Source organism: Arachis ipaensis, chromosome B10 (assembly GCF_059453495.1).
Source record: "Arachis ipaensis isolate K30076 ecotype BB chromosome B10, ASM5945349v1, whole genome shotgun sequence".
NCBI classification, from domain to species: domain Eukaryota; kingdom Viridiplantae; phylum Streptophyta; class Magnoliopsida; order Fabales; family Fabaceae; genus Arachis; species Arachis ipaensis.
In genome coordinates this window covers 140,553,598-140,697,776 of record NC_142435.1, presented here as the reverse complement: position 1 = coordinate 140,697,776, position 144,179 = coordinate 140,553,598, and the positions used below count along the sequence as shown (strand labels likewise).

Here is a 144,179-nt window from a genome sequence, read left to right as displayed (position 1 = left end):
TTGTATTATAAAAAATGAAAATCATATTATTTTTCTAAGTTTTATATAAAAAAACTTCAGAATTTATTATTGTTGTTTCAAAATAAATTCGGCATATATAATTCAAATTTAAAATTTTAAAAAATAAGTTTGGAATAATTAATTTATTACTACTAGTCCTAGAAGTAAATGCCATTCACTTTATGAATGGCCCTACTTGTGATGAATGGAACCCATGACTAGTTAAGCACATCGCAATAAAAACAATTCATAGTCCGTGCTACTCATCTTGTACTTTGATCTTATCTCTCTATTATATTAAGATCCAACCAGCTAATTGTGTAATAAATTTTATTTGGCTATTTCTTTTTTTTTCCTTCCAAATTAAAAGATTCCACTTAGTCAATGCAATTATACTTTTTTTTTTTTTAAAAAAAAAAAACTTTAGATAATGAATTTCTAAGATTGAGATATATACCTAAAATGAGAGGAAGATGCTTCTGAATTTTGAAGATAGAGTCAACTGATGATTGAGCAACTAAAGTTAGAAATATAGAAATATGACATATACTAGTGATTTAGAATATATCTAGTATAGGAATATTTATATATGAGGTAGAAGAAATAGCTTTATTCATATATTTTCTTTGATTTTTTTAGTGATTATTTATATTAAACTTAATATGAGTACTCTATTTTTTTAAATCATTCAAATTTATTATAAGAAGGTTATAACTATTCTTACAATTGCAGTACATCAATCTCGGAAGTATATATATACAATTTCACTATCTTACCAATAAGAATTCTACCAATTTCTATGGACTCTTGTTTATGATTATGTTTAATGGAAGTATCTTTGTGAATGTGTCTAATAAAAATATTTTTTTATAGTTGTGTCTAATAAAAATGTCTTTATAAATATATCTTCTATTCTCCTGAATGTGTTTCCTTATACATGTATGTATTTAAAATATAATAATTAATTATTGTTGACAATAAATTAGTAATGTGTCTCCTTATACATGTATATATTTAAAATATAATAATTAATTATTGTTGACAATAAATTAACAAATAATATATTGCACCCTATACTTTTTCTATATATACAGTTAAGCTGATGACTTTTAGTAGCACTCAAACAATTTGTAGAAATTAACTTAATCCGTTACTAATAACTCAGTATGCACTATTTATAAATTGAAACTATATAAATAAAATGTGTTAAATTAAAGGTATATTTTTTCTTTTTTTTTAACGAATTTTTTAATATAAGCTCAAATAAGATCTAGAAACGGTTACCACAAAATTAGGTTAACATTTCCAATAATTCCACAATACAGCATGATCAAATTTAAATATTCTATAAGAAAAAACCAAAATAAAAAAGGTACACTATTTTTAATAATATGTACTCATCTCTTATTTTCATTTACTTAAACATTAAAATGTCTTTATACATATAAGCTGCTGCCATTTTTTTAAAAGACTACGCATACTTCTTCTATTTCAATGGAAGAAGAACTCAATCCTTTGATAAGACGAGTTATATCTACCGTCTAGGATTACTACCCTGGAACATACCCTAAATCTTGATTTTAATGAAATGATAATAAATTAAGTACATTTAACCAAAATACTCTTAATTATTTGAAAGGGTTGATGCAAAAAGTACAAACCATATACTAAGAAATTGTGCTACATTATTAATGCAGTTTACACAGTTAAATTTCTCATCCTCATTTAAAATCAAGCTGTCAAATGCTTTAGCCTGTTTTGTTCACATTTGACAAATCTTTAAAAGCAAGGGGCATAGAGCACATGATGAGCCATGCATACGCCGGAACAAGAAGCTTCATCCTTATTTGATGGGTTTTGACTTGTTATTTAATTTCTATCATAACAGTAACAAGTACACTGTAATCAAATAATGGTGACAATATCTAAGTAAATAGTTCGAATGACTAACGTAACAAACATCCCTCAAATAATGTTCTTTTTAGTGGTTGGACCATGATTTAACTATTGAATCTCTTAAATTAATTTTTTGATTAATTTATTAATTAGTTCGGCTCCCAAAATCTTGTTAAGAATAGAATTAGTAATTTTAAGCAAAATTTAACTCTCTATTTATTATATTTTATATTAATAATTTAAATTTAAAATTTAAAATTTATTATGTTTATTTTTTATTTCTTTTTTATCTTTAGTATATAATAAGATAATTTTCAAAAAATGATATATTCTTTTTTTTTTTTAATAGCATTAGCATTCACCAATTGCGAGAAAGAAATAAGTCAATCCAAAGTCAAAATGTTTTTGTATTTGGTATCCATCTTTAATTTATGTAGTAGAAGTACATGACAAGTTGACAACCAAGCAAATGAATAAAAATGATAGGATACGGTAAATTAATTATGTGTACATTTAATTATTTCTTTTTATATACAAAATTAAATAAAAAGTGAATCTTTTGATCTTGAAAAGCCAGAATGCGACATAAAACCAATAGCAATAAAGACGATACTAAATATTTCCTTTATTGGATTTTTTTTTGTACAATTTATACACCGGAATTTACTTAGGGTAAAAAAGATTAAAGACACACACTATCTCTATTATCCTTATACTAACACTTTATCAGTTTGGTTTAAAGAAACTCATCTTCTCAGAATTAAAATCCAGACCTTAGAAAGCATCTGTATCCCACATTATCTATTAAAAAAGAAAAAAGAAAAACATTAAGATATGTATACTAATTTGATCCAGGAAAATGTCTCTGTTAATTAATTAAGCATCAACAAATTAAGCGTCAAATTTTTTTCTTTGGATTAGGCTTTTTTCTAAGGAATATTATTATTTATGCTATAAGACTATTATTAGTCACACTCCAAAACATAGTAACTCACTATAAAATCATGATCATGGTTTTAAATTGCAGTCACAGTAGACCACAAGAAAATTAAATTACAATGAGCATTATGTTGTAATAGCAATTAACCGCGATTTAAAACCATGATTAGATTATTATTATTATTTATTAATATTTATTATTAGAACATTGGGGAATCAGAAGGAGAAGAGTTTACTAAGTTAAGAATGCTGTTCCAGTAGTTCTTGTTATCCTCATAGAAATCACTACCATTGCCGTCGCCGTCGCCGTCGCCGCTACCACCACTAGCTCCGTCTCCACCACCTTCTTCAGACAAACTCCGATCATCAGATTGTGCTGCTGCATTGAGAAGAAGATTCGTGAACCCTTCTTCACCAACCATGGGATCATCATCATCATCGTCCACGTGACCATCCCCAACAATAACATCGTGATGTTGATGCGAAGAACCCCATGACGTTCCTTCCATGGCGGACATTGTTAACTCATGAAGACTATCATACACTTTACCCTCTTCTTTCACGTTATTACCATTATGCCCTTCAATTATTCCTCCGCCACCACCAGCCATGATTGTTAATGGCGGTGGAGCATTGTTCTCAGAGAAAGACAAAGTAGAAGTAGGTGACTCAAGGTCTCCAATTCCACCACCACCATTGTTGTTGTTGTTGTTTCCTTCATTAGATTTCAACCATCCTCCATTGGTCCAAGCTTTCAAGACATCAATGGAAGAAGAAGAAGAACGAGAAGAGGGTATAGTTGGTGGGAGTGCTGCTGATACTACTTCTGATGATGGTTTGTTGTTTGATGACGAAGAAGTTGTGAGGTGTGATCTTAGTTTCGATTCTCTGACTAGTCTCGCCTCGGCTTCAAGGCGAGCGCTCTCCCATTGGGCCATGTGGGAGAGATTAGCGGCGGTCTTGGATTGACCGTCGCTAGAGAGGAGAGTGTCGTTCTTGGGTTTGTGAGTGACGGGATCAATTCCCATCTTTGTTAGTCTCTTCTTTAGATGCGTGTTCCAGTAATTCTTGATTTCATTATCTGTTCTATTTGGCAAATGTGTTGCTATTGCTGACCACCTAAGCAAACAAGCAATTAGAGAACACAAAGTTGTTGTTAATAATAATAATAATGTGAAGATTTAGATGTATTTAATTTTATATGAAGTTGATAGTTAAAAATTGTTTAATGATTTGATAGATTTGACTAAATTATTATCTAATAGTTCTCAACTATCAATTTCAAATGAAGTTAACTACACTTCAATTTTTAAATAATAATAATAAATTCAGAATATTAGTTTTTAGTTAGTTAATATTAATTAATTTTAATTTTTAAAATTTAAATTTTAAAATGAATAAAATAATTTTAAAAAAATTAGTTTATATTAGCTGAAAAATTTTACTCTTAGCATTGCTCTAATAATTATACATACATACACCAATTCAACAAAACCAATGCAAAACCCTAGAATTAATCCATCATTTAGTTATTCTTTTTTTTCTTATTTATTTTTAATAAGTTTCATTTTGATACGTTAAATAAAGGTAAGTTTGTAGTATGTGTCAACTAGCTATAAGTGAAATTGATTATTTTTTTTTTTGGTAAATGTTATAATATATGATTAGATGTATAGTATATAAAAGTTAAATAATTTTTTAAAAATACTTGTTAAAAAGACAAGAATAAAAAATTTAAAATTTTTTATGTATTGAATATATCAAAAATATAAGTAAATTATTCAATAATATAAGTAAATCTTCTTTTTTATATATGATTATTTTTATGATATATTGAAGGTACTTATTTAGCAAGCCATTTTTGTTTTTGTTGATTTTTAAGTATTTGTTTAAGTGGAAAGGAAACTTAAATATTGAAAGAGAGAGAAAATGAGAGGTGCATGCATATTGTGAACCAGCAGTTACAACATGCATTGCCATTATATATTTTTTGTTGCTTTGAGTGGGAGAAGATCCTTCTTGCAAAATATTATTAAATATTAAATACTTAATATATAACCATAGGTTGAAATAAATAATTAAACTTGGATAGATGTCAGGAAATTTAAAGAAACGGCAGGATTTTTTCAGAAAGCACAAGGAAAATAAAATTATTTAAATGTTGTTGGAGATGGGGTTTGATTTTGAAACAGTTGGATATAAAGAAATTGAGAGGCCATTGCATTTAAGACATTCTGCTGAACACAGCAAGAAGGGCTGAAAAGAAATGAAATTATAGCTTCCCTGTCTCAAAATGAAATACTCATCACACAATTAATATGTTCTGTGTATAGAAATAGGAATAAAACATCAACTTGCATTGCATAATAAATCTTTTCATTTATTTTGTAATAAATTATATCTTGAAAAAAATGGAAAAAAAATTAACCAGACCAGGAAATTAATAATTAATATTAATATTAATATTAATAATATCCCAACCTTCCCACATTTAAAACTAAAAAGAAATCATGGCTGGTGGGTTTAATTTTGAGTATTATATTATATTATATATCTCTAATGAGGATGATACCTTTGCACCGAAAAATGAAAAAAATAAAAATAAAATAAAGAAATAAATAATGTAAAGTACTAAAAACTTGAAGATTGATTAATGATTAAGCAAATTAAATGAGTTTCATAGAAGCATAGAAACATGACTTGATGATAAAGAAATTAGGCAAACCTGTTCCCTAATAGGGCATGAAGTTGAATGATGGTTTGTTCTTCTTGCAAACTAAACTTTCCCCTTTTAATATCAGGTCTAAGATAATTAGTCCATCTAAGCCTGCAGCTCTTACCACATCTCTGAAGCCCTACACACACAAACATAGTTAGATCAACACCATTCACATATATATACAAAAAATACTAGAAACATCAGAATTTATTATTTTTAATCATTATTTAGTTATTAATTAAATTTTTTTAGTTTATTAATTTAATAATATATTTTATCTTATGTTTTTAAATATTAATAACTAATTAATAATTAAAAAAAATTCTGATGACACTCTAGCATTTCTCTTTTTATATATACTATATAATAGTTTTTAAATTATTGCAGTTACAATTTCAGTGCAAGAACTATGAACAAATTAAACATAGCCCAATTGTCTTATGGAGAAGCTAAGATTAATGATGATATATACCAGCTTTAGATGGTAAAGCACGCCAGCTTCCATGGCCATGTTCTTCAATGTAAGCTAAGAGTTTCTGATCCTCTTCAGGAGTCCATGGACCTTTCTTTAAGCCAACTTTGTCGCAGCATGGTGAGCGTCCCATTTCTGATTAACAATAATAATACTACATGCACACACTACTATAGTAGTTGCTTCAAGACTCTTGTAGTAACTTCACTTTTGTATCTCTTCTTATTTATATATAGATAAAGAAGAAGAAGAAGAACAAGAAGTTGAGAGAGAAATTAAAGGGAGAAAAAGGACATGGACTTGTTAATGTAAGAGATGGGCGCAGAGAAGGGAAAGAAAGGTCAGCGCCATATATAAATGGAGTAATAAATAAAGAGTGAAATCACAATTCACAAATCCACCTATTTTTTAATCATTTTTTTATTTTGTACACATTTGTTTTAAATATAAAATTGACAAATTAAGGTTGTTTGGTTTACATTTTTTATTTTTTCTCTCTATTTAGTATTTTTTATTTTTATAATTTTATAAAGAAAGAAAAAGATAAAAATAAAAGAAAATAAAAATTTTATTATTATTATTATTATTATTATTATTATTATTATTATTATTATTATTATTATTATTTCTTCATAAAATTCTTATCATACAAAACATTGAAAATAACAATAAAAAATATAAACACAAACCAAACACATCCTATGGTGTTTTATTATTTTAAAAAATATTTGGGAGAATATAAAAAATTAGTATAAAATAATTTAAAATTATCTTAATTTATATTTTTTAATTATTGCTGGAATAATTAGATAATATTAGATGTAATAAATATATAATTATAGATGTTATATACATAAAATTATAAATATTAAATTGAATAAGTAATTTAAGTTATTATAATTTCTCTAGTACGTATTACTAATTTAGAATATTAAATAAATTATTTTTTAATAAAATAAAATAATAAGTTAGTTTCTAATATTTTTATAATGATAAATTAGTCTTTAATTTTTCTTAAAAATAACATATTTTAGAGATTAAATTGTTTGAGATTTTAAAAGATAAATGACTAATTTATCTAATATTAAAAAATCAATAACCAATTTATCAATTCTCTTTTTGCTAAAAGCTAATTGTTCAAAAAAAATTATTAACTACCAATTTGAATATCACTCCATGTTTGCAAGTTAAAAATGTTAAAAAAAAAATATAGTAAGTAATAAAAATGAGAGCCTTTCATTTTTTTATAAGTAAAACTATATATCGAAAATATATATTACTCTCCTAATTAAGGGGGAAAAGAGCGGGTAGACGCACAAAATAAACTATTTAACTTTTTCTTTTAAGAAGTGTATCTTTTGAAGTTCAAATTTATATTCTTATTTTAATAATAAAGGATTGAATTTCTTATCAAGTTATCATTCGTTTCTGCAATTTATTGTTGAGTTTTACATATTCTATCTTTTAACTTTTAATTTCTGTTTTCTTTTTTCATCACTAGCTATAAATATATGTTCAAAAGATATAAATGTTTTAGACAGTCTTAATAAACAAAATTATATTATATTTGTACGAATTATCAACTTATACATAATCCATTGTATGTAGATAAGTCTTGGTGATATAAAGAACAAATATCAATATAATAAATTAATTAAAACTTGTTTGAAAAAAACAGTGTGTATTATGCGTGAGGGACTATCATTACAAGAGTGCCCTTCATTTTCAGCTGAATTTCCGAAGGTATATTCTAATACCCTTTTATTAATTAATTAATTTTCTTTGGCTTCTTGGATAAGTGCAATGCAACACATTACACATTGATGATAGGAAGAAAATTATTATTATTATTAGGATCAAATTATTAATTAATACATGGAAGAGATAAAATTGGAGTGGTTCCATTGTCTTTTCATGTTACTAGGAGGTAGAATTTTAAATCTATCAACAACAATGAGCTACCAAGTTATAGCCATAATTTTTATGTGATACGTCACCATGTATTTATGGCATATAGCTAGGGCCGGTCTTAAATTATTCATCATATATGGGGCCATCCCACTTTTATTTATTTATTTTGATTTTTTCTATTTTATATAAGTATCATCAGTATTATATTTATTTTCTGTTTTTGAGCATGAAGAATAAAGAGAATGTACACTAATATAAGGAAAGGTTTCAATTCCAAGTTGGATTTTTTAGTCTCAGTAATCTCAGCTAGCTGTGATTCAACTTTAATGGTCATTCAAAGTTATCTAACATGCAAATAGCAAGAAGTGTTTTTTTTTTTAATTGTTTTTTTTTTATATAGTGGACCTTATTTTCCTTGTTTTATAATGCTATTTCTCTTCATTGTTATCAAAGAATGAGAATAATACTTTTTATAGCATAAATTAGACTTTTTTTTTCTCCTTTAAAAAAATGGTAATCTCTCTAATATAAAAGTTATCTATATATGACGAGATTATTATGACGTGCTTCTACCACATTATTTCAACACCCTTGTTAGAGAACAAATGTATTATTTGAACATTCTGATTTAGACATCAAAATTGACATCTAGTGAACAATTTATTACAAATAAGTTATATTTTAATTTAATAACAATTAATTTTATTCTTTAAAAATGCTCAAAAATTATATATGTGGGACGCATTAATTCTTATATCATTTTAAAAAAATAATTTATCTCAGAGATATTTTTTGAAAATCTAATTATCTTATAATAAAATACATAAAAATTTATTTATTCAATACATATATTGAGAAATTAATTGAAAGTAACTCAGAAACTGATATCTTTTTTGAGAATAATTCTAAAAAACATCTTTAAAAAATTGTTAAATATTAAAATATCCAATTTAAAATTGTCAATATTAAAATGTTCAATATAAAAATTTTCAAAGACAAATTAAGTGATTACTCTTATTTTAAATGCACTTTGTGTCAATTGGAGGGCCTAAATTAAGTTATAAACTCTTGTAATTAAAAATAAAAAAATAAAAAAAATTTCTCTTGTGCTATAACAATTTTGTTTCACCTCTAAGTATAAATAATATTGTTGTACTTTGTTGTGTAGGTTTGACCCAAAAAAGTTGACTAAAGCAGTGTGGTGTCAGTGGTAAGTTATGAAGTGTGAAGTTTCATAGCAATTTCTGGCAGCAAGGTCGGCTACAGCCTAAGCTACTGTGAGACCCAGAGAGTGGTTCCTTCCATTTTCTGAATTTTTCTGTGTATATATAATAATGCAAACCTTAGCTTTGTACTTATTACTACTCAAAGCCCTTAATTATGCATGCTACTAAATCACTTGGTGCATATCCATTCTCATTAGGGGCGCATATGGCCAGGTGAAGCCAGGTTTGATATGATTCAGATCCGACCTAAAATATATACCGAATTTATTTATTAGACTCGAACTTGATCCTAGACCCGATGAGATCAATACATTTTCGGGCCACAATTATACCAGATAAAAATCGGGTAAAAACCGGGTCGTTAACATTACATTACGTTGATACCTTCTTGTAAGCTAGCATGTAAAAATATCCAAATTTTCAAGACTCCAATCATTATTTAACATGGTAAAATTCAATTAGAAAAATATAACAAGAACCAACCCTTCTTTAAAATGAAAGCACAACCACAATCAATACTAAAGCAAAACAACAATCAATACTAATATTGTCTAATAATACCAAATATTTAAATCAATATAAATAATACAATATTATGCATTAGTCTAAAGTCTTATACATTATAAACATAAAACATTAACTTATAGTCTTATAATGACTAATAACACAAAATATTAAGGTTTATAATACTTAAATTTCACATAAGAATAGTCATGATCCATCACTAATAACACAAAATATTAATTGTGTATGATGACCGGGCCACCGGGCCGACTTCGGGTGACCCGAGCTATGACCCGGACCCGACCCAAAATAATGACCGGTTCTATTTTTGAGACCCTTATCCGACTCTAAACCCGATGAAATCACACCAAATTAGCCTCTAAAGTGTTCAGGATCGGGCCGACCTTCGGACTGGCCCGAGTCTGTGCAACCCTAATTCTCATAATCACTCTTCTTGCACTACTTTATATTCATTATATTATTGTACAAAATATTTGTTACAATTTAGTTGCGATTGTATGGATATTATTGTTTTTGAAAAAAAATAAAATGTGAAAATAAAAATATTTATCATTGTGATAGAGCACAATAACATTGTTTGATTCATATAGTCGATTCCATCTAGTGAGATAAAATTTTGTTGTTATTATTGTTGTGTTATTTTTTTAATTTCTATATTTATGTCTCAAAAACACAATTAATTTTAGAACAAAGTCATGAAAAAACACCCGCTCTCCCACTTACTATATTATGACTTATTATTTTAAAAATTTAAATTATTACTTAAAGGTATATAAATAATTAGAGCAATAGTACAAATAAGCTTTTGAAAAATTTTGTGATTAATTATAAGACCTAAGAAAAAAGGACTAAATAAATTCTTGGGGAAATTTTGCAATAAATGTATTGGTCTTTGAAGAAAAATGTACCACGTAATTAAACTTCCAACAAAATTGATGTGGCCTATTAGAGATATGAATCAAGTTCTTCTAAAATAAAAAAGTTAGTAAAATAATAAAATAAAGAGTTAATTATTTTTAAATTAAAATAATAGGATTAATATTTCATAAAAATTATAAAATTAATGATAATTAATTTTTTATTTTATTATTTTATTAATTTTTTGTTTTAAAAAAATCTAAATTTTAAAAATATAATAATTCATGTACTATTTTTATTAATTTAAATTTTTGAAAAAAATAATTTTATTATATGATATCAGAATTTTTATAACTAAATACAAATTAAAAATAAATTTTTGTGTAAAAAAATATAAAAATATAATCATTCATATACTTTTTTTTATTAGCTTAAGTTTACAAGTAGATTCATGTCACAATCAACTGATGAATTTCTAATAAAAAAATAATTTTTTTTTAATATTATAACTTTTTAAGAACCTATAAATTTAGCATTTTAATTTTTTTAGAGACTTACTTAATATCTTTTTCAATAACTTATAAGGTCATCACAATTGTTTCTCAACAACTTACTTAATATATACTTTATTTTCTTTAAAACATTATAAATTTATCGCAAACTTTTTCAAAATTTTACTTGGCTTATTACTCATATAATGATATATTTAATAAGTGTCATATATATTCTACTTAACAGCAGTGACCTGCAAGTGCTATTTACTTTAAATTTGATATTAGTAATATTTTTTAAGAAAAGAATTAACATATATATATATATATAAAAGTGTTACAGCCTGGTCCATATAGCATACGGGCCGACTCGACGCGTGGACCACCCGACCCAAACGGTCGGACCTGAGTAGCTCAACTTCTCATCCGGACACGCGTCCCTGCCAGCTGTGTGGAGGAAGCTTTTGAGGAAGGTGAGTTTGTCTTTATGGGACCTACCTCTGACAGTATATATGGGGAGGATCTTACCCCTCCTCCAAAGTACGTCACATACCATTCTCTCATCTTTTTATCTGCACACTTGACTGACTAGAGCGTCGGAGTGTCTTTGCAGGTAACACTCCCCTTTTCACGTGAAGAGCTCGGGACGTCGGCATACCTTCTCCAGCTTAGCAACCCAAAATCAGGCGATTCCCTCTCAACAATCGAAGTACCAACTTGAACCATCCGATACCCGACTTACCGAACAAAAAGTAAGTTTTAAGTAGTCATGGTAATATTATTAGTACTCGAAAAGCAGTTAAAAAGTTTTTATTGTATACTAGAAATGGAACTCAAAGATGGTCCCAATCCGTAAATTAAAGTATCCATTCACATTTAATTGAGCGATGCTAATTATTGAAGTAGCATTAGCCATTAGGAAGAGTTGACACAAAAGGCCACCATAGGAGGAGTTATGAAAAAGGTGATCCAATAATTTTTACATTATGGAGCTACAATAGTATAGGCACTATAGCAGTGAAATAAATAATTTAAGAGGCAATGGCAATTCACCTAGGACTCTATTTTTATTTATATTCGTTGAAAATCATAGCCATATTATTGAGGGGGAAAGTGTGATGACCTAGCCAAGCAACTTGGTATCCACAATTGGAGATTATGGCTTTTAACTCCCCAAGTCAATCTGTTACCAGGAACAGAAATTTTAGCTGCCAAAAAAGGTCGGCACTTTATAGTGGTGACTGTGACCAAAGTTTATCCCATCGATTTTTATTTTATACGAAATTTATTTCTTTTGTAAATTTTGTTAATTTTTTTTTATCCAATAATATACTTTTTACCGCCAAAAGTTTCACTTGAGTGATGATATGATTAATAATACTTATATAAAAAATATTTTAAATAGAGAATTAATTTTTTAATTAATATTAGTCAATTTTTTAATTTCAGATTTTAATTTTTAATTTTTAAATTTTTAAATTTTTAAATTTTAAAATAATTTTATATAAAAAATTGGCTAATATCAATTATTTAAAAGTTAGTTTTTATATATTTTTTAATTATATTACATGTATATAAAAATTAATTATTTATATAAAATATATATTAAAAATAAATTAAATAATAAATATATTTATATATAAATATATAAAAATTATATAAATATATAATAATTGATTTAATATTTGAGTTTTTTATACATATATAATATTTTTAAGAAATTTTTTTAAATGTATTTAGAATATTAATATTTCAATAATTTTTAACCGTTAATCTCAATTATAAAAAATATATATTATAATTGAGATCAACGGTTAAAATTTCTAAAATACTAATATTCTAAATATGCTTAAAATTCTTTTCATTTTTAAAACACATTATGTCATGTGAACGTATAGTAAAAAGTGAAGACAAAAACAAATAATTTGTTTTAATTAAATTTTAGACATTTTTAACGGAAACCAAAATAAACAAAAAAGTTAATAAAAAAAATTCTTTATTTTTCTTAATTGAATTGATGAGGGGTATTTTGGTGATTTTGAAGGCAGAAGAGTAATTAAAGAGGGTGGGGCTCTAAGGTTGCGCAAGGGGAATCTTGAATGATTTGGTGCATGAAAAGACAAAAGAAGGGTCCCTAGATAAAAATGAAAAAAAGGAGGCTAAAATAGAAAAATTAAATGTGGGTGATTGTACGTGGTGGTGTGCTCTCTCATGGATCCAAGACTCATATTGGCTCTTTAGGAAAGGACAATGGGGACACCATCCTTAAATTTTCTTTGATCACTGCCAGCTCTAGCATCGCTATGGTCCAACATTGTATTTATGATCCTATTTAATGTGTGACTATTACACTTGTCAAACTCATACAAGTCCCACGTGGTTGATCTTTGCGGGTTTCATAAATCAAATTATCATTTTGCTAATCTATGCTCTAACAACATATTTTAAAATCATCATAAAAAAATATTTGACTAAAAATTATTAAAAAATATCTTTTTATATTTTTAATACATTAATACATTAAAAATTAAAAATTTTTTTATTATTATACTCTTAATATATACTTTTAGAATACAAATTAACTAAATCTATCAAATTAATCAATATATACAAAATGCTAATTCCCTTTCTTTGATCTTAATTATATTTGAGTCTTGAAAGTAAGGTTTTAACTGTTTTTTTTTTAAATACTATGTGTATACCTGTAAAAATTAGCCACTAATTTATTTATTAAATATTTGTGTCTGTACATATGTATATGTATTATTTAATTTATTTTTAATATCTATTTTATATTTTAATATATATTTTATACTCATAAGTAATTTTTTTATGCATGTACATATATAACATAATTATAAATTTAAGTATATTGAAAAAGACAATCATTGTCATTACTAATAATTCTTAAATTGATTTAGTTAAATTTCCGATGATAAAATTTAATTATTGGTAAAAAAAATTAATAATTTAACAAATGTCGTTTGATAAATAGTAAGTATTTTTGTGCTTTGTGATTAATAGGCCAGTGACAATATTTCTTAGAAAAGTGGTGTTTTTGAGTTTGAGTTTAAAATGAAAAAAAAAAAGAAAGTCGTATATCTAAAATTTGGCCTAGCTAGAATTTCCTTACTATTTAAATCCTTTGAAATTTTTACCTTATATATATTATTGGATCAGAAAAATTAGTCTTTTTTGTTTACAATAATTTTTTAATTTGATAGATTAAGAATTAATTTATTATAAATCTAAATTTAAATTAAAATTTTATTTTTATTTAAACGGACCAGTAAATTAACTATTTAATTAATCCGAGCTAAGTTAGTTAGAAAGATTAGTTTGATTAAACAATGATACATAGTGACTGGTAAAAAAAAAAAAAATAATAATTAAAAGAATGGTAGGCCATTGCTTTTTCTTTTTTTTTTTAAATAAACTATTAATGGCCCTATATATTTTGCATTGGTTGCAGGGTGTTTCAGTTCAGTATATATGCCAGAAATGCATGCCATGTTTCAGTGGCAATTTGATTCTGTTCCAACGTGGGTGTGCACAATCTTTTGTTGTTTTAAAGGTGCACAAGATTTTGTACTCTGAAAAAAAAAAAAAAAAAAGATAAGAAGGTAGGTGCACAATTTTAATATATCATTAAAAAACATATATTTCTTAAGAAAGGATGATAATAACTAACATGATGATAACAATATTACAAGAAACGCGAAAACTATGTTTGATTAAATTCTTGCAGGTACATTGATTATTATTATTATGGTTCTATCTTTTTTGTTGCAACCTAAAATGAGCAAAGACTAAAGTTCTAATTCTTAAAAGTCAGAGCTTTAACAAAATATAGTTGAGCAAACCACAATGCTGATCAAGAAACAGCACTCCTCATAGTACAATTAGAAGAAAAATACAAGCTATCAATTTCATTTATTTAATTTATGAGTATGATGGCACACACTTAAAATTAGAGTAAACATCTAAATTAATAAAATAAAACAAATTGTATGTGAACTATTTCATAATTCTTAAAGGATAATAAACGTTCGACAAAAATGACCTGATTGTTAACTTAAGTCTTTTATATATTTTATGAATGAGAAATGTTATTTGTATACTAAAATTAGCCACGAAAATTAGTCATCAATATATTTGTGTATAAATATATGTGTGCTTTAATTTATTTTCAATGTGTATTTATATCTCAGTATATATTTTATATTGGTAGTTGACTTTGGTGACTGATTTTAGTGTACATGTAGCATAACTCTAAATGAATAGCATAATAACAGTATCTAGCTATATACTTATTAAATTACATACTACAAGAGAATTCAGTTTTACTGATCGATTACTACAAATTGGTAATTATTATATAGAAAAATGACCCATTAAAAAACTCTGATTTCAATTTATTGACGACTCGAGTCGCCGGTAATATTAAGATATTTATAGCGACGATTCGATCGTCAATAATAAAGACGTTGTCAAAAAACTAATTAAAAAATATTATATAAAAATAATTTGTCGTAGACAGTTGGTAATTAATAAAATTATTTTAATAAGTAATGAATTTATTTAAATATCAACGACAATAGCATCGATAATGTATAATGTCAATCAAATTAGTGTGCACCAATTGACACCAAATAATACCGACAACATGACCGCCAGTAAATAAATTCTTTAAAAAAATAGTGTGCTCAATTTTTTTTATTGATTTTTTATGGTATATCTTTCAGTCTAACAGACCAAAAATTAATGTGTTATAATACTGAACTCTATTTAAAAATTTGTTGTTAACCAATAAATTATTACATGTACGAAGCGAAATATCATAAGCTTAAGTAGTAGTAGTGACAATATTACAAAATTTGTGTGTTACGTGGACTCTAATTAACCTTAAACATTAATTTCACAATTGAAAAAAAAAATTCTAATTCTCCAACTCCCACATTAACTATTTACTAAATTGTTGACACTATATGAGGGTCACAAGATGGCTCTTTTTATGCTTTTTTTTATTATCCAATAATTGACATCTTTAAAAAATTACATACGAAATTTCAAAGACTATTATATGAGTAATAAAATTACACCATGTAGGGTTCAATTAGGCAGGGAGGGGAGAAGAAAGGTCTTAGGTGGGTCATAAATTCATTGAATGACCGATAAAAATTCAAAAAGCTACTACCCTCTTAATTCTTTTGCAAGTTTATTTTGTTTGCAACTTAGCATATATATATATATATATATATATATATATCAATGCATATTATTTATTAAAGTAAACACTTACATTTGGTATCTAGAAAATTTTAAACTGCATATTTTAATTTTTAATAAATTTTTATTATTTTAAAGATTTTCGAGACAGACTAATCACTCTATAAAAAAGATTAGTTTATCTTAAAAGAATATTTATCAGAAATTTAATTGACTTATAATAAAATTTGTTAAAAAATTATTTATTAATATGCATATTAAAATATTATTCAAAGCAATAGAAGGATCAATCTATCTGAAGATATAATTCTTAGAAACTTTTAAAATATAAAAATTGATTAAATATTAAAATGTTTAATCTGAGATTTATTAAGAATTAATTTGAGTATACACTCTATTTGTTAGTATTCATCATAATTCATAGCACCCATGCCATTGGCAAAGAGGTCTTTTTCATGACCAAAAACAGATTTTTTTTTCTCCCCAGCAATGTCCATAATTGAAAGGATCATCTGGTGACACCGACTTTTGAGGGTCTTTAAATTTTAGCTTAATTAAGAAGCTCTATAGGTCAGAGCAGTTTACTAATTTCAACAAGGTCATGAACATGATTAACTACTTAATGTGTATGTTTCTCTAAAATTCAACACTTACGAGTCTTAATTTCAGCGACCGCATGCATTCAACATATAGAAAAATGATCTCATGATTCTTTGAAAATTGAGTGCTTTAATTCGGTTCAATTATTAAGTCTTATTATAGTAACAATAACTAAAATTACTTTATTTGATTTAATAATAGATTTTGATATTCTGTGTTTTAAGGACATAGATTAAACCTACCATAAAAAGAAATATTTTAATATTATTTGTTATAAAAATATATTTTTTTTATATTTTCAATGCATGAAAATAATAAATAACATTAAAATATTTTTTTTATAGTATGTTTAACCTATGTCCTTAAAGCACAAGATATAGCAATATTCTTTAATAATTATAGTTTCATACATATAATATTTATTATAGCCAAAGTTAGTAAAAATATAAAAAAAACCTGAAAAAACAAGTTATGAATTATGATTGCTTTTAACTTCTAAATTTTAGTCTCCAAATATTTTTAAATTTTAAATTGGTATCTAAGTAATTTTTTAGTCAATATTTGATATTTATTTAGTAGTCATAACTCTAAACTTTTAAATTTGTGAGAATTTTTTTTTTTTTGTAAATTTAGAGACTAACAACTATTTGAAAAAAAAAAAACATAAATAAAGACGAGTTTGGGATCAGCAATTTATAGTTTACCCATCTTTTTATAACTGAAAGGTTTTAAAAAAATAGAAATAGGTGTTGATTAGTTGAAATAGAAATTCAGAACAAAATTCTAGAAGTGGAGAAAGTATAATGTCAAAGTATATGAATCCTAGTGAGGATCTACTTTTTCATTGTCAACTACAAAGTTGAGAGTTCTTTAAGGCTTTTTATAGCTTATAGACTAAAAAGAAGGAATCAAAGTAACTAACTTGAATAATAGCTAAGGAGCTATATATATAGAGAGAATCCTTTGAGATCCAAAATTAAAGCAAACCCTAATTAATCAACTGTTTTTTCTGCCAATTTGAGGCAAAGCGAGATCACCTAAAAGAACCCATAAATTTGCACAATGTTGAAAGTTTGGTTAGATTCCCATGCACACGAGAGAAGCTCCTTGCTTAAGTCAAATCGAGTATTGAAAGTCATCTTTGAAAATAACATGAAAATTAAATATGTAATCCAATTTCATCATTTAGGTGAATGTTGTTATTTGGACAAATCAAAGATTTCTAACAACTTCGATTATAAATAATAAATGTACGGATCTTACATAAAGGTGAATATTAATTACACGATTTATGTAAGACGACCAATACCTTCGTTACAAAATAAAAATGTTACATTAACAATTTTTATAGACAATTTATTTCGACGATTAATTATAGTAAAGGATGGGAAGAACGTATTATACTAGGAGAAAGAAAGATATATGTCTAAATATTTCTCTATTTCTTAAAACTTAGTTATTGGTTACTGATTTATGTAATTATTTATAAAAGTAATTTTAAATTACACTACAAGAAAAAGCATTTTTTTCGACGCCAAAAATCGACAGTTATTTCTGCCGTCGATAATTTTCGATGGCCTGCTGTCGATATTGCTAAAAAAATAATTAAAAATAAAATACGTCGATATTTTTATAAAGGATTAATTTTTTTTCTATTATCGTCACATTAGCAACGCACCTGAGGTCGAAAATACTTTTATTTTAAAATCGACGCACGTGGTGTCTATTTTTTATTTAAAATATCGACAACGATTGCCGTCGATAAATTTAAACGGTTTAGATCTCTTTTTAAAATGAGATGAACGGTATAAATTTAATATACAAAATAGACGTCGCAGGTGTTGTTTTTTTTCTAAATTAAAATCGACAAATATGCCGTCGATTTTTATCACACAAAACACATATACCCGCATTCACCTCCCGCTTCCGAAATTCAGAAACGCAATTCCTCCAAATTCCCTTGTTCAACCCTCGTTCTACCCCAAATTCATACCATTCTTCGCTGCTGTCGTCGCTCCGTCACGGTTGCGCCGCCGTCACTCCTCCTGCTCACGCCGCCGTCGCGCTCTGTTGCTGCCGTGCAGCTGTCGCTCCTCACATTCGCGCCACCGTCGCTTCTCGTGCTTGCGCTGCTGCCATGCCGCCGTCGCTCCTTCTCTCTGTTGCCGCCGTTGCTCCTCCTTCTCCGCTCTCTCTTACGCGTCTTCTCTCTCAATCGAGCTCACAAAAATTAGGTATGTTTTTCAGTTTTTGTTACTGACTTCCAAATTCCATTGTCTTGGTTCTATTCCAAATTCCCCAAATTTGTAATTATTTGTTCTTCCAAACATTTGGCATATATTTCTACATTTATTTTCCTATTACTATGCTCTCTCCATTCTTGCTTTTTTCAGATTAAATATTCTCCAGCTTGATGCTTATTTGGACTGCTGTCTAATTCTTGCAGGTGATTAACTTAAGAGGAGCTGAACAGATGTAAGCTACTATTCGAACTTTGAACTCTATATTGAAGTGTTGCTAATCTTGGTGGTGTTCATGCTTTTTGATGTTTTTTAGTTTCATTTAAGCCAAATATTTTAATTAGAGTTCTATTCATGCTTGCTGGAGTGATGGTTCTCCAACTCATATCGTTTCCACCATCTCTGATGACAGAGGTATACATTGAGTTGTCTCTCTGTCTCCTAGACACAGATTTGATAGTTGTATTAAGGTTCTCTTCCATATTTTAGGTGAGGAGCCGTGCTATGCTGGTGTTCCCATGTCTTCCATTATCGAACAAGGTTTTGGTGTGGGTGATGTTATCTGTCTTTTGTGGTTCAAATGCAACCTTCCTCGCTATTGCACTCAATTTATTGAGGTAGACTATCTAATGCTCCAGTCCTTTAAACTTCTTCTGTCCCTTCATTTCTCGGCATATCTGTCTCAAAAATATGTGCAATTGCTTGTGCTTATGTCATAGTGCTGCCAGTTTTTCATTTAGATACCGCTTTTCGAAGAAAATATTGAATACTTTCCTCCAGCTTCTCAGTTTGCTGATATATTACATTGGACAGATATGCATCATTCTATGTGCCAACCATGGTCCTTGTGTTTCTGGTGTTCACAATGCCATAGTGACAGCAAGTGCTAGGAAGGACCTTGTCTCTTGTCTTGTACAGGTATTACAGTGTTCAGTCTCTTTACTGCTGAGGTATGCTTAGTATCTTTAGGAGACACTGATTCTTTATGCTAGTATTTGATTTAAATGGTGGGTAATGTGCTTCTAAAACGGGGTTGCTTACAATCGGTCCATGATTTAGGAGTGCTGTTGATGATGCTGCTCGCTACTTCAAGGATGCTTGTGACAGGGTATGATCAATAGGCCTTTCTTATGAAGTTGGTATACTTTAGCTTTTGATACCCATCTAGAATTTCAACATGCATAACTGTGTTTGTTTTATTCACTTTTTGCAGAGTCTTACACCTTATGAGTTTGTAGAAAGTATGAAGAAGAAAGGCATTCGTGTGCCAGGAATAGGGCACAGGTAATGCATACTTCCTGTTTGTGTGCTAATGTATAATAATTATGTTTTTGCCATAAAAATCTGCATTGTTGGATCAAAAGTTCATGCTGCCCACTGTTCCCGACATGCTTGCGCATACCCTTGAGGAGGTCGAGGTTATGAAGAGGACATCTAGGTTCTATAAGAGACACTGCATCTCTACTTACAGCATCAACCACACCGATCAGATTTGCCATGATTTGGGCTGGACTTCTTGGAGGAAGAACAATTGGCTAGCCGAAGCTTTTTAAAAATAATTGCATGTCTACCCCACGAGAGACACCTCTTTTAGGGATGAGTCTTGCTAGCTACTTTATATATATATATATATATATATATATATATATATATATATATATATATATATATATATATATATATATATATATATTAAAATGGTTGGATAAATAATGTTGAGCCAAGCAGAGTCATGTTTTACAGTGTCAGATAATATATCCATGAATAAATTATAAATCCTTAAGTTATCGTAATGGTTGGTTTTATTTGATAAATGTATGTCAAGCTAGCATTGGGCGAATGATATGTACTTGTTAATCCAACAAGAACCTTGCTTAGATATCAATCTGACATCCCAAGAGAATACAGTTTAGAATTGTTTTTGTGTCTCTAGAGGATGATGGGAAAGAAATGAGGAAATAAGTAACTAACCCTAAAGTAGTTTCAAGGTCTCATCAATGTGCTTTTCAGGTTGGAACTGGTTGTTGTAAACAAGTTAAACGACACCATTCTTGTCAAGAACATAGGTCTTTTATGTCTTTTTATGCTACAGTTACTATTGCCAGTTCCAACCTGAGCAATATCTATAGCTAATAGCTGAGCAATATCTACAAAATGCCAAGAACAATTAATTAATTAATGCTAAATAAGGCAAGAAAAAAAGGCAATTAGCAAGCAATACCTTATAGTTTATATAGTATTTTAACGTGACTTCCATTTCTTCTCAAACATTTAGAGTTATATCTATAGATTGCAATGATTCCCTGTTCCTAACTTTATATTTTGATTTTCTAACAACAGCATATACATTTGAAGCAGCTTTCTTAAAAGATTCCCTCTCTCTCTGGTGCTGCAAAGTTAGGGTTTCCTATGACCAGGTACACTACCCTTTTCATTTCTTCAATTATTGCTTGCTGTAATTTCAGCTCAGGTATTAGCAATTGCCAACTTCTGCTTATTCTTCATGTGTTGATTGCTTGCTTGATTTCTTGTTAGCTAGTTTTAAGTTTGTTGGAATTTGAAATTCGGTTACTGATTAAGCATTTTGTTACTAGCTGATTCTGTTTTCTGGTTTAGCTTCTTGGAGCTTAGTTAGTTTTCTGCTTCTTTGTGAAGTATGAGGAATCATCAATATTAAAAGAATATTCAGTTTTCTGCTACCGAACTCAAGATTCTGATATACTCTTTTGCAATATTTGATATTTCTATGCAGCATTTCACAGTGGGAACTGTAGTGGTGTGGGTCAATAGAGTTCTCAAAGGGAGGATGATTCTGACGATTTTGATGACTTAGATAATTATTTAGACGAGTATGAGTAGGTTATTTAATTACTTTACTTTGAATATTTTATATTATTAGTAGATTGCAATTTAAACGAATATAAGTCTAAGTCTAGTTATTTATCTTGTCTTGAGTCTTTATGTTAGAGGGTTATTTATTATTTTGATAAGTTTGTAAACTCATTATCTAATATTTAGTATAAATTTTATTTTTATATTTAAAAGTTTATTTGTCTTGTTATCTAATATTCTGTTTAAATTTTATTTTTATATTTAAAAGTTTATTTGTATTAACGGTTTACTATTTTTCAAATAGAAAAAAAAATAAAACATATAACTATTAAAATCGACGGCAAAGTTGTCGCTTTTAAAAGTTAAAATAGACAAATCTAAATAATTAAATCGATGGCAACGGTGTCGATTTTATTCAAGCACATATCGACGGTCTTGACATCGATTTTATTAAACATATTATAGACAAAAGTGTTGTTGATTTTATTGAGTTAAATATCGACACAAAGGCTGTCGATTTTATTGAATCAATTATCGACAAAGAGGACGTCGATTTTAAATAATAATATCGATGGCAATGTTGTCGATTTTATTAAGAATGTAAAATTCTCACACCCATATTACAGACGGGATGAACGTCGATTTTATTAAATTATTATCGACGGCCACGAAAGCCGTCGATTTTATTAGCATTTTGAAAAATCGACAAGCTTTATAGCGACCAACTGCGCCGTCTATTTTGCCGTCGAATTTCAATATTATCGACGGCTAGGCCGTCGATTTGGCCGTCGATTTTAACGACGTTTCTTGTAGTGTTACTAATTTTAGTTTTCTACCCTATCTATCAACTCGGTATATCAATAACTAATTTAGCACAGATCAAAATTTTATTTAAAATCCAACTATTAGCCAATTAATTGCTGCATATACAAAGAGAATTTTAAATCTGCAATACTTACTTAAATGAATAACTTAAGTGAATAGGTGAGTTAACTGTCAACTTACTTGTTGGACAACTAAAAATCATTAACATAGCATAATTGTTTAGTTTATATAATTAGAGTAAACTACTATTTCTACCCATGAAAGTTCTAAATGCTGACAAATTTATCCATAAAAAAAAGAAATTAAAGTTGTAACTATAAAAGATGAATTCTGTACGACAAAATTATCCATACACTAAAAAATCCCATAAAAACACTAAATTACCCTTCTCTTAACCCTAATTATAACCTCACTCCTCACTCCTTCTCCGACTGTAGCAGTGAAGCCTCCCCCAACCCTGGGACCAAATTTGCTATAAAGGACCAGCTGTTGGCCGCCAATTCAGAGACGTCGAAGGTCCAACCTCCGTGCCTCCGATCCCGCCAACCTTCTTGTCTTCTCCGTCATGATAGTTCCTCATTACCCTCTCAAGGTCCACCGCAAGGAAGAGCTGCTATTGTAGACGAAGAACACGAAGATGTTGTTGTGCTCGTCGATGTTACTACCTCTCCACCACGATCGCTGTGTGCGCCATTGCCTCTTCCAAGGGCTTTTCCTTTGTAGCTACGCTAAATTACCACCGCGTGTGTATACGAGTTTGGTGGTTTCATAGTGGTCTCGACTTTGCTTTCTCCCTTGGTTCAAAGAGTTGCGCTACTCCGTCTTCGATGTCACCATCAAAGACTTCCTCTCCACCTTTTTTGATAGGATCATAGCGTTATTCAACGCTGCTAGTCACTTTCTCAATTGATTTCAAGACAAAATCAAAGGTATTCAACCTTTAAATTGTTCGATTTGGTGGATGATTTGTGATCTCCGAATGTTCTTCAGTTGATATTGAATTTGGTCGTAGTTCAAAAATTGGCTTCGTTTTTATTTATGCGAATTGCTGGTGTTGTAGACGAAAAATGCAAAGATGTTGCTAACTTGGTGGTGGTGACGATGGTAGTGGTGGTGTAGGGAGAGTCAAGCGGGGATTGAAAAAGATGGGAATGAGATTAATTAGGATTAGGAAAAGGGTCATTTGAAATTTTTAGGTGATTTTTTAGTGTTTAGTTAATTTTGTCATATGGAATTCATTTTTTATGGTTATAGCTTTAATTTTTTTTCGTAAGTAGATTTGTCAGCATTTAAAATTTTTATGTGTAGAAATAGTAGTTTGCTCATATATTATGCTATGTGGCTTGAAAATCTTTTGAGTGAAAATTTGTCAAATACAGTGGTTCATAAATATGTGTTTAGGTGAAATAGAAGTCAATTATGATTATAAATAGATTTAATGACGAGGCACGTGATGCTCACGAGAGAGCACCATAGACCCAAAATTCTCAAGACATCTTGTTCCAAACTTGATTTCCGGATTTTTCATCGGAGCAGTCTCCAACACGGTTGCCCGGGTTTGGGCCTCCTTTTCAGTTCAAACCAGCCTAGCAATCAAACTCCTAACCAACATTCAAAATCTAGTATCCTTCTTATCTTAAATAAGATAATTTAAGATAAGATAAACAAATGCCTATTGTAAAAAGAGAGTACGTCACACATTTCTAACCCTCACATATATCTCTCATATCTATTTTGACTTGAGTGTTAGGGTATCTTTGCAGGTACCACACCCCACCGCTCTGAGAAGATCCGGTCCCATCACCACTCAAGGTCGGGGAGTCCCTGATCCATCTCACAACGCGTGCCGACAACTCTTAGTACATTGGCACTGTCTGTGGAGACTTGCCAAAGCCTCGGCGACATGATGGAAGAATTCAAGGAGCGGTCCTCAGGCTATCACTGCGAATCAGACCCACCCAATAGAATGCCGGAACCACGGAACGATATCCCTCCACCAACCCACGGGAGGGTAACCAGCACCATGCATCGCCAGCCCACCCCTGACAGGCGAGAACCAAAAGAAGACGACCACCACCTCAATAAGGCCTAAATGCCTGACAGACTTGGAGAAAAAGCAATCCGAATAATCCAAGAGCTCTACCAAAGAGTACAAATCCTTAAAGCCCGGGTCGCTTCCAAAGGGCGATACCACTCAAAACACGCAAGTCAAGCAACCTCCAGAAGTCAATCACGGCAAAAAACCAGGAATGAAAGATCACCCGACCGGCATCACGGAAAACGCCAGAATTGTAGTGTTTCCCAGGAATAACCAGAGCGTCGACACGACGACGAAGACAGAAGACACCATCAAGATTACAAACGAACAACGAGAGATCACGTGATAATGGGAGCCACCCCATTCACTGAGAGAAACCTAAGGGCTAAGTTACCTAAAGATTTTCAAAAACCAAACCGATATGAAATACGACGGCACCAAAGACCCCTAGGAACACCTAACGACCTTCAAGGCCAAGATGAACCTGGAAGGAGCTGCCGACGCGATTCGGTGCAAGGCTTTCCCGTTGACCCTGACAGGCCTAGTGTAAAATCCTGAAAATTAATAAATAATTAACTGATAAGTTAATTATTATTCAAAGAAGTTAGAAAATTAAATTTGATAAGTTAGAAGAGTAAAAATATTTAAAATATGAATTTCGACACTAATTTTAAAATTTTTGACATAAAAACGGGTCAACGGACCGAATCGGTTAGACCGAGTCCAAACCAGGCCAAGACCTAACATATATAAACCCAAAATATGGCATTTCAGCCACAAACACCCCACCCTCATGTGAATCGCGCTGCAATGGTGAAGGAGAGGCCAAATCCTATGTCACTATTCACTTTGATCTTCTTTCTTCCATAACTTTCAATCCGGAGCTCCGACTGACGAGTCGTCAGCGATCACGCATTCGTCTCGGAATTCTCTTCCAAACCATGTAAAAATGTTGGTAAGAAATTTGATATTTTTGTGTCTATTTCTCTGTTCTCCCCTTTTCCACGAATTTGGATTTTGGTATTGAGAGATTTTGTGATTTTGATGGTTTAGGAGTACTCTAGTGGTGGATAATTGTTGGATTTTATCCAATTAAACCGTGGGTAAGATAAGAACCCTCAAACCCTTTGTGAAATTATTGAATTAGTAAGCTTTGGGGTTGATTATAACGATATAATGTGAAAATAGATTGAATTACGTTGATTTGAAGTTCAATTGGTGGTTGAGTTGTTGATTTAAATCTTGGAGGCTGGGAACCCGACTTTGGTGTGCTCTTGGTGAAGTGAAAGCTTGAAGAACGGTGAAATTTGAGGTGTCCGAGCATTAAGGAGGAATCAACTAAGGTATGGTTTTGGTTTTTCGTAAATAATATATAATGTAACGTAAAAACTTAGGCTAGATGACTGTAGAATAGGTTGAACTACGTGAACTTCATAAGGTTTAGTGATATTTGGTAGAAATGTTGAGTTGTCATGAGCCGTGATGATAATTGATGATAATGATGATTTTGAGTTGTAAATGTTAATGTGTTGATGAGTTGTATAGTTTTGATGGAGGATTGTTGGGATAGAATTGCTAAACATTAAGAATTGATATGTTATGAAAGATATGGAATGATTATGAAACTATGTTGAATGAGTTTAATGTTGTTTTGAGGTGTAAAACATTGGGTTGGATTGAGGTTATTGGTAAAAACAGAGGTTTGGTGATTTTGATAAAAACTTGATTTTTAACTAACCTCGGCGGGCCATAACTTGGCTTCCGAACTCTCAAATTTTGTCAAAATTGTTTCAAATAAAATTGGGTCTGTGAAATTTATGTCGTTCAAAGAAGTGATAAAAAATAATTTTTAACGAAAAAGTTATTCTCATTGAAAGTTTGGTGTGTAAAAGTACTTTCTGCAGAACTTAACAACTTTTTACCACTTTTGATGGACATGCGTACGCGAACACACATGCGACGTGGACCGTGAGCTCTACCCAGATGTCCAGCATACGCAGGAGTGTGCATGCGTACGCGAAATAGGAGGATTTACAGGCTCGCGTACGCGGGCAGTACCACATGACACAGGAAGGCTTTCCTGTCCAAGGGGCTCACGTACGCAGACAAGAGTCGCATATGCGAGATGGGCAAAATTTACACCTCCGCGTACGTGAAACATGGCATGCATACACGGAACCCCTGTTTTAGCCAAAGATGATATTTTTGAACGTTTAACCAAACCTCTAGCTTTCCAAATCTCCCTTACACTTGTTTAAGGTCCGTTAGTGAGCCTTTAAGCCTCAGAATGAGGATGAGCCTATTAAATAAATTGAGGAGATATTTGAAAAGGTTTTGCGAAGTGTTAACTGAACTAATAAAGGGTTGGTGATGTTAAATAAAAAGTGATTGATAAATATGATGATGATAATGATGAATTGCAAATTGAATGAGAGATGGATTGATGATGTTTGAACTTGAGTGAAGGATGATGAAGATTGATATTAAAGTATGATATTTGAATGAATTGAATGATTATGAGATATAAGTCACCGGGTAAGAGGGGTGGCGTTGTTCACTCGCTCCGGATATATGTTGAGACTCCGGGTAAGATGCAGTGGTATTATCCACTTGCTTCGGATTAGAGTTCGAGACTTCGAGTAAGAGGCAAGGGTTGAGTTCTGTTGTCGCTTGCTCCAGGTCAAGAACTGTAACACCACCTGGGTAAGAGGCAAGAGTGAGGTTGTCCCCTACTCTTGGTACGCAGGTAAGATACAAGGGATGCGGATTGATCTCACTTGCTCTGTGTTTGGTGTTTTGTCCAAGGTTAGCTATCGGACATGTCGGGTTTGGCTTTATAATCGACAGATAAGACTCATCGGCTATAGGATAGACATGCATCATGCGCATTTATGTGATTTGTTTGAGTATACTTTGTTTTGTCTTGCCTAATTGTTTAACGGTAATTAATTGCTACTTGTCCTATCTGCTGTAACTGCTACCTTTATTTGTATTTTCTTTGTCTAAATTGTATGTGTTTGCAACATAGAGATCTTTCATGCTGGCGGAGGTGACGTTGAGGTTAGTTCCATTTGTGTTTCGGAGGGTTGGAGGAGACAGAAAGTGAAGTATTAGGTTAAAGATGGATTTAAAACTTGAACACCTTAGATAACTTACCTAATTTATGGTTTAGAATACTTTCTTAAATTTATTTCTGAGTGTCAATTTCTAGGATTGCCTATGCCTTTTCTGGGACTTTTTATGTTAACTATACGGGCACCTTTACCATGCTAAGAATCTCCGGTTCTCATTCCATACATCTATTGTTGTTTCTCAGATGCAGGTTTGGAGGCACCTCATTAAGCGTCTGGAGACTTTCAAGAAGCGAAGAACTATATTTGGGTTTATCGTTCTAGTTGTATTTGTATACATGTGTGTTCATAGTTGTTCTTCGCACCTTGTATTTTGTAATTTTGCCCTCTTAGAGATTACTTATGGAGAAACAAGAGTTTATATTGTAGTTTGAGTAATGTTTTGGGATTGTATATGTGTGTATATATATACTCTAGCTGGCCTTAACTTCGCAGGTCGAGTTTAGAGCTTGATTTTACTTATCCGTTGGAACTATATATATATATATATATATATATATATATATATATATATATATATGTCACTTAGTTTTCTGTATAAGCCTTCTATCTTAACATTTTTTGCGAGCGACGCATTTTCGGTTTCGTTTTGATCTTACCCTTTTTCCTTCAAGACTCCTAACTATATTATCCTTGTTATATATGTATGTATTTTTACTTTTAGAGATCATAGCGTCTCACCACCTTTGATTTATGTCCTTGACGTAAAACTTTGTGTGGTAGAATGTTACACCTAGCGATCAAATGGTTTAACACTCTCCCGAACGGGTCAATCGACAGCTTCTAGGATATTTTCAGAAAGTTTATGGCATAGTTCACCACTAGATATTGACTAGGAATTGAAAACATTTTAGATCTTGTAGTGAGTCAACTATATGGATCAAATAATGTCATTATGTGCTATCATGAATAATATTCATGTTTTATATCACAGATAAATCGTTCTATACTGGTTGAGGAAGAACGTGTTAGAAGCGAAACTGAAAATGCAAAGGTGTCTTCGGAATCTACAACCCTGTAGCTTCACAATCTAATGCATGAGAAGAGTTATTATGTTGAAGTAATAAAGGCTTGCAAAGAATTAACATCAAAATATCCTTATATTGAATTTGTGTCTGATGAAGAGTTTTTTTATGATGCGCTTGAAGAAGCCAAGGGCTCTATTTTGTCAAATCATAGTACTCATGATCTGATGCTTAAAATGCTCAATTTGAGCTATCCCAGGTGACAACGGGAGGATATTCTCAAAAAGTTACTAGCTCACTTTGATGTTGTTTTGTTTTTAAAATTTTGTTATGATGCTAATAAGGAAAATCATGATAGAATATTTAACTTTCACACTTCAATATATTACTGATTTACTTAACTACTTTAGATTTTGGCTTCTTTGCCATTTGCTTTGTTTATTGAAATCAAGAATTTGATCAGAGTTTCTTGATTAGGAGGTAGTCATTGATGCATTTGGAATTTATGTTGAACATGACAGAGAGTAACATATATATGGCATTTAAGCTACAGATATTTAAGGTTACTCATATAATAAGCATCTAGCTGTAATATCTCAAATTTGAAAAGTTCTTCTCTCATTTTCTTTCTTAGCATTTTCACTGGAGGGCAATATATGCGATTATAAATTCTTATTTCACAATTTTTTTTATCAGCGCAAAAAGCTCTGTAAACTTCATGAAAAACTAGAACAAAAGAAGAAAACCCTTTTGGAGACGATTGCAAAGCGAAAGAAGTTTTTGTGAACTCTCCCTTAAAATTTCAAGCCTCTTAAAAAAGCATCCTTACCAATACAAAATCAACTAGGCATGGAGCATACTAAGAAAATAAAGCGGCATCATTCTGCGAAATTGCTACCACAACTTTAGCACATCATCAAGCTATTGATCTGGAGATTATAGGAAACGTGAAAGATGCTCAAGCTTTAGCACATCATCAAGCTTTTAAGGACACTGGTAAGTAAAAGTTGTATCACTTCTATTAATTATTAATTAGCATCTATGTTATCTAGTTTCCTTGCTCGCTCAATGTCGTTGCACTATTGATCCATAGGATTATAAACTTGAAACTCTTAAGTATCTTAGATTACTCATTCAGACCAGAACATCGCTCCTATTAAATATTTAGGACAGTATTTATTGAAAATCAAATGTATATACTATATATTTTCTGTTATATAGGTATTGAGCTTCACCAAGAACAGGTGGTCATCGTGGTCACCAAGAACAGCTTCACTCAAATTTGCTGAGTTTGTTAGATATTTTACAAGCACAAGTTTATGTCTGAAACATTTCTTCATATCATCAACAGGATTGTTGCAAAACACCATTTTGGAGAATGTAGAGTGTATCTGGTTCAATTGTACAGGGGCAAAGGATTGAGAAGTTGTGGCAAGGAAGTAAGTAGAAACGAAAATGTTAGGAGAGCTTGCTTCTCTCATGTTCTATTATCTTTTTTTTTTCTTGTTCTTGATTACCTTCGTTTCATTTTTTCATCAACCTTTTGATCTCAATGTAAATTTCATGATTAATAGTGAGAATGACAGCAGAAGATTGTTTTAAAATAGATGTAATTCAACGGCACGGTGAGGAGTTGCTACTAGATATCGCTGCAGGGATGAATTTTTTGAAAGGACAGAACGAAAAATAGATATTAGGATTGGAATTATTTTGGTTTGAAGTATACATTTTTTTGAATTTGACTATGTAACTCTTAATAAGAGATTTACTTTATTAATATTTTTATAAATATATTCATTTTTTTTGTAGTTATATTTTTTTCATCAATTTAGATTTTTAGATGAAAAATAATAAGATTTGTAATATTAAAAAAATTCAAAAAGTGCAAAAAAATATACCTATAATATATTAAAAGAACAGGTGTGATTTTTAAATCAAAATTCAAATTTTTTGCGACACTTTGTACTAAAATCAGCTGTGGTTTTAAAATCACAGAAAACAAGTTTAAAATTACAGTGCAACAATTGCGGCACATTGGAAACCGCTGCAAAAAATGGCAAAAACGCTTCAAATAGCGGCGGTTATTCATCCGCTGGTAAACATATGGTCAATGCTAATAGTCTCATATCATATCGCAGTGTTTTTGAACCGCCGCCAAATTATCTGCCGCAAAATATAGAAACAATGGCGGTTATATCAGCGGTTGCTAGAAACCGCCGCGAAAACAATTGCTCGCGCCATTAACCAAGACAGTTCGTTCAACCGTTGGAATTGGTTTTTGCGGCAGTTTAAAATCACCGCTAATTACGAAAAAAACCGTTGCAAATCTCCATGTCTCTTGTAGTGAACCACTAAACCAACCCAGTTTGGTTTGTCATTATCATTTTTGTCAGAGTCTTGTTATGTATTATCGTTTTTGGTCAAACTATGACTTTGTTTTTTGTCAAAGTAGTTCTGGACTAATTTCTATTATTCTAGAAAATGGGCTCATAAATGGCCCAAGTTTATGTCCACCATCTTTCTCTTTTTTATCAGCAACCAAACTCTAACTAAAGACAAGACGAAAAAAAAGTCTAACTAAAGACCTGCATGCAAGGCATTGGTTTAGTAGTAAAGTTCTGTCTTATAATAGGTGCACCTAGTATTGAGATTTGGCTGAAGTCAATAGTAAATGAGAATTCTTGGTATTATGTGTATAAGTGTGTAGTATGTGTGAGTATTATAATATTGTAATATCTAAGATTAGATGTTGTCTAATCCATTTTAACGAAAAAAAAAAAGAGTAAAGACCATATATATGCAGCTAAGGCAATGATATAGTGGAAGATTTGCTGGCTGCCAAGAAAGTTGCACCAGGTTCGAATTCCGAGTTAAACTCAGAAAGGAAAATATAAAACCTATAGTAGTGTGTGTATGAGTGTGTATTTTATGTAAGACAAGAAAATATATATATGCAAATAGCTTTGGCACTACAATACCTGCCTTAGCAAAAAAATAAAAAAGACTTTACCGTCGATTTTGTAACTTTAACTAAAGACGTAGCAAATTTTTGCTTTGCAAACAACTATCAGTTAATATATATATATTTTTTTTCTTTTTATTACAAATGGGTTCAAGCCCAAGATCTAAAGACAGAAGAAGGAAGCTAAACTATGTTATCCTAATCAACTGAGTTAACCTTAATAAGTTGAAATTATTAGAAAAATTAAACCAATTCTAATCATAATCCTAATTCTCTAAAAATTCCATAGGGAACCATTGTCCACATGTCCTACAGAATCATATGCATAATATTCCTGATTCTCAAATGATGTTTGGAACACTTCTCTATTGTTGTACATCAAAGAGAACATGTCAGCATCAAAGTCCGTCTCCTTAGACGCATTACTTGTAGGGGCATTTTCGGAAATATCCCATGTGGCAGGGTTAAGGGTGTCTAAATCTGAAGAATCATAGGATGAAGAATAAGGTGGTTGTTGTTCCAAGAAAGGAGTTTCAATGCTATCAAATATGATGTCATCATTATTATTATCATCATCACGTGTGATTGGATTTGGATCCTCACTTTGATTATTTGGGTCTGATGAAAAGAATGTTACTTGTGAAGAATCCATTAATTGGGGAAGTTCCTTATTTTCATAGGAGCTGAACTCAACCAATCCCTGTGGTTGTGGAACATGCATTACTTTCTTTTCACTTTTGTGTAGAACTCTGCACAAAGCCCACTCTTTCTGAAATGAAAAAATAAAAATAGAAAAGGAACCATGTTAACAAATACTAAATTCAAATCAAATTAATTTGCATGAATTGTTAATGTTAAATATTTTATTTTATATAGATATTCAGTTATGTATTACTATATCAGTATATATAAATGTTAACTCAATTATTAACTATCTCAAAAATAAGCCATACATATGCATTATGTATAAAATTAATAGTGTAAAATTGAACGAAAGTTGCATGAATATATAGGTATCCGGATATGTATACACGAAAAGTTTTCATATATTTTATATATAAATACATGTGTTATTTAAATTATTTTTAATATATATTTTATAATAATAACTAATTTTAATATACATCTAACATGATTGATATATACAAAATACAAAAATTTTAGAAAATAAAAAGGTACAGATACGTAGGTATATATATAAATAAACTTTACAAAATATATTTCTCAACTAATAAAATACATTTTATGTCAAATTTATCATTAACATAGTCTAAATAATTGATATTAAATTAAAAAATAAACATTTAAATTGTCTAAATAATTAACTTAATAACTTAAAATACATATCTAAATAATTTTGAAAAAAATTTAACCAAAATAATGTTATTTTAAATTAATTTAAACAAAAAACAGAACCAAACCACAATATATACAAAAAAATATAAAAAAAATAAATTTTAATTAGCCAATTTTAATATTTAAATTTATAATTTATAATTAAAAATAAAAAATTTATGATTTAAAGTCTGAAATTTAAAATAAATAAAATAATTTTAAAAAATTAACTGTTGTTAGCTAAAAAAAGTTAATGACTTAATATTATTCATACTAAAAATGTACTTTTATAGTTTTTTATTTTATTTTTTGGTTAAATGTCACATATATACAACACGTGTATTCATACTTTTTATGTACAAATACGGTTATATCGACAAAAATAACTACTCCATCCAAAGAGATTAATGTATTACTAATTCAAAAGTTATAAATACATGCATCAAATTAAATGACAATATAATTTTTTTTTCTGACATGGCTGATGCATACTGATTGAACTCTAATTACCTTGGTTTCTTTGGGTAGATTGTATATAGAAGGTTTATTATCGCCTTCCAACCTATATTCATGCATGACCCAATTTGTCTTTTCACCATTTGGAGCTCTTCCTTTGTAGAAAACAAGTGTTTTCTTCATCCCAATAAGTGCTTTTGCTTTTGCATTGTATATCTCTCTGTCTTTCCCTGTGGCCTTCCAGTACCCAGCGCCAGTGGCTCTATTTGTCCTTTCACCTGTTGGGTATTTTTTGTCCTTCAAACAGAAAAAATACAATTCTTTTTCTCCCATTTTGCCCCTCCCTTCATTGAAAAAAATTAAAATAATAAATAAAAATCACAAATTTTGAAGTCAAAATAAATCAAAGGATGCTAAATAAAAAATAATATCATTAAAAACTATATTTCTACATATATATAAGTATACACCAAGATAGAATAACAACAATTTTTTAAATATTTTACGACGATTTTAAACCGCTGCAAAATGAAATATCAACATTTTAAACATCATATTTTAAGACACAGAGAAACAAATTCACAGTAATTTCCAGTAACTATTGGCGGCAGTTTATAACTAAAAAATATAATGCCATAAACAAAAAGTTACTTATTATACATATTTTCTACTTAAATAGGCATTTAAGAAATTTTCAGGAAAAAGTCATTTACATGTTATTTAAATATTCAGAACTAGTTAAAATCTCATTTATAATATTAAGATTTACATTAAAAAAAGAATGATTGAATAATGATGAATATTTTTAAAATATATTTCAAAGGCACATAATAAAAAGAGAATCAAATGATGAAAACCCAATTTATTTCTGAAAGGGAAAATAACAATTGAGATACTGACAAGGTAAATCCCAAGGCTCACACTTGTTGAAATCAGCCTCTCCAATAATGGCAGTTGCATAGAAGCAGCTACCAACAACCTTCTGAGAGAGGTAGTGAGTTATGAGCTCTTCATCTGTTGGATGAAACCTGAAACCTGGTGGCAGTTCAATCTTTGTATTCATTTCTATGTTATTATTTCTATTATTATTGGTCTTGATGTATTAAATTGTTATGTAACTGAAGAGAAGAAAAAAGAGAGATAGAGAATAATGGAAGGAGTAGAGTTGAATGAAGATGTTGTTCTTATTAAGTGCTTATAAATAGTGGATTTTATATATATATTTGAAAAATTGGGTGCATAGTTCAGAGAACCTTGGCTTTATTATAGTTATAGATAGAAAAACTATTGGGAAGTTTCATGCTTTTTATATTTTAGGTTTGTGTCTTTATTACTTTTATGGGATAAGTTAAGTTTTGATATCCAAAACTGAAAACTTGACCAAGAACACTTCACCCAATTAATTAGATAGCCTTTCACGTAACTGTTTACATCCCTTGTGTTTTTGTGCATACATATCTCTAGTAATTATCCTTTTACTTCTTGACTCAAACAATGATTCACTAATTTATACATAGCTAGTTCTCTATTTTATTTTATTTTAATTTTTTTATTATTTTTTACACAGATACTTTTTTGATTTATTGTGTTTAAACGTATCGAACACATTTCGAATATAATATTTATCGACATGCATCTGACACACGTATTTTGTATGTCCAACAGTATCTTAATAAAAAAAAATTTTTTCAAACATATTTAGACATTTAAATTTCATCATGTATTAACATGTCAAACCTTATTTTTAACATATATTCTTAAAATGAGTAATTTAAAAATAATATATATTATTAATTATTAAAACAAAAATATTTTAAATATTTTATTTAAAAAATATTTTATATTTTATATATATATATATATTATTTTTCATATCTTATAAAAATTTTAAATTTATATATTCACGTCTCCTATATTATATCATATCTCATATATATGGTAATGTTCATACATCATAGATGATTATACATGTCCCTGTTGATATCCTGTGCTCTCCATTATATTCATATATCTTACAATAAAACTCTATATTTTAGAAAATATAAACAACATACAAGAATGAAATTTTAAAAATTTTTATATAAATTTTAATATTATGTCATAACATAATTTTTTAAAAATATGAAATTTTACTCTTTCATTGTACTTTCATAAAAGTTGACCTTACATATGATGTGTACATATGTAATATTATTGTTTTCTTTTAATTTCAACGCTAAAAGGAAAAAGGAGTTACCTCCAACCCATACATTGCTTTACACTTTAATAATTGTGTACTGTTGATATTTATCCACAACAGACGAAAAACCTCACTCTTTTCATCAAAATAAAAAAATAAATAAAATAAGAACACACCTCTAGCATGTTATATATATAACCAACTTTTTTCTCAGGAGAAAAATTGGTCCAGATCAACCTTATCCAGAAGCATGGTCAATATGCATGTTGAAGTTATAATTTAAGTACAAAAAAGTTACGTTAAATGAATAACAAAATTAAAGAAAAAAGAGGTGTGTTATAGTTTGGAACAATGTGGGAAGTTTAATAGAAGAAGGTTAACAAACAAATGGAGAAAGGATTTAATTTTTATGTATAAATATATTAAATATTTAATATAGTATTTATATTTATTTTTAATATAATTATTCGTTCCATAAATATAAAAACGAGTTTTATATATATATATATAGGAAGTAAGTTGAGATGAGTCGAGTTAGACTAAACTCAAGCTCGACTCACGAAAATTAAGCTTGGCTCACGATTCGACTCATTAACAATCGAACCTATTTTGTAAGCTCAAGTTTGGCTCAACAAAAGTTCACGAGTTGGTTTAAATAATAGAAACATAGACTATAATTCTATATCAATAAATTATAACTTATATATATTAGAAAATATTTAAAAAAAATCAATTTTATATATTGTCTATCTATCAATTATAAATTTTTTATTTATATTTTACATTAAAATTATATATAAAAAATAAAATAAAATTTTAAATAATTAAGGACATTAATATATATAATTGAACTAGCTCATGAGCTAATGAACTGAGCTCATCCATTCTCATATCTGACTTATTTAATTTATGAGCTCAATTTCAAGCTCAAACTCGACTCACCAGCTCACGAATTCAGTTTATCGAGTTCGAACTGACTTTAGCTCACTTTCAGTCCTATATGTATGTATATATAAACTTCTTTAATCCGGTAAAAAAAATAAATTTATGTAAAAAATTAAATGTGTAACACCCGCTCCTTCTCTCATCAAGTTTAAATTTTAATTTCAAATAAGTGGGAGGTTTAAATTTCAAATTGAGAGAAATAGCAATGCAAACAAACTCATTTTAGTCAAGTAGCATCCTAGTTTAAATTTATTTAAAATTTTTTAATGTTAGATGAATAAATTAGTTTTGTAATTTAGTCCAACCAAATTTTTTTCTCTCAAACTACTTTAATTTATTTCTTGATTTTCTCATTCTTTTACAAAATTCTGTACGGAAAGAGACAGCAACACCATACTTTAGAGGTAGATCAAGAAGCTCTGTAAAAAAGAATTCTAGCTCTAAAAGGATTCTAAGTAAAAGAACCGATAGAAAATTATTCTAAAAGATAAAATAATTGAAGTGATTCTTCAATAAAAAAGGATGATTTATAAGCTTTTTAGGATAAAAATAGAGAAGACTCTCAGTTTATATCCCTTCGATTTGTACTCAATACCACCCATATGTGGGAGATTATTATTATTGGTTAAGGGAAATAAAATATGTGATAATAAGTTCAAAGTTTACTTTGCATGTTTATTTGATATTTCTCTTTATTTGATGCAAATAAAGTCATACTGCATGTCATTGTTTTCAAAATCCCAAAATCGACTAAAGGTAAGCATCCTGATATCATTAGGGGTGAACGCATATCAGATCGGATTATATATGGCCAAAATTTTAATCCGATCCGCATTAAAATTATCGGATCGAATCGGATTTAACATTCATAGTTTTTAAGGTTAGATCCAATCCGATCCGCATATTTACGGATCGGATCGGATATCAGATATATCTTCAAAATACAAAAAATATTTTTAAAAGTTTATTTTTATTAAAAAAAATCAATAAAATTTATTTTTTTATTCTTTTAAATATGTTTACTCTTAAAATAATATTAAACATATTTTTCTTGAATAATAAATTAAAATAATACAACATATATGATAAGTATTAGTTGAAATAAAACATAAAAAAAATATTTACTTATTTATTTCTTTATTTTTGCCGATATGCGTACGGATATGCAGATACCAACACAAAATTCGCAATCTGATCCGATCCAAAAACCTTGCCGATTAGATCTATATCCGCAATTTTCGGATCGAATTCGGATAAACACCGCGAATATACGGATCGAATCCGATTCATAAACACCCCTAAATATCATATATTCTGTTAGAGAATCATTAGCATCAATTAGGATCAATTAGTATCGTCTATATCAATTAGTATCGTCTATATTTATGTAGTATATCTGTATATTAATTATAGGATTCTATGCCTTTATTACTCTGATTCATTTAGCACCTATAAATACCTCTTGTATATTGTACTTTTCATCACAACTCAATAATACACTTTTCAGATTACTCTCTCAAGTCTCTTGTTTCTAACATGGTATCAAGAGCTTAGGTTCCTTTTTTTTTTTCAATGAAAATTCGTTTATAGTCCTTTTGTTTTTCCTCTCCCGGCAGTGTTCTTTGGTCTCTTTTTTCGTCCCTTTTCCGACGCTTTGGTTCGTCACCGCCGCCACCATCGTCTTCTCCTCCTTGCAAGCTTTCCAACGCCACCGGAATCATCGCCGGAGGACGCCGGACGCGCCGCCACGCGCCGCCCAAAGTTGTCTGTCCGCGTCCATCCGTTCTCCTTCCAGACGCATCCAGCGCCGTTGGATCAGCGCTCCAGATCCACGGCTCCGCTTCTGCCACGTGTCACGCCGTTGCTCTCTTGCCCGAGCTCAACCCGCGCGCCCGACCCGACCCGACGATTGGCCCGCGTGCCCTGCTGTCGCCAGCGTGTCTTCTTCCGCCTCTCATGAGCTGCCACGTGTCGTAACATCGCTGACGTGGCACTGACGACCCTACTGACGTGGCGCTGACGTGTCGCTGACGTGTTCGATAAGTGGGACCCTTCCTAAGGTTTTTTGGTGAGCTCTTTCCGATTTTGCCATCCGTTTTCTCATTTTCTGCTCAGAAATTGCAATTTTTTTCTCTCCTCTCCTTGTTCTCTATGACTACTTTTATGGAAAAGTCAGATGTTTCTGCTGCCATAGACAGAAAGGGGGCCTTCTGTCGCCACTGTAACCGTTTCGGGCACTCGTTCTCCAGCTGTCCCTCTGTTGAATGTCGCACATGCCACCAGAAAGGGCATATTAGCTACCATTGTTCACAGTTGTTCTGCCGTTATTGCAAGCTCTCGGGACATTTGCTTACTACCTGTCCTACTCGTCCACCGCGTCCTGCGCCTGCTTCTGCTGTTGCTGCTACTACTGAACCTACCACTGTCTCTCTATCTGATATTGCATCTCTTCTACAACGTCTTCTCTCTGTTTCTGGTAAAACCCCTGCTGCTTTATCGACCCCTCCAGGATCCTCGGACGGGACAGATCATCGGGACTGGACGTAAGGTCGGAAGGTTGTTTGAACTCGAAAGTCTTCATATTCCTCCTGTACCAAATCTCTGTGCTGCTTCTTCTCCCTCTACCCTTCACTTATGGCATCAACGTCTTGCCCACACCTCCTTAGGAAAACTGCGTCCTCTTGTATCTCAGGGTGTTTTAGGTCAGGTTCCGAATGAATCTTTTGACTGCATTTCTTGCCAAACTGCCAAACAACCTGCTTTATCTTTTCACAAAAATTCATCTCTTGCTTGCTCTCCTTTTGATCTCATTCACTCTGATGTTTGGGGCCCCGCTCCCACTGCCTCTATGGGCGGAGCTCGATACTTTGTTGTTTTCATTGATGATTATTCCCGTTTTACTTGGGTTTATTTGATGGCTAATCGCCATGAGTTACCTCAGATTTATATCAACTTTGCTACTATGATTAAAACTCAGTTTTCCAAGGCCATTAAGGTTTTCCGACGTGATAATGCTATGGAATACCGTGATTCCAAACTCTTAGCCTTTCTTGCAGAACAGGGTACTCTGTCTGAGTTTTCTTGTCCTGGTACGTCTCAACAAAATGGTAGAGCCGAACGCAAACACCGTCACATTCTTGACTCCGTCCGTGCAATGCTCCTTTCTTCTTCGTGTCCTGAGCGTACTTGGGGTGAAGCTGTTCTTACTGCTGTTCATGTTATCAATAGACTCCCTTCTTCTGTTCTTGGTAATGTTACTCCCTTTGAGCGTCTTTATCATACCCCCCCAGATTACAGTTCCCTTCGAGTTTTCGGTTGTGTATGTTTTGTTTTTCTTCAGCCTCATGAACATAGTAAACTTGAACCTCGGTCTCGTATGTGTTGTTTTCTTGGTTATGGCACTGACCACAAGGGTTATCGTTGTTGGGATCCTCTTTCTAAACGTATTCGTATATCTCGTCATGTTGTCTTTTGGGAGCACCACATGTTTTCTCGGTTCTCATCCTTTGAGTCGATCCCCACTACTCAGTCACCTTTGTTTACTAACCCCAATGTTGATCTTTTTCCTAGTGATGATTCTACAGGTTCTATCTCGAGTGACCCTCCACAGCCTCCTGTTCCTACGCCTTCTCCATTTCCCGATGATTCCAGACCGGACGATGATCCTGCTCCTACCGTCATGCCTCCTCCTCCCGCTCGTTCTTCTAGGGTAAGGAATCCACCTCCTCATCTTCTTGATTACCATTGCTTTTCTACTATTCTTCATCAACATGAACCTAAGACATTCATAGAAGCCTCCTCAAACCCAAATTGGCAACAAGCAATGCAAGAAGAATTACAGGCACTTGAAAAAGCACACACTTGGGATCTGGTTGATCCTCCTTCTGATCAGGAAGTTGTGGGTAGTAGATGGGTATACAAGATCAAGACTCGCTCTGATGGCTCTATTGACCGTTATAAGGCCCGCTTGGTTGCTCAAGGTTGTACGCAAGAGTATGGTATTGATTATGAAGAGACTTTTGCCCCTGTCGCTCGCCTTACGTCTGTTCGAGCTCTTCTTGCCATTGCCGCAGTTAAAAAATGGTCTCTCAGTCAGATGGATGTGAAGAATGCATTTCTTAATGGGGATTTGAAAAAGACAGTCTATATGAAACCACCTCCGGGATATCCTTGTCCTTCTGATAAGGTTTGTCTCCTTCGCAAGGCACTTTATGGACTTAAGCAAGCTCCTCGTGAATGGTTTGACAAGTTCAGCACTACCATATGCAGTCTTGGTTTTACTTCTAGCCCTCATGAGAATGCGCTCTTCATTCGTAAAAGCGAACGTGGAGTTGTTCTTCTACTTTTGTATGTTGATGACATGATAATCACTGGGGATGATGTTGATGGTATCTCTGCTCTCAAGGCCTCACTTTACCGTACCTTTGAGATGAAAGATCTTGGTTCTCTCAGCTATTTTCTTGGTCTCGAGGTCATCTCCACCGATGATGGCATCTATCTCTCTCAGGCTAAGTATGCTTCAGATCTTCTTGCTCGTGCTGGGATTACAGATAGTCGCACTGAGTCTACTCCTCTTGAGCCTAATGTTCAATTTACCCCTATGGATGGCACTGTTTTGGATAATCCGACTCTCTATCGACAGTTAGTTGGCGGTCTAGTCTACTTGACTGTCACCCGTCCAGACATCGCCTATCCGGTTCATGTACTTAGCCAGTTCTTGTCAGCTCCTCGTACTACTCACTATGCGGCAGTTCTACGCATTCTTCGCTACATCAAAGGCACTCTCTTTCATGGTCTTTATTTTTCTGCCCATTCCTCTTTGTCTCTTCAGGCTTACTCCGATGCTGATTGGGCTGGTGATCCCACTGATCGTCGTTCTACTACTGGTTACTGTTTGTTTCTTGGCGACGCTCTCATTTCTTGGCGTGCTAAGAAGCAAACGTTCACTGCTCGCTCAAGCACAGAAGCTGAGTACCGTGCCCTCGCTGACACCACTGCTGAAGTTGTCTCGGTTCGTTGGCTTCTCGAAGATTTGGGTGCTCCTCAGTCATCCCCTACTGATGTTTTTTGTGATAACCGCAGTGCTATTCAGATCGCCCATAATGATGTCTTTCATGAACGCACCAAACACATTGAGCTTGATTGTCACTTTGTTCGGCAACGTATCCTTATTGATGCTATTCGTCTCATTGCTGTTGGAACACTAGATCAGACTGCTGATATCTTCACGAAAGCTCATCACCCGACTCGTTTCAGGACTTTGTTATCCAAACTCAAGTTGGTATCCTTAGCTCCCACTTGAGTTTGAGGGGGGATGTTAGAGAATCATTAGCATCAATTAGGATCAATTAGTATCGTCTATATCAATTAGTATCGTCTATATTTATGTAGTATATCTGTATATTAATTATAGGATTCTATGCCTTTATTACTCTGATTCATTTAGCACCTATAAATACCTTTTGTATATTGTACTTTTCATCACAACTCAATAATACACTTTTCAGATTACTCTCTCAAGTCTCTTGTTTCTAACATATTCATATAATGCTAAATGGGAATTTACATTCTCATCCATTTTCTCATACTATCCCTAGTGAAGTATAATGCATCTGGTGAAAACCACGTAACACTTCCTTGAAATGACATTCAAGTAGGTTTAATTTAGGGGTGTACAAGACCCGACCCGGTCCGAAGACCCGACTCGGTCCCGAACACTTTAGGAACTAATTTGGTGTGATTTCATTGGGTTTAGAGCCGGGTAAGGGTCTCAAAAATAGACCCGGTCATTATTTCGGGTCGGGTCCGGGTCATAGCTCGGGTCACCCGAAGTCGGCCCGGTGACCCGGTCATCATACACAATTAATATTTTGTGTTATTAGTGATGGATCATGATTATTCTTATGTAGAATTTAAGTATTGTAAACCTTAATATTTTGTGTTATTAGTCAATATAAGACTATAAGTTAATATTTTATATTTAGAATGCATAAGACTTTAGACTAATGCATAATATTGTGTTATTTGTATTGATTTAAATATTTGGTATTATTAGATAATATTAGTATTGATTGTGGTGATGCTTTAATTTTAAAGAAGGGTTGGTTCTTGTTATATTTTTCTAAGTGAATTTTACCATGTTAAATAACGGTTGGAGTCTTGAAAATTTGGATATTTTTACATGCTAGCTTAGAAGAAGGTATCAACGTAATGTAATGTTAACGGCCCGATTTTCACCCGGTTTTCACCCGGTATAATTGTGGCCCGAAAGTGTATTGGTTTCATCGGGTTTAGGGCCGGGTTCGGGTCTAATAAATAGACCCGGTGTATATTTCGGGTCGGATCTGGGTCACATCAAACCCGGCTTCACCCTGCCCATGTGCACCCCTAATTTAATTGTTGTCTTTTATTAAATTTGTAATTAAATTTTTATATATTTTAAAAAAAAAAAACGTAATCAAAATTTTAATTAAATTTTTAATTATAAATATTATTAATTTTAATATTTTTTATATTAATAAAAATTAATTATAAAATTAAAAATTGTGTAAAAATTTAATTAAAAAATATAAAAATTTAATTATAAATTTAATAAAATTATAAAAATAAATAGAATAATTAAGTACGACCCACGAAGCATGAGCAGATAGTTGCTATATTGAAGAGATCAATTTCTAACTATCAATCAACACTTTTGGTGAATACCAACCTATTAAAATGGTATATGGAGCATCGTGGTTGCATAGGGTATTAAGTTTAAATCTTTTTACTATTAATGTACCAAAAATAAAAATATTTCTACTTTTAATTTTAAAATGTTAAGAGTAACTTTTAAAGTATTTATAAAAATATTTTTTAAAGTTAATTTATATTTTCAAAATTTAATGAAGAGCTTAATATAATTTCATTATTTATTATATTTATGTCTATTAAAATTATTTTAATTGTTAAAATAATTTTTATCAAACTCATTTTTTTATAATTTTCACATATTACAAGTTATTTTTATTTTACTTTATCAGATATAATTGCTACACAACTTTTAATTTTTAAAAAATACTTTAAAAAGATTAAAATTTTATCAAACCAATACCTAGTGCAAAGCAGCAACAAGATATTTATAAACTAAAAGTTATAATTTGAGGAGAAACGATCTCTTATGAAGCAAGTATTTAGCTGGAAAACTCATGAATAGATATGTTCAATTAAAGTGTGTATATATACCTTCCATTTTGAGCTAAACTATGTAATGCACGTTTCATATGTTTGATAAAAAATAGAAGGGAAGAGCCAAAGCAAGTCTTGTTCTTATCAATATCAATAGAAAAAACAAAAGGGAAAGAAAAAATAAATATCCTACCAACAATAATCAAACAACTATTTAATTTCAATTAGATATAATATTTGGGGATCATTTGTATGAAGGTTGAATTTTCTTAGGAAATAGTTTCTTTCCATAAATAATATTTAATAAAAAAATTAGTTATTCTTTAAGGTATTTTAATACCCCACTAAAATTATTAAAATTCACTATTCACAAATTTTCTAAAGGCGAATATATTAATATCATACAATTATTTTGAGAGCCAATTTTGTTTATTTTATTTCAGTAATAAAAAATCTGACCCTAAATTGTTTATTTTCATATTATGTTAAGTCTACATCTCAAAGTTATTGGAATTTGGACATCTTTGATTAAGAGTAGTAATGATATGAATCTAGCTTGCACACTCTCTTTTAATTTTATTTTTGTTTTTTCCCTCTACTTTTTTTTCAAAAGTTATAAATCCCTTTAAAAGTTACAAATAAATATTTATATGAATTACCATCCAAAGTTTTTAACTTATACTACTTTAATAGGAAAAAAGATCATCTAAACCCTAAATCCTACAACAACAGTGAGTTAGTAAAATAACATTTCGTTAATTACTGTTATTGTATAGACTTGATAATGTATAGTTTCTTTTTTATTTTATTTTTTTGTCAGATGCCTCAAAATGAATTAGTTTCATGCAAAACATATATTTTTTTGTTTCCTATGATATTCTTCAATGAGACAAATCAAAAACTAATGCTTTGCAAATTGAAATTTCATTTAAAGTTACATGTAAAACAGATTTTTTTTTATTCATGGACAAAACATATTTATCATCTCGAATCTTACCTAAATTTTTATTTTGGGCTCATATAAATCTTTATTAAGGGCCCATATTAATTTGAAAAAAAAAAGGTTCACCATGAACAATTTATTTTGTAAAACAAATTCCCATCAAAAGAAAAAAGAAACTTTAAAATAATAATTTAGTTTCTTTTTTCAACAATGTGAATGAGAGCTTGATGGCTTAGTATTCGATTCCTTAACCAAGAGATCAGAAGTTTGAATCCAATATTAAGCATAGAAAGTATTCAGGGATTCACCTTTTGCTCCTAATAAGTAGATGACCAATGACAAAATGATTAATAATATGTGATTGATAAAATGTGTTATGAAAAGTGCATAGTACATTAAATATTTTGTTTTTTTAATCAACAACAAAATATAAAATATTATACACATTTCAATCCTAATAAAACATTTTCAACCTGACAAGCCAGTGATTAATTCGAGGTTGCAAATCTGATGAATTCTGTTTAAAGATTTATGGTTAGTTAATGAGTTACTACATACACAAAACGATATCCGAATTCCCAACATTTACTTAAACAGACGAGTAAGATGATCATTCGACCAACCTAAATTAGTTTACTAAATATTTTATTTCTAATGGATCAATGATCATCAGCTAATTAATTCACTGTACTCTATCAATAATTTATTAACTACCATGAGATCACCCAACAAAAGCGTTGACTTTCTAGAAAGACTTATTATATATAATATTCCAATTAGGTCGCTCTTATACATACCTAATCTAATCTAATATAATATTTAAGGTAAACACATCAAGTACAGATTCAAGCTTTTGGAAGAAGAAGAAGAAGAAAATGGTGATGAGGCAGAACATGATTTCTCTTGTAATTGGATCAATTGGAGCAGCACTGAGCTTGGTAGCATATTCACAAACATTGATATCACCAACTCAATGCATCACTTTTGGCCTCCTTGTCCTCATGTTTGCCTTGCTTATAAGGGAAGGTCTCATATCTTTTTGATTCTATATATTGTGTGTTTAATTTAATTTGTTGAAAATATATATAGTAAAGACTGAAGAGTTTAATTTCTTTTGGGAATTTCCAGACTTAATTATTATTTTTACTTAATTTTTCTTGCTCCATGTTTTGATTGTTCATCAATCATAGATTCATAGCCCATGAAACTTGATAGGGTTGAAGGAAATATACCTAATGTAATTTATAAACCCGCCTGATTTTTTACTTCCTATATATTAGAAAATAGGAATTGCCTTTTATTGAAGCTGCTGAAATAATTATTGGGTTAATTAAAATGGTTTTATCTCTTCCCCCTCTCTCTCTATGTATAATTTATTTAATTTTGTTTTCAATATAGAGAATTTTATATTTTTTATAATTATCTAATCAGATTTATATATTTAAATAATTTTTTAAATAACAAATTAAAAAATTAATTGTATTTATTAATATAATAATATACAATTAATTGTCGGGACAATACCCTTTTACACTGTGAGTAAAAATTAAGTTTATGTATATACACTTGCTTACTCTTCTTAGTTCTTATATATAATCTATGATTTCAGTTTTAATTTCTGAGTACACAAACAAACTAACCATCACATAATATATCATATCATTGATTAACTTTACACAATATTTTTGAGTTATAATTTTTGGTGATATTAAAATTGAGTAACGAGTTTAATTAACATGTGTTCTTAGTTCAGGATGTTAAGCTATTATTATTCTATTAGTAGATTTTTTTAATATTTAGTAAATACATAAATGTATTAAAATTTAAATTTTATAATTTTTATATAAAATATTTTTTAATTAATAATTTTAATATGTATTTTTGAGACACATGTTAACTTAATTCTTAAATAATATAATTGATTATTCAAACACTAAAATGAACTATAATCTCATTTCATATATAGACTAACCTGATAATTTTAAAACCTTAAACACATATATTGAAACAAACAAATCAGTAATAATCAAATTAAAAGTCTTTTTTTTTTGTCCATTTTAGTTCTAAGTTTTTACCCATGTGACAGCATTGATTGTTGACCATGGAAAATCATGTTCTTAACAGTTGAAATATTAATTGTATGACTGGTCATAACTGCATCTCTGCAACACAAATGCATGCTTTATTTCCAAATATAGAACCCACTGTTTCTCCTCATCAACTTTGAGAAAATTCTTTCTTTCTATTATTTATTTCATCAAAATACTCCTGCTTCCCAAGATTTTCTTGTGCCCATAATTGATGCCTAACATTATTCTTTAATTTTCACATATGAGAAAGCAAATTGTAATTACGAACTAATTTTTGTTTGTTTCACATATGTTTAACTTTGGATTAATTTATATTTGTTTGACTAGTGATTCCAGTGATTTTATGTACTCTATGTACTCTAATTGCTCCACCTTCCTCTATTGAGTTTATTGGTTCAAAAAAATTACCAACTAATTTTTTTAATTATATTTTTTTATCCTAAAGCATCACCATCCACCAAAATAAATAATGAATAATAATGGATTGGATTCTAAAGCAAGAGTTCACAACTAATTAATATAATAGAAAAATTTTAAATGTACCTAAAACATTAGTATTTCGGTAATTTTAACCTTAATTTTAATTAATATATATTATATATATATTTTATAATTAAGATTAATTAAATTAATAATAAAAAATGCTTTAATATTGCACTAAACAAAACACAAAAGGTTAAGAAATGTTAGTAAAATGCTTACTTCTAAAACATGGAGACTAGCAACAAGATCACGGATGCTAACACGATACACCTGCAAAATTCAGCAAGTTAAATCAAAGAAATCATTATTAAAAAAAAAACCCCAATAATTTATAGCTTCATTTTATACACATATATATGAACCTAGATACTATTGTTTTTAATAAGTTATGTCATGTATGTTGTTCTTTGTGCAATTATTAGTTGATCAATCTCACCATTAATCATCATCCTCTCAAAGAATCAAGTGCTATATGCTATATCATCAAAAATCTAGCATGAGAGAATCAGGCCTTAATGTAGCCAGAGACGACTTGCCGACCAATGAGCTAATGAAATTATCATGCCTAGTGAATTGTAAAATAATTCTAGGAGTTTATAGAAATTATCAAGATAAAGGTAAAATTGAAAATAACATATTAATAGTAGATTAAAACTCTAAATCAATAGATATTATTAGACAAAATTTTGAACATTAAAAAATGACAATGAAAGGAGTTAGCAAGTATCATTTCTGAAAGAATATGCCGGCAAGTCATCCTTGGCTGCAATGCATGGCCTCATCCCCACATGCAAGACATTAGACGAAATTCGGAAAAACCAATTTAAGAAATTAAAAGAGAGCATCGATGCCTGCCATGGTTACACAACAACATTCCTTATTTGAAGAAAACAGAGAAATAAAAGAAGCATGAAGCATGGATTATCCTCATAGAGGAGAAGAAGTGGATTGGACTTGAGTAATGCATTTGGGTTTGAACTTTGAAGCATAGAAAGAGTAAGGTTACTGGCCAAACTTTATATAAAGAAGAAATTGATTTCATATGATACTACCTGCCACTTGGATTGGCATTGCAAGTTGTCAACTAGAAGCATTAATAGTTGTATCACTCCTGAAGAGGGGGGCAGCCCAAAATAACTGGGCAATTGTTGTCATTTATCCAAAGGGAAAAAAATGTGAAAATGATGTGTAATGCGGAGGATTCTTATTGCTGGATTTGATGTGACTTTGCATGGCTGAATAATCTCATACAAATACAAATAACTTTTTACTTCACACTTACCATTGATACTCCTATACAAATTCTCCTAAACAATCTTCTATATAAACTTAATAAAATAGCAAGGCCACGCTTGGTGTATTGAAATATTTAAAAAAAAAACATAATATCTTAATTCGACCAGTTGATGGTAAAACAAAATATATTAAAAATAAATAAATAGAGATTTTTAGGAGTATAAATCATTTTACTTTTTAGTAGATGCACACCCACCCCACCACCCCTAGTTCAGAGTAGCTTCTCTTATCACCCCCCTCTATGGATCATTTAAGAGCTGATATAGACTTAAATTCAACACAGCATCTTACATGTACTATAGATTCAGTTGAAAAAGTGCTTTTATCAATTGGGTTAGGTGTATCTAATTTACTAGAATTCGGCTGTATAGAAAGAAGGAAAACATCTGAATGTTGTGTAGTAAATGGTAAACTTACCTCTGGAAAAGCTTAGAACTTATATTTAAAAAACACCAAAGCTTGTAGCATAGTGGCATATGATTGGAACTCTGCACTGTAGCATATTTTATTAGTTATCGCTTTAGAAACGCATTTGTTTAGTTATGCTGCCATGTAGCATGTTATACGTCAATTTTAAATAAAAATAAAAATAAAAATAAAACTACAACAGATAAATCCAATTTTTGCAGTTTTACTCTTTTTAAGAAAAAAAAAAAAAGTATTCATCACTTAGGTCTTCAACTCTTTCCATGGATTAATTTTTGAACATTACCCTTGATACTTCCCATAAATACTCAAATACAGTAAAGTACCATAATATGGTTGACGGGAGAACCTTGTCCTAACCGATCAAATATCAAATAATGGATTGAGCTACCAAGTAGCAATCCTTTTGATAGAGTCCAAAAAGTAAACATTCCTTTGGAGACCCACGTGTTATCTTTATACGGCAGACGAATGAACACACGGGGCATATTTGATTCTCTATATTTTGGGGAGTTAAATCCAATAAACTTAAATTGAGATCCTCGTCCCCAAACAAAAAAAAGAGAGATTAAACTGAGAACTTTTGACATAATTCCAGCCAGGGACAGCGAGCTTTCAGATCTGAAACTCAACTATTATCACAACCCACAAATGTCATCATCAGAAATGCTTAGCAACATTATCTAGCATTGCTAAAACATGATTCGATAAAAATGTAAATCTTCTTTTGCAGTTTACAACATAGATTTCTTTGGCGCAGAGTTTGCAAGGGACCAAACTACCAGGAAATTTAAAACAATAGAACAATAGAATAAATCTGGGAACCAAATGTTAGCATTTTCCCAAAACAGAAGGAAACCAACAATTCATCATTAGCTCCCCACAAAAATAATCTTACACCCAGTAAGGCCTGCCATATGGAATTTCACAGAAGAAATCAAGTTGCATTAGGTTAAAACAACATATCAGCATAAACAATTAGGCACCGGAGTTCAATTTTTGAACAATATCACCACAGATCATCAAGGGGGCATGCCAACATATTTGATTTAGCTTTGGGAAGTGCATGACACCAAACATGAAAAGAACGTTGGGGCTTGGGTACTAGCTAGAATACCTTCAACCTTGTAAAAGGTACACAACACACAGACAGTAATTAAGAAGACTAACATCTATGCACTGTGCGGAAATCGATTGAACTAAAAAACACTGATGTGTTCTTTTCTCTTTTTTTTTTAATTTTATTTTGTGAATAGCTAGCAGATACTCTAAAATGGTTTGAGCAATAAAAAACAAGGCAGCTGGATTCTAATCAAGTTAAAAACAAAAGAAAACCCTACAGTGCTTAAATAATTAGGAATATCAAAGGAATATATCCTATTGGCTGATTGTCAAAGATCATTTAAGTCATCCGATGCTTTCCTTAACGAAGTAAGTCTTGAATCCTTAGCCAAGTTAATTCTTGATTTGAAAATTCATTTAACAGCATAACTCAGAGCATCTTTCATACCTTTTAGTGGAAATGTGTAGTCCCAAAAAGTAATCAACATCATGCATAAGAATGAATTTTCACAGTAAACTAATGTGAAACACCTTTACCTGCTTTAGATGATATAGGCAAACAGTAGCACCTGCAATAAAGATGAAACCAAAACTACACCAAATTCTAAAATTTAAGGTCAATTGCGAAGAAATCAGTGTTGTATCATAAAAGCTAAATACTGCAGGTGACAATGAACCGTCAGAAAACAAGACCCAAAATCAATCATACAAGTATACAAGTGTGGGATGACTGTAGCTACATGGTAATCTCAGTTCGGACAACAAATGAACCAGAAAAAGACAAAATAGAAACAAAGGCAAGCCAACTTTGTAGGTTCTTGGGAGCATAAGTTATCAAGCTTGGAAGGTAAGGTAAAATGGACATGGCCAATTTCAATAGTCTCCACATATAGGTTTGGTCCTCTAAGTAGATGCATCAAGGTGGGCCATAAGTTTGTCAAACCCTGGTTCATCTGGTCTTCTGGTTTAGGCAGTAGGCGGGCTGCAGGCTTCACAGGTCTCAGCTGTTTGGATGGGAAGGGAAAGGGAACAAAGGGAAAAGAAGAGCATCAGAATTCTAAATGGGTCACTGGTCAGAGTAAGATATCATCACATCAATCTCTCATACTAATGTGACTGCCTTATAGGAAGTTGCCAGATAAGAGATAGTGAAAATAGAAACATACCTGCAGACACGCATCAAGTTTAGTAAGCATGATTTCTCCTCCTAGAAAGACTGCTCTGACTAGACAACCTGGAAACAGATACTATCAGAACTGACCATTCAGGAACACTTGAAATAAAAGGGAAAAACATATCAGTAGCTGTGGTTTCTTCACAAAAAGATACCAAATAAGGAAACTTCTAACTTCATTCCACAAAATATTCAGCAACAAAGAGCTTTCTAGAAAACATTTCCTGGTAAATGATGTTATCCAAGAGGATATATTAAGTTCAAAACATCTTATAGTACGGCAATCTGCAAGTTTTGAACTTTTATAATAAGGGAGAAAGAAAAAACTGCCTTAACAAGTTTCAAACAGAGACCATACTGGTGCAAAACCAAACCCAGCCATACGAAAATAATCACAGCAGTAATCTTTGATTCAAAACTAGAGATGTTATCATATGATGGCTTCATTCAAAGAGTATAATAGTCTATGGTGACAATTGTACGTGATGGACATGAACATAAAACTAAAGGAAAAAGTCAGATAACAGTGAAGGTTGGCTACCCAGTGCTAGGCCGTCCCAAAGAATAACTTCCATAAGCCCCATAGAGACTGCTGCCACCAAGCTACAGGTAGATGGAAACACATTCAAACATCAAATGAGAAATATTAATTTACTCAACAAATTCAACTATGTTATGTTTTTCCTCAAACTTTGTGTACAAGTACCTGTGAGCCTCCATAGCTTCCATATGCATCACCAGCTGCTAAATCACTAGAGCCTCCGTATCCACTTGAATATGAATGTCCACGCCCATGTCTTTTACCCTCTCTACTGTCATAGCCATCTGATCCATCAGCTGAAACAGGAACATATGGCAGGACTGGAAGGAATGTGTTGACGGCACCCTCCCTATCAAAAATATTTGCTCTCAACCGTGTAAGCACTTGCACAAGAGCCTCCTTAGCAACATCAAGATCTCCTGAAATCTAATCAGGGGGCAGAAAAGATAAAAACAATTATGGGACAGAATGTTTGCACCATTATTGTACAATCTAAAACATTACCAAAATAAAGCATGAAAATACCCTTACCTGTACCATTTCATCATCATCAGATGCAATTTTCGGAAGATTGTCCTTTGACAGAATACGTATGTTAGCTTTTGTAAGCCTTCTCATCTCAGTTATGATAGATCCTCCTTTACCAATAAGGCAACCGATTCGAGAGGTTGACACTAACAGTCTGGTAGTGAAAGAGATGATTCCCGAATCTCTTTCAACTTTCTCACTGCAACGCGGTTGCAAGCGCACAGCTGCTCCTATTGTTGGAGAAAATGTTTCTTCAAAGAACTGAGATAGCAAAATTTAACAAATTATCACAATAGAGAACAGAATCATCTATTAATATCACCTGAGAATTCAACAAGAATACTTCAACAGAATAAAATGAAAAATTGTACACTACGTAATAGATAATCTACCTCTTGTTGCAATCGTTAAATACTTCAAAAGAATAAAATGAAAAATTGTACACTAGGTAATAGATAATCTACCTCTTTTGTTGCAATCATTATTAAGCATTCATCAGCTTCACTTGTTGAACTATCAACTTTTATTGTTGCCCCAGACTCTTGTCTAATTTGATTGATTATAACACCACCTTTTCCTATGACACCGCCAATGTTACCAATTGGACACACCAATCGAACAGAAAATTCCTTTGAAGATGTTTCATCCCTTGGAGCTGAGTACAAGGACCGTGGCCAATCACCTGCTTCCCCTTTATACCCCCCATATGCACCCATAAGAGGAGCTATCCCCACAATTGGAGCCCCTGCAGTTGGACCCATAAGTGAGCCACCAGCAGGGTATACACTCGGAACAGCAGAAGTAAGCAGATGCTGAGATCTTGAAGGGTTATCATGAAGTCGAGATGCAATTTGATAAAGAGCCTTCTTCACAACAGCAGCATCACCAGAAATCTGGAGTTCCAATAACAATACAAAGCATATATATATTAAAGAAAAATACATGATGATGATACTTTCTAGATATCTAACATCATCCAAAAATGTATATAAGAAAGAAAACTTGGGAAGAAAATTTGTTATCAAGCCATCCAAATAGGGAGTAAACTACTAGCCTCATTGCCCCAATAAATAGTAAAGTGAATAAGAACTGAAAAATCAGCTGAAACAAATCATATTCATACAATTAATATTCATAGTAAAAGGAAAGCCAATGAATGCAATAAGCAAGTAAAGCAAGTCCAATTTACCTGCACAAGTTCATCAGAGTTCAAGGCACACAAAGGTAAATGTTCATCCTTCAATATACGAATCTGTGCACCAGTATCACTGCGTATGCTCTGTACTATCTGCCCGCCTTTTCCAATGACACAACCAATCTGATCAGACGGAACTAACAGCTTAGCATGTACTTGGTGACCAATATCATCGTCCAGATCACCATGTAAGTCCTCAGCAATCACTCTGTCATGAATCTTAAAAAGAGCATCCATAGCAGGAGACACGTAATTGCCACTATCCTCAAAAGCATTAGTCTCATCGCTGACACTGTAGATAGTAACGACTCGCTCATCACAACCCGATACAGTCTCACCAATCCTAATCTTCGATTTAGTGTCTATCCTCAATTGCTTAACAATCTCACCTCCCCTACCAATGACACTGCCAATCTTTCTGGCAGGGCACAAATAGCGGTACACAGTGTCTTCTGGATCAATCACAAACTGCTCTCTGTCATCACCTGCATTCCTCCTCTTATTTCCTCCATTTTCATAGTCAGAATGCGGACGGGGACGCTTACCATAATTGCTCCTATGGCCAGCCATCAGATCAAAATCTTGATACCCTGCAAAAGTTTCACAAATTGCAACACAAAGGTCAGAAGAGAATGAACAATAAAGTAATTAGGCCAAAATTCTACTTCAAAACTTTGACAGCAATCAACAACAAAAATATAACGTCAGATAAACTACACAACCATGCCCAACCCCAAACAATTTATTCAATCAAACACATCACAAAATTCTCAAAAAGAGATTGACATCATCTATTGATAAATGATTCAAAGTTGACCAATTTCCGAAAGCATAAAGCGGAAAACATCGGCATTTTAGGGTTAGTTATTTCAGCAAAAATCACGATCAAAAAGTCAAATTCCCAAAGTACCAATTAAGGAGAGAAAAATAAAGGAAAATATTTACACGACGAACAAGATCCATATTTTATTGCCTTGCAGAGAGCAACTAAAATCAAATTTAAGGAGTTTTGTTTTTACAACTCTAATATTGATACAGAAATGGCTGGGAAATATAGCAAAAATAAATAAATAAATAAATAGAAAACCTTTTGGAATGTAATGCAATGCGTGGGAGGGAAGAGAAAACTAAAGAGGAAGAAAGTGGAAAGGGCAAATACGAAGAAAGGTTCAGATCTGAGAGAGAAAAGAGGCTTACAGCAGAAGGCAGAAAAGGGTGTTGACGCTTCAACGCAGTCTTGAAGTCGTCGTTTCGCTTCGTTTAGAACGTGAGACCAAGAGACGAAGGTAAAAATGTAAAATTAATACTCTGCAAATTTTTTTTTTTTTGAAGTGGATGCAAAATAATTTAATTAAGGCTTTAGAAACGGATTTTTTATTTTAATAAATAAATAAATTATAATAATTATTGAAATAAATAATTTAAAAAATATTTATCCAAATAAATATTAATCTTATCTCGTTTAGAGTATAAACGAGACAATTTTGCACGGTATAAACGAGATATAAACGAAATATATGTATTTATAAATAATTAAATATAATTTTTAAAAATAATAAAAAATATTAATAATATAAATTAGATCAAACTTTTAAAAAAATAGAATGTTTCAAATAATAGAAAAAATGCACGATTTTAAATAATAAAAAAATTTTAAATAATAGAAAAACAGGTTAACATAAAAACACATAAGTGCATACTATTGCTCCTAACCGAAATTTTATTTTAAATTTTGGATGTACTCTCTTAAGTATTAATTTTTAAATTTAAATTATATATATTTTAAATTTTGTTCGTTGTATAGGAGTAAATAAAAATTTAAAATATAATTTAAATATACTCCCGTGTAATAAACGAAATTTAAATATATTTTAAATTTTTATATACTTCCGTACAACAAACAAAATTTGAAATATATATAATTTGAATTTAAAAATTAATATTCAAAAGAGTACATAACAAATTTAAAAATTTTATCGGTTAGAAAGAATAGTATTAATAATGAGTAGTTAAAAGAAAGATAACGTGTTAATAATGGGACTGAGCACTTATGTGTTTTCACGTAAACGTGTTAACATGCTTTCCTATTATTTAAAATGTACGGTTTATCTTCTCCATTATTTAAAAGGTACGGTTTATCTTCTCTATTATTTGAAATCGTCCATCTTCTCTATTATTTGAAACATTCTATTTTTAAAAGTCTGATTCAATTTATATTATTAATATTTTTATTATTTTCAAAAATTATATTTAATTATTTATAAATACATATCTCGTTTACACAATGAAATAAGAGAAGAATATTTATTTCGGTAAATATTTTTTAAATTATTTATTTCAGTAATTATTATAATTAATTTATTTATTAAAATAAAAAATCCCTTTAGAAACTCCTAAAATTTTATTAATTTAAAAGGCTAATATCATCATATAATATATAGGAAGCGTTCTAATGTTCCGTGTACTTGAGAGGAACATACATTCAAGTTTTGTTAATTTTATATCATGTAGATATAATATAAGTTATTCCAACGGTGAAGATAGATAGAACTCTTTCTTTAGTGGTCTAGAAGTGAAGAAAGTTCACCGAGATCATGCAACCAGTTTAGTGGTTCTTGGAAAATGAATCTCTTAATTTCCAGTGAAAATATTATAGTTTATATGGACACACTCTGTCCAATATAACTGTGCCATAGTTATTCCTGCTCTTGTCATGTATCACCTACTTTGTGATAAATCATTATCGGGGTCACTCCTTGAACTATGTTTGCCCTATCCTAACATTGCGAGGAAAACTTTACAATGCACTAGAGGCTCATAGAATATGGAATATTTCTCACAAAAAGAAGCAAAAATTCTATTGCTCTTTTATCCTAAAGAGACAGTTCTATTACAGACAAGATACCTTCTATACACTATGCAACATCAACATAGTAGGGTATTTAAAGATGTGGCATACAAATGAAAAAAACTGTCTCAACAATCTTGCCAAACATCTTACTTTTTGCAATAAACCCGATATCAGGAATTATTGAAGGACTTTCTTTCTGCCAAGGAGAAGACAGTTCTAGCTCTTTGAGAACAGCCAGAACAATACAAGAAGAGTTACGACAATTCCAAACTGATTTTCTTATTGGGTTCATCTCTTTTTCAACTCCATCACTCGCCCAAAATTCAAGCCCGTGGGATAATCCAACATTCTCTCAAAATATTTACAACTATGAAGAATAACCAAATGCAAGGGTTTATCCACTCTTATTTAGTCCAAAACATGTGAATGCAGGTATTGATGATGACACTGAAGAACCAACTGAAGAGTCGTTTACTGCCTATAAAAGACTTGGAGATTACTATTTTTAGCAAGAAGATGCAATCGTGTTTGCTCCACATTTAGAGCACATAGATGACATCATATAGCATGAGCCCAACACTAAGTTTTGGCCCTTAGCCAAATAACTATGTATGCAGTAAAGTGAAATAAAGGAGTTGATAGGATCCTTATCCTCATCCTCCACGTGTCTAGATCCTAGTAATCTGCTTTAAGTTGTTTGTCCTTATGTATTGTTGTAGCAAGAGATAAGATTCATTCTTATCTGCCATATGTCCTGTTTTTATTAGTCGTGAAGATTACAGCCTCATCTGTAAGTCTTTATATATAGAGGCCTCTATCCTTGTAATAAACCAACTCAAGTTTCAAATAACCATTGTGAGATATTCACCATGAATACCTGCTAAAATTCTCTTTCTCTCTAAAAATTTGATTCTTTAATATGCCTATCTTTGCTTCTTAGTTTTATGTATGCTCTAGACTTGCCTCTTGTATGAAAATCTTGCCTATCAAAAATGAAACTGATTAGATCCATGAAAATTTCTAGTGTTGGAAAAGAAAAGAGAACCAGAATTTCAGGATGTTTTGCAAAGAGTTCTATTGACAACCTCTATTTTGCATCTATTATAGGTATGTTGAGAAATAGTTGCAAAACATCCATAAAATCTAGAAGCCTCTTTTATGAGTACGTCTGGATCCACCCCTGTGGTATCAGAGCCTTAAGGAACATGCAAAGAGAAAGTATATTAAAGATGACAGGAAGTAAGAGAATTTCTAAACAAATGTCTAGTTCCGATTCTAATAACCCTATTTTTCATAATACAGCCCTTACCATTGAGAGGTTACCCCCAACCTTTAAGAAAATCTTGTCCAATAAAATTGAGAATCTTGTAAAAATTACTCATGTTCCAGAAGATTCAAAAATACCTGTAACCCAGCAACCCTTCATAAACCCATACACTTTTTACCACAGAAAAAAGGGTCAACCATAACTAATATCTGTCATCTCATCACCCAAAACCCTACACCCCCTGTTAAAAAAATCATCCATATCTCACATTTACAACAATGTGGCCTTCAAGCTACAGCTGCAGAGCAGTATGTCACGATTGAGATCCCACAATAACTTATTCGTGATTATCTGCAACAAGGATACACTCATCTACATCTAGGAGCAATAAGGTTGATTCTGACCTTACACGGCAGAAAAGGATTACATATAACAGCAAAGATTGCACTCATAGATACCACATTAACAAACGGAAGTGTGATCCTCACGATCTCTCCAAATTTTACTATTAGACTCATAGATCCGACACCTGCTCAAAGAATCAAGATACAAGTCCAACTAATTAGAGTAACACAAGATGCTAGTGCTGAGCAGGCTACACTTCACCATCAAGTCTTGTATAGAGTCCAAGATCATGCTCTAGATCTAAACCTACCAAACTCCACAGAAGATGCTCTTTTGATATTCACTGATAAGAATCATGGACCAGCAATTGTTAACATTCCAAGAATGATTATAGAGGAACTTTCCTCTATACTACCATTGGAATGGATCACAAACTATGAAATAGCTTTTCCACAACATGTGCCTAATGTGCATACAACGATGCCTCCGGTCATCAGTTGAGTACCGGATGAAACTGTTATTGTTATTGTTATTGGCTCTCGTGCAAGTGGGACATTGTTGGGAATAAGAAGTATGACCATAATTCAATCAATCATGTGTCAAATAATTTGTTATTGTTATTATATTAAAATGTTAATATAATAACGTCCTTGATTAAATTTAGAGATTTATCATTGTGATAGTGATGACAATATTGAGAGATGAATCTTTTATAATTTAATCTAAATTGTTCTTGGTCATAGGATTATTAAAATAAAAGGACATTAATAATCCGAAAAGATCAATATATATATAATGGTCTTCATTGGATGAAGATTAATAGATCTCATTTATTAAATTATATATATAGATGGTGCATATAGAGATATGACCATTGAACTGACTCACTTTGAGAATTCCTAATAGTTATAATTACCGTATATTTGTCAATAGGATATTCTTAAGATGAACATAGTAATAGAGTTTCCTTTGACCTACGACTGTCATAGTGATCTACTATATATTTATTATTGGAATAAAGTTTAATTGAAGGATTACCATGTGTTCATAACACGCAGCGGAAGAAAAGAAGGTAATCCTAAAGATCTATTTTGTGCTTAAATTTTATTCTAGAAATAATACATAGATCAGATCTAAATACCTTTAGACGCTTTAGTAACAACTTTATTCTTCGATTGTACAAAGACTCTATGCGTATCCACACCGAGACCAACCTTTGCTGTCAACTCCTTGACCAATGGAAATATGATCTAAATTGAGAAACCTCTTGCAACTCTTTGCACGCCATAAAATTCTTCTCCAAGAATCAGGCTCACATACGTTTATGTGCGAAGAGGTAAAGGAATAAAACCTTTGTGTTTTATTCTCTTGTCTATCACCTTCCTCTACTCTTGGCATACATATATATAGTATGAGATTTGTTATTGATTTTAAATTTGATTCTCAATTCAAATTTAAATAATATCTTGTTATTTTAAACTTGAATCTTTCAAATTTATGAATCATATCATAACTCAATTTGAAACAGAATTAGTTAGGATCTCATCCAAATTTAGAAATAGAATAACTAATTATTCTCAAATCTCATTTAATATTCTCAATTATCATACTATTATTATATTCTTGGTGCTAGCAAAGAATATAATAATATTCTATTTTGAATTAATATAATTATTTATTTGATCAAATCAAAATAATAATTAAATAATTCTACAGCAAAGATTAGAACACTCGTTAGTGTGTGATCCCATAGGTTCAATACTAAGCGGGTAGTAAATTAGTCATACTAAATTTACTAATCAAGGTTGGCGTCTAGCAACACTCCTCAACAACCCGATAGTATGAAGTAATATATTTTTACTAAGAACCTTAGAAGAACAAAGTATAATTCCTTCCATCTTTCCAACTATTGGTTAACCCTTAGAGTATGGTTTAATTGTCAAACTCTAACTTGTTACCATTATTATAATGAACTGTGAATAACTTAAGAAACTCATTTCTTCATTCATTCAATCCCCTTGGCCAATGTTTTATTCATCTCAGTCATTATAATCATAGAGCTCAAACTCTTTACCGAGAGTTGACGGATTTTTTATTGACTAATCATTAATTCTACAAGTATGTAAATTATACCCAATATCCATTCAACTAGCACCCTAGGGTATTAGGTGTCCAGAATCAAAGTATAATAAATACATTGTTAATTACTATGACAGTCGCAGGTCAAAGGAAACTCTATTACTATGTTCATCTTGAGAATATCCTATTGACAAATATACGGTAATTATAACTATTAGGAATTCTCAAAGTGAGTCAGTTCAATGGTCATATCTCTATATGCACCATATATATATGTAATTTAATAAATGAGATCTATTAATCTTCATCCAATGAAAACCATTATATATATATATATATATATATATATATATATATATATATATATATATTGATCTTTTCGGATTATTAATGTCCTTTTTAATAATCCTATGACCAAGAATAATTTAGATTAAATTATAAAAGATTCATCTCTCAATATTGTGATCACTATCACAATGATAAATCTCTAAATTTAATCAAGGAAGTTATTATATTAATATTTTAATATAATAACAATAACAAATTATTTGACACATGATTGATTGAATTGTGGTCATACTTCTTATTCCCAACAATCTCCCACTTGCATGAGAGCCAATCATGATAGATTGGATTTTGGGCATACTATTATCTCAATAATCTCCCACTTGCACTAGAGCCAATCAATCATATGTATAATTTTTAATACACATTTGTGTTTATCAAAACTCTTTTGATCTTAAACACCTTTGCTCTTGAGCATGTTTGCTTGACTTTTTGTAAAATACACCTAGTGCATAATAAATATCACATTTTCTCAAAACATGAAATCTCCCACTACAATAGTGCATAATTTTATTTTAAGGACAATCCTTATTGAACATGATTATAAAAAATCTAAGTAACTATTAGATCTATCTTAATAGAATTGTATTTGTTTTACTCGAATTTTTGTTCCATTGTTAACAACAAATAAATCAACAATTTTCGAGTTTTGTTTCACAATCTTAATTCAAGGAGCGGAAACGACTCCTTTTGTGGGTGTCTCAAAGTCTCAATTGTAGTTTCGAAAGTAAAATTAAAGATAAAAAGGAAAACATACAAGGTGCCGGAGGCAAAGTAAAATGCAGAAATTAAAACGAACAGGAAATTAAAAAGAAGGTGAAAGAAGAAACATGAACGTAAAAGAGAAAAAGGCGTAAAAGTAAAGAAATTTTATTAGTAAAAACTGAAAGAAAGCAAAGTACAAGTGTTTAAGTTCAGAGGAATTACTTAAGATTCCCAATTTTACTCTGTGATGCCAAGGGGCTGAGAGCGTTTTGGGTCTCTAACTCCTTACAACGTATTCCTAAAACTCTATTTATAGACCAGCCTAATCTCAATGGGCAGTTACTCCTTGTACACCACTTGCAGAGAATTTGAATTTCATGTAGCTGTTTCCTGCACTTCTTGCTTGATGTAAATTTCAAAATTCAAATAAATAACTAACTATCAAATGATCTAATTTAATCTAAAATAGATATAGATATTATATATAGGAATATTACCAGACAACTAATTATTTATTATTATTTTTTTTAATTTTCTTATGAGAATAATATTTTGTCTAACATAATGCCCCCTAAAATTTTCACTTGAAGTCATATAGGGATTGAAAGTGAAGAAATTTTGTTTTTTATGATAATAAGGAAAGTATATACAAGTGTATGTTTATTTATTAAATTTTTTTTATATATAAATGATAATAAATAAATTATCATTATTTGTCTAACATAATACCCCTAATATACGTATTGTACTCTTTCTCCTTTTTTCATTGTTGTTTTGTTTATTTATTTGAATTGGCTCAACAAAAATGAAATCACTCAGTCCTCTTATCTTCTTGTGGTACGTGTGAGAAAGATAATACGCTAGTGTTAAACTTTTCTTCAACTCTGTACTCCCCACGTACTCTCCCAAATTTTATCGGTTACGATTGACCTTCTCTGTTCATAAGGGTTTGATTATACCTAATTTTTTTTTTTCAATATTTCAAGTAAGGTTTTACTGTTAGCTCTATCTCTATCTTTTCTTTTCCAATGTCTTTTCTTTTCTATCTTTATCTTATCTTTTCTTTTCCAATATCTTTTCTTTCTACCTTTTTGCAAGGTATCCCTTATATTATTTATGACTATGAATGTTCGAATTTTACTCTAAAGAACATTTTTTTTTCTTTTTTTTTTATAGCTTGTTTGTTGATCGTTGACAGCCTTAGCACTCAATACTTGAATTTTCAATTTGTATCGTTATGGCAACCTCGAGCCACCATCTGTCAACAATTCCTCCTTCTTCATCTAAAGCTGCCACTTGCGGTAAACCTGTTGTCAAGAATGGTAAGGATTTTGCTCCGAACCAGAGGCCTCAGAATCGAAGACATGGGAATCTCATGTGCTACTCCCTTTAACCATTGACGGTATGGATTCAGCTTTTGTTGGTCCTATTATCTCTCTTGAAGTGGCAAATAAGATAAAAAATATTTTTCCTGGTCACCCTCAGAGAAGACCCGTTGCTTTTCAAGACTCCATATCCATTGGCTACTTCGATTCCAACAACAGATTATTCAGAAATCCCCCAAAGACCAACATTGGGGGTTACCACGCTTGGTTAAGTAGGGTTGAGACTGAGAAGACGACCTTGTGGAAAGAGATTGGGATATATGACCTGATTCAGCTTAGTAAAATCACCTACACCGTTAATTCAGGATTAATGGGAGGCGCATTGTACTTTTGGGACGAGACTTCTCATACATTTCACACTCCTTATGGTATGATTACTCCTACTCTTCTGGATGTAGCTGCAATAACCGGCCTATCTCCCTTGGGAGAGGAAATTTTAACCACTACCCGGTCAACCACAGGCGTTAAGTACTCCATTGACCTTTCTTCCACTACTTATCAGAGTTTCATTCTTAATAACAGAGGTCGAGATGGAGAACCTGTTTCTGATAATGAGCACATAGCCTTCCTTCTCTATTGGTTGAGTGGCATTGTTTTCTGTGCTAGAAATATTCAAGTTGAAATCGCCTATGTCCCATTAGCCGTTATGTTAGCTGAAGGCAAAAATCTATGTTTGGCCAAATTGTTCCTGACTCGACTATATCTCACTCTAGATTGGATCACGGCCCATATGAGGGAAAAGAAAAGAATCACTAATGCCGATGGTCCCGTTTGGTTTTTTCAATTGTGGTTATCCGCTATTTTTGAATCCGAGCTACAACCGCGTTCGACCCAAAAAAGTCTTACAGATTCTGCGATTGCCGGACAACGTTTGCTCAATTTAGTCTTCCCTGATAGGTTGATGCCCTCACATGACAAGATGAAATACTTCTTCCGCGCTTTTTATTACTTGCCAGAGAAAGACCACAACATAAATTTGACTCCTTTTGCTAATTGTCAAACTGGTCCGAAATGGTTGACGCAATCTCTTACCCCAGCTGGGGTTACACAAAAAGAAAGCATCATTATTTGGTCGCAGTTTTTAACTCCTCAATTACTTTTTGCTGGATTCCCGGGTAAAAATGACCTAAGAACAGCAGTCTATATGCCAAACGCAGTTTCACGACAATTTGGGTTAGCTCAGGCCATTCCGTCTCCATATCATTTTCAAGAATCACAACCCTCGCATGCCAAAACTATTTCATTAGAAGACCTGCTGCGTATTCAGAAAGATAATGCTATACGGAGAAATAAATTCCACTTATTCCCTTTCAAGCCTTGTCCATTGACCACCTATTCATTCTTTTCTTGGTGGAAAAACTATTACTCCTCTATTGAAGTTGCTTTCAATACTTGCTGTCAAAGGATGACCACTGTTCTTGTAATGCAACAAGTGAGAAGAGCGAAAAAGGGTAATTACCACTAAACTATTTGCTCATTTTATTATTATTATTATTGTTATTATTATTATTATTATTAGTTAAGGTAATTTCCTCTATTAGTAACATGTCCTCTCTGTGTTGTTGCTATTCATTTTCTTCATGCATAATGTCTTCTAAGGCTATCACAATGGCACATGTTTTAATTATTATTATTATTACCACAGAGAACACACTTACCCCACTTGCCGCAAATCCTCTTTTGAGAAGGTTTTCTAGTAGGCTTATAGGAAAAAAGAAACGCAATTTTAATAGCTCAAACCATCGGGTAAAAAGAAGACTTGAACCAATTGAAGCTTCAGTATCTTCAAGTAGTAACGATAAGAATGACACATCAAATACATCCAATGACAATCTTGATGGACCGGTAATTTCTCAACAGAATGAAAAGGACAACGAGAACATCTCGTCAAGTGATGAATCAGTCAGTAAATTCTCTTTGGAAAAAGATGTTAATGCTCTTAGCGCCAGTGACCGGCTTGCTTATCAGGTATTCTTATATATTTTCACATTGAAATAACATCATCTTAAAGAACTTACATGGTGATAGTATACTCATGCTGAGTCCCCTTTTATTACCTTTGTCCTCATTTTACCTTTTGATTTAGGTCACTGTGACTCCTACCATTTCTTTGATCGCGCCTAATACTGAAAATATGATGGCTGCCACATCTAATAGACCTATGCCCAAAACCAATGCAAATAAGGTACGGTATGTCATTTAGCCTGATGGTTGATATCTCCTCCTCATATCTTCCTTAGTTTTATGTTAACATTTGCTTTTGTATTTTTGTCTAGCTTCAAGCTTCTGAACTCCCCCCAAGTGAGCGGTCAGAAAAACAAATACCCATCACTTCCATCCATGCTCAGACCCCTAATGTGGTGAATGACTTATTGGCTGATTTAGAAAGTCTAAATGAAGCATATGCATGTAGTATGGATACACAGAAGGCCATAGTTGAATCTTGTTCCACCATTCAAAATCATCCTTCAACAGAGCAGTCCCATACTACTCTTCCCACAACCAAGATTGTTGACAATTCCATCCTGCTTCCATTAAGCCAACAACTCAGTGTCATTCTATCCAAACCTATTTTGACACTTGCTACGGATCCGCAGTTTAAGGCTCAGCTCTCTGATATTCTTCAAACCTTTTCAAATACACCACATCCTGAGACTACTAATCCTTTGCTGGCTCACCTGCGGATGGTCTATGAGGATCTTTATGCCAAATTTCCAGATTCTCAGGCAGCCATCTCCTCATGTCAACAACTAACTGAATCTCTTTCTAAGTTGAAACAAGACATCTCCTCTTTTGAGACTGTCAAAGCTACCCTGGCTGTCCATATTACAAAAGCTAAAGATCGGGGTCATGAGCTATCTGAGGAGATTCGAGACTTAGAACAACAGCTGGCTGTCAAGAGAGGAGCAAAAAGTAGGCTGGACGCTGCTTTGACAAAGAATGAGGCTCAATTTGCCAAAGCGAGTGGCATGCTTGACAGTAACAATGCAGCGCTGCAGTCACTTGAAGAGAAGATGCTCTCCGCACAGGAAGCTGCCAAAGAAGCCAGAAACTTCCAAACCACTCTCCAGGCTGAAGTTATTTGTTTGAAGGAGATCTTTGAATCTTAGTCTTGCATTTCTTGTGTGAACCTTTATGATTTTAATATGTGTCTGCAATCTTTACTTTTTGAACCTTCAGAATTTTGTTTATTATTCGCTTTTGAATGCACTTTTATCCTTACTTTGGAGATTGGACACTTGCTATTTTTTTTTTATAAGAAATAAATGCCTACTAGTAATAGACTTAACAGAATTTCTAAGTCTACAAAAAAAATTTTACATTACTAGTTGAAACTGTCAATGGGGTCTATTCTTTTGTATGAAATAGTCTTGACTTTCAATAGTTAATATCTCCACACTAACATTCTCAATAGTTAATATCTTCGTACTAACATTTCAATAGTCTTGACTCCAAGCGCTAATAGACTCAACAGAATTTCTAAGTCAATTAGGCTCTTGTATTTATGAAGTACATACCCAAATGTCAATAAGAGATTTTTTTTGTCCAAGATTTTCAACCTGATGCTTTGGACATATATTTGTCTCATAAGCTTAATGCTTTACACTGTCAGTAGATTTTGCAATTCAAAGAAATCACAAGGACATGTTAGCTTTTACAAACTGAATTGCAAATATTAATTAGCTCTTCACTTTTTCTTTGACACTTCAACTGGATATTTTTTGTATCCTTAAACATGTGGAATGTTTATCTCATGTATGCCTGGCCTATATACTTTTAAATATTTTCCATTTATTGAAGGAATTCTTCTTCCTGATCCTATTTCAATAATCTTATAGGCATTTCCAGGGTAAACTTTGTCAACTACATAAGGTCCTTCCCAAGTTGGAGACCACTTACCATAAGTTTTCGACTTTCTTTCTATAGGCAAGATTGTTTTCCACACTAAATCTCCAACTGCAAATGTCTTTGCTTTAACACGGCGGTTGTATGATTTTGACATAATCTCTTTTTGTCGAATCACCCGCTCTAAAGCTCTTAACCTTTCGTCATCAAGTTCATTAAGCTCGTCATACAAAGAATTCCAATAATCTACTACTGGCATCTCATCTTGTCTAGCCACCCTTATACTTTGCAGATTAATATCAATTGGCAATACTGCATCATGACCGTAAACTAATTTATACGGGGTGGTTCCAGTAGATCCACTTGGAGAATTTCGGTAAGCCCAATGAACTTGACTGATAGTTTGGTGCCAATTTCTTGGCTGCCTTCCAATGTGTTTTTTAATTAATGCAATCAGAATTTTATTCGCTGCCTCCACTTGTCCATTGGCTTGGGCATAATATGGTGTAGAGGAAAGCATTTTTATATCCCTAGATTTGGCGTATTCCATGACCTTTTTTCCAATAAACATGGTTCCTTGATCAGTGGTAATAGACTGAGGAATTCCAAACCTATGCACAATATGCTCCTCAATAAAATCTATTATTTCATTGTGAGTCACCTCCCTTAGAGGGATAGCCTCTACCCATTTAGAGAAATAATCCACACCAACCAAAATGAACTTATGACCTTTAGAAGACGGTGGGTGAATCTGTCCAATAAGATCTAGAGCCCAACCTCTAAATGGCCATGGCTTAATTATAACATGCAGTTCTGACGCTGGAATATGTCGGAGGCTTCCATGTTTTTGGCATTCTTCACAGGACCTGGCATAGTTTGTACAATCTCTTTGAATAGTTGGCCAATATAATCTTCTCCTATTCATCACCCATTTCATCTTTTTCCCTGATTGATGGGCGCCACAAATTTCCTCATGCACTTCAGCAAGAGCCAAGTACGCTTCTTTTTCTCCCAAACATGTCAGGAGGTTCCCATCAATAGACTTCTTAAACAAGACATTACTTATTAGAACATAACTTTGAGCCCTATATTTAAGTTTTTTATTGACACTAAGGTTTGGATTTTTTAAATATTCTACAATTGGTACTCTCCAATCTTCTGGGTCTAGTTTTTCTAATGACAACACCTCTCTTTCTCTCAAAGGCATAAATATGTCTTTTATCCTTACCAATTTTTCTAGTGTTGAGGGCTTGATCTTATATCTTGAAGCAATTTGAGCTAATTCATTTGCTTCTTGGTTTAACTCCCTTGGAACATGCCTTATAATGATATTATCAAATTTACTCAACAACTCTGTAGCCACATTGAAATACTTTATCAAATTTTCACTAACACACCTATATTCGAGTGATACTTGACGGACTACAAGCTGTGAATCCCCAAGTATTTCTACGTTTTTAACTCCTCTTTCTAATAATAATTCCAGTCCCATTATTAATGCTTCATACTCTGCCTCATTGTTGGAACATGAATAATTCAATTCAAAGAGGAATTTACTTGGCTCACCACTTGGAGAAATAATTAAAATTCCTATACCAACACCACCCTTATGGCATGAACCGTCAAAATACAATTTCCAAGGCACCAAACCAACGAAACTCAGTAAGTTCTCGTCAACGTCAATACACGGGTGATCAACCAGGAAATCGGCTAGAACTTGACCCTTAACCGCTCTTGCAGGCACAAAATGCAAAGAAAATTCCGTTAAGGCTAGCATCCATTTTCCTAGTCTACCATGCAATATTGGAGAAGACAACATATATTTAAGAACATCAAACTTAGAAATTACATAAACATTCCTAGGAATTAGGTAGTACTTAAGTTTTAAATAGGAAAAATATAAAGCTAAACAAAGTTTTTCAATTGGAGAATAACGGCTCTCAACATCATTTAGCACTCGACTTAGATAATAAATCACTCTCTCGTTGCCATTCTCATCTTCTTGAGCCAGCATTCCACCAATTGTTACTTTAGAAGCTGACACATAAAGTTTTAGAGGTGCTCCATGCCTTGGAGGTGTCATAATAGGAGGATTAGTCAAATACTGCTTGATGTTGTCAAAAGCTTCTTGATGCTCTGTTTTCCATTGGAACTCTTCCTCTCTTTTCAACTTGATCAGAGGCGCAAAAACCTTGGTTTTTCCTGATAAATTGGAAATGAACCTTCTGAGGTAATTGACCTTCCCTAAAAAAGCTTGCAGCTGCTTTTTGTTAGCTAGAGGAGGAGCCTCTAAGATAGCCTTTGCCTTATTTTTGTCAATTTCAATCCCTTTTTTCTGCACCAAGAAACCAAGAAAATTTCCTGCACTCACACCAAAGGCACATTTTAAAGGATTCATTTTTAATTTATGCTTTCTCATTCTTTCAAATGCTTTCTTTAAATTTTCTAAATGCTCTTGTTTAGCATTTGATTTGACAACCACATCATCAACATAAATTTCCATAAAATTTCCAATAAAATCATGAAAAATTTTATTCATCGCCCTTTGATAAGTTGCACCAGCATTTTTTAACCCAAATGGCATCACAACCCATTCAAAAGTTCCTAAAGCACCTGGACACCTAAATGCTGTTTTTGACACATCTTCCTCAGCTATGCATATTTGATTATAACCTGAATATCCATCCATAAAACTTAATATTTCATGGCCAGCAGTAGAATCTATCAACATATCAGCTATAGGCATTGGATATTCATCTTTTGGTGTTGCAGAATTTAAATCTCTAAAATCAATGCAAACCCTTAATTTTCCATTCTTTTTCATGACAGGGACAATATTAGAAATCCAATTGACATACCTTGCTGTTCTTATAAACTTAGCCTTAAGAAGTCTTTCAATCTCTTTTTTAATCTTCTGCACGACTTCAGGGGCAAATCTCCTTGGTGGCTGCTTGACAGGTTTAACGTTGGCTTTCAATGGCAATTGATGTTCTACCAATCCACGACTCAAGCCTGGCATCTCTGCATAATCCCATGCAAAACAGTCGCAATATTCCTTCAAAATCTCCACCATTTCTCTTTTGAAATCATCAGGCAGCATCTTGTTCACATATGTTGGTCTAGGATAATCACCGTTACCAATATCTACTTCCTCCAAAGGATCCTGCACTTCAACCTTTTTTACAATGTCAGTACTATTATTTTTTTCAAAACCTAAAGGACCATCATCATATATACAATCATAAGGTACACTGTCAATGCACCCTTCTCTGCCTGCCATATAGGCTGACAGCCGAGCCAGTTGGCTCGTCAAGCTCATCTAAGTTTCTTCTGAGGCCGCATCCGCCCCGGCCTTAGGGACCAAAATAAAACCATTCATATCTATTTTGCACATCTCAATATTTTCAGGATTAAATGCATTGGTGTCAACGGTCAGCGGCTTGACTCCAGGATTATACATCCTGAACTCCACATGCATCTCATCGTAGTAACAAGTACTATTGTCAGCAAGAACTTCTTCCACTCCTCCATCTTCATTCCAGAAAATCAATTTTTGATGTAAAGTTGATGGAATAGCACCCATTCCATGAATCCAATCTCATCCCAAAAGCAAGTTAAAACCAGCCTTTGAAGGAACCACCACAAATAGAGTTGGCCTATTGACAGAACCAACCTCAATTGACAGCAGAACCACACCTCTAACAGAAGAAGTCTTTCCATTAAAATCTGTCACCCCAATGCTACTTTTAATCAGATCTTTTTCAGTCTTTCCAAGCCTTCCCATCATTCTTTCAGGCATGAGATTAACAGCAGCTCCCCCGTCAACCAAAATCTTATTGACTATCCTTCCGTCAACACGAGCCTTGATATGCAGTGGACGCAAGTGTTCCTTATCATTTTCAGTAGGCTTCTCAAATAATCCTCCACCACACATATTGTCGTCTAGCAATAAACATTCGCTTCCAGGAAAGACATCATAACAATCATCTTTTAATGACTCTACTTCCTGGACTTGACTATACTCCTCAGGCAGTATTGACACCACAGCTATAGGTTGCTTAACACCAAATATTGCTTCTAAGCTGTCATCAAAACCAGTGTCAAAATTATCAGTAATTAAATCTTCATCCTTTTCTCCCTTGTTTTCAACCATCACCCTCTTCCCAACAAGATTCTTCTTGACATTTTTATTGCACTTAGGGTGATTAGAAGAATTGCCTGTTTCTACAGACTTGGCCATGGTTGGCAAAGGAGGAAAATCTACTCCGTGTCCCTGGTATGGATCCAAAGGAACATACTCAGGCATATTCTCTTTCTGCTCAAAAGTTGTAAAAGGAGAATATTTGGGGATGTTTTGACAATTTGGCCAAGGAGAATAATTAGGAACTTGCTGCATATTAGGACTATAACAAGAATAAATTGGCTTAGAGGGAATAGGCGCATTTTTTGGAATATATATACTACCTCCGTCTTGTGCATGGTTCATGTTCCATAACTGAGACTCATAGTACCTGGGCTTGAAAGGTCTAGGCTTCACCCATTTGTTTTTTCCTCTTGCAAAAGCAGTAGGTTGATTCTGCACATTTCTCACATTCTGGACCCATTTATTGTTTGAGATTTTGGTGGGAGGAACTCTTGTCTTTTGAGAAAATCCATCAGGTCTTCCATCAATCATGATCATAGTCTTCATCTTCTGGTTGACAGGTTGTACTCCAGTGTTGCTGACGCACTTGTTCAAAGGAGTTTGACCACCCAACTTTTGTTTTCCCTCGGCTATCTTCCGCTTTAGCTCGTTAGTTTCATTCTCTTTTTCAGCAATCTTCTTTCTCAACTCAGCCTTTTCTTTCTCTTCAACTTTGTACTTTTCAAACTCTTTTGCAGCTTTCTTGTCAAAAACAGCATTGCACTTTGGGCACATGGCAATGGTGCTGTCAGATTCTTTAATTCTTAACAAAAAATCTAACAAATCCTCACCAGGACGCGGATAAACTGGCTTCTTATCTTGTTCAAAGACTCTCAGGTCTTTATTTTCATTTTTAGCACTAACCATCGTGGCATCAACTTCTACCATGTTGATTGACAAATCGAATGGCTCAACATAATTTGAGTCAGCAGCAAATGGTTCAGTGTCCACCTTCATAGTAGTTTTATCTTCAAACTTCAGTCTTCCCTCCTCAATTGCTTTTTGTATCAAATCCCTGAAACGGACGCAATTGTTAGTGGTATGAGAAAATACTTGATGAAACTTACAAAATTTCTTATTTTTTATTTCATCAGTTGTAGGCATATTTTTTCCTTCCGGTAAAATAAGCTGCTTATCTTTTAATAAAACTTCAAATATTTGATCTGCCTTAGAAATATCAAAAGAATAAGTCTTATTTTCAACTTTAGAATAAGAAGAAACTTTTTCCTTTCCTTTAACAGGCTTCAAAGATTTGCATACATAAGGAGGACCCCCACGTAATTCAGCAATATAAATCTCTTTTTCATCTGAATCACTACTATCGGAAAAACAATCAACATATGCAACCTTTTTTGAACCCCTTTTAAAATTTTCTTTTTCTTTCTTAATTTGTTCTATCTGTCTTACTCTCTCAGCTAATTGGGAAAGATCTAAAGTATGTTGATTAACAAGTTTCTTCCTAACTCCGAATTCTAGCCCATTAGTGGCCATTTTGACAACTTCAGATTCTGGAATCGGAGTAAAACATTTATTCCTCATGTTTCTAAACCGCGCCAAATAGGTATTAATGGATTCTCCTTCTGCATGTTTGACAGAGAATAAATCCGTAAGACTAACTTTCAATTCACCTCGGAAAAACTGATCATGAAAATTTCTCTCCAACTGCGCCCAAGAATGAATAGAATTTGGTCTCAAGTTAGAGAACCATGTAAATGCATTTTTTGTTAAAGAAGAAGGAAAGTATCTCATCTTGAGATATTCATTAGAAGTTGCTTCCCCAATTTCAACAGTATATCGAGCAATATGCTCTACTGTAGATTCATTTTCTTCTCCAAAAAATTTTGTAAGGGATTTTGGAATTTTCCAACCCCTTGGGAGCTCTGCTTGTTGGACACACTCAGGAAAAGCAGACACAAAATATGGCCTATTCAAGCAACCAACATTAAATCCCAAATGGTTTAAAACTTGTTCAACATTTCTTGCTAGATTATAATGCCCCCCTAAGTTATTTTGTCTAAGTCTTTCTAACATATCATCAGCATTTTGACCCTGTCTAGGCATATGAACATCATAATTAGGAATTGCTCCACCGTTCTGATTGACATTATCAAATCTTAAACCCAAGTTATCATTTTCTTCTAAATTTACCACAGTAGCAATCCTATTGACTTGCCTATTTAATTGTTCAATTCTAGTGTTTGTGTTTTCTAGAAGAGGATTTAAAACTGTCACCATTTGATGAGTTAACATGTTTACTAGATCATGGTGGCTTTCATCCATCTGCTGCCTAATATTTGCTAAAGATCCCACAGTTTGACTAGGTTGATTAACAGGCATTGCTCTTGACATGTCAGGAAATACAGGTCTGGAATTTTCTACCCTAGTGACAGTGGACGTAGTAGAATTAGATGCACCGTTATTTCCTGTATTAATAGCATGTGAAAAATTTTGTTGTGATACGTGTGAACCTGACACCCCAGAAACAGGTACATTTGACATGCCATATGGATTTTGATAAAGAGGATTTTGAAAAGTTGAGTAGAGAGGCACAGGCAATCCTTGTGTCACCATGGAGGGGACATACCCCGGTGGCAAGCCATATGGCGGCCACCCTATGGTATTTATGTGAGTTGCATTTAACCCTGTATGGGTATGGCCAACGCCATCATGCCTCACTGACATCAAGGTAGGCTCTGCATTTGAAATCACAGGAGAATTCCCGGATTCATTTCCTCTAATCTCATCACTAGAAGTAGAAGAAGATGCTGCAGAAGTATTTGACATGTCAACTGACGCTGATTTCCTTGGCTCTGGACGCACGAATTTACCACTACGCAACCACATGCAAATTCAAAACTCTTGATTTTTCTTTTGACAAACTACAATCTATTGACAAGGTCCCACTGGGCGTGCCAATTTGTTTTACTCGAATTTTTGTTCCATTGTTAACAACAAATAAATCAACAATTTTCGAGTTTTGTTTCACAATCTTAATTCAAGGAGCGGAAACGACTCCTTTTGTGGGTGTCTCAAAGTCTTAATTGTAGTTTCGAAAGTAAAATTAAAGATAAAAAGGAAAACATACAAGGTGCCGGAGGCAAAGTAAAATGCAGAAATTAAAACGAACAGGAAATTAAAAAGAAGGTGAAAGAAGAAACATGAACGTAAAAGAGAAAAAGGCGTAAAAGTAAAGAAATTTTATTAGTAAAAACTGAAAGAAAGCAAAGTACAAGTGTTTGAGTTCAGAGGAATTACTTAAGATTCCCAATTTTACTCTGTGATGCCAAGGGGCTGAGAGCGTTTTGGGTCTCTAACTCCTTACAACGTATTCCTAAAACTCTATTTATAGACCAGCCTAATCTCAATGGGCAGTTACTCCTTGTACACCACTTGCAGAGAATTTGAATTTCATGTAGCTGTTTCCCGCACTTCTTGCTTGATGTAAATTTCAAAATTCAAATAAATAACTAACTATCAAATGATCTAATTTAATCTAAAATAGATATAGATATTATATATAGGAATATTACCAGACAACTAATTATTTATTATTATTTTTTTTAATTTTCTTATGAGAATAATATTTTGTCTAACAGTATCATTATACAAATAAGCTACTTTTTTGAAAAGTTAGTTTGACGGTCAAACCTTTTATACTTTTAGGAAAAAATATATCCTCTGTTGAGTGGTATACAATTCTAATAAAAGTAATTGTACTCCTACTCTTTCTTTAAGATGGAATCCCTTTTCTAAAAAAGAGTTTAACTTCTTGTCACAAACACTTTGTCATAAGAAGAGTGATAAAAATAATCTCATTATTTCTTTAAGGTAATCAATAAATCTCATTTATCAGACCTAATATCAATTCTATTGTTGTGCATTCTCTTAACACATATAAGACATCTCCAAACTCTAATGTTCTTGAGTTTCAGCTTATGCCTTTTCCATATCTCATATGGATAAAAAATTGATTTGGTAAAAAATTTGTTAATTTAGCAACATTTTTAAAATGTAGTCCAAATATTTAACAAACAATGATACTCAACTAAATCAAATTTCATGTTTTTTAAACATGATAGGGTACATAGAGTACTAATATTTGTGCATTGAGAGAATCTCATTCTCTATTCAATAGAATATCAATTAGATAATTAGAGATTTTACTTTAAGCTCTTATAATAAAAATACTCAATATCTTTATTATTGGTCAAACCAACCCTTAAGAGCAATTTCGATTAGCATCCTCAATATCATATTGAGTTTTTCTAAAAAGATCACAAATATTAAGGCCAATTATAAATTGTTTGTAACAAAATAAATCTCAAAAAATGCTTGCAAGAACAATTCTCACAAAAGCCATTTGCCTAATGGCATTTCAACTTCTAAAGTTGTTTAATTCAAAATATATAGTCCAATACTCCCACTAGTTTAAATAAAATATTTGATAGTCATACTATCTTACTTTGGGCACCATACATCTTCTCAAGATGTTCAGTAATAAATAGTGAGTATATGCTTTTAAAATTAGAACTCATGGTTATCAAAATAACTCATATTGTAATAAAATAATATTTTAGATACTTCACAAGTACTTACTATTCTATCACCAATTTTATTGGACAATATTATTTCAATAGGATTATCATGTCCATGATAACCCTTTCATACATAAGAATAATTCTCAATGTATAGCCAATTTATTACTTTCAAGTATGCCATACGAAAGATGGACATATTTAAAAATTTAAAATATGAAAGTAAATCAGAAAATCTATATTTCTGACAAAATTATTTAGAATTGTGAATGAGTACCTTGGTTGTCAAGTTGTTACTCATACCAATTCTAAATAAACATGATTAAATTATATCTCATATAATTATAATCCCAAATAATTATTTGGTTGTCAAACAGTTATTTAACTAAATTATATTTTATATCCCTAGGTTGTTTAGGTTCAAGTATAAAATTAATTCTCCTTATGCATCATCATATACATCAATAAATTCTATCCGTGATAACAAGTCTCCTGTCAGGTTGTTCCTTGTAAACAAGAGATAAATTTATTTTTGACAATATCCTAACTTTTAGGACTTATCTCTATTGTTAGAGGATTTCTACCAGTATTCTTAGATTAAATTTTTATACTCCCAGGTTGTCTAGGAAAAAATATAAAATTTAATCCTTAATACATCAAATGTATACATTGATTATTATCTTGAAATAAAACTCCTGGTTGTCAGGCCACTCTTTATAATCAAGAACATTAGAAAACCAATTTCTAAAATTATAGTGTTCAAAACACATCAATCAAATCAAAATTTGATTTTTCATGTACTAACATTTAGCCTTAAAAAATTATCAAATCAAATTTGACCTTTATATATACACTTATATATATAAGAAACAAACAAAAGATATTTGCATCTTATTCTTTTTATTGTGATTTTTTTTTTATTGTGATCAAAATCACAATAAAATTTAATAAATAAATAAAATCAAACAAAATATTTAATTATAAATATAACTTTTATATTAAAAGAATGATAATTTATTCACAATTAAATAATTAAAATAAATTAACTATTAATTTATTAGAAAACCATCTCAATAGAAATAACAACATCATATGCTTAAAAAAATATTTGAATTAATCCTATTAATTCACAAACTTTAAAAAAATAGGAATAAATTTTAAACACAAAAAAGCCAAAGCTCTGATACCATTGTAGGATGACTTTGTGTTCATAACACGCAGCGGAAGAAAAGAAGGTAATCCTAAAGATCTATTTTGTGCTTAAATTTTATTCTAGAAATAATACATAGATCGGATCTAAATACCTTTAGACGCTTTAGTAACAACTTTATTCTTCGATTGTACAAAGACTCTATGCGTATCCACACCGAGACCAACCTTTGCTGTCAACTCCTTGACCAATGAAAATATGATCTAAATTGAGAAACCTCTTGCAACTCTTTGCACGCTATAAAATTCTTCTCCAAGAATCAAGCTCACATACGTTTATGTGCGAAGAGGTAAATCTTGTCTATCACCTTCCTCTACTCTTGGCATACATATATATAGTATGAGATTTGTTACTGATTTTAAATTTGATTCTCAATTCAAATTTAAATCATATCTTGTTATTTTAAACTTGAATCTTTCAAATTTATGAATCATATCATAATTCAATTTGAAACAGAATTAGTTAGGATTTCATCCAAATTTAGAATTCAAGTTTAGAAATAGAATAACTAATTATTCTCAAATCTCATATAATATTCTCAATTATCATACTATTATTATATTCTTGGTGCTAGCAAAGAATATAATAATATTCCATTTGAATTAATATAATTATTTATTTGATCAAATCAAAATAATAATTAAATAATTCTATAGCAAAGATTAGAACACTCGTTAGTGTGTGACCCCATAGGTTCAATACTAAGCGGGTAGTAAATTAGTCATACTAAATTTACTAATCAAGGTTGGCGTCTAGCAACACTCCTCAACAACCCGATAGTATGAAGTAATATATTTTTACTAAGAACCTTAGAAGAACAAAGTATAATTCCTTCCATCTTTCCAACTCTTGGTTAATCCTTAGAGTATGGTTTAATTGTCAAACTCTAACTTGTTACCATTATTATAATGAAATGTGAATGACTTAAGAAACACATTCCTTTATTCATTCAATCCCCTTGACCAAGGTTTTATTCATCTCAGTCATTATAATCATAGAGCTCAAACTCTTTACCGAGAGTTGACGGATTCCTTATTGACTAATCATTAATTCTACAAGTATTTAAATTATACCCAATATCCATTCAACTAGCACCCTAGGGTATTAGGTGTCCGGAATCAAAGTATAATAAATACATTGTTAATTACTATGACAGTCGCAGGTCAAAGGAAATTCTATTACTATGTTCATCTTGAGAATATCCTATTGACAAATATACGGTAATTATAACCATTAGGAATTCTCAAAGTGAGTCAGATCAATGGTCATATCTCTATAAGCACCATCTATATATATAATTTAATAAATGAGATCTATTAATCTTCATCCAATAAAGACCATTATATATATATTGATCTTTCCGGATTATTAATGTCCTTTTTAATAATCCTATGACCAAGAACAATTTAGATTAAATTATAAAAAATTTATCTCTCAATATTATGATCACTATCACAATGATAAATCTCTAAATTTAATCAAGGACCTTATTATATTAACATTTTAATATAATAACAATAGCAAATTATTTGACACATGATTGATTAGATTGTGGTCATACTACTTATTCCCAACAGTTAGGATGGTCTTCCAAAAGTCAGGAACATAAGGACAATACATCATTTCCATCAATGCTGGAAACCAAAGGAAAGACAATTCCAGATGCATAACTCTTAAGATAGAAATATTGGTTTTCTCGCTATAAATTCATAGTTAAGAACATCAAAGGAAACCACAACATAATAGCTGATTATCTCTCTCGTCCTAATAAAGAAACTCCACCAAAAATTCTTCACCTTTTAACAATGAACACCATCAACTCACCAACATTTTCTCTTCTAGACTACTCTCAATACCATCATTTTTATAAAAGACCAGCAGAGCCTTTCCCTTTCTCTTTTGTTTCACAAAAAAGCTTTGTATGTTTTTTACACTGTTCGGTGAGTGAGGATCCTTCTTTAATTTCTTTTTCTTTAGCAGAGGTCTTATTGGGTTTTTCTCTAGAAGTTTCTCCTCTGAAGAAGTCTACTGCTAACCAAAGTGGTCTTGGTCTTGGTTCATGAGTTACTCTTGATTGAAGACTTGTAGGTTGGACAACCCGTTTTTCCCTTTTTTGGTGAAATCTTTGAGCAAAATGATAGTTTGTTTTGAAAATACTATCATAATCAGGCAAATTAGGAGGAAATTGTTGTGGAGGAGTAAAGATCAGAGAGTATGTGGGATATGGTGGTGGATACATAAATAGTGGGTCTATGGCCAGTGCTTGTGATTTAGATTGTCTGGCCTAATCTTCCTCAATTTGCTTGAGCTGTGCCTTTATGCGTGTCAACTCTTGATCTTTTTTGTGAAACTCAAGACCAAAGTACTGAGTCTGAATGTACGTCTTAAGATCTTGATCAAGCTGTTAAGCTTGCCTAGTTAGGCGTTCTTTCAATTCATTGACTTGGGTTTGCACAGAATACACTTGTATAGACAATTTGTCAGTTTTGTCAACAAGTATTTCTAAGGTATGATCAATCCTTAGCAAGACTTTATTTTGGCTGACAGCATTTTCAGTATGCCAATTTAGGACCTCTTCTTGTGGCTTAGTTGACTGGTATCCTTGTGGAGTTACTCCCTTATGGATAACATATGGTCTTCGAGTGATTCGCTGATCATCAGTGCTAACCTGAAGAGGAGAAAATTCTTCATCATAAAGTCGGATAGTGGCTACACACGAGAAAGAAATAGGACTGTTCAAACGATAATTTTTGAAGATCCTCTGAGATCTCTTCTTTAGATTGAACCTTGGTGTTTTATTAGGTTCATCTCGTGGGTGAAACCTTGTAGAAGTAGTGCAGCTATGCTTCTTTTTCTTTTTTCTTAACTTTTTTTTAAATAGTCTTCTTTCTTATAGTCACCCCATGAATTGCAGTCACAGTCAGAATCACATATACTAGGATCAACATCCCATATAAAATGGTCATTAATGTGTGAGGTATAAATAGATTTTTTTTTTGGAAGTAATGAATTGGAGGATCATCCTGATCACTTGTGTGTTGGATGATAACAGGAGAAATAGTACAAATTCTTCTAAATGATGATTATCTGGAAAAAGATGAGTTATATTTTATTTTCTTTCAAATCTCAAGTGAAAAAGAATTAGAAAGGATCCATTCTTCGAAAAATATCTCTTCTTTTCTGTCCCAGCTGGAAACAAAGCTGCTTTGCTCTATGTCGCGCTTGTTATAAACCAAGCCGCGTAAATGATAAAGCCAAGCCGAACTCATGCTGGACCTGGTTGCTCGTTTTTTGTAAATGGATCTCTAACTAGGCCGTGCAATATTTTTATTACCAAGGATTCTTTTTGTTGTTATTCACAATGAAGGGAACAATTTTGTCCAAAAAAAAAAAACAATGAAGGGTATAATGGTCATAACTCACGGATTTTTTATTTTAATAAATAAATTAATTATAATAATTACTGAAATAAATAATTTAAAAAATATTTACTGAAATAAATATTCATTTTTTTTATCTCGTTTACAATGTAAATGAGATATATGTATTTGTAAATATAAAAATATATTTTCTGAAAATAATAAAAAAATATTAATAATATCAATAATCCAAACTTTTAGCATACAATTAGTACTTAAAAAGATTGGTAGAAGAGATTAAAATAGATATGTTTGATCAATTAATACTAAAAAGAGTACGTAAAAAATTTTAGATTAAATTATACATCGAATTGAATTGATTTAAAAATAAAAAATTCGTACGATGTTCAGATTCCATGAGAATAAATACAGTAATTGTGTCCACTCCTAAAAATTGAAAGAGGGGAAGCGTGAAGTTGATGGATGAATAAAAATATAAAATAGAAAAAGAATGGGGAGATAACCATTTTAATTGTGTGTTAGAGAGATAAATAAAACAGAAAAAGAATGGGAGATAAGCCCATTGTTAGGAGAGGTTGATGGGGATAAATAAAACAGGAGAAGAGGAAGAGATAACTGTTTACCACCAATCCTTATAAGAGGTTTACCAGTTGTTAGGAGAGGTTGATGTAAATAAATAATCAGAGAAAGAATGGGATATAACCATTTCAATTATCTTCTCATTTTTTTTCTGTTTTATTTATAGTGCATCAACTTCATGTTTTCCATCCTTTAAATATATTCCCATACAAGAAACAAAATTTTTGTCAGTTAGAAACAATAGTATTAATAGTGGCCAGTGGGTAGTTAGAAAAAGATAATCATATTAATAGCGGACAATTTAATGGTGCACTTGTGCTTTCATGTATAATCGTGTTTATTTTCAATGGACAGTCCATCTTCCATATAATTTAAAATGGATGGTTTATCTTTTTTATTATTTAAAATTGTCCATCTTCTTTGTTATTTGAAATGTTCCATTTTTAAGAATCTTATCCAATTTAAATTATTAATATTTTTTATTATTTTCAAAAATTATATTTAATTATTTATAAATACATATATCTCATTTACAATGTAAACGAGATAGTAAACGAGATATGTGCAATTTTTTAATTTTCGATTTTTCGTATATCTTATTTACAGTGTAAACGAGATAAGAGACTAATATTTATTTCGATAAATATTTTTTAAATTATTTATTTCAGTGATTATTATAATTAATTTATTTATTAAAATAAAAAATCCCACAACTCACAAGTGGGTATAAAAGAAATAAAAAGGTAGTCAATGTGTGTGTTATTTTTATTTAAATCCCAACAACGAGCTATTTTATAATTTAGAGAAAGTAAGTTTTTAATCAAATTCAGTGCAAGTTATTATATGTGTTTTTTTTTCTTACACACACTAATGTTGCTTCTTTAAATTAAACAAGTCTAAAATCTAAACTCACTCGATCAATAAAATATATTTAAATATATTTTAGAATAAAAAAATACATCAATTTATTACAAATGACATATAAATGATAAAAAAATACCTAATATAGTTAAAAATAACATCATTAAAAACTCGTATATAATTAAAAAATTTTAATATCAAATGAAGAAATTTTCTATGACACATTTAAAAAGTTTTAATATTATTTTTTGATAAATTCTGTAAATTTAAAATTTTTTTTCTTCCTCCTTCTCCTCTTCTTCTTCTTCTCCTTCTTTTATATTCTTATTTCACCCTTTTGACAAAAATTTGTATCACGGTTAAGAAATTTCAGTATCAAAATTAAAAAATTTTATGTGTTATGATTAAAAAATTTTATTGTTATTTTTTAATAAAATCTACACAAATCACTAGCTTAGATAACAATTTTATGGAATTTTGTGATCAATTAGTGTCGTCTATGATAAGCTACAAAAGATTTAATGTGGTTAGATTGTAAGAAATTGTAAGATTGACGAATTTGAAAAAATTCTATAATTCTGATATAATCTTTAGGGTAAAAAACTAAAATAAGTCATGGAGAGATACATATTACATAAATCAGCCAAAACGAAATCTGATTCACCAATCAACCAATTCACAAATTCATGTAGTTCGAATCACCTTGTTTCGAACTTGACTTGAATGTAATTCGAATTATGCAACTTCGAATTACATGCAAATGAGAAACATATATAATTCAAATTGATGCAATTCGAATTACTATCACATGTGAATTCAACATAATTCGAATTGAACTGGTTCGAATTACTCTCAAGTGTCAAATCCTATGTAATTCGAATGATGTTGATTCGAATTACACATTGTACAATAAGATACTAGAAAAAATACTATATAATATAAAAAAATATACTAAAAAAAAAGTATAAAACAAGATTATAACAAATTAATTTTAGTATAAAATTATTAAATATAAATTAATTTTAACTCCTATTAGTACATTGAATTAAAAATAACATATAAAAATGTACTTGTATTTATTAAATTTTAATAACATATAAAAATTTAATGATTTTTTAAATATTCTTTTTATAATAGAAGTACATTTTTATATACTTTAAATACTTTATAAAAAGAATATTTAAATACTTTATAAAAAGATTATTTAATAAAGTGTGGTGTATGTTTATCATACAAAAATAAAGTGTTGTGCCAATATAATAACATTATAACAGTTTAAATCAATTTTTTTTCTAGGATTTTAGATTAAAAGCAGCACATGAAAAAACATTATTGGTATAACTTAATTAAAAAAGATAGAATTATATTTTTTAGAATTTTATGTACATAATTAGACTAATTTTTTTAATATTGATCAAAGATGCGTGTTACACTAGATTATTTGGTTTCAGGTAAGTTTTACTCTACTATAATTTTTTTTTTACTTTTCAGAAGACACAAATCTAAAAAATTTTATAAATTAATTTAAAAGAAAATATCATTGACGTTTTATAAAATTTACTTTCGAATTTGTGTGCTCAGCTAAGAGACTTAAGCATAGAGTGCGCTCGAGTTGGCGGAGTGGAGATTCCGAACAACAAGAGAATCGAGTTCTCGCTACAGTACATCCATGGAATCGGAAGGAGCAGAGCTCGCAAGATTCTCTGCGATATAAGCATGGACAACAACGTCACTAAGGATCTCAGCGAAGAGGAACTCATCACTCTTAGAGATGAAGTCTCCAAATACGTCATTGAAGGTGATTTGGTTAGTTTCCTTTCGCTTAGACCATTCAATTAATTAAGAAGAAAGTTTACTTTATTGATATGTGATGCCGAAGTCGCACTCATCATCTTCTCTACCAAAGGCAAGCTCTTCGAATATTCCAGCGATCCCTGGTTCGTACCTCTTCATTCTCCCTCTCTCTGATCCAATATCACTTTTACTTAATTTCACTACTCATAACTATACATAATATGGATCTTGATTAATTAGTGAAATTTTAATTTCTGTGTGGAGATTACTTAATTAAGAACGCCACCGATTATGTGTTTTCATCTGTTTCACATTAAGAGTACTGTCCACATGCAGTAGTATGAGTATATATGCTTTTACATTTCCTATTTCCTCTTATATATATGCTTTCTGTGTGTAACAAACTCTGCTTTATGCTTAATTAAATTTGATTAGCTTTCATATTCCTAATTAAGATAGTATTGTGTTGAACCAGATTGGGGTTGGGTGCTTATTAGAGAAGCTAATAAGGCTAATAATTTGAATTTCCTCATATAGAGCTGAAGCTTGCCGGACTTCTTTATGAATAGGGATGGATCATATCATTGAGTATTTATTGAGAAAGAACAAGAAGAATATGAAGGTAGAAGAGAAAATTGAACTATGAATGATTTCAAATTGTAAAGGTAGAAGAAAAATAGAAAAGTTTTTGCTTATTAATGTGATGATTTTGTAGGTTGGAAGTGTTCAAGTAGCTGCTTCTCAAAGAGTATTTTTATAGAATACGGATTGAATCAAAATGAAGAAGCAAGAACAGAGTTGAGAGCAGTAGATGCATGGATACTGACTGACAAGCCTTACTCTCATCAATCCATTCATTCGATAAGCTTCAATCTCCATTCCCAGTTCTTCCCCTTCTTGGATCTGTTTTTGGCTATGATATCTTGGTGTTTCATGTTTCTTTCTTTTCCTAACCCTTATTGATATAGCTACTTGTGCAATTAGGGTTCATGGAAAAGGATCCTGGGAACACATTTTTTTTTTGTCTGATTTGTCAAATTCATTTAAAGATCGGTGGTAGTTCTCAAGAGGAAATCAGCCTAGGGTTCATGTCACTCTGCCTCTCTCTTATCTTGGGAAACAACAAGTTAGGTGGGAATTTTTACTGCGGCCCTGTCCTTTCTCTGTCCCCTTCCATCATGTGGCGTGTTTCACTATTCAGTCTGAATTTTCTGTGATGTAGGTATGTAGTGGTTATGACTTATTTCAGATTCTTTGATATTTGTTTACTTTGATACTCAAGTTTCCTTTCAATTAACAGGCTTTGTTTTTGTCCCTGTTTGGGCGTTCTTTTCTGATTCTGTTTTGAAAATTGGATTTTTTGTTTTGATATAAGATGTTGTGTTCCAGTAACAATAATTGTTTTTGGTCCTGTTTATCCATTCCCTTATGATTTTCTTCTGAAATTTGGGTAGTTTTGTTTGTATTGCTGCTTGTGTGATAGATGAAACAAATGAACTATGCTTAGTGTCAACTGATTCAAAAAAGCTCCTCTCTAATCTCATCCCCTGGAAGGAATGTTGGAAGATAACACTCAGAATCATCAGAATGAGGAGTTTAATTGATCATAGGGAGGAGAATGAAGAAGATGCTTTTCTTCGGCTTCTGATAATGGATAAAAAAGTTAGTTATTATAGCTATTTTGATAGTTTTGTTGAATAAGTTTCTATAGCAAAATTTTAGTCACTTTAATTAGTCATTTGAATTGGATAATAACTGTTCAATGCACAGATTTAATTATGCTGGTTCAGATGCTTTTTGAACTTTTCTTTAACTAAAAGTTTTATATGATGTTGACTAGAAACATAAATTGAGTTTACTACTACACATGTGTGGAGTGTGAGTGTTGATATTTCCCTATCTTATTTGTTTTCAGTTTTACTGTGTTCTTTGGGGCTTTTATTTGTATGTGAAAATTCTAAAATATCTTCAATTTCCTAACTGATTTAAGGTGCTGGAAATGACACGCTTTAAAGTTTCTCAAATAAATTTTTACTCATAAGAAGGTCTCAAATTTCTGTATAATTTGTTCTTACTTTTGGTTAATGATTTGGACCCTTTCTTCCGGGTGTGAAAATTCTGAAATTGTGTTTGATTCTGTGTTCTCGGTTTTCCTTTGTTGTTTGTAGATTTTATTCCAGGCTGAAAATTCTAGAATAATTGCAATAACATAAGAGTGTAGTATTTGTATATTCAAATCAGTTTAACAAAAACTTAGTGGCTTCGATTAGTCACTTGAATTGGATACTGCCTAATTAGTGAAATGACATGCTTTCAAATTTCAGTTTTTGATATTTTCTCATTCAAAGATTTCAAGGTTCCTTTTGTTCTTTGTTATAAGTTTGGGTGTATTCTTCGGATTTTTAATCTTGAGTTTGAATATGCTAAAAGCTTTTCAAAATCAGTGAACAAGTGCGGTTTTAATTTGACCAATTTATGCATTCAAGTTCGAAAAACTATTGTGTTAAAACAGTGGAAAATTCTTTAAAAATCTGTATGGTGTAATTTCAACCGCTGGGTTCCTTTATTTTATTCTTTATTATTTCTTTGATCTTTTGGTTTTTATTTTCTTGGGTACTTATTGTATCAATGCATATTTTGTTTCCCTCTTTTATGTGTGATAGGCGTGATGGATGATGATTTGCTTTTGATGGTCCGCTCTGCTGGTGTTTGCAGTGGCGGCGGTGGCATTACTAGGTATGACTCTTCATTCATATTATTCTGTTTTTTTTATTATTTTTCATTTTATTTTTTACCTTTGTGGCTTGATATGGTTTAATTTCAATTGCTGCCTTCCTCATTTTGTATGTTGAGAAGTTGTTACCTATTTTCTTACTACTGGTTTTTTTTTTTTTTATGTTTTTCTGATGTTTTTTGTCACAACCAAATTGAGTGTCAAATTCACATTTGTGCCCTTTTTTTGTCTTAGGAGTCAAAATTACCTTTGTGCCTGATCTATTACTTGTATAATGACCGTGGCTCGCGTCAGTCTCAATTTCTCAGATTAAAAAAATTGAAAGGTTGAGTAATGTAAACACATTACATTCTCCTTCTGTTATCTATCTTTTGCTTTAGGTCGTCTCCTCGGCTCACTCTCTCTCGCTTGAAATCCCTAAATCCCATCTTATCCTTCGTTCTCTCTTCGATAACCCACATCATAGTTGTCTTTATCTCGTTTGACCATTAAGGCACTTTTTATTGGTCTCAGGCAAATCCTAACCCACCGAAACCCGCATTTCCTCAAGCTCCATGTGCAAACCGTAACCCACCGAGCTAATCTTGTTTTTCGTCTGAGAGAAAAAACATGGGGATGGCGCCGGTTTGTTTCGACGGATAAGATTAGGGCGATGATGAGCGACTACAGTCTATGTTGCGGGCTTCAGGCGCGAACGAACGTCAACAACCTTGGTGAGAGATGTGAGGCCGAGATCTCATGAAGCGCTCTCCTCGTGCAAGGATTTCTGTGATCTGTTACTTTGTTTGGTACTGGATCTTTAATCTCTTTGATTAAGTGTTTCCTTCGTGTTTTGGGGTCTTTGATTTGATGTTTGGTTTGTGACAGAAGAGAATGAATGCCTTGATCTGTGGCTATCGTCGTCTCTACCGCTGTTTCTCCCAAACCCTATGGATTCAACTCCGATCTTCACAATATGGTTCGTATATTGTTTGCAGTCGTCGTTTTTTTCTTCTTCATTTTCGTTGTTTCATTAAATTTGACGTCTAGGAAATTAACCTATTTTCATTGGTAGTAGGTCATGTTCTCAAACTCGGAAATTGGAAAGGCGAGTCGAACATAGCTTATATCGGTAATAGCTCAATGTTGAATACTTACGATTCTGTAAGATCGACTTCGCCGCTCTCTTGTTAATTAAAGCTTTCATACGTTAGTATTTTTGTGCATCAATAACTAGCAATTTGAGCAAATTCTAAAGTAATTTTTTGTTGATTGTTAAATTTATTTTGTTTTGACCGTGGTTGGCATAATAATGTTTCTGGTTGGACTGAAAATAAAAAAAATTATTTGATATCTAAAAATATCATTACTAATTAAATAGTTTTTGTTTAAAAACTTTTAGTATAAAATTTGTTAATAGTTATTTCAAAAATCATATTTTGGTAGGTTATTTCTTAGATGGTACCAACAAGAAGGTTTACACTGGACAAGAATTTCAGAATATTATGTCAAAACAAAAAACTCCTAGTCAAATTTTCAGTCATGTTCAGAAATATTTTTTATATAAAAAAGAATTAGCAGAAGGAAAAAAAGCTAAGGAAAAGTATTTTTGATATAATTTGATCATCGTAAATCATTTCTTTACTCTCAATTAGTTAGTCTAATTCAATTTCCACTAATATAGAAAATATTCAATTGGCTATTTTAAACTCTTTTAAGTTATTATCCATGATAGTTACATTATTTTAATTGCTTTTCAATTTAGAAATTGTGCCCTAATTCGAGGTTTTTAATAGATGGAGGATTTGCTTATAGGAGGAAGAACATGTAAATGGTCTAAAGATTTTTATTTAGGTTGCACATGTTCTTCCTCCTATAAGCAAATTCTCCATCTATTAAAAACCTCGGATTAGGACACAATTTTTACATTGAAAAGCAATTAAAATAGTATAACTATCATGGATAATAACTTAAAACAGTTTAAAATAGTCAATTGAATATTTTCTATATTAGTGGAAATTGAATTAGACTAACTAATTGAGAGTAAAGAAATGACTTACGATGATTAAATTATATCAAAAATGCTTTTCCTTAGCTTTTGCTAATTCTTTTTGATATAAAAATATTTCATGACTGGAAATTTGACTAGAAGTTTTTGTTTTGACATAATATTCTGAAATTTTTGTCCAGTGTGAACCTTCTTGTTGGTACCCTCTAAAAAATAACCTACCAAAATATGATTTTTGAAATAATTATTAACAAATTTTATACTAAAAAATTTTAAACAAAAACATAAACTATTTAATTAGTAACGATATCAAGCAATTTTTTTTTGGTTTTTCGTTCCCATCAGAAACAAAATAAATTTAACAATCAACAAAAAATTACTTTAGAATTCGTTCAAATTGCTAGTTATTGATACACAAAAACACTAATTTATAAAAGATTTAATTAGGGGTGAGCACGGGTAGCGGATATCCGATTACCCGTCCGAACCCAAATCGAACTAATTAAATTGGTTCTGAAATCAACGGTTAATCGGATCCAATCCGAACCAAACCGATGGTTTTTGTTAGTGATTGGTTCGGGTATCGATTTTAGGTGCAGAACCTGAACCAACCCGCGAACCCGATCATATATTAATTAAATAAAAAAATAAAAAATATATATATGGCTTTTCCATTAGACAATGATTATTCATTATTAATATGTTTGGATTTTAATGAGTTTAGTTTTTAATGTATTTGGTGTTTAACATGTTTGGATTATTTCTATTGATGTTACATGTTTATTGTACTTGTTGAATTTCAAAGTCATTGGGTACCCAATTACCCGAACCGAACCAATCTGTTTTTAATCGGTTTGGTTTAGTTCGGGTACATGTACAAAAAAATACAAATTCGAACCAAACCAAACCAATTATATTTTGAATTTTTGATCGGATCGATTCTAATTTTATTATAAATCCAAACCAAACCGACCTGTGCTCATCCCTAGCTTTAATTAACAAGGAGCAGTGAAGTCAATCTTACAAAAAAGAGGTGCTAAACTTATATATTGTAGACAACAGACAATCATCATGGACAAGTTAGGGATATATCTAAATCAAGAGAAGAGCTCCTATATGTTGATATTAGTTGTTTTACTTTTTTTTTAAATACCAATATTCAACTAGATAATAAATAAATAAATAAGAGGGATGTTCCGGAAAATTGGCTTTGGCTTTGGCGTCAGCTTGTTCCAGAAAAGCATAAGTTTTTGGCTTGGTTGTGTCTTAAGGAGGCTTTTCCTACTGCAAGTTTTCGCTTTAGAAGAGGGATATCGTCATCGGATAGTTGTCCAAGATGTCTTTCTAGCCAAGAATCGGTTTCACATTGTATTCGGGATTGTCCAAAAGCTCAGCTTGTCTGGCATAGGTTGGATATTTCTTGTCATGCTTTGGATTTGAAGAACTGGTTCTTGTATCATAGCAGAGAGCATCCGTTCAAGTTCTTTTCGGGACTTTGGTGGATATGGCGAGCAAGGAATAATGACATCTTTAATCCTCATGAAACTTGGCCTCTGGAAAAAAGTGATTTGTCTGGCATTAACTTCAGAAAAGGATTTTAGGAATATTTTTGAATCACAACGTATGTCCCTTCCATCTACTCTAAATGGTTTTTGGAATCCCCCATCCATTGGTACTTTTAAGATTAATTGTGATGCTAGTTATTTTGGTTCGAGTGATAGTATTGGTTTTGCTTGTGTTATTAGAGATTGTAATGGGAGTTGGCAAAGGGGGTGTTTGGGAATGATTGAGAGTAATAGTATTCTTCAAGGAGAATTGTTTGCCATTTGGAAATGATATCTCTTAGCTTGGGATGTGGGTCAACAAGATGTTATTTGTGAGACGGATTGTGTGGAAGCATTTAATCTTGTTACTCAAGATGGTTTTGGGTTTATTGATCCATTGGTGCTAAAAATAAGAGATATCATACATTGGAATTGGCGTGTTGACTTTCGTTTGATTATGCGAGATGCAAACACGGTGGCAGATACTATAGAAAAGATGGCGATGAAGTTACAACTTTCACATGTGGAGCTTCTTTCACCTTGGGAGGAGTTTAAGAGTGGTCTTAAACGGGACTGTCCCTCTATTTAAGCAGTTCCTTATTTTGTTTGTTCTGTTTTTCTTTATTTAATTTATTTCAGTCACCAAAATAAATAAATAAATAAATAAGAGGCAAAAAAAAGTAATATAATCATAAATACCTATGTTCATCTTTGGTCCAATGATATCCTGTCTTCATTGGTGCTGCCTCCTCCCCTGCAGTTGGCACGACCTCCTCCTCTGCAGCCAGCAGTACCTCCTCCCTACCATGATAATAAACAAAATATTTGATAATCAATGAATTTCATGTAAAGAAAAATATTTATATATTTGATCATCTCCATTTCAAAATATTTTATTTATTTCAAAAACAAATCAAAGGGAAAAAAAGTTCATTGTTTATTAGGTTTGTTCATAAAACTTACAAGAAAAAGGAAATATAGAATAAGTAAACAAAAAGAAAGAAAGAATACGAGAAATAAACCTTGCGAAATAAGAAGAGAATGAAAATATTGAGAATACCGACTTGTGATGTTGATGATCGGTCGAATAAGGTGGTAATGGTGGTGGTGGTGGATTGATGATGGAGAGAGGGTTGTGTTCCATCATGATGGTCATGTTATTAGATGCAGCATTGAGAGGAGTGTTTGTAGGATAACCGTTATGGATGGCACTGATGTCGTTCATCAGCTTCTGAAAGCGTTCTTGCAGCTGTGCCGGGGTCCTGCCGGGGAGACGAGCAGCCACTGCCTCCCAGTGGTTGTGTAGAGCATCCTGAAAACAACTGGTAATAACTGACTCAAAAGCTTTGTTCTCCTCCCAAGTCCAGACCCGAGTTGAGGTTGAAGTGGTTGATGACCACCGACATTGGGAATCAGCTCTAACATGTTCCTGGTATCCCACTCAGTCTGAGGGTGAGGCTGAGGCTGAGGTGGGGGATAACCACGTGTCAGCGAAAAAGTCATCCGTCGCTGTCCTTACTATATTCGTCTGAGACGGAGGCCGAGACTCAGAAAGAAGCCGAGGCCGAGACCGAGACCAAGGCTGAGAACAAGGCTGAGGCCAAGGCCAGACCGAGGCTGAGGCCGAGGCCAAGACCAAGGCTGAGGCTGAGGTGGTAGATTACCACACATGCCAAAGGCACACGGCTAAGGCTGAGACGGTAGTTGAGGTGGTTGATTACCACACATGTCAATGGCACATGGCTGAGGCTGAGACTGAAGTGGCCGAGACCAAGACTGAGGCTGAGATGGTAGCTGAGGAGGTTGATTACCACACACGTCAATGGCACACGGCTGAGGTTCAGACTGAAGTGGCCAAGACCAAGGGTGAGGCTGAGACGGTAGCTGAGGTGGTTGATTACCACACACGTCAATGGCACATGACTGAGGCTGAGACTGAAGTGGTTGATGGCTTCCATAATAGTGTTCTGTCCTCTTCATAGCTTCCGGAAAACACTCATCAATAACCGGCTGAGGTGGTTGATTACCACTAACGTCCATGGCACACGGCTGGGGCTGGGGATCACCTACATTGTTTTCGTCCCCATTCCAGACGGGCTCAGGCAGAGGCGGAGACTCAAACTGAAACTGCCGTGGTTCATCGGCATCAAAGTCTATCATATCCCACGGGTCTCTGATATCCCACGGATTCATCATTGCAGAATCTGATTGTTCGTCACTCATTCTTCTTTCTTGGTTTCCTATTTCTTCTTCTTGTTTCTTGGTTTCCTATTTTTAGATATAGTATTTATTTATGTAAGCTTCACTTTTTAAGATAGAGAGTGTCAATTTAATTTTATGGAGAAGTCTAGGGCGAGCAATTTTTATGAAAAAATTAAATGATTTCATTTTAAAAATTCATTCTAGGATTTTTTTTTAAAATCTTTTTGTATTATGTAAATGTAGATAGTTTTAATTAAAGCAAAAGACTATGAGAAGGCATTATATAAGCTTCACTTTTTAAGATAGAGTGTGTCAATTTAATTTATATTATATTATGGATAAAAATTAAAAGATTTCATTTTCAAATTTCAGTTTTAAAATTTCATTCTAGGATTTTTTTTATCTTTTTGTATTATGTAAATTTAGATAGTTTTTAATTAAAACAAAAGACTCTCAAGAACAAAAGGCATAAAATATTGATTTAAATTAAATAGAAGTTTAAATGTAAAACCAAAATTCAAATACAATATTGTAGTGAGGTCGTATACGTTAAAGTAGTAAAATGGAGAGACATAGTGAAGATATTGAAGGCAGTTAATATGAATAAAGTAGTACTTAATCTTGAAACCTAAAATCAAGGTGTTATCTTAGAAGGAGGAGATCTTGTCCAAAATTTTTCATTGGGATCAAAATCCAAACAGAGAGGAAAACATATAGATTTTAAACTCAATATTTTACCCACCTCATTCCATTTCCATTTAACTCTATTGAATCATTTTCCAACACATCATACCAAACAGAGAGGAAAACAAACATACGCAATTCTTCACAGTAGAAAAAGCTTATCAAAGATTAAGGTTAATAGTAATTTTGAATGCTAAAAAAATGGGTAAATAATTTTTCCTTAGTCCAAGAAGAGTGTATAAGAAGAGTGTAACCTTCCTTGGAATCAGTGTATCTGTGAAGCTCCAAGTCCAACTCTTGAGCCATCAACAATGCACCACTAGTGTTTGATAAGTTGCTCGAAAGAAAAATTGTGAGAAGAAGAGTAAGAAGGAGCTCCCTCTTAGTAAAAAATGTTGAGAAATGCAGGATGCGGTTGTTGTGAGGTTCATTCTCACAGCTCACAGGGACATGACAACGTTAAGCGCGTTAATTGTAAAAATTGAACTCATTTGTTACCATTTTATTTTTATTAGTTTTTTTTTTGTGACTATTTTATTTTTATTAGTAGTTTCAAATGTTTGAGGTTTGAAAATCAAACGGGTCATCTAAGCAGTGAAATTAGATATTAAAAAATATAATCGAAATTTAATTAGGATTTAATGGGATATAATAAACTAATATATTAATATATATAAAATATTTAAAAAATAGATTTAATTTTTTTTGTAGTTTATTATTTTGAATCGATTAACTGTTAAAATATATATCAGTTTAATTAGGTAATCAATTTTTTTTTATTTTTAATTAATTTTCTGTCAAACAATATATATTAAATCGAACTAATTTGATGGCCAATTCTTAATTAATTGGATAAAACGGATTAATTTCAATCTGATTTTTAATAATATGGTCATGTTAGTTCATTTTAAAAAATAAAAACTCAAAATAAGAATTTTTTAATAAATTTTTTATAGAAATTTTTTATATCTATAACAATATATAAAGGTAATAGGAGAATTTGGTATCCAATTTTCGTTTTTTTATCTTAACCCTATTAATAAAGAGTAACTGATATAACCTTTTATTTTTAAAAAGGTCAAAAAAATAAATTACCAATTAACTTTTTTTTTTTCATTTCTATTATGGTTACTTTTCTATTTTATGGATAACTTCGATCACTTCGTTTTCTTTCTTATTTTATTCTCTTCATTTAGGTTTTTGTCTACTTTTATTAATTTTTTTACCTCTCTGTATCTTTTTCCATTTATTAAATTAATTATGTGTTACTTTTTTTTTGTCTTCAAAAAATTGTAAAAAAAAAAAATGACTCATAATTAACTATACCAAATTTCTTCCATTTTTATGATAATAAGAAAAATAAAGGGAATAGAAGAATTTGGTGTCTAATTTCTGTTTTCCCATCTTAACCCTGTTAATAAAGAGTAACTGATATGACTCTTTATTTTGAAAAAAAAATCAAAAAAGTAAATTACCAATTAACTTTTTTTTCATTCCTGTTGCGGTTACTTTTCTATTTTACGTATAATTTCCAATCTCTTTGTTTTCTATTTTATTCCATTCTCTTCTTTCAGATCTTTGTTTATTTTTATTAATTTTTTTATCTCTCTGTATCATTTTTTATTTATTAAATTAATTATGTATTACTTTTATTTTTTTTGTCTTCAAAAAATTACAAAAAAAAAATGACTCATAATTAATCCTACCAAAAATTCCATTTTTATGATAACTATGAAAAGTGGTTATAACTTTTCAACAATTTTTGGTAATATAAAAGATGTTTATTTATACTGGATTAAGGCACAGTAATAAAAGACTGAAAGTAGATAGAGTATATATTTTTTGCCTTCGTATGATTTACATAGAAAATTAAGAATGAATCAATTTTTAAGGAAAAAAAAAAGATATACTTTAGAAGGGATGAAGACAAGGCAAAAATAGTCTCAATTTATATGGTTTAATACTAACTATGTACTCTGTGATATATTGTACTCTGATTTGTAATTCGGTCTCAACTTTTAACAAACATAAATAGAGAATTCATTACATGCATACATGCATTTTTAAAAAAATGATATTATGAAATAATAAATTAAAATATTTATTTATAATATTATTTAATTGATATATATCATTAATAATTTGTTTTGTAACTTTTTTTAGATAAATATATTAGTTTTACGCTGATTTTCATATATCATATATTTAAAGATAAATTAAAAGTGTTTCATACAATATTACTTGGTTAACATTTTTTATTCATAATATCTTTTATTTTGTTAGGTCACATTCTATTTCACATAATTTTTTATTCTATTATTTGACCACAAATTAGTCATTTTTTAGTTTTGTTTTAAATCTTAGTTTAGAATCTTAATTCTGTTTTAGGACAATTTACCAAAATAAATAATTTGACTTCCAATTTTATCGAATACATATTTTACAAAACGGATACTACATTTTTTCCATAAACTATATAAACCGCGATAGAATACTCACGGTTTACAAATGAACGTAAACGCAGGGGTTTCGCGTATTACGTTCGAAGCCAAACTGCACATAATCCGCGATAGAGGTGTCGCGGTTTGTATATGAATTACAAATGTACATAAATCGCGACCCTTTTTGGGGTGAAATAATAATTTAGTTGATCGGAGTGTTTTCAAGCCTTTTTTTGGTCATGCTTAGTTGCTACAGATGAGGTTCTTCCTTCCTTGCACTGTCATCGTTGGCATCTACATCTCTCCATCTTCTTGTTCTGCATCACCATGCATCACTATGTCCTTGGTGTTAGTCCCACCACATTGTTTGATTTTCCAACCAAAAGGGTATTAGCCAAAAACCAGCCAAAATATCTTTGGTGAATCCAAAATCTCTACGAGTTAATATATATGGATGTTTCTTCTGCTAAGTATTAGAATGTTTCTTTTTCATACTAAATGGATGTTATTTTATATATTTTTCGAATTTTTTTGTATTGCAAATGTGAATGTCTCTATTTCTTTAAGAATTTCATATTTTTTTAAATTTTATAGATATTTAATTATTTTTGCTAAAATATAACTGGATATTTCTTTTGTTAAGTATTAAGATATTTTTTTCATATTAAATGAATGTTTTTTTTATATTTCTGTAATTGTGTAGTTTGCAGTCTCTTTAATCATCAAAACGGCACCTAATATCCCAAAATGCAGAGAGCAACATCATGATGATGCTACTACCGTACAACTACTGTGAAAGCCATTGACAATCCAAACTTCACATGATCACCTGCATCATAGTACCCTCCAACCAAGTCCACTTTCAAAAGCAAGAACATATATTTTGTGCAGCTCTTTTTCAGTCTCTACTTTTCGAAGCATGTGGGCAAACGGTTAACCCGCTTAACGGTGACATTGAACTACTGTGGACTGGAAACGGACACATGTGCTAGGCCGCCGTTGAAACGGTGCTCCGAGGAGGCTCCCTCAGGCCTATGCCGGAGCTACTCGGTCTCGACGCGCCTGTTCCTGTCGCTATTGACGCCGGCTCCGAGGGAGAAGTCACGTGCGCTAACGCGCAGAAGCTCCGAAATCCGAACCCGAGTCCGAACATAAGGTTCACGAGCTCCTGATCTGGTAAAGACAGTTTCGGCTGGAAGCGGAAGCGATCGGAGGAGTGGGTCACGGTGAGAAGCAGAGAGGGCTTGACGGTGTGAGAGAGGTCTGTGTGTGTGATTGTTGGAGGTAGGTAGGTTAATGTGAGAGAGAAGATGAAGGTTTTTATAGGTTTTAATTAGGTTTACTTAATCAATTTTAAATTTTTTAAATTTTGAATTTAAAAAATTTAAAATTAATTATTAATATAAATTAATGTGGTTTTGCTTAGTTTTTGGCTGGTAACCTCTTGGTTCCATATGCTTTTCCTTTGTCAGGCTATGTCTTCTCTAATTGTTGACTCATTTCATTGGCTAAATTTTCTGTCATTTGATCAAGAGAATCTCAATGATGCTCCTGAATCTTCCTTCAAGTTTAAGAACAATTTATTTTTATATAATATCAAATATGAAATAAATTACAATATCAAAATAATTAATTGCATTTATATGGATCAACCATTAAAAAATAAGACTAGTAAGTTAATCTATTATTCACCATAACTCTTTTAATTCAGGTAGAACGAAATAAAAAAATTTAGAAATAAGGTATCTTTTAAAAAAAATTAAATGTAAAAAATTGAAAATAAAAATTATTTTAAAAAAATGAAAATAAAAAACTAAATCTAAACCTGTTCTTAACAACCCCCTTTTCTCTATCCATGATGAGATGTCAGACATGGGTGAAGCACTGAACCTGGTGAAAATTATGCTAAGGTTGAAGGTCTAGCTTGGAAAAATGTTCAGCTGGAAGAAAGAAACACATATACATAGAAACTGCGAGACACCTACCGCGATTTTTAGCCATTTTGCATATCAGCATAAACCATTGTAGGGGTATAGGTTTATGCACGTTTGTAATTCACATATAAACCGCGACACCCCTATCGTGGATTATGTGCAGTTTGGTTTCGAACGTAATCTGCGAGACCCCTGTAGCGGTTTACGTTCATTTGTAAACCATGGATCCCCTGTCGCAGTTTACATAGTTTATGAAAAAAATGCATTTTGGTATCCGTTTTTGCAAAATGTGTATTCTGGTAAAATTGGAAGTCAAATTATTTATTTTGGTAAATTACCCTCTGTTTTAATTTGTATTTTTTGTTTAGTTTATTTTTAATCAAATTTGATTTATTTATGGGCAATTTACTGAAATAAATAAACTGGCCTCCAAATTTACCAGGATACACATTTTGCAAAATGGATACCGAAATGTATTTTTTCTATAAACTATGTAAATCGCGACAGGAGTTTCGCAGTTTACGAATGCACGTAATCCGCTACAGGGTATCACGGATTACGTTCGAAGCAAATCATCACATAATCCGTGGTAGGGGTGTCGCAGTTTATGTGTGATGATGCAAACGTGCATAAACCGCTACAGGGATCTAGCGGTTTATGCTTTGTCAAATTCGTCTATATATACCACTCAAGATAGGGAGTGTGGCATTTGAGGAGAGTTATTTTCACACTTTCACAAATGGATAGTGAGGAGAGCTTATTGGTTCTAGTCCACTGCTCTGGTAAAATAAAAAAAAAAGGTAATAGGCATGGTGCTAAGTTCACTGATAAAGAATCGCTAAGCATTTTTATCCGTTTGATTGATACTTTGTTAGATCTGAAGAGGAACATATTGTAGAAGGCAGGGTTGTGTGGGGCCAAGTTGGTGAAGAAGGTATTCTACAAGATTCCGATGGTGGTTGTGTCAAGTGGTGTGCAGTATAAATTATTTGTGGTAGGGTCGGATGAAGACATGGAGGTCTTGTTTCATTGTCGGCGGAGTTTTTCGGAGGTGAGAATACACGAGTTGTTTGCCAAGTTGGAAGACCGTGTCGACAGTTCCGGGGCTTCAGCGCCAAATCCTCAGTCGACGACAGTGGGGGGTGCTTCGACTTCGATGCGTGTCGTTGCACCTGGTTGTCTCTTAGCTGCACCTTCACTTGTTCTAGCACTGGCAGCTAAGTCACCTGGTTTGATTACTGGTCTTGTTGGTGGTGGTGAGCTGGATCACGTTGAGGACGCGATACGGGAAGATGATTCGGACGATGAGCCCGATCACATATCGGAAGATAGTGAGGCGGAGACTCCAGTGGCCCCAACTGCACCTTAGGGGCCATCCAGTTCTGGGGCCCACCAACAACTGTAAGACCCAAGACTTTTGAAAAGTCCTATTTTGAATTAATCTCAAATTATATATTTATTTATAGTTTTAATTTTAAAAATTATTTTTAGTAAAAATAATTAAAGGCAATTAATTGGATTTGAAATAAATTAAAGTTTTTATCCAAACTTTATACTTATGGATTATTTTTCTATTTGTTGTTAAAGTTTTAGAAATTCGAAAAATAATGAGGTTTGGCTATTTAAATTAGAATTTTGTCTAATTTTATAATTATTGAATTATTTTCTATATTTAAATTATAAAATTGGTAGTTATGAAATAATATGAATTTTATATGATTTGATTTTAGATAATTTAATTAATATCATTTAATATTTTAAGTTAAAGATAAAGAAAAAATTAATTATATTACCATGAATTTTCAATTAGGATAATTTATTGAAAATCAATTAGTATTTTTATACCACAAATAATATTTTTAAAATAATTTTAAAGATCAAATTAGATTTCAAATTAATATTCTATATCCTAATTTGATTAAATTAAAAACAAAATCCTAACTTTTCTAATACTACCCGCCGCCAGTAACCTTCCTTCCCCAAAACCCACTACTCAGCAGCTTCAGGAAAATCAAAGAAAGAAATAATTAGGGCTGCACACGGATCGGATCGAATCGGATATAGCCTAAAATTCTATCCGATCCGCACTGTACTCATCGGATCGGATCGGATACGATATCCGCATTTTTTCAGGCCAGATCCGATCCGATCCGATCCGCATACTTGCGGATCGGATCGGATTAGATATCAGGTATATTCTCATAATTTAAAAAAACTATTTTAAAATTCTATTTGGCTATTTTTATGAAAAAAAAATCCATAAAATTCATTTTTCACTTATTTGAGCCTATTTACTCCTAAAATATTATCAATAAAAGTTCTCTTGAATAACAAAAAAAAAAAAATAATAACACAAGATTTAAGTTTAATTATTCTAAGTTGAAGTACAACATAAAAAATTAAAAATAAGATATCATAAAATTCATAAAACAACACACTAAAATTCATATCACATTAAGGTTTACTTTCTTAAACTATGCTATTTATATGAGACATGCGGATATGCGGATATGCGGATCGGATATGCGGATATCACTGCTAAATTCGCAATCCGATGGCTCTGCGAATCGGATAATATTCGCAAAATTCGGATTAAATGCGGATAATTACCGTGGATATGTGGATATTATCCGATCCATGTGCAGCCCTAGAAATAAAGAAAAGAAAGGAAAGAAAGAAAGGGAAGAACGGAGAGGGTGAGAAAAGGGGAAGAGGGAAACAGATCCGCAGAGGAGGAGAAACGGGGAAGAGAGAGATCTGAAGGGAGAGGAAGATCGTGACTGGCGCCGCCGCCGCCTCGCCCAACTGCCATGCTTCTCGTTGTCGCCGCCGAAGGGAAGAGGGAGAGAGAGCGCCGTCGAACAGAACGCGAGAAGGGAGAGGAGTTGTGTTCTGTTGTTGACGTCGCACCACCGCCACGCCGCCGTGCTGTGTGAAGTCACCGCAGTCGCCTCGATCCTCGCCGTCGTCGTTCTCGGCCCGAGCCCTTGCCGTCGTCGATGGGGTCGAATCCGCCGCCAGTTTGAGCTAAGGGAGAGGAAACGCGTATAGGTGATAGAACAGGGGGCTTCGTGGGAGCTCCGCCACTGCCCAACCACCGTCGCAGGAGGAACGTCCTGCCACCACTGTGCTCCGTCGCTGTCGAAATCAGAACATCCACCGGTAACTCTGCTTCTTCCTTACTTAAAATATGTTCTGCTTCTATTCTATTCCACTGTTTTGATTATTGTTGGTGTCTCTGTTGGCTTAATCACTCAGATTAATGCTACCGCCGCCACTGGCTTGCCATTTCTGCTCGGTTGTGCCCTTATTTGCCGTTCTGATTGTTGAAAGGAAATGTTGTCGAAGCTATAGCTTCTCCATTCCCCATTCTCTTGTTTCTTTTCTGGTAAGAAAAATTCTGTTGTGCTTTATCTCGCCATAATACTCCATTCCGACTCTGTTTTATTAGTGCATAATGTTCCTCTTTGCCTTGCTTGGTTGTGTTTATTCTGTCTGTTACCTAGAGCTGCTGTGTTTGCAGTTATTACTTTTGCTTTTCGTTCTTATCCGTTAGCAGAGGGTGCTTGGAATACAAATCATGATGTAGCTACTGCAGAATAAGGTGAAAAGAGGGTTTATCGCGTTAAAATCGGTGCGGGTTTGATTCTTTGAGGTATGGGTTTTTCTTAAAATCTATTTTATATTACAGAGTTGTGATAAATAGATATTGATGCAAAAAGATATACTTCTGTGATTATATTTATCTTGTGGATGTGATGGTTGGTTGGACTAGATTATTGGGTGCTTGATTGCGTGAGTGATGTATGGTTGTTGATAAAAATCGGTTTGAAATGTTATTTACTTGATTATTATGAAAGGTGGATTTTCTTGGTTTTGGAGTTTACTTGGTAATATAAATGAATCGATTTTAGAAATAATTTGAGATATGAAAATAAATTGATTCTGGGAGCGGTTTGATTTTGAGTTGATCTAATTTTATAAATGATTTAATATTTGAGCTTATTTGATTTTAAAAAGAGTTTTATTGTTGGAATTGGTTTGATTTGAAAATAATTTGATATTGGAACTGGTTCAACTCTGGAAAATGTTTGAGATTTGAAAATGGTTGAGAAAAGGTTTGAGAAATGTTTGGATGGGACCCGAAAAGGGTGGCAGTGTCCGAGTTTTAGAGGAGATGCTGTCGAAATTTTATAAAATTGGAAGTTTCATTTGAAGTTATTAATTAAAAAGATTTGTTTTTAAACATTATGTAAGACCTCTAAATTTTTTAAAGTTATTAATTAATTATTTATGATGCATTATATTTATTTAAGACTATATTTTAGAAATTTTTATATAAAAGTTAAGTAAACTCTTATTATTTAAAATTCTCATATTTGACAAATAGTGAATATTTTATATGCCTTATTTTAAATATTTAGATTTTTAACTTCATTTTATAAATGAAGGAGAATTAATTTATTTATCACTAATTTTTATTAAATTGGTATTCAATTTAAAATTAATTAAAGATTGTTAATCAAAAGATATTTTAAAAATGGATACTTTATATTTAATTTAATTTTTATTATTATCCTACTTTTATTTATTTCATAAAAATTATACTACTATACCTATTTTTAATAAAAATTCCCTAATCTACCCCAACCTTAGCTAACCGACACTCCCCAACCCCTACTCACACAAGGCACTCACGCAACAAGCACAAACACTACACCCTGAAACAATGAAACAAGGAAAGAAAGAAAAGAAAGGGAAGAGAGGATAGGGGGCGCAGGAAAAAGAAAAGCAAAAGGGGGAAACAGAGGTCAGAGGGGGGAAGGAAGTCGCCGCGCCCTACCCATTCGTCGCCGCCGTCTGAGGAGCTTCCATGGCCGCTACTGTTGAGCTCGCAGGTGAGAGAAAGAGAGACGCGCGAGGGAGGAAGGCTTTGCAAGGAACGTCGCGTCGCTGCTGTGAACCCACCGCCACCAGGGCCAGTAGCCGTTCGTGAAGCCATCGCCGTCAGCCCCGTCGCCGCCGTCGCCTCAAGGCTCGCCATCATCATCCTTGGCGGGTGCCCTTGCTGCCGCTGGTGGAGACGAATCCGCCGCTGGTCTGAGCTAAGAAGAAACGCATGGAGAGGGGGTGAACGAAGCCCTCGCAGGAACCGCCGTCTAGAAAGGGTTCAGGTCGCCATTGATGGGGCTAGCCGGAACTGTTCCAAGGTTTTTGCCGTTGATTTTGATTTTGTTCTGTTTCGGTTGAAGCCGTTGAAGCCGTTGCTGCCTCTAGTCGCCGGAAAGCCACCACTACTCCTTCTGCCCTGCCCCTGTTTCGTTAGGGTTTGCTGCTTTTCATGGTGAGACTGAACTTGTTTTGCCTCATTCACCATGTCAGTTGGTTTTAGTTTCACCTAATATCCACTTCATGTTAATTTTAATTTGTCAGAATAAATTGTTACTATTCGGTGTTGATGTTGCTGCTGTTATCACTGCTGGTTCTAATGCCATTGCTGCTATTGCTGTTAATTTGGAATAAGTGGGTTTGTCGCCTTTGCCTTCTTGGTAAGCGTTTTTACTTCCAGAACTTTTGAAATCGATATTCCAATATAAGTTATTAGAGGCTCTGAGCTGTTGGTATTGTAGGGTTGAATTCCGATGATTTTATATCAAATTTAAGGTTGCTGTTGGACCATCAGAGTTTCTGGCCGCTGTCGGAGCCGCCGCCGGGTCAGCTCGGGATTGCGGCTGTTCCATTTTACTCTTACTGTAGGATTGAGTTGTCGGGATTGCCTGTTGCAATTAAAACCGTTTCTGCTATTGAGGAAGTGAGCAGACCTGCGATTGAAGCTGCAGTTTATTTCGGGTGGAGAGGAATGATTCTTGTGACGCCTTTAGTTTATGGGTTCAACTTCCGAGGTAGGGGTTTTCTTAAAATTCATTTTATCTTACAGAGTTGTTATAAATAGATATTAATGTGAGAAACATATGTCTGTGATTATGATTGTTTTATAAATGTGGTTGTTTGCTGGACTGAATGACTGATTGCTTGATTGCTTGAGTAGTTTGTGACTGCTGAAAAGAAATTAGTTTGAAAGGTTATTTATTTGATTATTATGAAAAGTGGCTTTCTTGGTTTTGAAGCTGTTTTTGAGAATGTAAACGAATCGGCTTTGGACATGATTTGAAATATGAAAATGAATTAATGTTAGAAACGGTTAATTTTGAGTTAGTTTGACTTTAAAAGTGATTTAGTATTTGAGCTGGTTTGATTTTAAAAAGAGATTTATTATTGGCATCGATTCACTTTGAAAATAATTTAATATTGGAAATAGTTGAGTTTTGGAAGATGATTGAGATTTGGAAATGGATGAGAAAAGGTTTGAGAAATGTTTGGATGGAACCCGAAAAGGGTGGCAGAATCCGAGTTTTAGAGGAGATGCTGCCGAAATTTTATAAAATTAGAAGTTTTGTTTGAAGTAATTGTTTAAAAAGATTTAGTTCTTAAACGTTATATGTTTAATATTGATTTATTTAGAAAAGCAAGAATTATGTTTTTGATTGGGATTGTTGATTAATGGAAAGAAGGATGATGAGGATTGATTTGAAATATGATTTTTGAATGAATTTGGAAATGGGATATGGATTGATGAATGAATTATTTATGTGGCTTATGAATTTGAAATATCTGAGACACGAGGTTCCCTGGATTAAGTACCGTGGCTTGCCACCACGTGTACCAGGTTGAAAACTCGGTACTCTGTTGACCCTACGACGTAAGTGTGACCGGGCACTATATAAATTCCCGGGAATGTTACCCCCAATGAGCAATATTGATTATTTGAGAAAAAGCTATGCATAGACTCTTGGGGATGCACGTCGGGGGACAGTCTAAGGACAATTCAGACTTGTCGGGTTGGCTGTATAACCGACAGATGAGCCTCATCAGCCATAGGACAGGCATGCATCATATGCATTTGTATGCTTTGCTTGGGTTTGAACTTGTTTTGGTTTGCCTAATTGCTAAACTGTTCTTAATTGCTATTTGAACTATTTGCTGTAACTGCTACCTACTTGTGCTTTCCTTGTCTGTCTTGCCTGTGTTTGTCCTGGCGTGCTATATTTGAGAATGAACTTTGGTGCTGAATTAATGACTGTATTGTCAGATTGCGTGGTTGGTTTCTGATTGAGATTTTCTTATAAGAAAGGAAATGTTTCTGACTTCTGAAAGATTAAACATTGTTTCTTTGAAAAAGTTTTGAACGATTTTCTATTGGTTTTAAAAGATTCATAAGGCAATGATAATCACTGAGCTTGAAAACAGTTTTCTTATTAAATGTCTTCTTATGACAACTTTGAAACTCCGTGGTGAGACCGTGTGGTTAAGTTCTCACCCCCTACAGTTTTACCTTTTCAGGAACCGGATGAAGAAGCATTAAGAAGAGTTATACTGCGTTTGGTTTATATATGTTGATGTATTAATTAGATTATTTTCTTCCCTCGTCTTTGTTATTACAAATTTGTAAGAGGGATAGGAATTGTATGTTTTATATGTATAATATATTGAGTTATTATGTAAGGAGTCTTGTGTATGAATCTATGCCTGCCTGAATTTTTCTTAAGATAAAGTATTTATTTCTGGTTTTCGAAGAATTCAGTGATATAGTGTCGAGTCACAGGCTCCTATTTTATTATTTAGTATGTAAAGTAGTCGTAATATTTCTTGCTATCAGAGTAGCGCAGCCGGAAGCGTGACTTCTGATAGTGAGGGTGTTACACATTATATGTTTTAAGATTGATTTATTTATCAAAGAAAGAATTATGTTTTGAATTGGAATTGTTAATGGACAGAATAGAAAGAAGGATGATGAGGATTTTCTTTGAAATATGGTTTTTGAAAGAATTTGGAAATGAGATTTGGATTGATGAATGATTATGATGTTAAGAATGTTGAGAATGCTGAGATATCGATTGAGAATGTTAAGATATGATCTTTGAATTATTCATATGGCTTATGAATTTGAATTATCTGAGATACGAGGTTCTCTGGATAAAGTACCATGGCTTGCCACCACGTGTACCAGGTTGAAAACTCGATAATCTGTTGACCCTACGACGTAAGTGTGACCGGACACTATATAAATTGCTGGGAATGTAACCCCATTGAGCAATATTGACCGGACACTTGCCTGGCCACTTCGATTTCGAGCGACCACCGACAGCTCGATTACCACGTAATCTGTGCGAGGATATATCCATTGGTCAGGACGGATGCAGCGGTTACAATAAAAGTGTTGCAAGAAGCTACTGAGTCAACTTACGGATTCAGGCCTAATTATAGGAAGGTGTGGAAGGCAAAGCAGAAGGCAGTCGCATAGATTTACAGGAATTGGGAAGAGTTGTATGCCGAGTTGCCCCGGTGGATCCTTGGGATGCAAGCAACGATGGATGGAATGATAGCTTTGTTGAAGACTTCTCCAGTGCGTGTATGTGATGAGGTTGATGAGTCTATAGAGTACTTTCATCGACTTTTCTGGACATTCCCTCCATGCGTTGAAGCTTTTAAACATTGCAAGCCACTAATTAGCATTGACGGTACACATCTGTATGGAAAGTATGATGATACTTTGCTTCTGGCTATTGCGCAAGATGGAAACTCGAATATATTGCCAGTTGCTTTTGCACTTGTTGAGGGGGAGAATGCTGAGTCGTGGGCTTTTTTCTTACCCCACCTGCGTCAACATGTGACCCCACAAGAAGAGATTCTGGTGATTTCTGACAGACACAACGGCATTAAGACTGCACTGGAGGCATCAGATAGTGGTTGGCAACCGCCTCATGCATATCGAGCGTATTGCATTTGACACGTTGCGGCTAATTTTGCTCTCAGTTTCAAGGGTCAGGATGCAAGGCGGTTGCTCGTGAATGCGGCGTATGCCAAGACTGAGGCCGAGTTTGACTACTGGTTTGATATTATGAGGACGGAGAATCCAGCCATGTGTGATTGGACCAATCGACTGGAGTACGATACGTGGACCCAACACCAGGATGGAGGCAGTCGGTTCGGCTACATGACAATGAACATATTCGAGTGTGTTAACTCTGTATTGAAGGGGACACGGAATCTGCCAGTTAATGCACTTGTGAAATCCACATACGGGAGGTCGGCAGAGCTTTTTGTCGTCCGAGGGCAGACAGCAGGGGCGCAGTTGGGATTAGGCCAACGGTTTTGCCAGGCGCTGGTCAAGGCGATAGAGTGCAACTTGAAAGATTCGAGGTGCTTCACGGTTACTCTGTTTGACAGACATCAGTCTGAGTATACTGTGGCTGAGACGACTCCTACCGGTAACTTTTCGCTTGGGACGTATCGGGTTTCCCTCAGAGATCGCACTTGTGACTACGGGTACTTTCAAGCTCTCCATTACCCGTGCTGCCATGCGATTGCATGTTGTGCTCAGTCCCGGTTAGACTGGGCTACATACGTCCGTGAGGTTTATACCATGAGTAAGGTGTTCACTCCCGGTTAGACTGTGGCCACCGTACGCCGATCCTACTATCGTTCCTGATCCTAACATGAGACGTGCCAGAGAAGAGCGATCGAGGTCAACAAGAATCTATAACACCATGGATGAGGCCGATACTAGTCGGCCGAAGCGATGTGGGCTATGCAGACAGACAGGACACACTCGCAGGACTTGTCCTCAGCGAGGATCCGCCCCCAGTGCTGAGGCATAGGTGTCATTAAGTCGTCATGATTAGCTTTCATTTTTCTTTTCTTATTTGTGTTCTTGTCCTGTTTTAGTTGTACTTACTATTAAGTAAAATTATGTACTTACTGTTCGTTTTACAGTGACGTGGTTATTGTTAGCGATTCTCTATGTAGTTGGGATTCTCTTGAGTAAAGGTGTTCTAATTTTGTTCGTAATTCTATGAGTTCAAGAGACTAATTTCAATTAAATCAAAGTACCAACCTATGTTGCGCCATACATAAAAATGCAAACCAAAGTTTCATCCAAAAACTCATCCTCCATGAAAATTGAACTAAGTCCACACTAAGGCATAAACCGCAACACCCCTACTGCGGATTATGTGATGATTTGCTTCGAACGTAATTCGCGACACCCCTGTAGCAGATTACGTGCATTCGTAAACCGCGGGACCCCTGTCTTGGTTTACATAGTTTATGAAAAAAATGCATTTCGATATCCATTTAGCAAAATATGTATTTTGGTAAATTTGGAGGCCAGTTTATTTATTTCAGTAAATTGCCCTTTATTTATTTATTCTAAAGTATTGTTATTATATTTATAAAAAATCTTATATGTAGTTGATTTTTGTAGTAGTTAGGATTATGGCACTAATGTTTGAAAATAAAAATATAGCAAGGAGAAGAAGAGAAGAAATTATAGTAAAAAAATCCAATATCAAGGATTAAGTTGTAATTTCAATCAAAGTTTTATTTTTTCTAATATGTCTTTTTTTTTTTGCATAAATAATAGTTAAAAACGGTGAAAGTGTAATTTAAACTTTTTAAATGAGTAACTAAGTCTAATATTTCAACAGAGAGTTTACTTCTCTTTACATTTTTTCTTTGTAATCTACTTTTATATTTTTTTTTAAATACAACCTAATCACAACATTTATAAGGTGAAACTGTACAGATATATTTATATTTATTTAAAAAAAATTATTGATTGATTTTATGTAGACTAGAAACCAAGACATTGTAACATTTTATTGTTTTGCTAGAATTATTTTGAGCTTTTTCTACCAATAGTTCAATACTTAATTTGTTGTTTTTTAAAATTTAAAATAACAAATCATATTACTTCTTAATTCATGTGTAAAATTATTTTTATTTCAGGTTCTTTACATATTCAAATATTATTATGTCTATACTTCAGCATATATTTTTGGATAATAATCTATTTCTTCTCGATGACATAACATACTTATGAATAAATAACTTCAATTTTAAAATGTGATTTTTGATTATTTACTTGCATTTCATCTCTTTAATTTTTATTTATTATTTTTAATATTATTTATTTATTTATTCGAAGAATCTCTTCAAAAACTATCAATTTAGTATTCAAATTATGTTCTAATTTTGTCTTTACATTTTTTTTAATTCTATCCTATTCAAGAGGAATAACTCAATAAATATCTAACTTTTTCTTCCTCATTCTTTTTACTATTTCAACTCTTAGAATTTATAATTATTTTTTATTCTTCCGTAATTACTTATCGACTATCCTGATGTTTATACTTATCTTCACATAATATTTTATGTATATGTTGATTTACATAAGATTTTTAAATTTTTTTTAGTTATTTTTAAAGTTTTATTTACTTTTAAGTGTAACTAAAATTAATAATTTAATATAAATTAATAAATTATTTTACTTTATTAATTAAAATTATGATGTGATTGTTATTATTTCTCCATTCAACTAATTATAATATTACAACAAAATTTTATTTTTTTGAAATTTTAGAAAATATGAATGCAATGATCTTTGAATTACATGACTTAAGATTCAAAGATGATTTTTTTAAATGCATATTGATTGGAACTAAAAAGAATATTGTAAAAATATGCATAACTAATAGAAAATATATTGATAATATACATGCTAATTTAAATAGCCAAAATAAAATAAAATAAGTAACAAAAAAAATAAAATTTTATCTTTTGTTTTATGGTACAAAAATAATATATAATAATATGATAAATCGTAATGTTTTGATATAAAAAAAAATATGAAGCTTTTAAGATAAAATAAAAAGATGTGATATTTTATGCATTAGATAATTTAAAAAATACTTATTATAGAGAAAGTTAAAACTATTTTGACCTAAAAAAAACTATTTAATAAAATTAAGAGAGCGAAAGAGAGAGGATGTTAAAATTTTGTAACTAATAAAAAGAATCACCACCATCAAGCTATTAAATTTGAGTAATATGAAGTGAGAATTAAGAAACAAACTCGAATGATAAGTTCAAAAGTTTTCTATCTTTTTTTATATAGTATTTTACTTTAAGTAATTATTTTTTATGAATAGTATTAAAATGATAAATAAAATAGTAAAAGAATTCGCATTAGTTATAAAAACTAATGTCATCCTTAATACGATCGCATAATTTCAAAACATACAAAATGATATAATAAAGTATAGTTTAATTAATGTGCACAATAAAACAAACATCAAACTTATATAATAGCAGTCAATGGCAACCATCTGTTTTAAGGTATTATATTAAATTATAACTTAAATTTATAATTATTAGTTAAAAACTTACAGTAATATACTATTTTTATTATATTAGTTAAAATTAATATATTTTGATATTAGTTTTTAGGATTACTAACATTAAATTTTGATAATTTGAACAAAATGTTTAAATATTTTATGTCTTAAATTTTTTATTAATAAAACAATAAAATTAGTTAACACGCACGTCAATAAAAACGAATTCAAAAGAGGCAAAAACGAATTCTTTTAATAACACTTTAACAACTCATAAAAGTTAACATAATGGATGGTTATAAATCAAAGTGATAGATTCAGATTGAAAATTGTGATAATTGTACTTGGTGATAATTAACTACAATCGGGTGAAGAAAAGATGTTGGAGGAGAAAAAAAAAGAAAGAAAGAAAGGAGAACAAAGCAATATAACAGTTACGCTGAGACAATGACAGATATGTGTATAGATAATAATAGTAAGAGAAATAATAATCTGTGATACACTGAAGGAATATAATAAAAGTAAATAAATTAATAATTTGAAAAAAAGTAATCAAATTAAAGATAATTTAATAAATTGAATATAAAATTAGAATTATTCATGAAGATAAAGAATATTTTAAATATAATATTTTATCTTTGCTTCATAGCTCAAATGGCATAGTCCCCCATCCTCACCTAAAGATTTTGGATTCGAGTCTTAATCTTAATTCTTGAAAAAATAAATAAATATATTTATATAATGTTTATAAATAATTACTTTATAAATGTTTATTATTATTTTATTACACATAATAATGATATGATAAATTTTTTAATATTTATTTAATTTAAATTTATAAATTTTTAATATTCTAAAATTTAAATAACTTAAAAAATTTTATATTTATTTTTAAATAGTATTTATTTTAAATTTTTAAATTATTTTATTAAATTTATAATTTTAAAAATAAAAATATAAAAATTAATCTTTTAAAAACAATAGAAAAGCAGCTGAATCATGCCTGTTGAACCGCTAGTATATATAATTTTAAAAGTTGTAGCGTAAGTTAATATCTAAAAAAAATTGAGAATAATACAAGTGATAGGATAAACTTATATAAAATATTATAATTTTTATTAATATATTTTTAAAATTAGGCAAAATAATTTGATTTTTTATTTTACTATTAAAGAGCAACGTCAAATTCACCGTAATATTGTAAACGCCGTTTGAAAGAAATACAACGCACAAGGTGAAGGGGGTATTGCACTGATAATACAATACGCAGAGGCATACTGCTTGCGCAACAGGCATCCCACCCCTGTAGGTCCATGAGTATAGTCTACTATAAAATTAAAAGATTTATACATAAATTATATTTTAAGTAAAATTACGAAAATATTCAATTTAAATTTATTTATACGACTTCATATTATCATTTTAATTTTTGTTCTTCTAAATATTCATTTTTATTTATTTATTTATTTATTTATTCATTTATTTTAGATTATATTTAAATATTGGTACAAATATAAAACTTTTAGATGAAATATAAGTTTGAATATGATATTTTAATAATTGAAATTAACATTTAATTTTTAATTTTATTTTTCATAAATCTTAATAATATTATGTATTTTTAACAACATTATACCTAAATGATATTGAAAAGTATAAATTGTTAAAAAGAAAAAAAAAGTGATATATAAATAATATAATTAATGAATACAATTAGACTAAAAATAAAAAATAAAAACTAAAAAAGAATTACAAACGATATGATATATTGTAGTGGTTTAGGAATTTATCACCTAATACATATGTTTAACAAACTAAATAGTATAATAAAATATTAAGAGGCACAGTATTGTCATTGTCATCCCAAAAAACTATAATTAACAGAGCTTTTTTGTATTTTTTTATACAAATATGTGTCATCTATTTGTATGATTAGTTTGCAGCTCCTTAATGCTCTAATGCAAAGATAAAAGTTTCAAAACACTCGTGTCATTATCCTAATATCCTCAACCACCACATTCTCTCAGTATGTTAGCGTAGTTTCAATCTCAACTGTTGTTGATGACTCTTTTTGTACCGATTATTACGTCAAACCACGATGACAAAGCTTCATAAAAAGCTTTCTAACCACCAAAAATTTTTGTAATTGCCTACTGCATCACCCATATGGCTAAAGGGCGCATGTAACATAGTCTGTCATTGGTATCCCATGCTTTAGGAGTTTGAAAAACATAATTATTTATTCAACAGAAGAATCAACTTTCATTAACTATTTCTAAAAGAATACATGATAAAACACAAAAAGCTTTATTTTAAATTTTTTTATTGAGTAATATCTAAATCTGTTTCTACAAAGTATTTAGTCAAGACATTTTAATATTTATCCTAAATTTTAATTACCAAATTAATCTTCAAACCTTATTATTTGTCTATATAGAGAGATTGATTTAAAAAATTTAAGAACTTTTAAAAACTGTTATGTCTTTATTAAATAATAATAACATGACTAATTTGTCTAATTCTTTATCAAAATTTGACGTGAACATTTATTCGTCTAAGAAAATAAAGAACATTTATCATGCATCATTATGACTTCAAGTTTGGAAAAAGCATGAGCAGTGCAAAAGATGAGTAAAAATGAAAATTGGATACTCGATGCCTTCAAGATAAAAGAAATTGACCAATGTTTTCTTCCCCTTCTTGAAACACATTTACTCCTGTTAGACAAAATATAATTTTTATAAGAAAATTATAAAAATAAATAATTAGTTGTTTGATAATATTCTTATATATAATATTTATATCTATTTTAAATTAAATTAGATCATTTGATAGTTGGTTATTTATTTAAATTTTGAAATTAGCAGCAAGCAAGAAGTGCAGGAATAGCTATAAGAAATTCAAATTTCCTGCAAGTGGTGTACAAAGAGTAACTGCCCATTGAGATTAGACTAGTCTATAAATAGAGCTTTAGGAACACGTTGTAATCAGTTCAGTTCTTCTTGGAAAACATTTAGGACCCAAAAACGCTCTCAGCCCCTTGACATCACAGAGTAAAATTGGGAATCTTAAGTAATTCCTCTGAACTCAAACACTTGTATTTTGCTTCCTTTCAGTTTTTATTAATAAAATTTCTTTACTTTTACGTCTTTTTCTCTTTTACGTTCATGTTTCTTCTTTCATTTTCTTTTTAATTTCCTGTTTGTTTTAATTTCTGCATTTTACTTTGCCTCCGGCACCTTGTATGTTTTCCTTTTTATCTTTAATTTTACTTTCGAAACTACAATTGAGACTTTGAGACACCCACAAAAGGAGTCGTTTCCGCTCTTTGAATTAAGATTGTGAAACAAAACTCGAAAATTGTTGATTTATTTGTTGTTAATAATGGAACAAAAATTTGAGTAAAACAAATTGGCACGCCCGGTGGGACATTGTCAATAGATTGTAGTTTGTCAAAAGAAAAATAAAGAGTTTTGAATTTGCATGTGGTTGCGTAGTGGTAAATTCGTGCGTCCAGAGCCAAGGAAATCAGCGTCAGTTGACATGTCAAATACTTCTGCAGCATCTTCTTCTACTTCTAGTGATGAGATTAGAGGAAATGAATCTGGGAATTCTCCTGTGATTTCAAATGCAGAGCCTACCTTGATGTCAGTGAGGCATGATGGCGTTGGCCATGCCCATACAGGGTTAAATGCAACTCACATAAATACCATGGGGTGGCCGCCATATGGCTTGCCACCGGGGTATGTCCCCTCCATGGTGACACAAGGATTGCCTGTGCCTCTCTACTCAACTTTTCAAAATCCTCTTTATCAAAATCCATATGGCATGTCAAATGTACCTGTTTCTGGGGTGTCAGGTTCACACGTATCACAACAAAATTTTTTACATGCTATTAATACAGGAAATAACGGTGCATCTAATTCTACTACGTCCACTGTCACTAGGGTAGAAAATTCTAAACCTGTATTTCCTGACATGTCAAGAGCAATGCCTGTTAATCAACCTAGTCAAACTGTGGGATCTTTAGCAAATATTAGGCAGCAGATGGATGAAAGCCACCATGATCTAGTAAACATGTTAACTCATCAAATGGTGACAGTTTTAAATCCTCTTCTAGAAAACACAAACACTAGAATTGAACAATTAAATAGGCAAGTCAATAGGATTGCTACTGTGGTGAATTTAGAAGAAAATGATAACTTGGGTTTAAGATTTGATAATGTCAATCAGAACGGTGGAGCAATTCCTAATTATGATATTCATATGCCTAGACAGGGTCAAAATGCTGATGATATGTTAGAAAGACTTAGACAAAATAACTTAGGGGGGCATTATAATCTAGCAAGAAATGTTGAACAAGTTTTAAACCGTTTGGGATTTAATGTTGGTTGCTTGAATAGGCCATATTTTGTGTCTGCTTTTCCTGAGTGTGTCCAACAAGCAGAGCTCCCAAGGGGTTGAAAAATTCCAAAATCCCTTACAAAATTTTCTGGAGAAGAAAATGAATCTACAGTAGAGCATATTGCTCGATATACGGTTGAAATTGGGGAAGCAGCTTCTAATGAATATCTCAAGATGAGATACTTTCCTTCTTCTTTAACAAAAAATGCATTTACATGGTTCTCTAACTTGAGACCAAATTCTATTCATTCTTGGGCGCAGTTAGAGAGAAATTTTCATGATCAGTTTTTCCGAGGTGAATTGAAAGTTAGTCTTACGGATTTATTCTCTGTCAAACGTGCAGAAGGAGAATCCATTGATACCTATTTGGCGCGGTTTAGAAACATGAGGAATAAATGTTTTACTCCGATTCCAGAATCTGAAGTTGTCAAAATAGCTACTAATGGGCTAGAATTCGGAGTTAGGAAGAAACTTGTTAATCAACATACTTTAGATCTTTCCCAATTAGCTGAGAGAGTAAGACAGATAGAACAAATTAAGAAAGAAAAAGAAAATTTTAAAAGGGATTCAAAAAAGGTTGCATATGTTGATTATTTTTCCGATAGTAGTGATTCAGATGAAAAAGAGATTTATATTGCCGAATTACGTGGGGGTCCTCCTTATGTATGCAAATCTTTGAAGCCCGTTAAAGGAAAGGAAAAAGTTTCTTCTTATTCTAAAGTTGAAAATAAGACTTATTCTTTTGATATTTCTAAGGCAGATCAAATATTTGAAGTTTTATTAAAAGATAAGCAGCTTATTTTACCTGAAGGAAAAAAGATGCCTACAACTGATGAAATAAAGAATAAGAAATTTTGTAAGTTTCATCAAGTATTTTCGCATACCACTAACAATTGCGTCCGTTTCAGGGATTTGATACAAAAAGCAATTGAGGAGGGAAGACTGAAGTTTGAGGATAAAACTACTATGAAGGTGGACACTGAACCATTTGCTGCCGACTCAAATTATGTTGAGCCATTCGATTTGTCAATCAACATGATAGAAGTTGATGCCACGATGGTTAGTACTAAAAATGAAAATAAAGACCTGAGAGTCTTTGAGCAAGATAAGAAGCCAGTTTATCCTCGTCCTGGTGAGGATTTGTTAGATTTTTTGGTGAGAATTAAAGAATCTGACAGCACCATTGCCATGTGCCCAAAGTGCAATGCTGTTTTTCACAAGGAAGCTGCAAAAGAGTTTGAAAAGTACAAAGTTGAAGAGAAAGAAAAGGCTGAGTTGAGAAAGAAGATTGCTGAAAAAGAAAATGAAACTAACGAGCTAAAGCGGAAGATAGCTGAGGAAAAACAAAAGTTAGGCGGTCAAACTCCTTTGAACAAGTGCGTCAACAACATTGGAGTACAACCCGTCAACCAGAAGATGAAGACTATGGTCATGATTGGTGGAAAACCTGATGGATTTTCTCAAAAGACAAGAGTTCCTTCCACCAAAATTTCAAACAATAAATAGGTCCAGAATGTGAGAAATGTGCAGAATCAACCTACTGCTTTTGCAAGAGGAAAAAACAAATGGGTGAAGCCTAGACCTTTTAAGCCCAGGTACTATGAGTCTCGGTTATGGAACATGAATCATGCACAAGACAGAGGTAGTATATATATTCCAAAAAATGCGCCTGTTCCCTCAAAGCCAATTTATTCTTGTTATAATCCTAACATGCAGCAGGTTCCTAATTATTCTCCTTGGTCAAACTGTCAAAATATTCCAAAATATTCTCCTTTTACAACTTTTGAGCAGAAAGAGAATATACCTGAGTATGTTCCTTTGGATCCATACAAGGGACACGGAGTAGATTTTCCTCCTTTGCCAACCATGGCCAAGTCTGTAGAAACAGGCAATTCTTCTAATCACCCTAAGTGCAATAAAAATGTCAAGAACAATCTTGCTGGGAAGAGGGTAATGGTTGAAAACAAGGGAGAAAAGGATGAAGATTTAATTACTGATAATTTTGACACTGATTTTGATGATAGCTTAGAAGCAATATTTGGTGTTAAGCAACCTATAGCTGTGGTGTCAATACTGCCTGAGGAGTATAGTCAAGTCCAGGAAGTAGAGTCATTAGAAGATGATTGTTATGATGTCTTCCCTGGAAGCGAATGCTTATTGCTAGATGACAATATGTGTGGTGGAGGATTATTTGAGAAGCCTACTGAAGATGATAAGGAACACTTGCGTCCACTGCATATCAAGGCTCGTGTTGACGGAAGGATAGTCAATAAGATTTTGGTTGACGGGGGAGCTGCTGTTAATCTCATGCCTGAAAGAATGATGGGAAGGCTTGGAAAGACTGAAAAGGATCTGATTAAAAGTAGCATTGGGGTGACAGATTTTAATGGAAAGACTTCTTCTGTTAGAGGTGTGGTTCTGCTGTCAATTGAGGTTGGTTCTGTCAATAGGCTAACTCTATTTGTTGTGGTTCCTTCAAAGGCTGGTTTTAACTTGCTTTTGGGACGTGATTGGATTCATAGAATGGGTGCTATTCCATCCACTTTACATCAAAAATTGATTTTCTGGAATGAAGATGGAGGAGTGGAGGAAGTTCTTGCTGACAATAGTACCTGTTACTATGATGAGATGCATGTGAAGTTCAGGATGTATAATCCTGGAGTCAAGCCGCTGACAGTTGACACCAATGCATTTAATCCTGAAAGTATTGAGATGTGTAAAATAGATATGAATGATTTTATTTAAAAAAAAATGCATCAAGTTTAAGATCTTGGACAAAAATAATCTCTCATTAACATTTGGGTATGTACTTCATAAATACAAAAGTCTAATTGACTTAGAAATTCTGTTGAGTCTCTTAGTGCTTGGAGTCAAAACTATTAGAATGTTAGTGTGGAGATTTTATAGGATTAGAAATTTTATCAAATTTAATTGACACCTGGAGTTTAACATATGAAAGAAACGACTTCACGAAGTTAAGATTTTGTTACTTCTGAAGTTAGAAAAATTGTGTCAATTAAAACAATGAAAGTGTGTGTCAAAAAAAAAAAACTCTTAATTGAAATATTAAAGGTCAAAACAAAGGTCAATTGATATACATTTAATGTGCCGAAATTAGAACAGATATTATTTGACACACTTAAAAATTTCATACAAAAGAATAGACCCCATTGACAGTTCAACTATTAATGTAAAAATTTTTTAGACTTAGAAATTCTGTTAAGTCTATTACTAGTAGGCATTTAATCTGTCAAGCGGATGTGTCTAAAATGTCAATTGACTCTCAATATCAAAAATAAAAAAAATGTCAATAAACAACTAAGTTTTCTCACTTTTAATCATTGCATATCTTCAAGTGAGAAATCTTGGGGGCATCTTGTTAGACAAAATATAATTTTTATAAGAAAATTATAAAAATAAATAATTAGTTGTTTGGTAATATTCCTATATATAATATTTATATTTATTTTAAATTAAATTAGATCATTTGATAGTTGGTTATTTATTTAAATTTTGAAATTAACATCAAGCAAGAAGTGCGGGAACAGCTACAAGAAATTCAAATTTCCTGCAAGTGGTGTACAAAGAGTAACTGCTCATTGAGATTAGACTAGTCTATAAATAGAGCTTTAGGAACACGTTGTAATCAGTTCAGTTCTTCTTGGAAAACACTTAGAGACCCAAAAACGCTCTCAGCCCCTTAGCATCACAGAGTAAAATTGGGAATCTTAAGTAATTCCTCTGAACTCAAACACTTGTATTTTGCTTCCTTTCAGTTTTTATTAATAAAATTTCTTTACTTTTACGTCTTTTTCTCTTTTACGTTCATGTTTCTTCTTTCATCTTCTTTTTAATTTTCTGTTTGTTTTAATTTCTGCATTTTACTTTGCCTCCGGCACCTTGTATGTTTTCCTTTTTATCTTTAATTTTGCTTTCGAAACTACAATTGAGACTTTGAGACACCCACAAAAGGAGTCGTTTCCGCTCCTTGAATTAAGATTGTGAAACAAAACTCGAAAATTGTTGATTTATTTGTTGTTAACAATGGAACAAAAATTTGAGTAAAACAACTCCATATGCGGACTTTGATGCAGTTGGAGTGTGTATAGAGCTAAATCTTTTAAGAATGTTAATAGCAGTATCACTCTGGGGCGATAAATTTGAACTTTCTAAAGCATATATGAACCCATCCAGCGAAAATTTTCTTTCCCCTAAGCTAGCTGAACTATGCACCGGACTTGAACCATCTGCGAAAGAGAAAATAATGTCACAAATTGATGACCGAGACAGTCATAACTCATAACACATAATCATAGAGTCCGAAAAGTTTTAAAGCAAATAAACACGGCTTAATTAGCTAATATATAAAACTCAAGTTTTAAAAAATACCTGTCCAAATTGTGAACCCAGAGTTCAGATAGTAAAGCTCATTCAGAAAACTCTGAAAGCTTCAGAATTTTTAAAGTACAAGAAGAAAGTTAATAAAGAACTGAGCATTACCACTCAGGAAGTCTTTTTTGTCTTGAAGGATTGGTCTTTGCCAGTCTTCAATCTGAGCCTCCCATTGCCGGTGCCCTATGTCACCAATTCATAGAAGCTTTAGTAAGTTATTCATGAAATCTATTAGGCTATTAGCAATTATACCTATGGTGCATGCTTTGGGAAATCATCTAAATTTTGACATCAAAGAAAGAACAGAAAAGAAAAGAGAAAATTTTATCCATAGTCTGGCTCTTCTAAAATATATCTATGGATATAATTCTCAATAAGATTGCAATGTAGACACATGCTGCACATCAACAAAAAAAGGGGGATGGGGTGGGGATAAGAAGAACAAAAAAGCAACAAAAGCTGAAAAAACAGCATTACAATCTGCATCATGATATCTTCATTCAATCAACTCAGCCATTCTGATATGATGAGATGTACCATGAGATAAATTACAAAGTAACAACCCCTATTTTTGAAAAATATTAGAATCCTAAACATACTAAAATAAAGATGAAAAATGGCGTAATGTAAGAAAATATAAAAACCAATCCTAAAAGATTGCCCTAAGATATTACAAGATATATCATTTTTAAGAGTTCAAAAGGGGTGATTGTTTAGGCTTCCAATATTCTGAAACAGTGATGCTTGATAGGACTTGAAGTCTTCAACATTGTAATTGTCATAATTGACAAGAAATTATTTATGATACCCAAATAAAAGAAAATCCAAGTGCTTGTCTTATATAATGCTTAGAAGCTAGAACAGAATAATTAGCTTTATCCAGGAGAAGAAAACATGATGGAACCAATAACTTGATATAACAAAACAATGAATAAATATTTTTCAAGTTTCAATGAAATATTGTGAAAAATTATAAGTTGTCTCTTAACCTGTTTAATTTCATTTCACATATCCTTAGCCGAGATACCCTTGCGAGCACCAGAAATAACAAACAGAGGACATACCGATATATGAACATCCTCTGTCTCCTCTGCTGCAATTGCAAATGTGACAGAAGACCGCTCATTGGTAGTCCTATAGTATCATCTAAATTAATTGATAAATTCCAAAATTATTTATCATTCAAAAGTACAGTAAGGGTTAAGGCTTTACTTGTGATGGAGAAGAATAACATGCACTTTGTCATTCACCCTAGCATGACGTAATATGTATCTTGAATGTGAACAAAGTCAAGATACAATTTTCTTACATCTTTGAATTAAAATGATCGCCAGTAAACTCAGAAAGTCCTCCAACAGAATTCTGAATGCATACATCAATTGTTTGCATTAAGCACCCCAACAGAAAGGGCCAAGAATAGGATAAAAACATTAAAACACCAACAGTGTAATAGTAAATAGTCAACAAAAAAGTTTCACTTACAGTCCATGTGAAAAGCAAGGTGACAACTGCTGTTGTTTTTACAAAATTATTTAACTGCATAAATAACATTCGTTGCTTATTAGGAGCAACATATGTATCAAATTCTAAGTAAAAAAGAAATTGAAGTGACTCTTGCCTACCACAAAAGTAAAAACTGATGATGTAATGCAGCAACAAAATAGTTTCAAGTGTAAATTAAATTAAACTCTCGTAGCTAAATTAGTTTATTGGAATCATAACAAGAATAATGCACTAAAACTAAAGCGCCAAGTCGAAGAATAAAGGTTCTACCATGAAACAAAGAGGTGAAGCAAGGAGTTGAGAAAAATACCTATGGCAAACGTTCTCCAAGGAAAAATGGCATAAAAAGATTAATGGGAATTCAAAAGAGAAAGAATGGCTTGAACACTACTCAAGCACGAGAACAAAAAATAGATAAAATAAGACAATAATGTAGGACAAGTAAAAAACTGGCATATTTAATGAACAATTTCAATAAAGAATTCAATGATATTGACGATGAATATGAAAATAACTGATCTCTTCAAGGAGTAGATAAACTCTGAATAAGATTCAAACAAGTATTGTGAATCATATTTACTGTGATCAAATAAAACAACTTACATAGAAATTTATTCAATAATTTTATATAGAAAGTGTACACACTATATAACATAGAAAGATATCATGGAAAATATATAACTTAAATTGAAGTATATCCTATGAATTGTGGAATGAAAATAATTTTCTTCTATGAACAACAGATCATTTTATTACATCTTGTCTTCATTTTCTTATTTAAGGTTATCATGGTAAATATGATTTTCACTATAAATAAGAACAACAAAAATGTTGTTACAAAAGTCACTTATTCTCGTTCATACAAAAAAGGCAATAATAACATTAATAAAACAAAATTTTATTACTGACATCATATAAATACAACACAGCAAGTTAATTCGAGTAATTGTGTAAATACTTAATAAGTTAATTAGTATCAAATACTTTGTCTATAATCTAACTAGTGTCAAGCTCTTCTTATACTAACTCTCAACTTCAATGACAACCAAATAAAATATAAAAAAGAAGTAATCAATAATAAAAGTATAAAATTACATAAAAATATTTTATAACTAATTTTTATGGATGAAATACTTTTAAAATTTTTCTACATTTGTTTAATTAATATATTTGAAACTTGTACGAGATGTCTCAGGTACGGTTTGAAGGGTGGATCGGGAACCCGCGGACAGAGCTGGAGCCGGGTCGCTTTGACTGGAGCAATGGGGGGAGGTACCTGCAAAGACACTCCGACGCTCAAGTCAGAATGGATCTAAGAGGTATAAGATGTGAGGAATGAATGAATACCTGGGGGGACCTGGGTCCTCTTATTTATAGGTGACGGTGAATATCTTATCTTATCTTTTATTTGGTTAGGATAAGAGAGATATTTGGGTTAGAGGCTTTGAAGGGCCGGTGTTTGGGCCTCCGTGTCAAAGCGGGTTGTCCTCGGGTAACCGGGTATGCGGGGGTCCGAGGGTCGGATCCGTAACAGTTGCCCCCGCAGCGGGAGAGCGAGCGAGGTCGGTCTGTCGCTGGGAGACGTTTGTTATGGGCTTGATTTCGGGTGCCCGTCTGGTTTCGTTGAGATGAGGTCGGTGCCTCGGTCTCCGTGTTGTGGAAGATTCGTCTGACCGTTTAGGTCTGACGTGACTCTTCCGTATCAGTCGCGTCTGTTGCGTTCTTCGAGGCGTTACCTTTTTTCGAGGGGGTATTTATTGCAGGTTGTGCTTTTTCTTTTTTGCCCTTGTGTTTGCTTTGTTTTCTAAGGGTTTTTTCGTCGTTGTACTTCTTTCAAAAACCGTTTTGGTTTTCCTCCTTTAGTTCCCTCGTTCTGCTTTTACTTCTCTTATTGCTTCTCTTTTCTAGTTGCAGCGTTTCCCATTCTTCATTTTCGCTTTCTTTGGTTTTGGTTGGTCTTCTTCTGCGGCGTCTTTCCTTGGGGTTGTCTTCCTTCGATTTATCAGGTTTAGCATTTCTTCTTGTTTTTTGCTTTCTTCTGCTTTATTTTCTGCAGCATTTTGTTTTTGTTTTTGCTAAGTGTAGCTATTTTAGAGTAGTTTTGTGGTGTTTGTATGGTGGTTTAGATAGTTCTGTTGGGTTCCTAGAGTAGGGTTGGGGCGAGTGCCATCGTATAATTGGTGGTGTGCGGTGGCGGTATTTTTGGTTTTTTACCCGCCGTCGTTTTCTGCCGTAAGGTTTGGCTGACGGTGGTGCTCGTCGATATTTTAGGTATGGCTCGCCGACGGATGGAGGGTGTGAGGGCTCCGGTGGCCCCGGCGGGGGGTGTCCCTGGCCTTTTTTCCTGGGTCACCAGTGATGTTTGGGGGACGCCGTCGCGGATGACGGAGGCGGACCTCCAACGGCTCCGTGATGAAGGGGCTGTTTGTGGGGGTGGCGATGCCGAACGCAACTACGAGCTTGCCCTCTCTGGGGTTGACGAGAGGGTTTGCTATACCAACCTCGACTCCCCGTCAGTGCCGGATTGGATGTGGGTGTATGAGGCGATGTTCACCCGGCTTGGTGTTCGGCTTCCCTTTTCTCCTTTTGTTCAGCAATTGTTAAATCGGTGTTCCGTGGCGCCGTCCCAGCTACATCCGAACAGCTGGGCGGCAATACGATCTTTTGAGCTCGTTTGTGATTATTTAGAGTTGCCTGCCTCAGTAAACGTTTTTCTTTTCCTTTTCTTGTGCACTCTTCCGACTAAGGAGGGGAAGCATAAAAAGGGGTATGTGTCTTTCCGAGCTCAGCCCCATCGTCGGATCTTCGGTTTGTATGAAGACTCCTTCCACGGTTTTAAGAGTGGTTATTTTAAGGTTCGTCCCGCGGGGGGACATCACCCCTTTTGGTTGACGCTGGAGGGTGAGCGTCGGTTCCCCACTTACTGGAACTTTAAGGCTGGTCCGTCTGTGTTTACTCGTGTTTCGAAGGAGTTCTTGTCTTCGGAGGAGCGGGATATCGCTCTTGTTTTGTGGCAGTTATTTGGGGAGCGTCCTCTTAATCCTCGGGACGTGATGGGCGATCCGGTTGCTTGCCGGTCGTACGTTGGTGTGTGTCGCGTGTGCTTGCTCTTTATTTTTTTTTTTTATGTTTTGTTTCCCGTTTTCGTAACTTGGATTTTTTGTCTCTTGTTTCCTTTGCAGTTGAGATGGCTGGTGGTTTGACATCCTTGGCGCGTCTGAAGGCGGCGATGGCCCAGGAGGAGGGGTCGTCGTCCCCGGCTACTCCTGTTTCTAATCCTACCGTGGAATCTCAGCCAGTTTCTCAGGAGGTGATTTCCTCGGGTGCACGGGCTGATGCTCAAGTTTCCCCTGGCCCTGCAAACTCTCCTGAAGTCGTCGTGGTGACGGCTGCTGAGGCTTCTCGGAAGAGGAAAAGGCCTGAGGACCCGAGCAGTGAAACTTTTGAGGATGAGGGTCTTGTGCCCAGTGTGATGGATCGACGTTTCGATGCCCCGGGTTTTATTGATCAGCACTTGATGCCTGGAACGGAGCCGTTTTTTGATGGCTGCGACGTTTCGTTCCAGGCCAAGTCGGTGTATCGTGCTCTCCTCCGATCTGCCGTTGTTGTTCGGAAGGCTGAGCCTGTGATGGCTCAGGTCGGTTTGCTGGACAAGAAGCTTCGTCATTCTCATGCTGAGGTAGCCAAGTTAAAGGGGGAACTTGAGGCTGCCGAGGCTGCGAGGGAGAGGGCTGTGAAGTCTTCTGAGGAGGCTGGGTCAGAGATCCTTCGACTTGCCGAGGTTGAAACTTCGCTTCTCTCTCAGTTGGCAGAGGAGCGGCAGCGGGCTTCCGATGTAGGTTCTCAGGCTGCCATGCTTCTTGCCGAGTCGGAGGCTCTAAAGGCCGAGGTTGCTGCCTTGAGGAGGGAGAAGACGGAGTTGCTAGCTGATGCGAAGGACGCAATTGCGGCTACCGAGGAAACGATGAGGGCTCAAGCTTCAGTGCTGGCTCCTGGTGTGGATGTGTCCGTGATGGGGGCCTTCAAGACAGTTCGTGATGGCCAGATCGTTGACCTCGAGTAGTTTTTACTTTTTATCTCTTTGGATTTTTTCTTGTGCTTTTGGATATTTTTGGATGGCCGGGGGCCGTGTATTTTGATTTTGGAACACTTTATTCTCGTTTTAGTGGTACTTGTCGGCCGTTCGGGCCTTTTGTATGTTCCGTTTTGTTGTTTTTGGGCCGTCCGGGCCAATTATGCATTCCGTTTTAGACTATTTCGTGTGTATTTCGTTTGTTTCCCCGGACCGTCGTTTGGTCGGGTTCTTTTGTGGATATCCGCGTTTTTGGGCCTGGGGGGTGATCAGTCCCCCAGTTGCGGCCGTGTCTTTGTTCCGTTTTTGGGATACTAAAGAAAATAGAAATAGTCGTTCTAATGGAATTTTTATTGATGGTCGGGCCTCGTTAAAACCCTCTGTTGGTGGCGGGAAAGAGTACCCGAGTTTAAAACTTAGATGGGAAATAAAATCTTAGAATTTGTAAACTGGTAGGAGAAATACGAAAACAGAAATGAGGACGAGGATGCGTCCTTTGTAGGTTGGTCTAGGCGTAGTATCGTCGCAAGTTGGCGGCGTTCCACGTTCTTGGGACTTCGTCGCCGTTGAGCCGTTCGAGTTTGTACGCTCCTTTTCCGATTACAGCCTTGACTCTATATGGTCCTTCCCAGTTGGGGGTGAGCTTCCCTTCTCCTGGGGTCGGGGGACCGATATCGTTTCGTCGTAAGACGAGGTCGTCGGCCGCGAATTCTCGTCGGATGACTCCGTGGTTGTATCTCAGGCTGATTCTTTGCTTGAGGGCTAGCTCCCTGAGATGAGTTATGCTTCTGGTTTCGTCAATGAGGTCTCGTTCTGCTTCTTCGTCATTACCTCCTACCGTTTTCCTGGGGCTTGGGTCTCCGATTTCTACCGGGATGACCGCCTCGATGCCGTATGTTAGTCGGAAAGGTGTTTCTCCTGTTGTCGTTTGGGGTGTGGTTCGGTATGACCATAGGACCGACCCGAGTTCGTCGGCCCATAGCCCTTTGGCTTCGTCGAGCCGCTTTTTAAGTCCTTTGACGATTATTTTGTTTGCGGATTCCACCTGTCCGTTTGTCTGGGGATGTTCTACCGAGCTGAAACGGTGGGATACGCGCAGCCCCTCTAAAAATTCTCTGAATTTTTTGTCGGTGAATTGGGTTCCGTTGTCCGAGATGACGATCTCGGTGATCCCGAATCGGGTGACGATCTGACGCCAGAGGAATTTTCGGCATTGGGTTGCCGTTATGGTGGACAGAGGTTCGGCTTCGATCCATTTAGTGTAGTAGTCTACGGCGACGATGAGGTATCTGAGTTGGCCAGGTGCCGTAGGGAAGGGTCCGACGAGGTCGATGCCCCAAGTGCCGAATGGCCGCTCTGCCGATATGGTGCTGAGCTGGTGCGGTGCGGCTTGGTGGATATTGGCGTGTCTTTGGCATTTGTCGCAGTTTTTGACTATTTGCATGGAATCTCGGATGACCGTGGGCCAGAAGTAGCCTGCTCTGATGATTTTTTGGGCTAAGGTCTTGCCTCCGACGTGGTGACCGCAGCAGCCTTCGTGGATTTCTCGGAGTATGTACTCCGTGTTCTCGGGTTCGATGCATTTGAGCAGGGGTTGCGAGAATCCGCGTCTGTATAGCTGTCCTGCGACAATGGTATAGTTGGCGGCTTCCCTCTTTATTCGCTTTTCCTCTTTGGGATCTGGTGGTAGTGTTCCATCGAGGAGGTATTGCAGGATCGGGTAGGTCCAAGATCCCTGGTTTGAAATTGTTAGGTGAGCATTGGTTGTTGTTGACACGGAGGGTGTCTTAACGACTTCCTGGATTAACGATTTGTTACCGTGTCCGGGTTTGGTACTGGCCAGTTTGGAGAGTAGATCTGCTCTGGCATTTCGTTCCCTAGGGACGTGCCGTATGGTGACGTGTTCGAATCCTTCTCTTAGTTTGTTTACCCTAGCGAGGTATTGTTGGAGTAGGGGGTCTCGTGTCTGGTAGTCTCCGTTAATCTGGGAACTGACTACTTGTGAATCGGTATTTACTTCTAGGACCTTTGCTCCGACTTCCTGGGCTAAGGATAGGCCTGCCAAGAGGGCCTCGTATTCTGCTTGGTTGTTCGATACTGGAAATTCGTATCGTACTGACTGTTCGATCGTGATTCCGTCTTGATTTTCGAGTATGACTCCGGCGCCTCCGTAGGTGGAGTTTGATGAGCCGTCGACATGTAGTTTCCATGATTCGGGGGTGAGCTTTCCCGGGGTCATCTCGGCGATGAAGTCGGCCATAGCTTGTGCTTTGATCGCATTCCGGGGTTCGAATTTGATCTGGAATTGAGATAGTTCAATGGACCACGCTAGCATTCTTCCAGCTAGGTCGGGTTTTTGTAACACCTGTTTGACCGCTTGGTCGGTTCGAACCGTCACGGGATGAGCTTGGAAGTATTGTCGTAGGCGTCGGGAGGCCGTAAGGAGTGTGAAAGCTAGCTTTTCTAAGCGTGAGTAGAGGGCTTCTGCGTCCTGTAGGACTTTGCTTATGAAGTATATGGGTTTTTGTTCCTTTTTCTCGTTTTCACGGACGAGTGCTGCTGCGAGTGCCTCTTCCGTTATGGAGAGGTATAGGTAAAGTGTTTCCCCCGTCTGGGGTTTGGCGAGGATTGGTGGTTCCGCTAGGACCTTTTTGAAGTGTTGAAATGCTTCTTCACATTCCGTCTCCCACTTGAAGGGGGCTTCTTTTTTCATTAGTTTGAAGAAGGGGGTCGCTTTTTGGGCCGAAGCCCCGAGAAATCGTGACAACGCCGTTAGTCGGCCGGTAAGCCTTTGGGTGTCTTTGAGGTTTTTGGGGCTCGTCATCTCGAGGATGGCGCGACATTTTTCTGGGTTTGCTTCAACTCCGCGTTGTGTAATCATGAAGCCGAGAAACTTTCCTGCCTCCATTCCGAAGGCGCATTTTGCCGGGTTGAGTCGCATCTGGTGCTTTCGTAGGGTGTTCATTATGACTTTGAGGTCGTCGGTTAGTTGTTCGCCGGATTCGGTCTTGGCGAGCATGTCGTCTATGTAGACTTCTAATTTGTTACCGGATAAGTCTCGGAATATCTTGTTAACTAGTCTTTGATAGGTTGCTCCAGCGTTTTTTAGGCCGAAGGGCATTACTGTGTAACAGTACGTCCCGTCTGGGGTGATGAACGCTGTTTTCTCTTCGTCTGGTCGGTGCATCGGAATCTGGTTGTATCCGGAGTATGCGTCCATGAAGCTGAGGTATCGGTGACCGGATGCAGCGTCTACCAATCCGTTGATGTTTGGTAGGGGGAAGGCGTCTTTCGGGCAAGCTTTGTTGAGGTCCGTGTAGTCGACGCACATTCGCCACTTCCCATTAGATTTTTTCACCAGTACGACGTTGGCTAGCCAAGTCGTGTAGGGGAGTTCTCGGATGAAGTTGGCCTCGAGTAGGGCTTTAACTTGTTTTTTGACCTCGGTGGCTCGGTCCGGTGACATTTTTCTTCTCCTTTGTGCTATTGGTTTAGCTTTGGGATCCACGGCTAGACGGTGAGACATTAGGTCGGGGCTTATTCCCGGCATGTCGGCCGGTGTGAATGCAAACAGGTCCCTATTTTGTTTCAGGAGTTGAGAGAGCTCCTCTTTGAGGTCGTATGGGAGGTTCCTGTTAATGAAGGTGTACTCATCCTTGGTTGGCCCTATTTGTAATTTTTCCATATCCCCTTCTGGTTCCGGCCTGGGTTGGCCGTCTTGTCGGGCATCCAGATCGGCTAGGAATACACCGGCCGCATCTCGTGATTTCTTCCTTAGGGCTAGGCTGGTGTTGTCGCATTCGGCTGCGACTTCTCGGTCTCCGTGAATGGTGCCGACGGAGCCATCGTCGGTTCTGAATTTCATAAGGAGGTATTTGGTAAAGATAACTGCGGAGAAATCGTTGATTGTTTTCCTTCCGAGAATCACGTTATAGGCTGTGGAGTCTTTTAGGACTACGAATTCAGATAGAATTGTCTTCTTTTGGCTGCTCGTTCCTATGGTGATGGGAAGTGTGATTGAGCCGTCTGGTTTGAGGAAGTTGTCTCCGAGTCCCGTGACGCCGTGGCGGTGTGTTTGGAGGTTGTCGTTGCGGAGTCCGAGTTTATCGAAGGCTCCCCGAAAAAGGATGTTTGAGTCTGCCCCGGTGTCTACCAGTATTCTTCGTACGAGTCCTGTTCCGATTCTAGCTGAGATGACGAAAGGAGCGTCCTCGGCTGAGGTGCCGTGTTGGCAGTCCTCTGGTAAGAACGTTATCGTATTGTCGTCCGCGGAGGTTGGGACTTGGTTCCTTACCGCCATTATCTTGAGGTCTTTCTTCATTGTTAGTTTTGACTTGCTTGATATGTCTTTGCCTATGATGACGTTTACTATGATGGTTGGATCTTCCTCTGGGTTTTCCCTCGGGGGTTGCTTTTGGGTTCTCGGGTTACGTCCTTCCCTCTCCGACGATCTGTCTCTCTCCGCGCGTCTCGGTTCTCTGATGATTTTGGCGAATTCTGGGAGTTTGCCGTCTCGTATGGCTTGTTCAATGGCGTCTTTAAGGTCGAAACAATCTTGTGTTCTGTGACCGTAACCTCGGTGGTATTCGCAGTAAAGGGTCTTGTTGCCTCCTGTCCTTTCTTTGAGTTGTCGTGCTTTCGGAATGATGCCTCGATCTGCTATTTGGTGGTATACCTCGGTAATTGGTGCTGTCAGGGGCGTGTAGTTTGAGAATTTGCCTATTCTCGGTGGTCGGCTGGTCGGCCTGGGGTGGTCCCGTTGATTCTCTTTGAGTGTGGGGTTTTGGTGAGAAGCCGAGTTGCCGCGCTGGGCGTTGCCGTGCTGCCGTTTGTTGGCGGCAACGACCTGGCTGACTTCTTCGTCGTTGATGTAATCTTTGGCGACGTTCTGGATCTCATGCATGGTCCATACCGGTCTGGTGGTGAGGTGTTTGCGAAAATCTTCGTTCATTAGCCCATTGGTCAGGCAAAGGCTTGCGACGGAATCCGTGAGTCCGTCGACCGTTAGGCATTCGTCGTTGAAGCGGTCGAGGTATTTCCTTGTGGATTCTTCTTGTTTTTGCGTGACCCCTAGTAAGCTGATGGGGTGTTTGGCTTTGGTGATCCTGGTAGTGAACTGGGCCATGAACTTTCGTGTAATATCGTGGAAGCTGGCTATGGATCCGTTCGGGAGGGCGTTGAACCATTTGATCGCTGGCCCGGCGAGGGTTACCGGGAAGGCTCTGCATCGGACCGCGTCGGTCGCTCCTTCTAGGTTCATTCTGGCCTCAAAATCTGTTAGATGCTCTTGGGGATCTTTAGTTCCGTCGTACTTCATGTCGGTAGGTTTGTCGAAGCCTTTGGGGAGTTTTGCCCTTAGGATTCTTTCCGTGAAGGGTGTAGCTCCCATTATTGTATGGTCGTTTCTTGTGCGTTTAGTATTTCGGTCCCTCCGATCTTCGTCCGAGTAATGTTGATAACTTAGATCTCGAGAAGCGCTACGGGTATGTTTCTTGTTGTATCGCCGTTCTGGCGATTTCTCGTGTCTGTGGTCGCGTGATGAGCTGCGACCGTCTCTTCTGTCGTGTCGTCGGGTTGGCGACCTACCGCGGTGAGATCTTGATCTGGAGGTTGCATGGCTTCCGTGCTCATTGTTGTGTTTTCCTTTATTGGTTATCTTGCCTTCGAGTTCCTGAACTCGGAGGCAGAGATCTTGGATGATCTGCGCTGCTTTGTCGCTGGCTTTCTCAGGGTGCCGTCGGTCCGTGATGTCGTGATTGTTTGTGTTTTGGATAGTGCTTGCTATTCTCGCTTGGTTCGTGACCTCACGGTGCTCGGGGGTTGGATTAATCGGTTGGGAGTCATCCTGGCTTGAGGGGGTTTCCTCTAGGACGTCCCCCATCGGTCCCAGCTGGCGCAGGTTCCCCACAGACGGCGCCAATGTACGAGATGTCTCAGGTACGGTTTGAAGGGTGGATCGGGAACCCGCGGACAGAGCTGGAGCCGGGTCGCTTTGACTGGAGCAATGGGGGGAGGTACCTGCAAAGACACTCCGACGCTCAAGTCAGAATGGATCTAAGAGGTATAAGATGTGAGGAATGAATGAATACCTGGGGGGACCTGGGTCCTCTTATTTATAGGTGACGGTGAATATCTTATCTTATCTTTTATTTGGTTAGGATAAGAGAGATATTTGGGTTAGAAGCTTTGAAGGGCCGGTGTTTGGGCCTCCGTGTCAAAGCGGGTTGTCCTCGGGTAACCGGGTATGCGGGGGTCCGAGGGTCGGATCCGTAACAAAACTAATAATCTTTTAAAAGATACATCATTTTTACCAAAAGTCCATTCGACATAGCCATTAAGACTTTCGATAAAATCTAGTTCACCGTCCCCTTCAGCATTCCCATCAAGACCAGAGAACTAGAAAATCAAATATTATTGATAAAAAGGTTATGAATCACAATTACATCTATAATGATTGCATTTTCCTACATCATTATTTTTTCAAACCTATCTTCCAGTCATTGTTCATTTACAAGACTAGCTAACAACTAACTCGAACTAGATATGTGCAACCTAAATAAAAATCTTTAAACCATTTACATGTTCTTCCTCCTTTAAGCAAATCCTCTTCCATCCATTAAAAATCTCAAAATAGGGCACAATTTCTACATTGAAAAACAATTAAAATAGTGTAACTATCATGGATAATAACTTAAGGGTTTAAAATAGCCAATTAAATATTTTCTATATTAGTAGAAATTGAATTAGACTAACTAATTAAGAGTAAAGAAATGACTTACGATGATCAAATTATATCAAAAATGTTTTTCTTAGCTTTTTTCCTTTAGCCAATTCTTCTTGATGTAAAAAATGTTTCTGAGCATGACTGACAATTTGACTAAGAGTTTTTGTTTTTACATAATATTTTAAAATTTTTTTCCAGTGTGAACTTTCTTTTTGGTATCTTCTAAAAAATAACCTACCAAAATATGATTTTTGAAATAACTATTAACAAATTTTATACTAAAAATTTTTAAACAAAAACATAAACTATTTAATTAGTAACGATATTTGACTATACCTCATATAAATTAAATATGAAAGAATCATCGAAACCATTAACACTCTACAAGATAAGATTTATCTGAGTGAATCAGAAGTAAAGAATACTTGGACTACAAGCAATACCGTTTAAAATGAGCTGAATTTAATGACTTGACCCATTTAGTTATTTCATGACTTGACCCATTTAGTTATTTCAAATGAGTGTGAGTGTGTATAAGTCTTTTATTGTAAAAATAAGTCTATAAAAATAAGATGTTTAATGGATTTGGTTAATATATGAATTAAATAGATTGTCCTACAAAATAAATAAATTGGTTCATTTAACTTCTTTAACTTTTTTTTTAATCATTCTCGTTTAATTTATTTTTAATGCTTTTGATAATTTTTTTAATAACCTAACTTAAATATGTCAAGTTTTAATCAAAATATTTCAAATATTTAACCCAAAGTTAATAAGTATCCAAAAATTTATTTTTTTTATTTATTTTTTTAGTTAAAAATTGTCTATTAAAAAAGTAAAAAAAATAAAAAGACCTTTTAACTCGACAAATTTTTTTTAAGCAGACCAATTTCTATTTTAAAGACCTATATATATAATTAGCTTCCATTGAACAATCTATTTGACATCTTTAGTCCAAACTCTTATATTAATTATCAATTCTTTTTAACAACAACCAAAGCAGAGTACAAGAAAATTAATAATAATAGTAAAAAGTTACCAAAATATTTTAGAGTAAATATTCAATTTATTCTCCAAAATTTTTTAAAATAAAATTTTATAGTGAATTAAAATATCTAATATAAAATTCGTTAGAAGATTAATTTAAATGTTTATTAAAAAATAAATAATTTTTATTTCACAAGTTCTTTTAATTGTATGTTCGTTTAATTGGTGCGTTTTAAACTAATGATTATTAAGTCGATCAATATATATGATTTTTTTTGTTTGAGCAGTATTTTTTTTCTATTTAGCAAATTCATTCTCACAAAAATGGTCTCATCAATTAAAATTCAAATGATGGAACTATTCCTGTATAAAAAAAGTTTAAATAGTATAATTAGGATACAAATATAATTTAAATTTTAAAAAGATTAAAATAACTAATTAAATATTTTTATAATTAGTAGGGACTAACTAAACAACTAAGAGAAGGGTGGCAAACGAATATTGGAGATTTTTTTTAAATAAATAATTTAATTATTTTATTTATTAAAATAAATAATTTATAGTATATTTATTATTTCATATCACATGATTTATTTCATTTATCGTATTTATTTTTATTATGTAACTTGAATAAGAAAAAGTTTTTTTTAAATTTAAATAATCTAATTCATTCTATAATTTAATTTAAAATTTTATATGTACTCTTTTTTAGTATTAATTTTTTAAACATAATTTTCGTTTTAATTTCTTTCACTAAACTTTCTAAGTACTAATTGATATTATTTGAATCGTAATTTGTTTTATAACAATACACATGTTTTTCAAACTTTAAATATCTTGTTTGTAAACGAAATACGTTCACAAATCAAATTTGACTTATCTTATCTCCACGCACAAATTCATCTTATTTATATTGTAAATGAGATAAATTATATGATGCAAATTGATAAATATACTATAAAATATATAGTTCGGTAAATAAAATAGCTAAATTATTTATTTGAAAAAAATACCAAGTATTGGTTATAGCGTTATGTCATAAATAATTTTTTTTCGATTTTTCTTTTTAAGTTTCATGTGATGTAGCTTCAGTTGGATAAATAGTTTAATTAAATTTTTTAAAAAAAATAATTTAAATAATAAATACTTATATTAAAAATTGTTTATAAATAAGTTATTTTGTATTTGATTTTTTAGTTCTGAAAATACTTATTTTTAAAAAAATGTGATAAAAAATTTTTATTACGAGATAAGTCATTTTTTTAACTTCTCTACAAATACTTAAATAATTTTTTAAAAAGTTACAATTTAATTTTAAAAATTATGCTTAAACATTAATACTACTAATTTTTTATAAATTAAAAGGACTCATCCTTAAACGCTCCTTGTTAAATATGGAGTGCTGCACACCTTATTAGTTTGTTAAATTTGAACTTTTTATTTATTATATTTTATTTGAATGGTCTGGATTTAAAAAGGTAACCTATTAAGTTAACTATTTTTTTTTATAAAATTTGGATTTTTTTGTAAGTTTTAGATATTGGACTAAAGTCCAAAACAAAAAAATAGCATATGAATATTAATTATAACATGTCTATACAAAAAAAATTACTGGGCTTTAGAATTAAAATAATTAATACATAAGAAATAAGTTGAAAATTCATACACCAAATTCAGAAAAAAAAATATATTAGAATCTTAGAAAAAATAATATTAAATATATATTATGTATATAATATTAAAATTTAAATAAATTTTATTTTGTGTAAAAAAAATTATAATATTAAATATGAACATGATAATAAAAGATTTTGTATTATATATATATATATATATATATATATATATATATATATATATATATATATATATATATCACGTAAAAATCAAACAAATATATAATAATTTTATTTTGTGCGAAACAAAATTATAACATTAAATATGAAGACAATGATAAAAAATTTTGTATTATATAAATTTAATTAAAAAAAACATATATACTCACTTAAAAAGCAAACAAACATATAATAATTTTATTTTGTGTGAAACAAAATTATACTATTAAATATAAGGATAAAATGCATAGTTAAATCAAATCTAAAACAATATTACACAATTCACTAAAAAAAACGTTATAACAGATCACTCCAAGTGCATATTTCTATGTAAATCGAATGAGATACATTCGATTTATAAATCTCCATTGTAACTGATTCGATTTACTGAGTAGCTGACATGCACGTATAAATCGACTCTAACTAATTCGATTTGCATTCGTCTTGGTAATTCGAATTTACTATGGGATTTATAAATCGATTTATATAGAAATATGCACCTGCGTGATCCATGTAACATTTCTCTTTTTGGGTGAATTGTGTAATATTATTTTGGGTTTAATTTAATTATGTATTTTATCCTAAATATAAACACAATGATAAAAAAATTTTGTATTATATAAATTTAATTAAAAAAATAAATATACTTACGTAGAAAGCAAACAAACATAATAATAATAATAATAATAATAATAATAATAATAATAATAATAATAATAATAATAATAATTTCATTAGTTATTTATTTATCTAAAGCTAAACTTAGCTTCTTAAATATAAATAAAATTATATACTGAAAAAAAGACTAGAAGATAAAAATTGAAAGACGACAGAGACTGCATAATTCTGTGTTATATTTAGTGTAAAATGTGTATAAGATTGACTTATGTCTTAATATCTTTTTTATTTAAGATAAATATAAAGAATAAAACAAACAAAAATAGTTAAATATATTTTTTTGTAAAGGAATATTTTAATATTTTAAAATTATAATATAAAATTTTAAACATAATTAAACAACTCTAATCTTAAATGAGTATTTTATTATTTCCAAGATTAATTCTAAAAGACTATTTTAATATCTTAAAAATTAAATATAAGAATATTTTAATATTTTTAAAATTATTTTAAATTTTTAATTCCTAATACAATTAAATAATACGAATAAAATTACTTTAATATTTTTAGTAACATTCAGACTTTGTTCTGTTCTTATAAAAATCAATTACAAGAGTATTTTAGTTTTTTTTTTAAGTTTAAATTTATAATTTTTAATATAATTAAAAAGTATTTATTTTTAAATAGTATTTTAATTTTTTTCTAAAAGGGTATTTTAATTTTTTTAAGATTAATTTTATTTTAATATTAAATTAATATTTTTAATTTTTAATGCAATCAAAGAATTTTAAATAATCTATAAGTATAAATTAGTATTTTCAAATTAATGGAGTCATGACGCTTTTATGGAGATAGGGTTCTTCTCCAGAATCGGTTTTATGTTTGTAGTTAGTCAGCCAACAGCGGTGACAGACAGTCGTCTCTCTCTTTCATGGCAGTAATTTTTCGGACTTAAAAGGTCATTCATGGCAGAGGCAAAAGGGAGTGGGTTCAAAAACGTTTAAATTTATCGCCGGCCATAACGATAGTGGAAGTACCACCAGCAGTGAAGATGTTTGAATCGGTAGTAACAGAATAATAGAGGAGTTCCATCAAGTTGCTGAGTACTTTTCTGGTGTTTTTTTTTTGGTGACTATACTTTTCTGGTGTTTGAAAGAGGGGATTAGTTTTTTTGTCTGTGCCAATTTGTTTGTTCAATCCATGACAATAAAAAAAAAATAATAATAATAAATAAATTTAATTTACCTGATAACTTTTGATTATAGAGTAACTCTTAAAGAGTACTGCAGTCTCTACTTTGTGTCTGGAGTGCACTAGCTTTCGCCACATCCTTAAACGTTTCTTGTTAAGTATGGAGTGCTGCACACCTTGTTAGTTTGTTAAATTTGAACTTTTCATTTATTATATTTTATTTAAATGGTCTGGATTTAAAAAGGTAACCTGTTAATCAGGTTAACTATTTTTTTTTTATAAAATTTGGATTTTTTTGTAAGTTTTAGATATTGGACTAAAGTCTAAAACAGAAAAATAGCATATGAATATTAATTATAACATGACTATACAAAAAAAAATTACTGGGCAGAATTAAAATATTAATACATAAGAAATAAGTTGAAAATTCATACACCAAATTCAGAAAAAAATATATATTAGAATCTTAGAAAAAATAATATTAAATATATATTATGTATATAATATTAAAATTTAAATAAATTTTATTTTGTGCGAAACAAAATTATAACATTAAATATGAAGACAATGATAAAAGATTTTCTATTATATAAATTTAATTAAAAAAAACATATATACTCACTTAAAAAGCAAACAAACATATAATAATTTTATTTTGTGTGAAACAAAATTATACTATTAAATATAAGGATAAAATGCATAGTTAAATCAAATCTAAAATAATATTACACAATTCACCAAAAAAAATGTTATACAAATCACCCAAGTGCATATTTCTATGTAAATCGAATGAGATACATTCGATTTGTAAATCTCCATTGTAACTGATTCGATTTACTGGATGGCTGACATGCATGTATAAATCGACTCTAACTAATTCGATTTGCATTTGTCTTTGGTAATTCAAATTTACTATGGGAATTTATAAATCGATTTATATAGAAATATGCACCTGCGTGATCCATATAATATTTCTCTTTTTGGGTGAATTGTGTAATATTATTTTGGGTTTAATTTAATTATGTATTTTATTCTAAATATAAACACAATGATAAAAAATTTTGTATTATATAAATTTAATTAAAAAAATAAATATACTTATATAGAAAGCAAACAAACATAATAATAATAATAATAATAATTTCATTAGTTATTTATCTATCTAAAGCTAAACTTAGCTTCTTTAATATAAATAAAATTATATACTGAAAGAAAGACTGGAAGATAAAAATTGAAAGACGACAGAGACTGCATAATTCTGTGTTATATTTAGTGTAAAATGTGTATAAAATTGAGTTATGTCTTAATATTTTTTTATTTAAGATAAATATAAAGAATAAAACAAACAAAAATAGTTAAATATATTTTTTTGTAAAGGAATATTTTAATATTTTAAAATTATAATATAAAATTTTAAACATAATTAAACAAATCTGTTACGGATCCGGCGGCCGGATCCTATACCCGAAACGGTCCCCGAACCTGGTTACCTGGGTCCGACCTGCTTCGCCTTTCCAGAGGGCCCGGAACCGACCCACCAGAGCTCCTAACCAACTTTCGAATTCAAACGTCTCCCTTATCTTAGTCAAGTAAGATAAGATAAGATAATTCAAACGTCTCCCTTATCTTAGCCAAATAAGATAAGATAAGATATTCACCATCACCTATAAATAGAGGACCCAGGTCCCTCCAGGTATTCATTCATTCCTCACACCTTATACCTCTCAGATCCATTCTGACTTGAGCGTCGGAGTGTCTTTGCAGGTACCTCCCCCCATTGCTCCAGTCAAGTGATCCGGCATCTGCTTCAACCTGCAAGTTTTCGATCCATCTCTCAACCCGTACCAGAGACATCTTGTACATTGGCGCCGTCTGTGGGGACTTTGCAACGTTGTGGCAGCATGGCGGATAACCCAGAAGGGCAATCATCAAACTCAGATTTCTTGCGTGTAACTGAGCAAAAAGGAATAATGTTTCCTTAACTTGCATCACCTTTGCAGTGATAACACACACTTTCACCCTACTCCAACGGCGAAATCCAAAGGAATAATGCTTTCTTAACTTGCATCACCTTTGCAGTGATAACACACCTTCGCCCTACTCCAATGGCGAAATCCCAAAGGAATAATGTTTCCTTAACTTGCATCAGCTTTGCAGGGATAACACACCTTCGCCCTACTCCAATGGTGAAATCCCAAAGGAATAATGGTTCCTTAACTTGCATCACCTTTGCAGCGATAACACACCTTCGCCTCCCTTTAGTGGGACACCTCCACCTCTTGGACCCTCTCATTCACCATTCCCTCATCCGTCTCTCCAAGCGCCATGGCCCCATCTTCTCCCTCTATTTTGGCTCCATGCCCACCGTGGTTGCTTCTTCTTTTGAACTCTTCAAGCTCTTCCTCCAAACCCACGAGGTCACCTCCTTCAACACCAGGTTCCAAACCTCTGCCATCCGCCGCCTCACCTATGACAACTCTGTCGCCATGATCCCCCTTCGAACCTTACTGAAAATTCATAAGGAAGCTCCTCATGAACGACCTCCTTAAACGCTACCACCGTGGCCAAGCTCAGACCTCTCAGGAGCCAAGAGATCAAGAAAGTTCTCAAGGTTCTTGCACAGATGCGGGGGACAGCCAAATCGTGAAGGCATGACAGAGAACCTCGAGGAGCAATCCTCCACCCAACACCCCAACTTCCGAACTCCAAGATAACACTCCTCCCACCCACGGGAGGATAATAAGCGCGACACATCGCCAACCAACCCCAACCCAGCAACAACCAAAAGAGGACAACCGTCCTTCCACTGAAGCCCGACCACCCGACGGCCTAGGAGAGAAGGCGGTCCAGATAATCCAAGAGCTGTGCCTCAGGGTGAAAAACCTCAAAGGCCGAGTTACACCCAAAGAAAAGCACAATGCCAAAAACGGAAGTCACGCAACCTCCAGATCAAGATCTCACCATGAAACCAGGCACGGCGGATCGCCAGAACGGCGACATGCCAAGAGATACAATTGTAGCATCTCCCGTGACCACGGACACGACAGGATGCCTGAATAACGACACGGTAAAAGGTATGATCGTAGCGTCTCACGCAACCCGGCTCATCAACATGACACGGATGACGACCGACGACATCGAGAGGCCAAACGCACAAGAAGTAACCACGTGATAATGGGAGCCACTCCCTTCACTGAAAGAATCCTGAAAGAAAAACTCCCTAAAGGCTTCGACAAACCTACGGATATGAAGTACGACGGAACCAAGGACCCCCAGGAGCACCTAATGGCCTTCAAGGCTAGGATGAACCTGGAAGGGGCCGCTGACGCGGTCCAAGGTAGGGCCTTCCCGGTAACCCTAGCCGGGCTAGCAATTAAATGGTTCAACGCCCTCCCCAACGGATCCATAACTGGCTTCCACGATATCTCACGGAAGTTCATGGCCCAATTCACCACCAGAATCACCAAAGCTAAACACCCCATCAGCTTATTGGGAGTCACCCAGAGACAAGACGAGTCCACGAGAAAATACCTCGATCGCTTCAACGATGAATGTTTAACGGTCGACGGACTCACGGACTTAGTCGCAAGCCTTTGCCTAACTAACGGGCTCATGAATGAAGACTTCCGAAAATACCTCACTACCAGACCGATGTGGACTATGCACGAGATCCAGAGCGTCGCAAAAGAATACATAAACGATGAGGAAGTAAACCAAGTCGTAGCCGCCAATAAACGGCAGCACGGCAGCACACGACACGGCAGCACGACACCTCGACATAACCCCCCACCAAGAGAAAACCATAAAAAACATCCCAAACCAGCAAACGTAAACTAACCCCCCAGAATCGGAAAATTCTCTAACTACACACCTCTGACGGCCCCGATCACCGAGATATACCACCAAATAGCCGATCGAGGTATTCTCCCGAGGGCCCGACAACTCAAGGAAAGAACGGGCGGCAACAAGACCCTGTACTGCGACTACCACCGAGGATGCGGACACAGGACACGAGATTGTTTCGACCTAAAAGACGCCCTCGAGCAAGCCATACGAGACGGAAAACTCCCCGAGTTTGCCAAAATCATCAGGGAACCAAGACGCGCAGAAAAAGACATATCACCAGAAAAAGAAGGACGTAACCCAAGGACACAGAGACAAGCCTCTAGGGAAAGCCCTGAAACAGATCCGACCATTATCGTGAACGTCATCACAGGGAAAGACACCCCAAGAAAATCAAAATCAGCACTGAAGAAGGATCTCAAGATCCTGGCAGTTAGAGACCAAACCCCAACCGCCACCACTAATAGAGCGATAAAATCTCCCCCGAGGATTGCCAGCATGGCACCTCGGCAGAAGACGCCCCCTTCGTCATCTCGGCAAAGATTGGAACCGGGCTAGTAAGAAGAATACTGGTGGACACGGGAGCAGATTCCAACATCCTCTTCAGAGGAGCTTTCGACAAGCTCGGACTCCGCAACAACAACCTCCAGACACACCACAACGGAGTAACCGGACTCGGAGACAACTTCCTCAAGCCAGACGGTTCCATCATTCTTCCCCTTACCATAGGGACGGGAAGCCAGAGGAAGACAATCATGTCCGAGTTCGTGGTCCTTAAGAACTCCACCACTTATAACGTCATTCTCGGAAGAAAAACAATCAACGACCTCTCCGCCATCATCTTTACCAAATACCTTCTAATGAAGTTCACGGCAGAAGATAGCTCCGTCGGAACCATCCATGGAGACTGGGAAATCGCGGTAGAATACGACAACACCAGCCTAGCCCTACGCAAGAGATCCCGAGACGCGGCAGGCATCTTCCTTTCTGACCTCGATGCACACCAAAGTCCATGCAGAACCATGGGAGGAAACGACAAAGAAGCAAAGTAGGGCCTTGCAGACAAGGTCAGGAGTATTGCACACCTACGGGAGCTAGCCCTAAAATAGAGAATAAGCCTAAGGTACAATGGCAGCATGGTACGACGAGACTTCGGACCAGGAGACCTCATCTTACGACAAAACAACATCGGTCTACCCACTCCTGGAAAAGGGAAGCTCACGCCCAACTAGGAGGGTCCCTACCAAATCAAGATGGTAAACGAAAAAGGAGCCTACAGGCTCGAAAGACTAGATGGGACCAAGCTCCCAAGATCCTGAACTTCCACCAACTTACGATGCTACTATATGTAGAAACATCCTTCCAAAGCAACAAGATCGAGGTCGTTTAAGACTATCTCTTTACCTTTTATATTTTGCCTTCTTCACTTTCATTTATTGCTTAAGTTATTCAATCGTATATTTTCTTACTGGGCACTCTTTCCTACCCACATCGGGAGGTTTTAACAAGGCCCAAACCACAAATGAAATTCATTATTTCAAAAGCATTGCCCTGTCCAACGACACGAACAAAACGCGGCTACACCCAGGGATCGATCACCCCGAGGCCAACAAAACAGATATCCAAATAACAAAACGGATATCCAAATAACAAAAAATGGCAGCCCGGGAATCGATCACCCCGAGGCCAACAAAACGGATATCCAAATAATAAAACGGGTATCCAAATAACAAAAAATGGCGGCCTGGGGATCGATCACCCTGAGGCCAACAAAACGGATATCCAAATAACAGAACGGATATCCAAATAAGTAAACGGCTACTCAGGAATCGATCATCCCTAGGCCAACAAAACGGATATCCAAATAACAAAACGGGTATCCAAATAAAAAATGGCAGCCCGGGGATCGATCACCCTGAGGCCAACATAACGGATATCCAAATAACAAAAATAGTGACTCATGAATCGATCACCCGTAAAGCCAACAAAACGGAAATCCAAATAAGCTAAATAAACAAAGTCTGGAAATCGGCCCACCAAGAGGTCTAAAATAAGTTCAGAATAACGGCCCAAAAAAAAAAGGCCATACAAAACAAGCATGAGGACGGTCTTCCAACTCGCAGAAAGCCAGACTGACCAACATCCTACCAATTGGTGCAGGATGACGTCATGCCTTTTTTAGGCCCCTCACAGTCTCCCGAACTACAGAGGATCGGACTCTCCAACGACTTAGCATTGAGACCAAGAAAGCATACTCTCATGCTCCGGGGGCAACTGTTATGGTCATCAAACCCGGCATGTGATGAAACGCCCAAACAACGCGCTCCTTGCCTGACCATAAAACGGCTAGGAACTCCCCAAATCGTTGACCTCGACCGAAAAAACCAAACAACGATCCCCTTGCCAAACCACAACGGCAAGGAAAAGGTTCCTCCAGCGATGAGACCGAGCACCCTCACTCTCTTGCTCCGGGGGCAACTGTTACGGATTCGACCCCCGGATCCTATACCCGGAACGGTCCCCGAACCTGGTTACCTGGGTCCGACATGCTTCGCCCTTCCAGAAGGCCCGGAACCGGCCCACCAGAGCTCCTAACCAACTTTCGAATTCAAACGTCTCCCTTATCTTAGTCAAGTAAGATAAGATAAGATAATTCAAACGTCTCCCTTATCTTAGCCAAATAAGATAAGATAAGATATTCACAATCACCTATAAATAGAGGACCCAGGTCCCTCCAGGTATTCATTCATTCCTCACACCTTATACCTCTCAGATCCATTCTAACTTGAGCGTCGGAGTGTCTTTGCAGGTACCTCCCCCATTGCTTCAGTCAAGTGATCTGGCATCTGCCTCAACCTGCAAGTTCTCGATCCATCTCTCAACCCGTACCAGAAACATCTTGTACAAAATCTAATCTTAAATGAGTATTTTATTATTTCCAAGACTAATCCTAAAAGACTATTTTAATATCTTAAAAATTAAATATAAGAGTAGTTTAATGTTTTTAAAATTATTTTAAATTTTTAATTCCTAATACAATTAAATAATACGAATAAAATTACTTTAGTATTTTTAGTAACATTCAGACTTTGTTGTGTTCTTATAAAAGTTAATTACAAGAGTATTTTAGTTTTTTTTTAAGTTTAAATTTATAATTTTTAATATAATTAAAAAATATTTATTTTCAAATAGTATTTTAATTTTTTTCTAAAAGGGTATTTTAATTTTTTTAAGATTAATTTCATTTTAATATTAAATTAATATTTTTAATTTTTAATGCAATCAAAGAATTTCAAATAATCTATAAGTATAAATTAGTATTTTAAAATTAATGGAGTCATGGCGCTTTCATGGAGACAGGGATTCTTCTCCAGAATCGGTTTTATGTTTGTAGTTAGCCAACCAACAGCGGCGACAGACAATCGTCTCCCTCTTTCATGGCAGTGATTTTTTGGATTTGAAAGGTCATTCATTGCAGAGGCGAAAGGGAGTGGGTTCAAAAATGTTTAAATTTAAATCCGGCCAGAACGATAGTAGAAGTACTACCATCGCTAGTAACAGAGTAATAGAGGAGTTCCATCAAGTTACTGAGTACTTTTCTAGTGTTTGAAAGAGGGAATTAGTTTTTTTGTCTGTGCCAATTTGTTTGTTCAATCCATGACAATAAAAAAAATAAAAAAAATAATAAATAAATTTAATTTACTTGATAACTTTTGATAATAGGTTAACTCTTAAAGAGTACTACACTCTTTACTTTATCTGGAGTGCACTAGCTTTCGCCAGCTCAAACAAATAATTTTTGAAGTTTCTCAAATGTACCATAGTCCTTGAAGTTGCACTCGAGTCTCAAAGTAATTCTCGAAGTTAATAATTCCTCAAATTCGTCCCTGAAATTACACTACGGGACTCATAATAGTCCTTGAAATAATTTCCGTCCATCCTTGCTACCGAAAAACTGAGCTGGACTGAAATGACGTCGTTTTGTATTTATTAAAAAAAACCTAATACTCAATACGACGTCATTTTATATTTATAAAAAAAAAAACTAATCCTTATCTTCACCAATTCTCTTCTTCACTGATGTTCTTCTTCTTCTTCAATTTCATACAAGCAACAACAACATCTTCAGAAACCAACAAAAATCACAGAATTTGAAAAACTAACAATTACAAAAAATCACAAAAAAGAACCAACAACAATTAGAAAAGATCAATTAACTTAAATATCCAGCATCAATCAACCGATCAAAAACAACAATCACAAAAAAAAAAGCAAAAATCAACCATGACAACTACATTAAAATACAATCATGAACAGCAATAATCATCCAAAATATTAAACAATAATGATTCACTAACTAAAAAAATTAAAAAAAACTCACCTTTGCCGCAGAAAAGAGAAGAAGGATGTAGAGGGAGACAGAGAGCAGACGGCGACAAATAGGGAGGGCCGATGAGTGCAGTGGGCCGTGAGCGAAGACGTCGGCGACGGAGGGTTGGAGGTGGTTGATAGAACGCTTGAAAATAGTGAAAAAGTGTGAAATCTGGACGGCGAGGTCGAAGAGCACCTCGATCTCGTGGTGGTGCGAAGAAGCAGATTGGGAACGTGAAAGACTAGGTTGGGGAGGGACGATCGGCGCGGCACTAAAATGGAGGCCGGCGACAGAGAGGGTTGAGGAAAGCTTGCTTGTGAGGGAGAGAAGGGGAAGGGAAAGGGCAGATTGGGGAAGGGGAAGGGGAAGGGTTAGGAAAGGGAAAGGGATGGCTCGGGGAAGGGGGTGGGGATGTGGGGTTTAGCGTGTTTTTGTTTTACTTTATTCTTTTTTTTTTTTAGATAAACACAAAACTACGTCGTTTTCAATGTTTTTTTTTACTTCTCAAAATGATGTCGTTTTAAAATTCTAACGAACGGAAAATTTCTCAAGGACTACTATGAGTTTCGGAGTGCAATTTCAGGGACGAATTTGAGAAATTATTAACTTCGGAGATTACTTTGAGGCTCGAGTGCAACTTCAGGAACTACTTTGAGACTTATCTCACACAATTTATACTTGAAATTTGATTTTAACATCATTTTCTAAAATGTTTTATCAATATGATTTATATTGTGATTATTCAAATTATTCAAAAAATAACCTAACAAGACAATTATATTTTGAAAGAATTATGAATGAACTTTATATGAAAAATATAGCTGATTTAGAAAAAAAAACATATATTATTTAATGTGAAAGTTTTAAGGAGCAACATTTTTATTAAAATTTAGTCAGTATTTAATTATAAAAAAATGTATAATTTTATACTATTAAAAATATTAATAATAGTTAATTGATAACTACAAATCATAAAATATAATGGCTCTTTAGTACCATTGATATTTAATAATCAGAGTAGCATCGATATTTTTATGCCAATAAATTATATTTTAAATGACATAGTCTTCTTATATTCACCTAAGAAATTGCAGGTTCGAGTTTTTCTATTTTTTGGTAAAAAAAAAGCATTGATATTTTTATATATCAAATAATTTTTTTTAGTCACAAAAAAATCTTTTTCTTTTTGGTTTTTCAATCCAATAAGGAATATTATCGTATCGCAAAATATGTAGCAGTGCTTTATTGGAGTCGGTTTCAAAAACAGCCACTCTGTGCAGTTTAGCGGCAATTTCCGTGACAGATTGGAGAGAAGCCGCTATTTGCTCTTTCTTTCCCTCATCCATCACCGTCTCTGCACCTCGCCAAAGTTTCTACGCTCTGCTAGCTCCTCTGCTTCTTCTGCTCCCTCTGCTATGCTAGATCATCGTAG

At 33.3% G+C, this 144,179-nt stretch overlaps 9 protein-coding genes, 1 long non-coding RNA gene and 1 pseudogene across 26 annotated transcripts in view; 7 read left to right on the top strand and 4 right to left on the bottom strand.

The window, feature by feature from the left end:
• Positions 1–2,841: 2,841 nt before the first annotated feature.
• On the bottom strand, positions 2,842–6,352 carry LOC107624275 (transcription factor MYB106). The gene is made up of 3 exons (XM_016326764.3): positions 6,027–6,352; positions 5,561–5,690; positions 2,842–3,954 (listed from the first exon to the last, which is right to left on the bottom strand). The coding sequence occupies exons 1-3, from the start codon at positions 6,157–6,159 to the stop codon at positions 3,036–3,038; spliced, it is 1,182 nt and encodes a 393-aa protein (XP_016182250.1). The 5' UTR covers positions 6,160–6,352; the 3' UTR covers positions 2,842–3,035.
• A 13,039-nt stretch (positions 6,353–19,391) lies between these two features.
• Positions 19,392–22,069, top strand: LOC107621740 (uncharacterized). Its single transcript, XR_015895822.1, has 7 exons — positions 19,392–19,520; positions 19,596–19,723; positions 19,920–20,024; positions 20,166–20,214; positions 20,320–20,390; positions 21,447–21,523; positions 21,859–22,069. It is a non-coding gene; the product is annotated as an uncharacterized LOC107621740 (long non-coding RNA).
• Positions 22,070–31,943: 9,874 nt separating this feature from the next.
• On the bottom strand, positions 31,944–34,885 carry LOC107622073 (NAC domain-containing protein 92-like). Of its 2 annotated transcripts, none has more exons than XM_016323997.3 (3): positions 34,551–34,882; positions 33,705–33,994; positions 31,944–32,628 (listed from the first exon to the last, which is right to left on the bottom strand). In XM_016323997.3, the coding sequence occupies exons 1-3, from the start codon at positions 34,711–34,713 to the stop codon at positions 32,134–32,136; spliced, it is 948 nt and encodes a 315-aa protein (XP_016179483.1). In that variant the 5' UTR covers positions 34,714–34,882; the 3' UTR covers positions 31,944–32,133. The 2 variants fall into 2 exon arrangements, with proteins under 2 accessions (XP_016179483.1, XP_020969508.1); XM_021113849.2 differs by having other exon boundaries at positions 31,951–32,628; positions 34,572–34,885.
• A 10,831-nt stretch (positions 34,886–45,716) lies between these two features.
• LOC107622668 (uncharacterized) lies at positions 45,717–46,204 on the top strand. Its single transcript, XM_016324651.3, has one exon. It carries the CDS (start codon positions 45,760–45,762, stop codon positions 45,925–45,927), a length of 168 nt encoding a protein of 55 aa, XP_016180137.3. The 5' UTR covers positions 45,717–45,759; the 3' UTR covers positions 45,928–46,204.
• A 4,658-nt stretch (positions 46,205–50,862) lies between these two features.
• Positions 50,863–54,978, bottom strand: LOC107622667 (RNA-binding KH domain-containing protein). 3 transcript variants are annotated; one of them, XM_016324649.3, is made up of 8 exons: positions 54,877–54,978; positions 53,674–54,269; positions 52,949–53,377; positions 52,488–52,745; positions 52,122–52,382; positions 51,957–52,018; positions 51,408–51,475; positions 50,863–51,245 (listed from the first exon to the last, which is right to left on the bottom strand). In XM_016324649.3, exons 2-7 carry the CDS (start codon positions 54,247–54,249, stop codon positions 51,427–51,429), a joined length of 1,635 nt encoding a protein of 544 aa, XP_016180135.1. In that variant the 5' UTR covers positions 54,250–54,269; positions 54,877–54,978; the 3' UTR covers positions 50,863–51,245; positions 51,408–51,426. The 3 variants fall into 3 exon arrangements, with proteins under 3 accessions (XP_016180135.1, XP_016180136.1, XP_020969779.1); XM_016324650.3 differs by having other exon boundaries at positions 54,767–54,904; XM_021114120.2 differs by lacking the exon at positions 54,877–54,978 and adding an exon at positions 54,625–54,723.
• A 9,083-nt stretch (positions 54,979–64,061) lies between these two features.
• On the top strand, positions 64,062–65,766 carry LOC148581920 (uncharacterized). The gene is made up of 4 exons (XM_088501273.1): positions 64,062–64,107; positions 64,302–64,624; positions 64,743–64,841; positions 64,933–65,766. Exons 1-4 carry the CDS (start codon positions 64,062–64,064, stop codon positions 65,764–65,766), a joined length of 1,302 nt encoding a protein of 433 aa, XP_088357399.1.
• A 4,129-nt stretch (positions 65,767–69,895) lies between these two features.
• On the bottom strand, positions 69,896–71,642 carry LOC148581919 (uncharacterized). The gene has a single exon (XM_088495706.1). It carries the CDS (start codon positions 71,640–71,642, stop codon positions 70,101–70,103), a length of 1,542 nt encoding a protein of 513 aa, XP_088351832.1. The 3' UTR covers positions 69,896–70,100.
• A 14,454-nt stretch (positions 71,643–86,096) lies between these two features.
• On the top strand, positions 86,097–104,176 carry LOC107624485 (uncharacterized). 14 transcript variants are annotated; one of them, XR_015880953.1, is made up of 4 exons: positions 86,097–86,566; positions 86,646–86,736; positions 86,836–86,889; positions 103,972–104,176. XR_015880953.1 is itself a non-coding variant. In XM_016326975.3 (4 exons), the coding sequence occupies exons 2-4, from the start codon at positions 102,029–102,031 to the stop codon at positions 103,980–103,982; spliced, it is 375 nt and encodes a 124-aa protein (XP_016182461.1). In that variant the 5' UTR covers positions 101,322–101,914; positions 102,004–102,028; the 3' UTR covers positions 103,983–104,171. The 14 variants fall into 14 exon arrangements, 1 of the variants encoding a protein (XP_016182461.1); XR_015880957.1 differs by having other exon boundaries at positions 86,833–86,889; XR_015880954.1 differs by lacking the exon at positions 103,972–104,176 and adding an exon at positions 95,390–96,904.
• Positions 104,177–104,998: 822 nt separating this feature from the next.
• Positions 104,999–106,081, top strand: LOC107621424 (uncharacterized). The gene is made up of 2 exons (XM_088494503.1): positions 104,999–105,405; positions 105,445–106,081. Exons 1-2 carry the CDS (start codon positions 104,999–105,001, stop codon positions 106,079–106,081), a joined length of 1,044 nt encoding a protein of 347 aa, XP_088350629.1.
• An 8,095-nt stretch (positions 106,082–114,176) lies between these two features.
• LOC148581918 (uncharacterized) lies at positions 114,177–115,955 on the top strand (annotated as a pseudogene).
• A 23,548-nt stretch (positions 115,956–139,503) lies between these two features.
• LOC148581917 (uncharacterized) overlaps positions 139,504–144,179 on the top strand; it is a 7,957-nt gene continuing 3,281 nt past the window's right edge. Inside the window, exon 1 of the mRNA XM_088494493.1 lies at positions 139,504–139,631. Coding sequence (XP_088350619.1) covers positions 139,504–139,631 — 128 coding nt within the window. The remainder of the gene's footprint in view (positions 139,632–144,179) is intronic.

Bases quoted from the DNA above. Each gene is read 5' to 3' on its own strand.
- LOC107622668 (XM_016324651.3), top strand. From the start codon at position 45,760: ATGGTGATGAGGCAGAACATGATTTCTCTTGTAATTGGATCAATTGGA.
- LOC107624485 (XM_016326975.3), top strand. From the start codon at position 102,029: ATGTTGCTGCTGTTATCACTGCTGGTTCTAATGCCATTGCTGCTATTG. The intron at 102,120-102,200 runs GTAAGCGTTTTT...TTGGTATTGTAG, and splicing joins TTGTCGCCTTTGCCTTCTTG to GGTTGAATTCCGATGATTTT.
- LOC107624275 (XM_016326764.3), bottom strand. From the start codon at position 6,159: ATGGGACGCTCACCATGCTGCGACAAAGTTGGCTTAAAGAAAGGTCCA. The intron at 5,691-6,026 runs GTATATATCATC...TTGTGTGTGTAG, and splicing joins TGCTTTACCATCTAAAGCTG to GGCTTCAGAGATGTGGTAAG. The intron at 3,955-5,560 runs GTTTGCCTAATT...TTGTTTGCTTAG, and splicing joins CATGCCCTATTAGGGAACAG to GTGGTCAGCAATAGCAACAC.
- LOC148581920 (XM_088501273.1), top strand. From the start codon at position 64,062: ATGACCACTGTTCTTGTAATGCAACAAGTGAGAAGAGCGAAAAAGG. The intron at 64,108-64,301 runs GTAATTACCACT...TTATTACCACAG, and splicing joins AGTGAGAAGAGCGAAAAAGG to AGAACACACTTACCCCACTT. The intron at 64,842-64,932 runs GTACGGTATGTC...ATTTTTGTCTAG, and splicing joins CCAAAACCAATGCAAATAAG to CTTCAAGCTTCTGAACTCCC.
- LOC107622667 (XM_016324649.3), bottom strand. From the start codon at position 54,249: ATGGCTGGCCATAGGAGCAATTATGGTAAGCGTCCCCGTCCGCATTCT. The intron at 52,383-52,487 runs GTAAGGGTATTT...CCCCCTGATTAG, and splicing joins ATGATGATGAAATGGTACAG to ATTTCAGGAGATCTTGATGT. The intron at 52,019-52,121 runs GTACTTGTACAC...ATCTACCTGTAG, and splicing joins GAAGCTATGGAGGCTCACAG to CTTGGTGGCAGCAGTCTCTA.
- LOC107622073 (XM_016323997.3), bottom strand. From the start codon at position 34,713: ATGAATACAAAGATTGAACTGCCACCAGGTTTCAGGTTTCATCCAACA. The intron at 33,995-34,550 runs GTCAGTATCTCA...TTTTCAATGAAG, and splicing joins TGAGCCTTGGGATTTACCTT to GGAGGGGCAAAATGGGAGAA. The intron at 32,629-33,704 runs GTAATTAGAGTT...TTTTCATTTCAG, and splicing joins ATCTACCCAAAGAAACCAAG to AAAGAGTGGGCTTTGTGCAG.
- LOC107621424 (XM_088494503.1), top strand. From the start codon at position 104,999: ATGGATGGAATGATAGCTTTGTTGAAGACTTCTCCAGTGCGTGTATGT. The intron at 105,406-105,444 runs GTATTGCATTTG...TTTTGCTCTCAG, and splicing joins CCGCCTCATGCATATCGAGC to TTTCAAGGGTCAGGATGCAA.
- LOC148581919 (XM_088495706.1), bottom strand. From the start codon at position 71,642: ATGAAGGTGGACACTGAACCATTTGCTGCTGACTCAAATTATGTTGAG.